The sequence below is a fragment of the Ips typographus genome, linkage group LG5 (genome assembly GCF_016097725.1).
Source record: "Ips typographus isolate SLU linkage group LG5, UJ_Ityp_2.0, whole genome shotgun sequence".
In the NCBI taxonomy this organism is placed as follows: domain Eukaryota; kingdom Metazoa; phylum Arthropoda; class Insecta; order Coleoptera; family Curculionidae; genus Ips; species Ips typographus.
This window is the reverse complement of record NC_138426.1, coordinates 5,184,911-5,329,089: the sequence shown is the minus strand read 5'-3', so window position 1 is coordinate 5,329,089 and position 144,179 is coordinate 5,184,911. Positions and strand designations below refer to the sequence as shown.

Genomic DNA, 144,179 nt, shown 5'->3' with positions numbered 1-144,179 from the left:
CTTGATGACGTAACCGCCACGGGAAAAAAAATGAACCATACCATACCTTGACATTGATAATGACAAGATAGTTATGGTTGTTATAAAATTCATGCTTGTAGTTGTCGTATTATGATATTTTATCCAAAGCGCACTGGAAAATGTCAATGTGTTATAACCGATTTTAGTTGCAACTTGAGCTCATATTGTAGCATAAAATCAGCATATAAAATCATTCCATAGTGGACAGTAATCTAACATACCAGACTCTTAAAAAAATTTCTTTCGTGCGTCCTCACGGAAAAGATAAATTTTCTCGATTTCTGTCAGGCAAACCGCACTCAAAAATTATAATCTAAATATACAGAGATTTTTTTGTAAAACTATACCCGAAGTCGAAAATGATTTGATTTCTGGATTTACTGGATCAGAAAACTAAATACGTTTTGCTATAGAACAATTTTGCTTTCCAGTAACAATATACTCGTACTTATCCACTTTCTTGGTGTTTTCATAAGAACGCTAAATACAATAGGTATTTTAAAAAACACCAAAAAACTGATAGTCTATTGAATCGCAGGTTGTATGTGCAAGTGGTAAATGCCTAAGCAAATTTCTATTTGCCTAAAATAGCTTCATACCTACGACACAAGCATCACGAACAGTAACAGCTTTGCGGACAACTTTTCCGCGACAAATAACAAATGTATAAAATTACATTTTTTGATTTCGATGTTTTTATCAGATGTAAATAAAATATGAACAAATTCTATAAGCCACCGATAATCCAGTTTTACTGTAGCCGATTTTTACTAAATTCTAGTACTAGAACAAATGTATAGAGTGCTATTCTTAACCAAGGTTTAATTCATAATTTTACTGCAGAGCAAATATACGCGAAATAAGCATTTTTGCATAGTTTCATTTTATAGGGTACCAAAGTGGCGCCTTTTCAAAATTACAAGTGAAATACAGTAAGCAGCAGTAATTAAATAATAATTATGAAAAACTTGACAATAAGTCAAATTGAACTTTTGGTACATAAGTTGTATCTCCGTAGTAATAATTTAATTTTCTACTGACGTAGGTTAGTGTAGCATTGGTCATAAGATACAATAATTATTTAATCCACAAAAACATTTTTTTTTCAACACAGCGAGCTTAATCTTGATTTAAATAAGCACTTTGAGATACGACCTAAGGTACTTACTTATCGGTAGTGTATTTGTCTCATTACCAAAGTATGCTTGATTATTTAGTGGAATCTGGTAACTTTCAAAATTTTGTACAAGCGCCGCCACTTTTTCATATAAAACTTCTTCGTAACTGGCATCACTTTCCATAAATATAGAATATAACACGGCAAGCACTACCAGAAATACGATTTTCATATACATGATTACATAAATACAGATTGTACACTGACTGACCAGCAAAAAAAATTATCTTATTAAAAATTCAAATTGAAGACTAAGGTCAAATTCTGATAGTACTCGTATTGTCCAATACTATCGAAATACAACAAACAATAACATTATTTTCCGTCTAAATTGCGTCGTTTTAAGATACGAGATTAATAAGAAACTTAAAGCTATTTATGCACCAAAGGCGTTAGAGAGAACATAATGTCCTAATGGACATTGTACTCTCCCTAACACCTGTGGTGCATAAAATATTTTGTTTCACCTAATTCAGCAATTATTTACTGTTTCTGGCCTTGAAAAGTAATGTATACCTTTACCCGAGATTGTAACTTTTAGTTGAACTCTTATAGATTTCACTAAATACTACAAAATGAACCAAAACTGGCCTCTCTAGCTCTTCATGTTACCGAGATATTCATATTCAAAAAGTAGTAAAAAAGACTCCTAATACCCGCCCATTCTTTAAATTTTTTTGAAAAATGAAAATTTTTAACGTGTTTTTTTTGTACTTATTTTACCTAATTTAAGGTAGTATAAATATGTCCTTTGCTGTGCATTGGAACCCTCCTAAAGTAAAATAAAAAATTGCCAAATGTTCGGACTTAATGGCGGATTAAACCGACGTAATTAAGGGCACCCTAAGGTTCACCTAGGCTAAGTTGTGATTTGACTGACAGATCAAGTGCAAATTGTCATAGTCAAATTAAAGCCTAGTCTAGGGTGCCCTTAAATATGTCGGTGTAATCGGCCCTAAGCCCTCCAATTGTGTAGTGTAGGTAGTTGGAAGTGTTCGCCTAAAAAGGCCTTTTATTTTTGTTCAAGAAGAGCATTATTCTAACCTCACTTTGGATTGTCAATTGTCAGTTGTCATTGTCTATGCGCAGCGCGCAGCATGACATTCAAGAATGTTCGTTGTTGTAACCAAAAAATATGGGTTATGTATCAATCTTTTAATCACGTTTTTAGAAATACAGTCCACAAAAAACAATCAAACTAGTTTTATTTAATTCAAACATAATCAAATCTATTTTTTAGTTATTGGTGTTCAGTTATACATATCTTTTTTGGTCCAATCAAACCGAATAACCAGTGTTTTAGTGTGGGCGAAGCCTTGTCCAGCAGCTTGAAGATTCGCGATTTCTTCACAAGCCAAAGCAGGCTCATCAACGGTCCAGCATTCAACGGTCCAGCTATCATAACATTTTACCAGTGGCAGTTACAGAACCTGCCCTGCACATAAAGAAAAGTTATCCTGCAAGATTATCCAATGTCAGCCAAGGTAGTGCGTTCCTTTTAGCCACCTTTATAATCCTTTTTACTCTATTGAAGCAAGTTTCAATTTGTCTACCACTGCCAGGCATTCAGATGGTCGATTTGTTGTTGAACTGCCTTTCAAACATTCACCATATTTGCTTGGAGATTCTTATTTTAATGCAAAGAATCGTTTTTTAAAGTTGGAAAAACGATTATCTAAAAATCCAGAGTTAAAACTCCAATACAGTGACTTTCTTAATGAGTATGAATCCCTTGGACATATGTCAAAAGTGACTATAATTGATCATTCCACATCCCATTTTTATTTTCCTCATCAGTGTAATAAAGGAGGATATTTTGACCACAAAATTGCGTGTAGTTTTTGATGGTTCGGCTAAAACTTCTAATGGAAATTCCCTGAATGACATTCTTCATGTAGGTTCGGCTTTACAAGAGGATCTTTTTTCGATTGTTTTAAGAGCACGTAAACATAGCATGAGGTGAAACATAGCAGGAGTTCTACCTAGATCTATATAAGCAGGCTGTACAACCACCAACAGCCGACACAAGAGGACACACACACCCTGTCATAAATGTGGGATCCGAAGAGATGCCGGAAATAAGTATAAGTGAGTTACGAACCGCAATAGGGCAGCTAAAGAAAGGAAAAGCCCCTGGAGACGATGGAATTACCAACGAGATGCTTAAGATTGGAGGTAAGACATTGGAAGAAGCCATCCTTATACTATTAAATAAATGTCTCGAAGAAGGAAAAACCCCGGAAGCCTGGCAAAACGCTGAAGTTATTATTCTATTCAAAAAGGGAGATGCCACTAACCTGGAGAATTACCGCCCTATTAGCTTGCTGTCTGTCTTATATAAAGTGCTGACGAAAGTACTTACAAACAGATTAAATGCCAAGTTTGATTTTTACCAACCAGTTGAGCAAGCAGGTTTTCGAAAAGGCTTCAGCACGATTGACCACATACAGAGAGTACGGACATTGATCGATAAGTGCACAGAATACAACATTCCTTTACATCTGGCATTTGTCGATTACCACAAGGCGTTTGACTCTATTGAGACATGGGCTGTTTTGGGACACTATGCATGATGCGAGGATCGACTCTAGATACACTGAAATAATAGGTCATGTGTATGGAAATGCTGCAATGCGGGTAAAGATTGACGATGAATTGACCACTGATAAAATTCCAATAAACAGGGGAGTCAGACAGGGGGACACGATCTCTCCTAATCTGTTTACATTGGCCCTAGAGAACTTATTCAGAAAATTATTTAACATCTTAATCGATGGAAAACACTTGCACCATCTGAGATTTGCCGACGACATCGTGCTCATCAGTAAAGATTCTGAAGAATTATCCACAATGATAAAAGAACTACAACACACATCCAAAACAGTAGGACTGACAATGAATATCCGAAAGACCAAAATAATGAGCACAGACAATATCGACGTAATTATTGAAAATCAGCCTATCGAAGTGGTGAACGAATATAACTATCTAGGCCATATCATTAAGCTCGGCAAGGAAAATCAAACTGCTGAAATAAATCGTCGAACAGGTCTTGCCTGGGCAGCTTTCTCTAGGATGGCCTATATTCTTAAAAATCACGATGTCCCGATTAGTCTAAAACGTAAGATCTACAACACATGTATTCTGCCAGTAGCGACCTACGGGTTAGAGACAGTCACTATGACACACGCAAATGCTAACAAGTTAAGGGTCTGTCAACGCGCCATGGAAAGAACAATGCTTGGTATTAGCCTCAGAGATCGGGTGCGAAATAAAGACATTCGGCAGAGAACAAAAGTCGATGATGTTGTAGTACGGGCGACAAGGTTAAAATGGCGCTGGGCAGGTCATGTGGCTAGAGACAACAATAAATGGACCAAAATACTCATGGAATGGAGGCCGCGAAAGTCAAAGAGAAACATCGGAAGACCGCAAGCAAGGTGGCGTGACGACATCCAGAAGATTGCTGGAAGAAACTGGATCCTGGCGGCCCAAGACAGGAACCGATGGAAAATTATGGAAGAGGCCTATATCCAGCAGTGGACAGAGACAGGCTAGAAAGAAGAAGAAGAAAGAAACATAGCATAACGTTGACAGGTGATTTAGCAAAAATATATTGGCAAGTTTGGATCAATGATCAGCAAAGAAAATTCCAACCTATTCTTTGGAGACATGATCATACATCAGAAATCCATACATATTGTCACCTTTAGGGGTGCGTAGTGAGGGATGATAGAGAAACAACTTAGGTCACAGGCAAGCCTCGTCTATTATAAAAATAGTTAAAACCAAACACTTAAGAGGGGTTATTCTTACCCACAGAATAGAAGGGCCACTAATGCCGTAATCACGGACGTCTTTATGAAAGTACGGGGAGGGTGAGTCTAGTTCAGCCCGTCAGCTACACCGTAAAGGGGGGCACGCAAGGTGTTCTTGTACGGTGTGACCAAAGGACCAAGTAGTCAACTGATAGGGTTAAAGGTTCTAACGGTCACTTCAAGTTGCGAGAGAACTCTTCTCTTTTCAGCCTTGGATCCTAAGAGGGTAGCGAGCCGTCCCACCACTTCAAGTTAGAGACTGTTGCTCGCCGTCTCTCCCGAGATCAGTGATTTTAGATAGCCAGCGAAGCTGATTAAATAGTCGTCGATTGACTCAGATTTCCATCAGACTTGCTTACATAGACGATTATTCGGTGTAAAGTACAACCAGTATGGTAAATGCGAATGTTGGAATCTGTGACATCTCCCTCCCCCGAAAAGTGTTCGCCCCGAACACTAACTACCCTAGTTTCTATTTAATTACTTTAATCGGTCGGGAGGTGTGGCCACCGCCTTTATTTGTAAATTAACCATATATCTGATAACCTAAATTATAAGTCTATTGCTTCTTATTTTCCCTGTGACATAGTTCCTGGTCCTGGTCCTGGTGGTGCTTCGGTTGGACTTCGTCTGATGCTGACCGGTACTGGCGCACCTGTTACTCAATTCGCAGGTGGTAGTGCCCTTTCATCTTATGGTTTGCTTGCATGAAGTCACCAATTTTGCTCGGGTAGCTTGCTGTGTCGTGTCTCCCGGAGAGTCCTCGTTTTGCCGCTAGAGGCGCTGTGGTTGGTATGGTTTTTTGCTTGCCTGCTGGATGAATGTTTGTCAAAGCATATTTCGTTAAGTTTAAACAATAATATATACAACCAAAATATAATTTCCCTTTATACTTTAACCATATTTGTAATACGCCCTGGCTGACCTGCGAGCTATTTTCTGTCGCGTCCCCCAGCGTCCATTCGTCGTAAAAAGGCAAGATTCTCCCTATATGTGCCACGTCTGTTTTCTTCCCCTTTTCTTGCTTCACCTCGTAATTCACCTCACTGAGTTTTTTCGTGATCTTATAGGGCCCAAACCAACGTAGTAGCAATTTTTCGCTTTTTCCCACTTTCCTAATTGGGATAAAAATGTTGACCCTGTCGCCTACTTCAAATTCTCCTTCTCTGTGTTTACTGTCATAAATGCCCTTGTCTTTTTCCTGTTTTTTGTGTATATTTTCTACTGCTGTTGCCCTTAGAAGTAGTGCCTTTTCCCTTAATTCATGAGAGTCTAAATCATCATTGCTGGCCAGCAAAGATGCATCCAGCGGCAGTGTGGGATCTCTAGCAAACACCAGTTGAGGACTAAAGGGACTAAACTGCGTTGTTTCTTGTTTTGCTGTGTTGTATGCAAAGGTGACGAAAGGTAACTATGAGCACCAGTCTGTTTGATCAGAGCTGCAATAGAGTGACAACTTGTCTGCCAGTGTTTTGTTTAGTCGTTCTGTAAGGCCGTTGCAGGATGGATGGTAGGCATTTGTAAAGATACTCCTCATCCCCATGATTTGCTGCAATTTTTGTACTATTTCCGACTGAAAAACTTTAAACAGAAATTTTGCCACGGGACCTGCTTTTCCAATGGGTAGGGCTGCTGTAATGGCATATCTGCTTGCATAATCCGTTACTACTATAATGGTGGTTTTTCCCTGGCTGCTTTTCCTGAATGGCCCAAGTAAGTCTATTCCTACTTGATCAAAAACCCGACCAACTTTTATGGGTTGAAGTAACCCTAGTGGCTTTCTGTTTGTGGAGCCCTTTCTTGCTTGACAGTCCCTGCATCCTCTAATGTACCCGCGGACACCTTTAATCATAGAGTCCCAGTAATGTTTAGGGATTAATCTGCTTAGTGTTTTCGTGACGTCCATGTGTCCACTGGTGGGTGCATTATGAGCTTCCCATAGGATTTCTTAATTAATGCCCTTGGGATTACGAGTGCGTATTCTAATCCATCTTTTTGTAGGGGTAGTTTTTAATAAAATGTCGTTCTCTGGTCTATAATTTTTTGCTTTTCTGCGTGTTAGTGCGTTAATACTGCTTTCCTCAGGATTGAGTATTGCTTGTTTCAAGTCCTGTAAATCCTTGTCTTGATCTTGCAAGTACCCCATATTAACTGTTGAGATGGTGAACGTTGGTACCTCGTCTAGGTCTTCTATCATGTAATCATCTGCACTACCCACTGGGTTTCGTGATAGGCAGTCTGCGTCCTGATGTTGACTCCCCTTCATATAAACTACAGTGTAGTCGAATTCTGCTAGTTTGAGAGCCCAACGCGCTAACCTCCTTGAGTGATCCTTAATGTTGGGAATCCAGCATAAAGCGTGGTGATCGGTCACTATTTTTACCGGGTGTCCATAAATTAAATGCCTTAAGTAGGTCATTCCCCAAACTGCTGCTAGTAACTCTAATTCGCTGATTGAATAGTTTTTTTCCGCTTTCGACAGCGACCTGCTTATATAGGCTATAGGGTGTTCTTGTCCGTCGTCTCTCTCCTGTAGTAGAATTGCCCCTATTCCTTCTGTGCAGGCGTCTGTATGCATTGTGCAGCCAGTGTTGGGGTTGTAATGTTTCAGGACTGGTGCTGAGGTGAGTTTCTCTTTTAGTACTTGAAATGCTTCTTCTTGTTCCTTACCCCAGCAGAATTTGTTCTTCCTTGTTACCTCACGCAAGGGCCGAGCTAATACTGCGTAATTTTTAATAAACTTTCTATAAAAATTACATAATCCCAAAAAGCTTTGCAATTCTTTTGTTTTCTTAGGGGTGGGAAATTGCTTAATTCCAGCTAGTTTATCTTCTTCGGGGCTTATTCCTTCACTGCTTACAGAGAATCCTATAATTCTTATCTTTTGCTGTAAATATTCGCACTTGCTTGGCTCAATTTTGATTTAAGCAAAAAACGTTAAATACAAAATTCGTAGATGTTTTGGGTCTACTTTACTCTTAGATAAACAGTTGTTTTACATGGTGTCCCAAATTTGAGTAACAAACTAAACTTATGTTTTTTTAAATACAATGACCAACTTTTTCTCCAATATTTGAATTCTACGTCAAATTCTAGGCCTAATTGATGTAAAATGTTTGTATCGATATTCAACTTTTTCCGCAGCAGCATCTGTTGTGCAGTGCATACTTTTACAATGTCGCCTCGACTATGTGATTAATGGTTAATCATTTAGTTACTCAAATTTGGGGCACACTATAATATAGGGTATATTATAATAACTTTTTATCTAAGAGTAAAGTAGACCTAAATATCTACATATACCAGAGTTGCTACAATTAGATTTTACAATTTTTTTTACTAAAATCAAAAATAAGGAAGTTAAGGGGGTGGTCAAAATTCAATCAATCAAGGACGCTGCTACGGAAGCAGTTGAATATCGATACAAACATTTTCCATCAAATAGGCCTAGAATTTTACGTAAAATTCAAATATTGGATAAAAAGTTGGTCATTGTATTTAAAAAAAAACATAAGGTTGGTTTGTTACGTAAATTTGGGACACCCTGTATAATAACTGTTTATCTAAAAGTAAAGCAGACCTAATTATCTATGGTCGGCGGCACTAATGGGAGCGATGCACGTCATCAGTGAGTTTGACGTTTTGAAAATGCATTCTTATTGCTTAGCGAATAGTTGCGACCTGTAGCGCTCTCTTTCTCACACGCGTTTATTAACTGAACGCAATTCTGATACAAACGTGACATTCTCGATCTCGATGTTTAACGAGTTGTGTGCGTTGTTGTCAGAATGCTAGTTGACCGTTTGCTGTTTTTGTTGTTGATGAATTGACTAAAAACTGCTTACAGAGAGACAAAAAAAACCTCAATATTGACTAATATTTTTATTCAAAATTCTCTGTTAAAAAACTGCGTCAACTTCTATATAAGAAGTAAATAAAAAGAAAATTTATGTAAAGTTCGGGTGTTAATGAAAAAACTAAACATCTGGCAACGTGGCGTGTTAAACGTCAATGACGTGCATCAGCCGATTTATTGCCGTCTACTGTAGTAGTTGAGTTCGGTTTTCAACGGGACGGGACGACGTCGTTGGGCACACTCGTCAGCTGGTATAATCGACATCGGGCACACTCGTCGATGCGCCGGTAGACTAGTTTATGACTGCCCGCACCAAAGTAATTTCATATCGTATTTAAGATAGGTGTTATTTTTTAAATGTAATAACTAAAAAAATGCTCATGTGAACCTATGCTAACCCAGTGGCCGATTACATAAAGTATCAGTAAGGTGGTTACATCGCAATGGTTATTTTTTAACTAAAATTAAAAAAATGCTAGGTGAACCTATGCTAACCCAGTGACTGATCACATATAGTAATCAAATAAATACTGTCTCAACATCTCAATTTCTAATGTTTTTCTTGCATAATAATGTATTCTATATTATTAGTTTGTTTACTTCCAAATTTTCTAAATTGGTGCAATCCAACCAAAGACGTCATCCGACTACGTTCGGTTGCGTTCGGTTTCGATTATACCTCTTGACGATTAGACCGTTTGCGCGTTTCGCTTTTCAACTTGAAACGTATCGCACGTCAGTTTCGTGAGTGCCATTTTTTGTCACTAAGAAACCACGTTTCTTGAAACGGTGTTCAGAGAAATTTGAAGTGGACGACCGAATTCCGCAGCCGGTCGAGTGGAGATGGTGGGACCTCTAAGTGGAAACGTCGATTCCTAAAAGTATACGGGGAATTGTCTTGTGCGGTGCACTTCCAAGAGGCGGAAAGGGTGAAAACCTAGGAAAAGACCACGTGGATGTGTCAGTGACGGTTATAGTTTCCACGAGGAATGACTTTTACTCGGATCGTGCCCTTAAGCGATTTTTAGACTTTTTTGTGTGTGTAAAGTAACTTTTGTGAAAAATTCTGGGGGTTGGGGAGTACAAACTCGATTATCTCAGCCCCCTCACAACTCGTGCTGGCGAATTGCCCTGTAGCAGAGCCAAAGAACAAGACAAGACAAGACAAGATACTGTAGTAGTTTTGTATTAACGTTTTCAAAACTTTTCTTAACAACAAAATTTTCGTAAAATCAAAATTAAGGAAGTTAAGGTGGTGGTCAAAATTCAATCAATCACCCTGTACAGGTAATGACAAGTGTGACACATCATTAGTTTAGGAAGGTCTATAGCTACTAAAAAACGAAATAAAAAGTTTAGGTCCGAAATTGATAATTTGAAGTTGATGTTGGTATCTAAAAAACAAAACGTCGGAGCTGAAAACTAAAACTATTTTCTTGAAGAGCATAAAAAGTGCCTCCAGAATAGGTGTCATTGATTTCCCAAAAAATGTGTTTTGTACCAAATTATTTAGCAATAAAATGCGCAACTTTGCCTCTATTTAACTAAAGCTCTATCAACTATAGTTTCTGAGATAGCAATGCTAATGCATCGAATTTGCAACACCCTGTATAGTGACTCCTAGTTTTTCTCTAAATTTCAGGAAATCTTAATCTTGTTACGCAGATTTTGTAACTTGTGACTTTGTATTATTTCTTAGTGTTAAGCTTGGCTCATTTTTAAGTTTTGAAATACCAGGTGTCCAAGAGCACCCTGGGCATAGGAGATAAACATGGGAAAACGGTTTTGATTTTTTGCTCCTGTACGGTTCATTTAATGGAAAAACGCTTTAGATAAAAGTTGTAGAGCACGTTTTCGGCTATCAACTTCTAATTTTTTCAATACTGTAAGTTGGACCATTAAGACGCAAAACGGCTCTAAAATTCGGAATTTTTAAATCTCGCGCCAAGCGGTCGTTAAGTAAAATTCATATCCAGCCGTGCTACCAACCTTTCAAATTCATAACAAATGTTCGTCCGTCATTCTCTAATCAAAACATTTAAAACAAGTTTATTTTGTAATAATTTTGGGTTACTACCCACATAATGCAAAGAAAATAAAAATAAATCGTTATAAAGATACTTCAGTGGCCACAGCTAAGTTGCATTTATAACCACATTTAATGTCTCTACTCAACTTATTTAGTTTGTAGCAAAGTTCTTTAAGAAATCACTAGTTTTGCTTGCAAATATTGAATAAGTACGATCGAATCACTTATCTCAAGCCTCTTCATAACACTACCAAACGATTTAAAGTGATGAAAACATTGGACAATGAAGCCAGATATTTGAAGATAAGTTTCCTACTGTACAGGGACAACAACAAAGGGGCCAAATACTTCCTTCAAAAGTGATGTGATTTAGCTTCAATGTGCTTAACTTCATGAACTATCATCACTGAGGGTATTCATCAGTGTTGTAACTAAAACTGAAAATGATTCAGTGTTGATATCTGACTTTTAAATCTGAAAATTTGATCTGACAGTGAAATATGTAAATAATCTTAAACTGGCTATAAAACCTCTGAGAAACCCCTTCTAGTAACAGATACAGATATGGACTTACACAGTCAACTTTTTATACAACTATTTTATGGGTAGGTATAATCGAAAAACCAACTTTTCAATTGAGCTATCTATATGAGCTGTTCTGCTGTTCTATTCTAGGTTTATTAAAAACATTATAATTGTGTTCTTTTTTCCAAACACTCAATTGATCCAAATAAAACTTTGTACACTGAAGGTTTGTATTATTTATTCACAATTCAAGGTACAGTATACATTTTCTTCCAGTACAGGGGTGGCAAAGAAAACTGGTCTTACCACATAAACAGTGATTGTTCCACAGATTGAATGTGGGTGGGTGAACCTTTCACCATACAAGCTATGATAAAAACCACTTTGTCTTACTAACCTAATGTTTGTTTGGACAGTAGTGGAGTTCCAAATTAGCAAAGGTAGGTGAAATGTAGTGATTGAAAGTCTCTAATACAATTTGCTTCTAATTCAATACACCATTTCACAGGACATACCTTTACCAATCAAATGTGAACTCCAGTTACATATTACTTGCAAATAAACTATTTTTGGTTAGTAGACATTTTACAAGTATCCTTGTAGGTGAATGATGTTCAAGTTTACTAATAGAGCTAATTAAATATCAGTACTTACCTTACCCTGTAGAACTAGGGAAAAAACATTGAATCAGTTATAAAAATAGCTATTTATGTAACTAGTTACGAAAAGATCGATTTTGTGTAACGAATGAATGTTTGTAGGGCGAGCGCAGCGAGGTCCTACAATTTGAATGAGTTACACAATAAGACATTTTCGAAACGTGTTGCATACATAATTTTTTCTAATTTTGACTAAAAAGCGGTAAAAACCATCTTTTAAAGTGATTTAACACAAATATTGACTTTCATAGCACCTTGTATAAACAGTGACAACGACATGTTATGATGGATGTCGCCCATATGTTTCTACGGAAACGCATAAAAACAGGGAGTGATGAAATGAACTTTTCATAACTAGTTACATAAAGTAAAACGTTTTGTCACTCTAATCAGTTTTGAAAAGTGTCACTTTATATGCCAAAATTAGAAAAATGCCTTTTTATTAATATCATACACTAAAAACACTTAAACCCTAATGGTGTGTTGAGAACACTACAAAACAGAAGGAGACAATAAAACTAGCAGTCACATAGGTCACTAAATCGCACCATTTTTGAGGGAAGTATTTGCCCACTTTTGTGGTCCCTGTATAGTAAAGCAACTTATCTCAAAGATCTGGCAGGTTTCATTGCCCACTGTTTTCATCACTTTAAATCGTTTGAACTGTTAAGAAGAGGCTTGAGATAGGTGATTCGGTCGTCTTCATTAAATATTTGGATGCAAAACCAGTATTTTCTTAATAAACTTTACTCCAAAGTAAATAAGTTGGGTAGAGACATTGAATGAGGTTATAAATGCAACTTACCAGATTTTTTGGACTGTGGCTACTGATAAAGTATCTTTATCAAGATTTATTTTTATTTTCTTTGCATTATGTGGGTACTAACTCTAACTAACTCTAAACTCTAACTAAAATTATTACTAAATAAACTTGTTTTGAATGTTTTGATTAGAGAATGACGGACGGCGATTTGTTATGATTTCGAAAGGTTGGTAGCACGGCCGGATATGAATTTTTCTTAACGACCGCTTGGTGCGAGATTTAAAATTTCCCAATTTTAGAGCCGTTTTTCGTCTTAATGGTCAAATCTACGGTATTGTAAAAATTACAAGTTGATAGCCGAAAATGTGCTCTACAACTTTTATCTAAAGCGTTTTTCCATTAAATGAACCGTACAGGCGCAAAAAAACAAAACCGTTTTTCCATGTTAATCTCCTATGTGGATTGAGGGTGCTCTTGGACACCTGCTATATCTGGTGGTTTTCTATTTAGTGGTCGTAATGCAGAGTATCATCATTTTGTTGAAATTTTTGCATGTTGTTGAATAATGAATAAATTATTTGTTTTTAGTTATTGGTATATGTTTTTTTTTCACTAATTACCCAGTAAATGTAAAAATTTTATAACATTTTATATTCATCTAACCGTAAATATTTTAAAATAATCCAAGTCTCACAAAAAATTTGCTTTCACTTTGGAACATCGGAAACCTTACTATTTAGGTACAGGAACATGATATACCATTTCATTTTCATTTTAGCGGTGAATTTAGAAGCCTGAAAATTTAGCAATTTCTTGTGGCCACATTTTTCCGAAGCGTTACTATGTTGTATAGTTTTCGCGAAACAGTCGCGTGCTCTGCTTGTTGGAACACCCTATACTGTATTATACATTATTTAGGAGAATTTTTTCAAAAAACATTGGTTCGTTACAATGTAATTTGGCAAACAAAATTGCGGATAAATGTAATGTCACTAGCATTTTAGACAAACAAGAAAGTTAATAATAAGCTAATGTTCTGGAATATTGCCCATTGACGCAAAATGATAATTTCAACGACTTTTTTTATTAGGCTATTCCGAAAATTTCCGAAGGTTTGTTTATAAAAAGCTTGCAACTTGCAACTTAATGTTTAACTAAATAAATCCGGCTAGTCAATAGGTCGCTAGTTAAAAAATACATTTCCAGACGTTATCCATTGCATCCCAGTAAAGCGAAACTACCAAATCAACTGAATGGATAAACCGACAAAACGGCATTAACGATCTTTAGATTAACAATTCTGATACTACTGCGAGTACTGTTTTGACGACGGTGAGTATTTTTATGTTTTCTTTTTAATCTAATACTCTTTTTGAATTTGCTTAAAATATACCTTGATTTTATATAGCTTAAAGTTGATGGTATTATTAAAACAAAAACAAACATACTTAACCAAACCTATAAAGAAATTTTAAAATTATTAATCTGTGCTTTTCTAATTCCAATTTTTGTTCAATCTGAAAAATCCTTTTTTCTAATTTCAAATATATACAGTGTGTTACAAATCCAATGCATTAGCATTGCTATTTCAGAAGCTATTAATTGATAGATCTTTAGTTCAAGGGAATCAAAGTTATTCAATTATTGGTAAATAATTTGTTTGAATTTGTTGAAAAAATTAAAAAAAAAAAAATTACATAGGGAGATACGCAACAAAAGCCGAAAAAGTCTAATTTCGTTTTTCATTTTTTTACCGCTTTATATAATTAATAATTTTGAAAAAAATGGTACTTTCTGGAGGCATTTTTTTACGCTATTCAAGGAAGTAATTTTAGTTTTCAGTTCGACCTTTCGTTTTTTAGATACCATCATCAACTTTCATTTTTCAAATGCGGACATGGACTTTTTATTTTGTATTTTGACGTCCCAAAACTAATGATGTGCCACATTTGTCAACAAATTATACCTAGTGCATTAGGTAGGTAAAGTGCTTTATTGTGCAAGATGTCACAAATGTTTAGTCGTATTGACAAAGCGTTAAAAAACAATGAAATACTATAAAAGACACTAATAAAGGATACTTGTACAAATTAGAACTAACGAATTGTAAGAAATTAAATAGCTTGATTCAATTAAGTGCACTAAAAATAAACAAAGTACAAAATCGAGTCAAATATAAGCATGTATTTAAAATGTACTAACCTACTACTTAATCAAGTACCATTACTAAATACCAAATTAAAAAAACATGTTCATATACAGGGTGTCTCTAAAAGGTCTGTACAAAATCCTATGACATATTCCTGACATCCAAATGAGCTGATTTAAAGCAACTTACCTTAGTCCGAAATTGCTCCGTTTTCGAGATACAGGGTGGTAAAGTTAAAAAATAAAAATATATATTTTTTAAATTTATTGTACATTTTTTAGCATATTACTTTCAAATCTGGTAGACAGAGGTCTTTTTGAGATGCCAAACCCGAATTTGGACACTTACAATTTGAACAAATTTCAGGTGACAGTGTTTCGGTACAGTATCGAACACTAAAAACCGAAATAACTCGATAATAGATTTACATTAGTTCTTAACAGGAGTACCTTTTTTGCTTTAAAATGTTTAAAACCTCATTTTCTTAAAAAATAAATAAGAAAATTACACCAAGAAAAAATGTACGGTCAGTTAAAACCATTAAAAGTATACTGTAAAGCGCCATCTAACGGCAGCAGTAAAAATGTGTCCAAATTCGGGTTTGGTATCTCAAAAAACCCTTGAGTACCAGATTTGAAAGTAATACATTACAAAGTGTACATTATATTAACAAATCTGTATCTCGAAGACGGAGCAGTTCCGGACAAAGGTAAATTGCTTTAAATCGGCTTATTTTGATGTCAGAAATATGTCATAGGATTTTGTACAGACACCCTGTCTAATATTTAAAAACATAGTAGGCAAGTTTAAAAAATGTCATCAACTTTGTAAAGAGCTCTTCCTGCCAAGACCTTCGTAACCGAAGTTCGGAATATATGATTTAATAACAAGGTTCATTGCTCTTTTAACACCAAAAATAAATTTAAGATTATAAAATATTTATCAAAATTCTACCGCAAATACAAAAAACATGGGAGTATCTGAAAAATAGATAATTAACCAAAAACGTATTTTGTTTAAATGAATGAAATGTACCATAGCAAACTCTCTCATGTTTGAAAAAGCAATGAACCTAATTATTAAGGTATATCAAACTAAATTACCTTCTTATATGACAACATGTCAATTCCAAATGAACATACTGGGTGTAATTTTTTGACAAGTATGGTACATTAGTAGTTTCGGCAGGGCTGTAGCTACTAAAAAAGTAATAGAAAGTCCAGATCCGTATTTGTCAAATTGAAGCTGATGATGGTATATAAAAAACGAATCGTCGGAACCGAAAACTAAAATTATTTTCTTGAATAGCATAACAAAGAGCCTCCAGAATGTGCCATTGATTTTCCAAAATAATCGGTTTTTGTCGATGTCTCTCTTAACATCTATTTACGGATGTTAAAAATGGTGAGGTTTTGTTTTTTTGTTTATCAATCCCAATCCTCTAACCGGTTTCGCGGTATTACGGTGAACATCAGAAAGGCTAAAGGCTAAAGGGCGTGATAACCAAGGAACAAAATTTTCATACCAGTATAGTCAACAAGATGCTAGACTCGATAGCTGTTGTGCCACATCGGGTGCCCTCAACACTCAACTCTAAAAAAAAAAATATATAAAAAAATTGATTAAAAAAAAATATAGAAAAGTAGGGAAAATATAGGGTTTTCAAAGAAGTAAAATGAAAAATAAGTTTTTTAAACAAAATTATTTAGCAATAAAATGCGCAACTTTGCATACATTTTACTAAAGCTCATTGAACTATAGTTTCTGAGATAGCAATGCAAATGCATCGAATTTGTAACACAAACAATGTTTCTTATGGTTATGTTAGTTATTTTTGGAAAATTATGATATTTTTCCGTAAACAATTAAAATCTTACTAGTAATAGAATCTAATAGCTAGATTAAAACTCCAAAAGTCAATGATCATCAGTTACGATTGCAATTATAAAACGTGGAATGTAATAATTCCATGGATACTAAAACAAATCAATTATTTGATTGATATTGGAATTCATTTCTATCCTAGGTTAGTGTTTAACACTTAAAATGCTATATTCTGAGGCAGAAAAAATAATTTGATCAGTTTTTATTAAAAAAAAAAAACGTTAATTGGTGAACTCATACGCTTCTGAGAGAGCATTTAAAATAAAACAAGAAGATACCTACCTACTCTGATGTAAAGGAGGAGGAAGGGGTGCCACAGAGATGAATATTGAAACGAGTTGTGTACCTGCTGTAGAGAATTTTTCAAATTCGAAGGTTTTACAGGGTATCTGCAAAACGAGCAAAAATTTAGCGATGCCGCAAACCTGTGCTCGATTTTTGTGAATCGAACAATGATGCAGTCGTACCTACACAGTGTACACAGTGATTTTAAAAATATGTCAATTTGCAATTCCCCTCGTATTTTCTTTATTATTAGAGACGCAGAAAAGCCACAAATGGCTTTCCATAGATAATTTAATCTTAAACAACTAGTTTTAATGATGTGAACCAAACATACATTTTCCTAATAGAACACCCTATATATTTTTGCAGATTTGGAATAAGCAAAAATATGTAACACTATACAGGGTAATTCAAATTCGACCCTCACCATTGGGATCTCGAAAACTATAAGAGATACGAGAAAGTTTAAATTGGGGCAAAGTTGCGCAATGTAAAGCTCAACCAAATGCAGTTTTAAAAATTTCGATTTTCCGAGTACTTCCGAAGATATCCGAAAAAAACTGAAAATTTGATTTTTTGTTTTTATTTATTTCTAATCTTATTTAAAGAGATATTCCAAAACTAAAAGCACCTTTTCATTGCCACTTTTTCTCAGCTATTCGATGATGGATTCAAATTTGCCACACGACGTTTCGTTTTTTGGCAGCCATCATCAACTTTCTTTTTTCTTATGGGCGCCATATTGGATTTTTAGCCCACCAAATAGTACTTTTTATTCTGATTTTAGCGATGTATAATAATTTATGATTTGCTTCATAAATAACAAAATAATTCAATAAAAACTATTTTTACTTTAGTTATTGGCTTTGAGTTAATGGGCCGTTTTATAAAATGTCATTATTTGACAGTACTTGTCAAACACGATAATTCGGACGATCATTAGAGCTTTTAGAGATTTTACCTTAGTTAGCTTTGAGTTAATGAGACGTTTTATGAAGATTACTGGGTAGTACTTGTCACACGCAATTGGCCTGAACATACTTAGTCACAAAGGTGTACACGTGATTTTACTTAAACCGGTTTATTCACTCGAAGAGCTTAGGCCACTCGCTACGCTTGTGGACCTAGTTGTTCTTTTCGTGAATAAAAAATGGTTTAAGTCAGTTGCTGTATAAATAACTATTAAATCACTCTGAATGACATTCGCCTATTTACAGATGTAAACAAACATACATCAATGTTACATCTACGGGGCGCGGTGCAAATTTAATAGAACTGTAATTTTAGTTTTTTTTTTTTTAATATAAGAAGTCGAAATTTAATAAAATACTGTATAAGACACGTGACTTAAACCGGTTTATTCACTCGAATAAATATGAATGAATCAAAAATGGTTTGTCACTTACTGTATAAATATCTATAAACTTGCACTTAACATTATACAAAATTGAAATTTGGCAAAAAATGAAGTTCTTAAATGATGATCTTTCTCTTGGAAACATAAATAAGCCTTTTAAGTTAGAGATAATGCTAACAAATCTCTTTTTCTGATTAACCTAAATAGTTCAGCAATGCTTGTATAATAATAACATTCTCTGCGGGGGTTTCTTTTCTAGATACATTTTTAACTATGATTGACGCTCTAATGATCATCCGAATTATCGTGTTTGACAAGTACTGTCAAATAATGACATTTTTTAAAACGGCCCATTAACTCAAAGCCAATAACTAAAGTAAAAATAGTTTTTATTGAATTATTTTGTTATTTATGAAGCAAATCATAAGTTATTATACATCACTAAAATCAGAATAAAACGTACTATTTGGTGGGCTAAAAATCCAATATGGCGCCCATAAGAAAAAAGAAAGTTGATGATGACTGACAGAAAACGAAACGTCGTGTGGCAAATTTGTATCCATCATCGAATAGCTAGGAAAAAGTGGCAATGAAAAGATGCTTTTAGTTTTGGGATATCTCTTCAAATAAGGTTAGAAATAAATAAAAACAAAAAATCAAATTTTCAGTTTTTTTCGGATATCTTCGGAAGTACTCGGAAAATCGAAATTTTTAAAACAGCATTTGGTTGAGCTTTAAATTGCGCAACTTTGCCCCAATTTAAACTTTCTCGTATCTCTTATGGTTTCTGAGATCCCAATGGTGAGGGTCGAATTTGAATTACCCTGTAGAGCTAAATTGAAAAACAACGTAGAAATCGGTAATTTTAATTTGTTGGTGTAATTGGCCGTTCTTAAGATGGGAAGTGTTATACAGGGCGTTTTACGATAAATAAGTCATATTTTAGGGTTTGATTATAAATAATAATAAAAATAACTCTAGTGTGGTACTCCAGAATCAACTAAAACACCCAACGAACACTAGTAAACCAATCCCGTATACTCATATAACATATTCCTGTATGTTCTCCGCTAGCCGCGTATTTACTAATGGCACCTAATGGTTTTATGATTTTCTACTAATGGCTATTGATTATTCTTATAGCAAACTCATGCAGCTCCCACATCTAGTTTGCTATACCTATAAACCATTGTCCAAATACCTATGTGTCGTTATTGATAAATAAATCAAAATATATTTATTTCTTCAAAACGGCTGCAGATGTTTTCATAATAATAATACTAATAATAATAATAATAAGCATTTATTTCCAACAGGTAACAGGACCCACTTACAGGAAATGAACAATACATTAAAAAAATAAACAAAGTACAGGGCGGACAAATTTCAATGTTTCTATAGGAGATCTCGAAAACTATAAGAGATAGAAGAAAACTGATATCCAAGTCTCGATATATTTTTTTGAGATATGTTTAGAGCTGTATTCAAAATTTTTAAAGGAAAATTAGTTTTTGAGTTAAGTGCAAAAAAACGATTTTTGTTCATTTAAAAATACTATTTTAATTTCGTTATTTTGGATTGTAGCTAAATATAACTGTTACATTATTAGGACACTTTTTCGCAAATAGATTCCAGTGACGTAGATGAATTTTTTATAAACTCATTGTTTTTTGAGCTATCACATAAAGTTGTATTTTTTTAAATAGAAGCTTTTTCTTACATGATTAAATAGCTATTTATGTAACCAGTTACGAAAAGATCGATTTTGTGTAACGAATGAATGTTTGTAGGGCGAGCGCAGCGAGGTCCTACAATTTGAATGAGTTACACAATAAGACATTTTCGAAACGTGTTGCATACATAATTTTTTCTAATTTTGACCAAAAAGCGGTAAAAACCATCTTTTAAAGTGATTTAACACAAATATTCACTTTCATAGCACCTTGTATAAACAGTGACAACGACATGTTATGATGGATGTCGCCCATATGTTTCTACGGAAATGCATAAAAACAGGGAGTGATGAAATGAACTTTTCATAACTAGTTACATAAAGTATCACTTTCTGAGAAAACCACTGGCAGAACTCTAATCTTCTTTGAGAATCTGTTGCCGAATTTCGAGCACATTCCGAAAATAGTTAACTATACCGGGTGATCCATTAGAAAAATCACCATTATTGGCTGTAGCTCTTCTATTTGAAGGTTAAGAATATTTTAGTACTAATTGTTTGCTTCAACGTTTTAAACTACATCAAATGGCTATCTCAGTTTCTTTAATTACATACAGAGAAGCCCAAAAAGTGGGGTTGGTCAGTCCCCAGTGAAAGACCCTGTACCACCCATTTGTTGGTTCTTTAAATATGGATTTGTTGGTAACTGGACTCTGGACTCAATAAAAGTTGCGAAATTGTCTGGCTTTAATAAGCTAGCAGATTGGCTTTATTCCCCAGTTTCTTTCAAATAGTATGGTATGGTCGGAGTTTTCTACATTAAATTGAGAGGGCTACTAACTAGAGTGACTCTTATTATTGAGTAAATAGTGTCATTTGTTAATGTTTTACCAAAGTCTTACAATATAGGAGTACATTATTGTATTAATATGCCTGTCGCTGTAATTGATTTCGGTTACTTTCAATTTGAGGTTAGATTTTAATCGCAGATAATAGATGAAATATTAGGGAGGTGTGATAGCGCTACAGCAAATTCGACTGCTAAAGTCATTATAATCATTCAATTCTTAAAGTAATAATATCATTCAAATTGTTAAACAAATAGTCACAACAACAAAATTAATTTTGTCGACGGTTTTGGTATTTGGCGTTTTGGCAACAGCGCGCTGAAATTTTTACCTACTTGATATTTTTTTCATTTTTTGTCTTTGTCCCACCTTTGGAATTCTCTATGTTTCTGTGTTCGTTATACGGTTTTACTATGGTCGGATTTGGATTTACCACACCTGTATAGGTTTTAAAATAAGTAGCATGCTTCCTGCTTACAGGCAGGTTGTTGCACGTCGCATGCTACTTTTGTGTGAAACCCCACTCATTGCCGGCTTTGGGCTACAAATTGACATTATTACTACTTATTACATTATATGTTTTAAATCTGAAATACAAATTACTGTTATTATTTCTGATAGTATTATTATTATTATTATACACTTCTCGACCTCTTCAATTCCTTATTAGGCTAGTCCTCACATTAAAGTTTTGGACAACATGACTCTACTAACGTAATTTTTACCCACAGACTGCGGGATACACACATCTTTACCGGGTCATTCCATTTCACAAAGAAGCAGCTTCATTGAACCACCAATACCAGACTGCCACAGGTTCCAACTTACACACATGAGTCGTTGAATCCAATCTATTAGACCTAAAACAAGCTGAGTTTGGATATAGATTTATAAAAAATATATGTTTTTGAGGAATAAACAACTTGAGATCCAAAAATGCAACCTGGACAGTTGAATAAGGCGGGCGCTCATTCGTTCTCATTAGAATCATTCTAGACCCTGACTCTAGAACTTACCAAACAGAAAAAGTAAAAGTTAAAATCAATGGCAAAGTAGTTGAGAAAACACTTAAGGAGGTGTATGAATACATTGAAAACGAATATAGTAATACGATTAACCCCAACAAACAGAAGTTTTTAACTGATCATCAAAAGCTTATAAATAATGAATATGTTTTATTAGGATACCATGGTACAAATGAGATAGCGGCATTATCTATTATGTTAAATAGCCTCCAGCCCTCTACGAATTTTAAACCATCACAATCCCATTGGCATGGTGTTTATGCAGCAGATAACCTTAAACTGGCTCTAGGGTATGCCGTGTCTCCAAATTATAAGGAGTACGACCATACGCGGATACTAGCCGTATATGCTAAAAAGAAAGACATTAAGGATATTGGTATAACTGCTGCCTTTATGTCAGACATATTTGATGCTGATAAAAAAGGTTTTAAATTAAATCAAAAAGCATCCAGTACAATTATTAGTGGCAAAGATTCAGGCTTTGACGTAAATGAGCTCATAATTAAAAAAGATATAGAACTTAAAACTGCTATCCTTCCCATTATAACTAAAGATGACTTTGAAGCTGTAGCTAATTTCTTCAAGTTACAAGAATTTGCTCAGAAGATTATAACGAACGCAAACAGTATACCTTTTATAAACGATATTGCTAATATAGAAAATCCTGAGCTTGCAGGTCTTTCACAAGGGAACAAACAAACCGTACAAGACATTCTTAAACTTAATAAACTTGTCAGTAAACTTGATGGTTTACTTCGGCCCAAAACAAAAAATACTATAGAAATTCAAAATACTATCAAAGAGATTAAAAATATTTTTATGCCAGAAAATCGGCAAAGTGTGCTTTCTGATCTTGATTTAAACGAAATTAGAGATTACTTTTCTCGACAAAATAATCTCTTTATTGCTGTAAACGATTTCAGACTTATTAAAGACACCCTCAAACTCAAAAATCTTCCTGACAATGCTTTAAGAAATGCAAGAGCACTTCTTAAACTACCAAACCTTTCTAATAATGCATTTAAACGTATACAAATAAATTTAGTGCATCAAGAAGATTTGATGGAAGCTATAGAATATTTAAAACTTATTAGAAAATTTGCAGATAAAAACAATTTGAAAACTCCTCTTTTGTCTGACGATGAAGCAGCAAATTTACGGAATATAAATAAAGAAGAGATTTTTAAATTCCCAAAAGATGTTTTAATAGATGAATTAACTGAAATAAACAATTTTGCAGGCAAACAAGATTTTGCTAATAAGAGTGCTGTTGATGATCTCGCAAAAGTCCTTGCCTTAAAGGATGTTAGTAAGGATGATGTTAAATCTGTAATTGGTTATTTTTTGGTGAACGAAAATAATGTTTTGAGTGCTGTTGAAGACTTTAAAGTTATACAAGATATCATTACATTAAAACATCTTCCTGATAATGCTTTAGTAAAAGCAAGAGAACTGCTGAAAATTCCGCGTCTATCGGAAATTGGATTTAAAAAAGGTATAAAAGATTATTTTTAGCACAACACAATTTATTTGACTCTGTAAAAATTCTTAAGGTTCTTAGGGACAATAAAGAAAATTCCCCTCTTGTCGATAAACTGAAAAACCTTCTGTCATTGAGCTCCCAGGCTAATTTCGATAACATTTTAAATTCTGTCTTTCCTGAAATAAAAAACACTATTTCCAATAACTTTAAAATACCTTTAGAACATCCACTTTTAAACTCTAAGCTTGATAAGGCAGGTGAAAGTGGAAGCGCTACGATATCATACTACACTCCTGCCAGACAAACACGTTCTTCGGAGCCTAAACCAAAACATAAGGTAACAAATTTGCAAGATGGTCAAATTAAAAAAGATGCACGAGGTAGAGATCAATTCGATTCACGTAATCAGTTATCTTATGTAAAATCCTCAGCAAGTACAAGCTACTTACGTTTCTGGCCTGTCACTATTGCAAAGAAAGCTACCACAGCATTCTCATCGTTTTTATCTATTGGATGGCTATATAAATGTATTCCTATGAACCTGTATACCCAGATCGCTTACCACAAAGTGAGGAATGGGTTGAAGGTAGGTTTTCCATATTGGAAGTGGGCGATCAAGGACTTAAGACTGCTAATATAAATGGTCTTTTGAACTTAGCCTTATTATTGGTACGAAAATTTACAGGATATACTCCAAAAGCTTCTCGAGTACTATCAAATCAACATGAAATGAATATAAAATTTGACATACAGTCAACTGCGCTAGTAAATGAATTTCTAGATGCTGTGTTGAAGCATGCTAAAAGTTGTGGAATTGCATCATGCATATCTGATATTTTTGAAGATAGTGATTATTATTTTAATTCTATACAACTGGTGCGGCAAAAACTAGCTGCAGGCAAATTAAAGAAAATTCCACAATTACTGTATTTGAATCTTGTCCAGAATAAAAATATGAAAGAAAAATTACAAAAATCAGCTCAGGCACATGCTAATAAATTATTAACTATTTTAGCAAATGATGTACCTAATTTACAACAGAAATTCCTTAAATATCAGCCAAATTGGTTAGTTGACGCAGAATGTCCAGGCAGAACCATGTCTACTTATGCTTGGAATAAAGCTAATATTTTAAATCAAGAAGTTTCAGTTAGGCAACAACAAGAATTAGTTGGTCAACAATGTCAAGTTTTAATGACTGATGTGACTAATACAGAAATGAATACTACTATATCTCAAAAAAGTAATGCATATTTGATGTGAAACTATTTAAACATTATTCGGATATTAGTTTACTTGTGTGCTAATTCCTAATTGCTCACAGTGCAGATACTAGTATAGCTACAGTTTTAAGTCAGTTGTTGCTACAAGTAAAACTCATATTTTTTAATATTTTCAGAACGTGAAAATATTGAACCGTCAAAATATTTGCATGTGTAACCTGTCTAGCCAGATATTTGGCTTAATAATTGTACTAGTAGATGATTTGCTCTTTTAAAATTTCGTCTAATGATCTTTTTGTGTTTGACGTTACAGTGACTTGTATAAGTTGCTATTTTAGTGTTAATTGTAATATGTTATACCTTTATTCAATTTTAGCTTTAATTTGTGGTTTGTCGTTGAAATAAATATATGATTTGAGTGTAATTTGTATTCATTATACCCCTCGATCAGGTATCCAGACCCAATTACTTCCAAGTAAGCGCGTAATGTTGGTCAATCAGGATAAAAAAAAGGCGAAAACACCCCATGACGTAAATATTCATACTGATCGTAATATGCTCTATTACGTAGTCGATTTCAGTCCGGGAAATGATTCATTATGTTACATCGAGGTCTTTTAACTAAATGAAAAGGCCAGAGAATAACCACTTTAACAACTTATATTTAACATCAAATACAAAACGTGCTTGGCAGCTTTAAAAACAGAACAAAAACCCGAAAAACAGGAATCAAGTATTCCCAACCTTTTACACCTAATTCAACCTTGACAGTTAACACACCGTTTTGACATGGACATGACAACTGACCGATCTTATACGTAAACTCCTTGTGTATAATCTATCGATATTTTGCCCCTTTCTATTTGTGACGTGACAGAACTGATAGACACTTGCAAACGTCAGTTGTCAAAAAAATAATAATATACACCGTGTGTGCGGGAACACATGTAAAAAGTTACGAAAGCATAAAATTTTAATTAAATTTGTTTAAAACGCATACAAACTACTATTATTAATACGAATACAGTCTACTCTAATTAGATCTTCGATAAGATCCCACATTTTTGGTCCTTACGAGCGAATATTCGAAAATACGTAAAGGTCATTGGCCCCAGAGTGCCCCAGAAGGAAATTGCCTGCTGGATACATCCATTCCTCATCTACAATCCTACATTTGGACTTTCTTCAAGTATAAGGACGTAGTACTCGTAGTACTAGGAGCAGAAGCGGAATCCAAAGCAAAATACAAGTAAGGTCGTATCCTTAAACTTAAACTTGCCATAAATTAATCACCAAACACCGTTAATCAATCCATGCATGCCCATCATATTGTCCAAAGCCTCTACTTGAATGAAGTGTACCCGAAAACTAGTTCTTTCAATTATTAAAACTTGTCAATATAAATTAAAAAAGAAAAACAAACAAACATAATGGATTCTCAAACACAAGACTTAGCAGGTTAGTACTTAGGCGAGGGTCAGTTAAAGGCTACTTTAACAAGGTTTTGTTCATATGTCAATGGTCACAATCCAGACATTATGAGTTTAAAAATACGAATCAGTAAGCTTGAAACAACTTGGGCAGAGTTTGAGGAGCTTCAATCGAGGAAATATTAGATGAAAGCCAAGAAAAGCCAATTCTTTGAAGAGGATTACTTCAGTGCAGTAGCACAAGCATCAAAATTAATAGAATCACATGATCAAAACAGCACAGTCAATATAAATAATTCTACTCCTTCTAGTTTGTGTCAGCAGCATGCTATGTTCCAGCTAATCAAGCAAGTAATAACACAACTAAGCTCCAGGCTATTTCACTACCTAAATTTAGTGGCTCTATAGATAATGGTTACAATTTTTGAAATATCCAAGCATTGGTGCATAACAATGCAGAATTAGCAACTATTCAGAAATTTTATTATTTGCAGTCTTGTCTGTCAGGTGAAGCCATGCAAATCTTACAGTCTTTAGAAATTTGTGAAGCCAACTATGAAAAGGCAATTTTGTTATTAAAAGAGCGTTATGAAAAATAAGAGATTATTATAATAATCACGTTCGAAATTTATTTGATATTACACCAATCGTAAAACGAATCACATCAAGCTTTCGAAAAGACTAATTGATCACTTAATGTGTAATCTAAGAGCCTTAGCAAGTTTAAATCAACCTGTTGATCAGTGGGACACCTTATTAATATTTCTGGTACTTCAAAATTAGTAATAATACGAAAAGAGAATGGGAACAGTCTAACAAAGTAGAATCTCCTAAATTTGATGATTTTTAACATTTTTAAAAAATAAATGTCAAGTGGTTGGAAACTATAAGTAATAGCTACAACTTAGATAGGCAAAAACAAAGTTCCCAATAAAGTTTTGGCTCATTTGGAGTTAAATGACTCTAAAGAGTTATCTTTAAAAAGTGAGACCAGGCGTAACCCTCAATCAACACACAAAGGTGTTCTTTTTGTCGTGAAATAAATCACTTTACCTATAAGTGTTCAAAGCTATTAGCCCTTTCATTTCGAGAAAGATATCAACAATTAAGGAAAATTTGGTATTTGCACGAACTGCCTTAAATATGACCACAACTCAGAAGTATGTACTGGAAGAGGTTGTAGTTATGCAATAAAAAACACAATTCAGTTTTACATGATCCAAATTTTAGATCAAATAATTCTAGTTCATTTGTACAAACCACATCACAGTCAAGGTCAAGGTGGTTATGACTTGTCTGTAACTGAGTTGTCAAATGTTGCTGCTTGTAGTCATCAATTAGTACCAAAGGTAATTTAACACAAGTCCTAAATCACAAGTACTGTTAGCCACAGTAGTTGTAGATGTTCTAAGTTCAAATCATGTTTGGGTTCAATGTAGAGCATTATTGGATGCAGCAAGCCAATCCAACTTTTGTTCTAAAGAACTAGTGGAGCGTTTAGGCTTAAAGAGTGACAAGGTAAACATTCCAGTCTTAGGAATAAAATAAATCTGCTTCGAACATAGTAGCAAGAACCTACAGTACAATTAAATCACAAAATGGTCATTTTCATTCAAAAATAATTTTTTTAGTAGTTGATCAAATAACTGCAGACTTGCCTCAAATAACATTTGATCAGTCCTGTTTAAATATTCCAGCAAATATTGAATTGGCAGATCCATGGTATAATGAGTCAGGACCTGTTGATATTTAATAGGAGCTGAAATATTTTATCGCACTCTTAGTTCAGGGAAATTGCTGCTAGGTCCAAATTTACCGATATTACAAAATACTAATTTGGCTGGATGTTAGCTGGTCCAATTAGCGTTCAAACCCAATAATCATATGAAAAATTTACAATGTTCCACTTCTTGTTTTTTGACGGTTAATGAGTTCTCCGATAAAGAAATAAATGACGTAATAAATCAGTTTTGGAAAATTGAAAATGTAGACAACTCTTTAGATAAATTAACTAATGAAGAATAGATTGCGAACTCCATTTCAGAAAAAACGTGGAAACTGATCCTGCCGGTAGATTTATTGTAAAGTTACCACTAAAAGAAAATTATCCGACCTAGGAGAGTCCATACGCAATTGGCGAAAAATTGTCTTATGCCACTAGAGCGTAGGTTAAAACGAAATCCCGACTTAAAATTAAATATACCGAGATCCTAAACGAGTATGAGTCTCTAGGACATATGTCGCGTATAGATCCCCACTCTACAAATTCTGACGGTCCAATCGTTTATTTAAGTCCATCACTCCGTATTGCGCGAATCGAGTACGACGACAAAACTCAGAGTAGTTTTTAAAACGCTAGTTGTAAAAAACATCGACCGTTTAAAGCTTAAACGACGTCTTAAAAGTAGGTCCGAAAGTTCAGCCCGACATCATCGACATAGTTTTACGTAGGAGAACTTACCTCAATTTTAGTTATAGCGGATATATAGAAAATGTACCGGATGATTTTAGTACATAATACAACGGGATTTCAAAGAATTCTTTGGCGTGATAATCAAACGAACGAAATTATACATTTTCAACTTAACACCATTACATAGGGTACAGCAAGTGCTATCGTTTTGGCCACTCGTATTATACATGAAATTGGCCAAAGAGTGAAGGAATGTAATCCCGAGTAAGCCAAATTATTAATAATTGTTTTTATATCGATGATATTAATTTTCGGCCATAGCGACACAAATCATTTAACCGCGCTTAAAAAGACGAAATAAGACTCGGTTCTACCAACGGTCTGGAGTTTAAACGCAGAAAATGGCTGTCAAATGATCATAAATGTCAATGAAAACGCGTCCAATGTTACTCAAGAATCTTTTTGTTTTCGAGGATGAAAATGAAACTAAAGCTCTGGGAACTGTCGGGAACCCAGTAAGTGATACGATTGGCTATGCATGTTACTGTAAATTTAAATACAAATAAAATAACTAAGCGAACCTTATTATCGAGATCGGCAACTCTATGATATATTGGGATTATACAGCCCAGGTAATAGTGCAAGCAAAGTTAAATTCTGCAAGAAGTTTGGAAACTTCAATTAGATTGGGATACTGACGTTCCAGAGACCATTGCTTCAAAGTGGAGGACTTGCGGAAAAATTGGAAGCCGTAAATAATATACTGTTACGGTCTAGGGCTACTAATGCTCATACTTCTTACGAGCGCTCGCTTCGGGATGAAACCGATGCGCCGCAATATCTGGGCCGGGCGCGTAGTAAAGTAGGCCACAGTTCAGGAAGCGCTACCTGGAATATTCTTGAATGGTCAAGGCAACCCGCGAAGCGTTCGCGGTCATTCTAGGACGTGGTTTAGCGAATATAAAAGACGCGGTCTCGAACCGGCAGTAGTAGTGAATTTGGGAACGCGGTAAAGTTTAAATAGTCGAAGTAAGTTGTGGAATTGTAGTAGTGTTTTTAAGTAGCTGAGTTAATTATTGTACGGAGTGTTTTGAAGTGTTATAAATTTAATTAATTGTTGAGTTAAACTGACTTTGTGTGAACCCACGGGAAAATCGTAACAATTGGTGTCAGAAGTGCGATCAGACTTTAGTGCGACGTGAATTGGAACTAAAACTTCGGGTTAGAGACTTGTGTTCAGAACCGGACTAGAGATTTTCGGAACAGTGGTGTGTTAAATTTATTTTATGCCAATAACAAGACGTCAAAGTGCAAACATGGAGGCCCAATTTGCAGCTATTATGGCAATGCTTAAACAAGACAAGGAAGAACGACAACAAGAACAAGAAAGGATTCGACAACAACAAGGAAGAACAAGAAAGGATTCGACAAGAACAAGAAAGGATTCGACAACAAGACAAGGAAGAACAAGAAAGGATTCGACAAGAACAAGAAAGGACTCGACAACAAGAGAAGGAAGAACAAGAAAGGATTCGACAACAACAAGAAAGAATGCTACAACAAGATATAGAAATGCGTCAAGAAGATAGAGAGCGGCAAGAAAAACGTAACGAAGAAATATTGAACGTTCTAGCGGGGACCAAGACAGAAATCCAAGAGTATGTAACCCATAGTCTCAATAAAATTCAGAATGATGTTCGGGACATTAATAAAATACAGAACGATGTTCGGGAGGACATTAATAAAATTCAGAACGGTGTTCGGGAGGACATTAGCAGTATATTCAGTTGATGTTCGAGACATTAAAAATTCAGAATGATGTTGAGATAAAGCTACGCGACTTAGAGCAGGAAATTGACAGCAGAGGAGCCAGCTCTACAGTGATCTACCGGAAACGGGCTCAACAAGATCAAGCCTCCCACATACGACTGGTCAAACTTCATGGGCAACGTACCAACTCCAATTTGAGGCCGCTGCAAATGCAAATCGATGGAGTAACGAGGAAATAGGCTGTAGCACTGGTGGTGGCATTACGAGGACCTGCATTGGAGCTGTTACAGACTCTGCCTATCGCCCAACAAAGCAACTATGACGCATTAGTAGCTGCATTAGAACGACGTTATGGGGATCAGCATAGGAAAGGAGTGTACCAAACACAATTAAAGGCAGACTGCAGAAAACTGGTGAAAATTTACAAGAGTTTGAGGCCGAAATTCGTCGCCTTGTGCATCTGGCTTACCCAGCCGTCCCGGATGAAATCCAAGAAGAACTTGTGGCACAGTATTTTGTAGATGGGATTCGAGATCCGGAGGTAAAGAAATGCTGAAGATGTTCAAAGGGAAGCAACAGCAGCGAATTACTGATTCGAGCGCTGGAAGTTGAAGCTGCGTGCAACGACTTAAAGCCAAAAATCAGGGCCGTGACTATTCAAGAGGAGAGAGAACCGCCAGCCGATCATGTTGCTACATCAATAGATAAATTGAATCAATGGTCGGCCAAATTAGTGCAACAAATGGCAGCATCAGCAAATGGCCAGTCCACACAGTTAGAACGGTCACGCCCGATCACTAGAGTGGAGTGTTATCGATGCGGACGTACGGGACACATCAAACGAGATTGTCGAGTAAGGATACCGTCCCGCTCTCCAACGAGGGACGTACAACCATCCAGAAGGGACCAGGAAAAACTCCCACTAGTCAACATTACGGGGCGAATGTTGACTAGCGAAGACAAAGCCCCCAGAATTATCTCCATCAGAAGCCTGGGTAGATCAATGGGAAGCCTGAACGTAGATGGAAAGGTGGATGCGATGAACGTTACTTTTACTTTGGATACCGGTGCGGCAGTATCTTTGATCCGGTCAAACCTTGTGGATAAAAGTCAAATTAAGCCTTTACGAAGAAGTATTCTCCTGCGCACTGTGACTGGAGAATCGGCTAAAGTTTTAGGAGAAATAACAGTCAAGATTTGCCTTGGAAGGATTACGTTTTACCACACCGTGTTAGTAGCAGATATTGAAGATGAATTTATTCTGGGAATGGACCTGATTCGTCAACATGGATTTCTTTTGATCCCGAGCAAAATATCCTAAGGTTTGGAAGTGAAGAGTTCATCCTGTCAACCAGTCACCGCTGTGAGTCCCCATTAATGTTTTGGCATCTCAGACAGTAAAAATAAGCGGCAATTCCGAGCAAATAATCATTGGACATTTGGAGCAGAATTCTGGGAGCTGTGTTGGACTTGTACGAAACCCGGACCGACCAGGAAGATGCCTCATTGGGAAATCACTTGTAAATGGAGGAAGTGAAGTCCCAATAGAGTTGCAAACATTTTTCCAGACGACGTCAAAATCAACAAAGGCGAAATTATTGCGGTATTCGAGCCTGTAGTCAAAGTAACCAATTGCGATGGGTTACCAGAACAGGAGGAGCAGTTGGGGGAAAACAAGCTCTTAAATGAACTTGAAAAGACCTGGAAACATCTGTCAACACCACAACTGAAGAAGGCTCGGAAACTGATTTTGGACCATGCTAGCATATTTGGAACACCGAACAATATGGGAAAAACTACCATTGTAAAACACCGAATTAACACCGGCAATGCACAACCGATTCGACAACCACCTAGGAGACTACCAATAGCCAAACAACAGGAAGTGCAGGAATTAGTGGACAGGATGCTTGACGACGGAGTTATAGAAGAATCCTGCAGCCCTTGGTCATCACCTGTTGTTCTGGTCACTAAGAAAGATGGATCAAGCAGATTTTGTGTAGATTACCGAAAACTGAATGACGTGACCAAAAAGGACAGCTATCCACTTCCCCGTATCGACGACACACTGACGACTTTGGCAGGATCCTGTTGGTTTTCCACTTTAGATTTGAAGAGTGGGTACTGGCAAGTTGGCATTGAGGAGCAAGATAAGGAGAAGACTGCTTTTTCTGCTGGAAATGGGCTGTACCAATTCAATGTGATGCCCTTCGGACTTTGTAATGCTCCTGCTACGTTTGAAAGACTAATGGAAATTGTGCTTCGTGGCCTTAACTGGAAGACTTGCTTGGTTTATCTGGACGATATCATGGTGATGGGAAAAACTTTTGAAGAACATCTGGACAACTTGCAAGAAGTATTTGCTAGAATAGGTGGTGCCCATCTTCGATTGAACGCCAAAAAGTGTTGGTTCTTCCAAAAGCAAGTCGAATTCCTTGGGCATGTGGTGACGGTCGACGGAATCCAGACGGACGACAAGAAGATCCAAGCAATTAGAGAATGGCCAGTACCAAAGGATAAACACGAACTCAGAAGCTTTCTAGGACTTGCCACCTACTACAGACGGTTTGTGGAAGGATTTGCCAACATCGCAGCTCCGCTACATCAACTTACTGAGGACAAAACACCCTACTGTTGGAATACCCAATGTGATCAGGCGTTCAGAAGGTTAAAGGCATCACTTTGCTCCAGTCCCATCCTCAGTTATCCACAACCAAAAGGAAAGTTCATTTTAGACACAGATGCCAGTAATTCTGGTATTGGAGCTGTATTGTCTCAAATCCAAAACGGAGAAGAACATGTCATAGAATACTTCAGTAGGAAACTTACCAAAGCAGAACGGAACTACTGTGTAACGAGAAAAGAGCTACTGGCAATAGTAAAATCAGTCGATCACTTTCACAAGTACTTGTACGGACAGGAATTTTTGATAAGGACTGACCATGCGGCACTCAAGTGGCTCCTCGGAATGAAACAACCGGAAGGACAAGTAGCAAGATGGCTTGAAAAACTCCAGCAGTATAATTTCAACATCAAGCATCGACCCGGAAAGCTGCATAATAACGCAGATGCTCTATCAAGAAGACCTTGCGCCGAAGAATGCAAACATTGCCAGAAAAGCGGAACAACGTGAAGGAGTTGTGTCCATCAGAATGGTTCAGCTGAAGACCGATGATGAATGGAGTCCCGATGAGATTAGGAAGGATCAACTAGAAGACAGCGACATAGGCCCATTGTTGTTGAGAAAGGAACAAAGCGAGCCAAGACCAACATGGCAAGAAATCTCTAGCAAAGGCCTGACGTTCAAAGCACTTTGGGCTCAGTGGGACTCGCTTGTGGTTGAAGGCGGCTTGCTAAAAAGAGCTTGGGAGAGTGCCGATGGAAAAGAGATAAGGAAGCAGCTGGTAGTTCCCAGAGGAAGGGTCGACCACGTACTGGAGGAAATGCACAATGGAAAGACTGGTGGCTCATTTGGGAGTAAATAAGACTTTGGACAAAATCCGGCAACGCTTTTACTGGGTGAACTACTGCCAAGACGTGAAATCATGGTGTCGACAATGTTCCATTTGTGCAGCTAGCCAGGACCACAGACGAGATCCCGGGGACCTATGAAGCAGTACAACGTAGGATTGCCGTTCGAACGTTTTAGCCATAGACGTTGCTGGCCTTTTCCGGAGACCAACAGAGGCAACAAGTACATTCTTGTTGCCATGGATTACTTTAGCAAATGGCCTGAGGTGTTTGCGATTCCAAATCAGAAGCCAGCACAGTCGCTGATATTCTCGTCGAAAATGTCTTCAGTAGATTTGGTGTGCCGTTGGAGTTACACTCTGATCAGGGACGAAACTTTGAGTCCAAGCTCTTTCAGAGGCTCTGTGACCTGCTAGGCATTAGGAAGACCCGAACAACGCCGCTCATCCTCAGTCGGATGGAATGGTCGAGAGATTTAATAAGACCATAGAGCAACATCTCTCAAAGGTTGTTGATCAGCATCAGAAAGATTGGGACCAGCATATTCCGCTCTTCTTGATGGCTTATAGAGCAGCAGTCCACAACTCAACGGGACAGTCACCATCTAAAGTTTCTGTTTGGTCGAGAACTGCGACTTCCATGTGATGTGGTGTTCGGATCTCCAACAGGCCAAAGCACGAACATTGAGAACTACGTTGACGAGTTGCAAGACAGATTACTGAACATCCATGATCTGGTCAGGGAAAGTTTGAATCTAGCTAGCGACAAGATGAAAGCTCGTTATGATCTGAGGGCCAATTCGGGAGGGTTCCAGAAGGATGATAAAGTTTGGTTGTTTAACCCTCAGAGGAAGAAAGGCAAATCACCGAAATTAACACCTGTTTGGGAGGGACCTTACAATGTGGTAAAAAGGTTAAACGACGTCGTGTACAGAGTCCAACGCAGGCCCCAAAGGCCAAGATGAAAATTGTCCATCTGGACAGACTCAAGAAATACCAGGGATTAGATGAAGCGGATCGGGACGATCAGCTTTAAGAGGAGGGGCACTAGTGTTTACGGTTCTGGGCCTACTAATGCTCAATACTTCCTTAACGAAGCGCTCGCTTCGGGATGAAACCGAATGCGCCGTAATATCTGGCCGGGCGCGTAATTAAGTAGGCCACAGGTCAGGAAGCGCTACCTGGATATCTTCGTGAATGGCTCTAAGGCAACCCGCGATAGCGTATCGCGGTCCTGTCTGGAAACGTGGTTTACGATATATAAAGGACGCGCTGGCTCCGACCGCTAGTAGTAAGTGAATTGGGAACGCGCTGGTAAGTTTTAAATAGGGAATAATTTGTGATTGTAGTAGTGTTTTTAAGTAGCGTGAGTTAATTACTTGTACGGATGTGTTTGAACGGTTAATAAATTTATTAAATCGTTCGAGTTAAATTGACTTTGTGTGACCCCACGGGAAAATCGTAACAATACGAATTCCCCGCTGCATAGGGCGTTATAAAATATCTTTTTTGTATGGTTTTTGCGATGCGTCGGAATTTGCGTACGGAGCGTGTATTTACTACGTATCAAAAAATGTTGAAGATGAAGAAAGCTTCGTGTCAAATTTGTGGTGTGCTAAATCCCGTTTGGCCCCATTAAGTTCAGTCTCATTACCGCGCTTGGAATTATGCGGAGCGCTTTTATTATCGCAATTGATACAACGAGTAATTTTATCTAAAGATCTTTCATCCGCTGAGATAGTGTTGTTCTGTGATTCCACCATTGTGTTGGACTGGTTAAGTTCCGACCCAAGTAAGTGGAAAACGTTTGTCTCTAATCGCGTAGGTGAAATTCAACGGTTGACCAATGGATTTACCTGGACGCATGTCAACTCACATGACAATCCCGCGGATATTGTCTCTAGAGGCACCAGTCCTGAACAATTGAGTCAAGAAGATATTTGGTGGCATGGTCCGGCATTCTTGAAAAAACCGCGTAGCTGCTGGCCTAATAATCATGCAGTTACCATAAATATACACAAAGCGCGAACGGAAAATGTTACAGTATCTTTCCCGCTCTTAGAAAAGAAAATTGATCCTAGTGAAATTCTTTTTAAATGGTCTTCATTCACTAAGTTAGTGCGAATTTATAGTTATGTATTTAGATTTATTAACAATGTCAAACGAAAAGTTAGAGTCACTGGTCCTCTTACATCAAACGATCTCAACGAGACAGTGCTAAAATTATGCAAAATTATCCAAGCTGAACGTTTTGACTCAGAAATTCATGACTTAAAAGTTGATCGTATGATTCACAAAACAGTAAAATTATAAGTTTGAACCCATTTCTTGACGATCAAGGACTATTACGAGTAGGCGGTAGACTTGAAAACTCACATCTAATCTATGCTCGCAAACATCAACTGATTCTGCCAAATAAACATTGGTTTATTAGTTTGTTAATTCAATCGTATCATCATAAATTCTTACATTCAGGTCCTCAATTCATTTTAACACAGATTAGAGAAAGGTTTTGGATTTTAAATGGATGCCATGAAGTACGCAGAGTATTGCGTAATTGTGTTTCTTGCTTTCGAGCTAAACCTGTTGAAGCTCAACAATTAATGGGCGATTTGCCTACAAATCGTGTCGCACCATCAACCCCTTTTGCCTGTTGTGGGGTTGATTACGCTGGACCTTACATGCTGAAGGACGGTAAAACTCGAAATAGAGTGTTAATTAAATCTTACTTGTGTATTTTTATTGTTTGTCGACTCGTGCAGTTCATGTGGAACTAGTATGTGATCTGAGTTCAGTTTCATTCTTGAACGCCTTTAAAAGATTTTCCTCTCGCCGTGGTTTGCCAAGTCACATTTTCAGCGACAACGGAACGAATTTCGTAGGAGCTAATCACGAGCTTCAAAAATTTTCCCAACTTGTTCGAGACTCTGTATCAAACCAGTACAATTCATATTTTTCTGAACATCAGATTACATGGCATTTTATACCGGCCAGATCTCCGCATCACGGAGGTATCTGGGAGTCAGCTGTTAGATCTTTCAAATATCACTTAAAAAGAGTAATGGGCGAAAATCATTTTAATTTCGAAAATTTTTACACTCTTCTCACTCAAGTAGAGGCTATATTAAATTCCCGTCCAATAACTCCTTTATCCAACGATCCTTCGGACTTGGAAGCGCTTACACCTGGTAATTTTTTGATTGGAAGCAATTTGGTATCCGTTCCCCAATCAGACGAAACTACAACTCTAAGTAATAGACTACGACACTTCAAACAACTCCAGCAGTTAGTTCAACGGTTCTGGGTAGTTTGGAGCAAAGATTATCTAAATACCCTACAACAAAGGTCAAAGTGGAGAACCCGTCAGGAGAACGTACGAATTGGAACGCTAGTTTTAATGAAGGAGGATAATGAACCACCCATGAGATGGCCATTAGGACGCATCCTTGCCGTTCATCCTGGAATTGACGATTTAGTGCGTGTTGTGTCTGTGAAAACTAAAAGTGGCATAGTGCGACGGTCAATAACGAAAATTTGTCCTTTACCAATCGAGAATTGATATTGGCATTTATTTCTACGTTCAAAGTTGTTAGTAGTTTTAAGTATATTTGAGCTTTATGCTTCAATGTTTGTAATGTTTGTTTTACATTTAGACGTTGAAATAAGGTTATTTCAAGGCGGCCGATATGTATAATCTATCGATATTTTGCCCCTTTCTATTAGTGAAGTGACAGAACTGATAGACACTTGCAAACGTCAGTTGTCAAAAAAAATAATATACACCGTGTGTGCGGGAACACATGTAAAAAGTTACGAAAGCATAAAATTGTAATTAAATTTGTTTAAAACGCATACAAACTACTATTATTAATACGAACAGTCCACTCTAATTAGATCTTCGATAAGATCCCACACCTTATATACTCATGGTACAGCCATGATTAACAATCCCTCCCTTCACAAGTTTAACGCTGCGTGGCTTAATTTTCCTTTTGGCCTAACCCTTATGTCTATACAGGAAGAAGGAACTTCGCTAACATTATCACTACCCTAACTAACACTTCAGGCGGTTTAATAGGCAACCTGACTGCAGACTCTAGTCTAAGTCAGAAGCGTTTTCAGCACTGCTTTCACTAACAAATGATCTTGCGTTTTCTCGGTTAAACTTGGGGCACTTATCGCGGTACCGATCACTTCACTGCCAGACTCAGCGCTTACAATATTTGGTCTGTGAGCCTCAGATACAATACAAGGCAACTTATTTTCTACCTTAGACTCAACTAAAGGATCTAATCAAGCAGATTTTCTTCATCTCTAACCACTTGATTTAGATGCCTTTTCCAAACTAAATCTTCATCAATTAATCTGCACAAATACATACGCTCACTCAAAACCTCATCGATAATAGCTTTACACCAAGCTTTACGATTAGGATTTCGATAGTCACGGCATAAAACCTTATCATTAACTTTAAATTGCTCTTGACTAACACCCTTATAATCTTTAACATTCTCATCTCCCCTACTCTTTTCACTGGACAGTAAATCAAACCTATTTCTAATTTTATGTCTAAAAACCAAACTAGAAAGTGAAACTCCAGTGTCGAATGCACAGAATTTCGGTAATGGAATAAATATCTACTCATCAATGTTTCAAAAGACACATTCCTGTTCGAATTGTCCTTGATTGCCTTGTAAAGACCATTCTTAAAGCTTTTAACTGCATTTTCCGCAAATCCGTTAGTTGCAGGGTGAAAAGGCGGTGATGTTACTACTACCCTAGGTGTGTGGTAACTACTACCCTAGGTACACCAAATCGAGCCATACATTCTCTAAATTTTTCTACAGTGGTCGCCGCATCAGTTGAGTTCATGATGAATGCCTCAACCCACCTTGAAAATGTATCTGCAATGATAAGTATCATTTTGCCTTGTATAGGACCCAAAAAATCAGCATGTATCCTCTCAAAGAAATAAGAAGATTTATCCCATGGAAACAATAGACTTTTTTGGTTCCGGTTTGGACAAACCACATACACTACTACTTCATTCACTAAGTTAGTGCGAATTTATAGTTATGTATTTAGATTTATTAACAATGTCAAACGAAAAGTTAGAGTCACTGGTCCTCTTACATCAAACGATCTCAACGAGACAGTGCTAAAATTATGCAAAATTATCCAAGCTGAACGTTTTGACTCAGAAATTCATGACTTAAAAGTTGATCGTATGATTCACAAAAACAGTAAAATTATAAGTTTGAACCCATTTCTTGACGATCAAGGACTATTACGAGTAGGCGGTAGACTTGAAAACTCACATCTAATCTATGCTCGCAAACATCAACTGATTCTGCCAAATAAACATTGGTTTATTAGTTTGTTAATTCAATCGTATCATCATAAATTCTTACATTCAGGTCCTCAATTCATTTTAACACAGATTAGAGAAAGGTTTTGGATTTTAAATGGATGCCATGAAGTACGCAGAGTATTGCGTAATTGTGTTTCTTGCTTTCGAGCTAAACCTGTTGAAGCTCAACAATTAATGGGCGATTTGCCTACAAATCGTGTCGCACCATCAACCCCTTTTGCCTGTTGTGGGGTTGATTACGCTGGACCTTACATGCTGAAGGACGGTAAAACTCGAAATAGAGTGTTAATTAAATCTTACTTGTGTATTTTTATTTGTTTGTCGACTCGTGCAGTTCATGTGGAACTAGTATGTGATCTGAGTTCAGTTTCATTCTTGAACGCCTTTAAAAGATTTTCCTCTCGCCGTGGTTTGCCAAGTCACATTTTCAGCGACAACGGAACGAATTTCGTAGGAGCTAATCACGAGCTTCAAAAATTTTCCCAACTTGTTCGAGACTCTGTATCAAACCAGTACAATTCATATTTTTCTGAACATCAGATTACATGGCATTTTATACCGGCCAGATCTCCGCATCACGGAGGTATCTGGGAGTCAGCTGTTAGATCTTTCAAATATCACTTAAAAAGAGTAATGGGCGAAAATCATTTTAATTTCGAAAATTTTTACACTCTTCTCACTCAAGTAGAGGCTATATTAAATTCCCGTCCAATAACTCCTTTATCCAACGATCCTTCGGACTTGGAAGCGCTTACACCTGGTAATTTTTTGATTGGAAGCAATTTGGTATCCGTTCCCCAATCAGACGAAACTACAACTCTAAGTAATAGACTACGACACTTCAAACAACTCCAGCAGTTAGTTCAACGGTTCTGGGTAGTTTGGAGCAAAGATTATCTAAATACCCTACAACAAAGGTCAAAGTGGAGAACCCGTCAGGAGAACGTACGAATTGGAACGCTAGTTTTAATGAAGGAGGATAATGAACCACCCATGAGATGGCCATTAGGACGCATCCTTGCCGTTCATCCTGGAATTGACGATTTAGTGCGTGTTGTGTCTGTGAAAACTAAAAGTGGCATAGTGCGACGGTCAATAACGAAAATTTGTCCTTTACCAATCGAGAATTGATATTGGCATTTATTTCTACGTTCAAAGTTGTTAGTAGTTTTAAGTATATTTGAGCTTTATGCTTCAATGTTTGTAATGTTTGTTTTACATTTAGACGTTGAAATAAGGTTATTTCAAGGCGGCCGATATGTATAATCTATCGATATTTTGCCCCTTTCTATTAGTGAAGTGACAGAACTGATAGACACTTGCAAACGTCAGTTGTCAAAAAATAATAATATACACCGTGTGTGCGGGAACACATGTAAAAAGTTACGAAAGCATAAAATTGTAATTAAATTTGTTTAAAACGCATACAAACTACTATTATTAATACGAATACAGTCCACTCTAATTAGATCTTCGATAAGATCCCACACCTTATATACTCATGGTACAGCCATGATATAACAATCCCTCCCTTCACAAGTTTAAACGCTGCGGTGGCTTAATTTTCCTTTTTGGCCTAACCCTTATGTCTATACAGGAAGAAGGAACTTCGCTAACATTATTATCCACTAACCCTAACTAACACTTCAGGCGGTTTAATAGGCAACCTGACTGCAGACTCTAGGTCTAAGTCAGAAAGCGTTTTTCAGCACCTGCTTTCCACTAACAGAATGATCTTGCGTTTTCTCGGTTAAACTTGGGGCACTTATGCGGTACCGATCACTTCACTGCCAGACTAGCGCTTACAATATTGGTCTGTGAGCCTCAGATACAATACAATGGCAACTTATTTTCTACCTTAGACTCAACTAAGGATCTAAATCAAGCAGATTTTCTTCATCTCTAACCACTGATTTAGATGCCTTTTCCAAACTAAATCTTCATCAATTAATCTGCACAATACATACGCTCACTCAAAACCTCATCGATAATAGCTTACACCACAGCTTTACGATTAGGATTTCGATAGTCACGGCATAAAACCTTAATCATTAACTTTAAATTGCTCTTGACTAACACCCTTATAATCTTAACATTCTCCTCTCCCTACTCTTTTCACTGGACAGTAAATCAAAACCTCTTTCTAATTTTATGTCTACAAAACCAAACTAGAACGTGAAACTCCAGTTGTCGAATGCACAGAATTTCGGTAATGGATAAATATCTACTCATCAATGTTTCAAAAGACACATTCCTGTTCGAATTGTCCTTGATTTGCCTTGTAAAGACCATTCTTAAAGCTTTTATAACTGCATTTTCCGCAAATCGTAGTTGCGGGTGAAAAGGCGGTGATGTTACTACTACCCTAGGTTGTAGATGGTAACTACTACCCGAGGTACACCAATCGAGCCTACATTCTCTAAATTTTCTACAGTGGTCGCCGCATCAGTTGAGTTCATGATGAATGCATAACCCACCTGAAAATGTATCTGCAAATGATTAGTATCATTTTGCCTTGTATAGGACCCAAAAAATCAGCATGTATCCTCTCAAAGAATAGAAGAGTTTATCCCATGGAAACAACATAGACTTTTTTTGGTTCCGGTTTGGACAAACCACATACACTACAACCGGTTTACTAAATTTTCAATCTCACCTGTCTAGTGAAGGTCACCAAAATCCGCTCGGCATTAGCTCTCATCTTACTACCACTCCCTCATGTGTACCATGCAACTCTTTTAATAACTGAGGGCCGGAGCTTTGTAGGAATTACAGCTCTAAATCCCCACATTATTACTCCTGTATCAATTGAAAGTTCACCCTTGCGCATACAAACGGCCGTAATAATTCATTATCTACCTTTTCTGGAAAACATATCGAATCAAATTAAACACCTTTTCCTAAAACAGGATCTCGACGGGTTTCAGATCTAAGTTTATACAAGTCAATAGGTATTAAATTTTCATAAAATGTAGATAATCAGATTCATCATGCTCCACCACCTCATTTTCTACAGGAAGGGGTAATCTACTTAACATGTCAGCATTTACATTCTCCTTACCCCTAATATATTTAAAGGTATAGTCAAATCCTTGCAGGAACAATGACCAACGCTGCAAACGACCAGCAGCCATAAGAGGTAAGCTTTTATTTTCACCAAACAAAGCTTGTAAAGGCCTATGGTCTGACATAATTTTAAACTTTCTACCTGCCAAATACTGATACAACTTTGCACGGCCCAATAAATGCTAAGTGCCTCTTTATGAATAACACTATAGTTTTCTCAGCTTTAGAATAAACTCTGGACACAAAACAAATAGGCCTGTTCAGATCCGTCAGGCAAATATGTAACAAAACTGCTCCTAACCCATACTGACTACTATCACACACCAACCATCAAAGGTTTAACTGGGTCATAGTGCATTAAAACACTGTCAGATGATATTTCTTTCTTGACCAAATTAAAATACTTCTCACATCTATCATTCCATTAATAGAAGCACCCTTTTTCTAACATTCGTAGAAAGGTTTTAGCTTTCAGCCAAATTTTTAATAAATTTTGAATAGTAATTTACCATTCCTACAAATGCTCTAATTTCTGTACATTTTTTGGTCTAGGCAGGTCTAGAATTGCTTTAACTTTTTGATTATCTCGTTCTAAACCTTTTGCTGAGATTTTATGACCTAAATAAATATGGAGCTTTTCAAAAATTCACATTTTTTTTAATTCAATCTAAAACCTGATTTCTTCTTCAATCTTTCAAACACCTGCTTTAAATTCTCAAGATGTTCCCTATCATTACTACCAGTAACAACAATGTCATCTAAATAATTAACAGTACCCTTACAACCTTGAAGAACTTTTTCCACAATGTTTTGAAAAATGGCACATGCAGGCTTAGTACCATATGGAAGTCGCTTGACTTTAAAAATACCGTATGGTGTACTCCAAGCTAACAACTCACTTGTCTCTTCATCTACACATAACTGGTTGTAAGCATTTGAAAATCCAATTTTGTAAATTTCTGACCACCTTGCAAAGCCGCGAAAATATCCTCTATTCTGGGCAAGGGATAGTTAAAGTCTTTTAAATACTTATTTATAGTAATTTTATAATTTGCACACACACGTATATCTAACCCATTTGGCTTTAATACAGAAAGAATAGGAGTTCCAAATTTAGCATTATCAACTTTTCAATCACCTCCTCACTCTCAAGGCGCTCTAACTCTTTTATTACCTTATTCCTAAAGGCAAAAGGAATTTGATGAGGTTTTCTAAAATAGGTTGAATATTTTCTGTAGTTTCCAGCCTAATTAGACCTCCATTGTAGATTCCTAACTCATTACTAAAAATATTTGAATACTCTGACAGCATTGACTCTAATAAAGGGTTATTAATGAGAATATTTTCTAAACCTACTTTAAAAAGACTTATACCAGCTTATTCACTCACCTCCTTACCTTTAAAAACACTGTCACACCATTAATTAACATTACCAATGCAGACAGAAGCACTCATCATGCCCCTAGGATGCGCTACAGGACCATCATAATATTTTAAAAACTATGTTGGTTGGCTCCAACTTGACATTAGAAAAATGTAATTTATACAAATCATATGGCAAACATGACATACCAGCACCTGTATCAACCTCCATACATACTGGCTTACTATTTATTAAAACATTAACACATAAAGGTTTCACAAAGCCATTAGGATTTGACCCAATTTGTAATACATCTTTTATATGAAAAAGATCAAGTTCCCTAGTGCTATCTGTGTCATTAAAATGGGTGGTTTTAATGTCAGCTTTACAATCTGCAACAATATGACCCTTCTTTTTGCATTTACTACTCAAATTTCTTAAATTTACATTTTTTAAAATCATGGTCACTTTTATTACAGTGAAAACATAACACTGCTTACCAGTCCCTCGTTGCTGGCCCTCTGTTACAAATGACTTCTTAGAGCTTATAGTGGAAGTCTGTGGGGTCTTCTTGGCAATCTGGTTGACATCCACTACCCTAGACTCCTTTAAAGCAGCTTCCTTTGCTACTGCAATCTCCAGCATCTGCATCAAAGGCCTGGTTGGTTTTTCTTCACAAAGCCGGTCGAGTATGGGTCCAGACTTCAATCCACCCACAAACTTGTCTTTAACTCGCTCCTCCAACATGTTTCCAAATTCGCAATCGGTTGCAGTCTTCTTAATTTTACAAACCACTGGTTTACTGTCTCCTCCCCTTGGCGAAGCAAATCAAACTGAAACCTTTTCCTGTACACTGACACCGCTGGTCTAAATTGACTATCCAACAGCCTAACCAACTCAGCATAGGACTTTTCAAATGGCTTTTCAGGGTGACAAAGATTTTTAATAATCTTATAAGTATCTTCACTAATTGATGTGATTAAAATCGATACCTTTCTATCTTTTTCAACCCTGTTTGCCCTTAAACATTGATCCAGCCTTTCTACAAACACTTCCCAGTCATCGCCAATATTGAACACGCGAATATTTGACAAATTTCCAGTGTTAATAACTGTTACATTCGGAACAATCACTTCTTCTGCAGCCATCTTTGTAAGATAAATAAATGCTTTTTCCGGACTCCTTGTAAGACACTGCTTACCAAAACTGCTAATAATTGTGGTTTTTAAAAGGAAATTAAGCTCTGGTTATAAGACACTCCGAAATAGTTAGGTTAGCCGGTGTGGATCACTAATTTCCACAATCAATACAAACTTAAGGCTTCCAATTTTATCCTCGTCGCCACTTTTGTTACATCGAGGTCTTTTAACTAAATGAAAAGGCCAGAGAATAACCACTTTAACAACTTGTACGAAAATAATCCCCACATTTCTATTATCTTGGTTGCCGGTAGAAGAGGCCGACCGCCAAGAAAACAAAGAGAAGAGAGAAGACTTAGGTTAGGTTGAAGAATTTTAGATTAGTTAGAGACTAGATGACTTGTGTTAATTTATGCCTACAATAGATGTTATTTTATGTTCAGCCCCTTAGTTTTTGAGCTTTTCTAAGTGAGTAACCCTCTACGAACGATTCCGCACCCTAAGCGACCCCCAGCTCTCCACTGCCTCGCTACAAACTGATATTTAACATCAAATACAAAACGTGCTTGGCAGCTTTAAAAACAGAACAAAAACCCGAAAAACAGGAATCAAGTATTCCCAACCTTTTACACCTAATTCAACCTTGACAGTTGACACACCGTTTTGACATAGACATGACAACTGACCGATCTTATACGTAAACTCCTTATATACTCATGGTACAGCCATGATATAACACATTACGTTACTAGTCCGACAAAGTAATATAATTTTTTCTACTCGCGTGCTGAATCTGATACTTTTTCGCACGCATATGAGTCACAGAAAGTTAATCTTTTCCGCACTAGTGCGGAAATAGTATATTCTATATTAAGTCGTCGAAAAATACTTTTTTTTGCACTAATTTTTTAATTCAAGTTCAATGCAACATACTACCAAATAGACGTCATGTGACTTGCTTACGCCGTCAGTGATGTTATGAATTTATCATAGTTAATTAACTTGCCCAAAAAACTCATTCATTCTGACAAATTTTAAAAGAATTCTATTAAACATTGTTACGTACGAAATAGAGTTTTCGTCCGTAACTCGTTTGGTTTGTGTTTTTAATGTCCGTGGGCCTACTTAGACTAGTAGACCGATTCCGATCGTTTAATAGCTCCATTTGCACTTTGTGCACATTTTGTGGTTAATGTGGGTGCGTGACCTGATGAGTTATCAGGTGGCGTAGTCACGTGATTCGTTTCGATTTTTGTCGGGAAAGCGTCGATTTGTGGTCGTGTTTCGTTGTGTCAGGTGCCATGTGGCCTATTTAATCACCCCACTTTGTGACATCGGTCTCTTTACCACTACAGCACCCGAACTGCCGACATCTGACCTAGGTTCTGAGCGTTGTGGCACGTGTGTGACTTAAAATTTTTAATCCGTGATCATCTGGCCGAATTACAGTATTGTGTTCGGCCCGACCGGAGATTCAAGGGCTTTCCAACCGGAGATTTAAAGACTTTCCGAGGGCTTTCTGACCGGAAGTCTAAGGGTTTCCCGACCAAAGAACTTTCCTCTCGGGGATTGAATAAACCTAACCGGGACTGCTCCGTCCAGAGTTTTCCGGACCAACCCACGTGTTGGAAAAGCCGACCAGCAGCCACAGAGTTTCAGAAGGTCAGAGTTGAACCACCAGGTCAATTCCTCACTTGATTTAGTTTTATTTAATTTTTTTTAGTTTATATTAGTTTGCTTTAAACAATTTCAACACTTGTCATTACCTCTGGTCACCTTTTTGGTTGCCGGAACAAGTGTTGAAGCTGTTTGTTCCTTTTCCCTGGTGTTCTGCTGTTTTCTGCCTTAGGTACCTGTCACCAGTCTCTGGACCCCATTTCCTACCTGGAAATCAGCGGTGGCCACTACTGACCACTGGGGAGAGGATACTGGAGGTTCCAGGACCCAAACATCGTCTTTAAGAACTGGTAAGGGCAAAAAGCATGTCAACACGGTATTTTTTTTGAAATTTTTTTGGTTAATTTTATGTAACATGTCCTTTTTTGTCAATATTTTCGATGTTTCCATACCTTAACTTTGCATGAAGGAAATTATATCTGTTTTTTTTTTTGTACCGGTGTTTGGAATCTTGCAATGTAGTCGAGAGTGATATGAAGCATTGTCCATAACAACTATTGAGTTGGGCTTAATGTTAGGCAAAAGCTGTTGTGTTGCCCAGCTTTCAAACAAATCAGCTGTCATATCCTCATGTTAGTCAGCACACGAATTTTTAATTTTCTTTTTGCCGATACCAGTAAGACAAAACGGTCTTCTGATCCTGCATGAAGACTTATAATTCGCTTTCCCCTAGAACATGGGGCACTTAAATTACAATTTTTGCTGCCGTCGTTCCAGCCATATTGAATAACGGCATGTGTCTCAAACCAAGTTTTATCCAAATATATTATATTTCTGCCTTCGTCTCGGTACTTCTTTATGTGGCGCAAGTAATCTTGTCGTAGTTGAACAATACGAGACACCATGATCATTTCTAAGGTAGGAACCTTGTTCTCCTTATAAAATTCGTAAACAGTACGCCGTATGTCTTCTTTGGTGCCTAACCTAAATCAACGTTTTTCAATTTTTGGCCTATTCGTTTGCGCTTAATTGTATGGTAAACCACCTCTCCAGATTTAATCACTCTCTCAACTGTGGAACAGCTAAGTTTTGTTAGTTTATAAATTCTTTTTACAATCTGCCAGTCAGTAGAATCACATTCACTTTTTAGACACAAATTTACAGGGTGTCCCACGACGAAATACATCGATTGATATTGGAAAAAGTATAAATAGGAGAGTTTTGAAAATTTGGCAGGATACTGATGTGGGCATGCCCAATCTAACTAAAATATTTTCAAGATGGTTGCACTTCCGTTTATACCGGAAGTCGATCACAACTTTCTTATTTTAAATAGAACACCTTATATATTGTCACGTTTAAGGGGTAGCGCAGGAAGAGAAACAAGACTGTAGCTTAAGTATGTGGTCTTTATTTATTACTTGGATTACAATGAATAGATCTTACCCCCAGACTAGGAGGGCCGCTAGTACCGCCGCTGGCGGGACGCGCATGGAACACTTTCTGAGAGGGGGTGTGTCGATGCGTGGGTGTGGGGGAATGGGTGTAAGGCCTTCTGAAGTGCCGCCAAGCGGTACCCTCTCGATACGAGCTGGGTGCCCCTATGTCCGGCACGCCCAAAGGATTTACTTAAGGCCCTGCAAGCCCTCTTGAAGTGTCGCCAAGCGAAACCCTCTCGATACGAGCTGGGAGCCCCTTTTGACCGACACGCCCAAAGGACTTACTTCAGGTACTGATAGGTTTTAAGAGTTCGGACGGTCACCTCAGGGTTGCGTAAGAACTCTCGTCTTTTCAGCCTGGATTTCCAAGAAGGTATCGAGCCGTCCGGGCACTAGAAAGTTCGGACTGATGCTCGAAGACCGACCTAGAGACCAGTAATCTTCGATGGCTTGAGACGCTGATTAAATACCCACATCGTGACCCCAATTTGCCGGTCTTGCTGATTCAGACAGTGCACTAGGGGAGACCGGGGCCCGACTAGGTAACGGAACATAGTGCAATTTATGCTATTCGTGACAATATTATTACATATTTGGATTCCTCACAAAATTCTGACCAACTTTTGTATAGAATGCCCTATGCCTATCTCTAGCCGTTTTCGAAATATTTGATGTTTTCCAAAAAGTGACAGTTGCAACGCTCAACATATTTTTGTACTATGTTAAAACCGTATTTCATTTTGCAATGAAACTTTGGGTTATTGTAAATAAAGGATCGTTTTATTAAACTGGGGGTGCGTAATCACTCATTTGTATACAGGGTCGTCAAAAAAAAAATCATAAACTTGCCACTAAAAAAAATGAAAAATCTCAAGTTTTTTAAATAGAAACCCACATTTTTTATGACGGAATCATTTTGAGCATTAAAAATTACTATAAGTTTCAATTTACTTGCCTATACCTAAATCCAACCCATTTCATTTTATTTGAGAATAAACATTTTTTATTATTAAAACTCCAGATTTCTTGAAAATTTCTCTCTCTAATTACGTGTGGATTTATGTTACACCAGTAGTGTGAATTATGTCTATTGAACATTCCATTTTTAGTGAATTTGGCCTCGTCGCTCTAAATAATATTATTCAAAAACAATTCTTCTCCATAGTGACTAGTCAGCAAAAACTCAATAAAGACCACTCTCTTTGGAAAGTCAACCTCTTTGAAGTGTTGCACTAATTTAAATGAAAAAGGGTGGAATTTATGTTTCTTCAGGTTCCTCTGAATTGAGCTTTTAGATATGCCTGATTCTACGGAAACTTGTCTTATTGACGAAGTTGGATTTGCAACAAAATAGTGCAAAATTGCAATTTCTACATTTGTATTATTAAGGATTGGTTTTGTTTTAATAGCTTTTCTCTTCACAGATCCCGTATTCTTAAAATTTTCAATTATTTGCTTGACAGCTTTTGGTGATGGCTTTGGTTTTTCTGGATAACGAGCGGCAAGTACCTCACATGTTCTACTCACAACTTTATCACATTATCCGTAAATAATAAACAGATTTAAGTAACCTTGGTTGGAATAACGTAACCGCTACGGCATATTTGCAGTTGTCAAAACACTCAAAACTAGTGTTATTAACATGCTCTGCAGGTCTCCAATATCACCGTGTGTCAAAAGCATGGCCAGCTAGAGTACCAGCTAATCCCAACCATGGAGCCTAATAAAAAAATGTTTATTCTCAAATAAAACGAAATGGGTTGGATTTAGGTATAGGCAAGTAAATTGAAACTTATAGTAATTTTTAATGCTCAAAATGATTCAGTCATAAAAAATGTGGGTTTCTATTTAAAAAACTTGAGATTTTTCATTTTTTTTAGTGGCAAGTTTATGATTTTTTTTTGACGACCCTGTATAAAAATGCCTCATTACGCACCCTCAGTTTAATAAAACGATCCTTTATTTACAATAACCCAAAGTTTCATTGCAAATGAAATACGGTTTTACCAGAGTACAAAAATATGTTGAGCGTTGCAACTGTCACTTTTTTGGAAAAACCTCAAATATTTCGAAAACGGCTAGAGATAGGCATACGGCATTGTACACAAAAGTTGGTCAGAATTTTGTGAGGAATCCAAATATGTAATAATATATAGGGTGTTCTATTTAAAATAAGAAAGTTGTAATCGACTTCCGGTATAAACGGAAGTGCAACCATCTTGAACAACAAAAGCAGTGTAAAATTAAGTTTTTTATATTGTGTTATATATCTTCTCAACCAAGTATTAAGTTAGTAGCTAGCTAGAACCTTCACCAGACTTTTTTCTTACAGTATTGAGCGAATCATCTTGCCAGCTTCTTCTAAAAGCACCTTTACTAAATATCCAAGTTTCGTCGAGGACAAGTGGCTTGGGTGAAATTGGGGAAGTTTTGTTTTTGCTGTATTCACGCAGAAACTCTAGTCTTCCATGAGCAATAACGGGCTGTTCTATAAAGTATTTTCTATTCGAAATACTGCATTTCAACTCTGTAAACAAACTTTAGTTTTTTTAGAATGTTGTAAACTGTGCTGGGTGATACTGTAATCCCATCTATGCTTTGGAGTTGGTGCTGCAGTGAGGATACCGTGACACATTCACCTACAACAATACTTTTATGTGTAACCACTGAGCAAAGATGAAATGTTATGTGTTATGTCTATAATACGCTTTTTGTTTATACCTGCTGAATACATAGCATAAATTCGGTTTCTGACCACATTCTGATGAATTTGAATCATTGTGTTTTTCCTCTTTTTAGTTGTAGACTCCGCAGCTTCCATTTTAGACTCAGAAGTTTCGTGGCTCTGAAAGTCGACATTGTTTGCGACTCCTTTAGAACTTAAACGTTCGACGGTGCGTAAAGGAACTTTTAAAGCGTCCGAAACTCTCTGATGCATAATAAGCAATATAAGCATTAAAGAATAAATTATAAACGGCCTATTTAATACACATTTTTAGTTGTTTTACTTACGTTTAAAACAGAATTTAAAGGCACGAGTGGTTTTCCCGCCAACTTTTCTTGCTGAAAATAATGAATTAAATTAAAAATGAGCGTTTGCTCGCGCTCAGTATATGGAAACGGCATTTTCGAAAGACGAATCTACCAAAAAACACAACACAGTATCACAAACGTAGCAAGTATCGCAAGTAAATCGAAATGATCATCGGAAAATTCACATTAAATAAAAATAAGGTTAGCTGTTAGCTTTGTCCATTGTCCAATTTTTCAAATCAATGGCGGTCGATAATTAATTACAGCGCCGCCGCCACTCGCGGCGTTTGGAGTAAACACCGGGTCCGATTCAATCCCGACGTGACTTGACGTCAAAATTCCATCGCGCCCGGAATACATGAAACAGACAAGAAAAGCAAATGATTTGACGTAACCGCCACGGGAAAAAAAATGGACCATACTTCCTGCTAAACCGTGACAGAAGGATGAACATGTTTCCAAAATTTCTATGAACGTTTGATCGTAATAAAACTCTAATTAACGATTTGGGTGGCTTAAGCTGAATTCATAGTTTGAAATCCGCAAGAAGTAAGAAGTAAGCAGTAAACCGAATTAAAAATAAACAATATACTTGTAGCACTTTCATTCATAGTTTGACAAATAAGCGCAAGCCGTATGATCCGCAAGCAGTAAGCACCAAGAAATAAATCATTTTCATTTCTTACCTTGCTTCGTGCATCGTCGGCTGCCTGTTTCACCCATTCGTGGGTTTTCGAATTGTCATTTGTCAAGTATTCGATCTTTTCTGGTTTATTTTTCTTGTTTTCACTTGGATTACTTGCAGCTACTATGAAAGAATAATCATCGACAAAATTAATTTTCCGTAAAATTCAGCAAACATTCAATGAATAGAATAGAAATAAAAAAATTCTAACCAAATTTATATTGTAAACAGAGAAATAAACTGTCAAATAATCTGTGGTCTGTCAGTTTACTGACGTCAAAGCGTCGAACTATGAATTGAAACATTTGCGGAAGGATACTTCTTACTAGAGCTCGAATCAGCTAAGAAAAGGCCACAGGCGTCATCAAACGATGATGTCACGATCTCTGTACGTCTCGCTTTAAATATTGCTGCTCTCGTTACTTTCCAAGTTGTTGCAGCCAGTCAGTGGCGTGCTATTATTTTATCAGTAAAATGAAACATTTTCGTCGTTTTTAATAAAGAAAATAAAAGACAACAAGTTTTTTAAAGGAATGGAAACTCCTTCTGCTTCTTTCTTCATAAATTGTAAGACGTTACTGACGATTTCACGGCCTTGGCTGTATATGATAACACCTTTCTTTCCAACCTTTTGAAAGACATTTTGACAAAATAACGTTTTTTATTCATAACACTATGTGAACTTCAACTGCGACCATCAACAATACAACCAAAACACCAGACTAAAACGGAACCTAACCTAACCCCCTAAGTCTCCCTGTCCGCCACTACATTTTTTTAAACTTGGCAACACCGTTTAGAGTGCCTGCTAGTAAAAGCATATAAAAAGGTCCAAATGTCCCTGGCCGCTGCCGCATCTGTTTTAATTGTGTCCAAGTAAAAACCGTACTACGTTGCCAAGTGGCTTTTTGACCGCTTAACAATATATTTTCGGGAATATTTTAATAGGACGCCTCTGATTATATCTAATGCGACGGCAACTGTAGAAGGAGAAAGAAATAGTTTTAAAAACTGCGTCATTGATGATGCGGTGGCCTTTTCTCATCTGATTCGAGCTCTACTACTGCTTGCTGCATGCCGCTTACTTCTTACGGAATTAGAACTATGAATCTAGCTTAACCCTGTATCTTTCATAGTGTTTTCTAACAGACAATATGGTCACTCTGTACAATAAAGTTAACAATAACTGCAACAGTCGTTTAGTCCGAGTTCAGTGTCTATAACTGTACCATACTTTTTTTAAGTGCAGAAGATCCCTAATAAGACATTCACTCTTAGGTGAGGACAAAATGAACCCATCACAAATCAAGCAGAAAAGAGGTTTTAGTGCGACATTTCAAAACTAGTTCTGTTACATCGATCGAAACCAACTGTCCACTACTGCCACCCAATAAATTTTTCTTCCGTTTACTTTTCCGTAATTTATAAAACCTAACAAAGTTTCTTGCTCGTGCTTTATTGGCTTCGATGAGCTTGTAACCAATCTCTGCCCTTTTGTCGTAAATTATAGAATGTGCAAGAGGCTGGTAACAGTCAAAATGGAATATCAACTCCCTGAGGATGACTACGTCCTGCTTTAAGGTTCTGATTTGCCTCAAAAGTTGCAGTTGTATACCTCGATTATCCACGTAAATCTGAGTTTGGACAAACTTGGAAGTGGATAAGCTTGAATTGGACTGAATAGCTTTATCTAATGACCACTCTTTGGTTTTTTTTTGTGTTCAATGAGACTGTTGTTTGAATAGTTGAATTTTTCCAGTGGTGAGGTCAAGTTTTGATTGCAAGTCATGGAAAGTTGTTCTAAAATATCGATAAAACAGATCAAAGCATTTCTCAGTCGATCGTTATACTCTCGTTCTTCCACTACGCTTTCAGGTAAAATCTTGTTTATTGCCATGTTGTCTTCATCTAAGGGTAGGTCCTACAAATGTAAGCATAGCAAACCAAAACTGTTGAATAGACTAAAACTTACTTTCACTGATTTGGTACAACTAAAGCAGCTAAAGATGGTAGAGTGGCTTATCCAACACTTAATTTTGCTTATCAGTCTAGTCATAACTTCATGATCTTCTTTAGGAAGGACGCAGAAATTTTGATATTTTAGCACATAATGCAGAGCTGTCAATCTGTAAAATCACTTTGAACGTTCAGTTTGACAAAAAATAATGCCGAAAAAAGGTGGGAAAAGCTCAGGAAAATCTTCGAAGAAAGAAGATGTACCAAAAGCTGACTACATGGAACTGGCAAGGCAAGATCCAAGTTTTCATATCGGTTCATCCAGCTTTGAGTTTCCAAATGGTGACAAATACGAAGGGGAGTTTTGTGCGCATATTAGTGGATTGGTTTGGCGACAAGGAAATGGTAAGTTGGAATAAAGTTTTTACAAAAATGTGGCAAATGGTAAGTCCACGTATGCAGTATTTACGTAAATCATTACTGTTCGTAGTTTATGCACTAATCATAAACTATCCATTGTGCTGTGATATAGGCAAATGCTGCACACGTGTGTTTTATCCCATATTTCGAGTTTGGTCCATTATATTCTTGCATTTCAAGATTTGAAATTATGTCAATCATTAGCTTTCATTGGTTGAATATCGAGAATGCTCAGGTGACTATCACTTTTCCTGACTTTAAGGCCAATAAGGCTGTACATTATTCAGGAATTCTCTCCCCAAATTAAACAAACCTAATAAGAGCTTTCTCAACTTAAAGAATTGATTATAGGTAAATACACTACTAAAGATGGCCAAATTTACGATGGAGAATGGGACGGAGACAAACTGGTGGACAATCAAGATGTTTTCATTTCCTACGCGGACGGGGCAACTTACACGGGAACGTTATTGCACAACAAATACTCTGGTCGGTGTATAGTCTGGGAGGTTATCGACACAAAGTTGTAATAGTTTTGTTCTGTTTCCGTTAGTTTTATTCAGGTCCGGGAGTTTACAAAATAAACGAGTCGGTCTCCTTAATAAGCAACTTCGCTGACAACAAACCCACCGGCGAAATCATCCTTATCGATCCTAACGGGAAAGTTTGGCATGATAATTAACTTACACTAATATATCAAAATGAGGAAAATATGTTCAGAAATTAATATTTAAGGGTTGTCATCAATTTAGTGATTTTCAATATAAATGTTTAGGTTTTCTAGAATTACAGTCCCACTCGTTCGTAAAAATACTTCTTACCACACCTGTTATATCAAAATGACAATTACATTTTCCGCACTCTACATGTTACACTTCACGCATTCATCACAAACATGTTGCAGGGTTTGCACAGAAAAACGACAGTTTGTTGATCCAAGAACACCCTTTCTACCGCAATATAGGTAAAGACCAAGGAAAAAAACGATCGAAACGCAAATCCACTTTGGCGAAAAATGACAGTAAAGTGAGCGTGAGCAGCTCGAAAAAATCGAACAAATCCCAGTCCGGACTTAAGTACAGTGACTTACGCGAACAAGAACGAGAAACATTTGCGAAAAGCAAGAAAACGCCTTTAAGAGATATGGTCAGCTCCGAGTGGTACCAAGATTACGTTGATTACTGCAACGCTTACGGAGATGTTATTAACAAAGTGAAGGCTAATGGCGAAGGATCTTTAACCAACGAAGAATATCTATGGTATAAAAAGTATACGGACTTTGAAAAGCGATATTTGACTGCTCTGGAGAAGCATAAGCATAAAAAACAGGTTGAGCAGACCATCGACATGTTTCAAATCATACATTCTGAAGAATACAAGTCAGCGAATAAAGCTGTACCGGTGTTCTATCTTAGAGAACCAGAGGCAAATGAAGGTTTAGACTGTGATTCTAATTGCGAATGCGTAACTCCAATTCATTATTAGTATTACAAAATATAAACGCAAATTTGTTATAGTGATTTGAGCAGAAACTCAAATTAATTTTGATTAGAATGTGAAGGAACTGGCGATAAGATGCACATTCTAATTAATAAACTAAACTGCATCGACATTTTAGTTCAGACTGTGATTTTGTTTCTAGTGCATGGCCTATTTTAATCAAATTTTTAAAGGACTCCTGAAGAATATAACAAAAATTTAATACGCCGCTCTCAAAATTTTTTTTCCATAAGATTATATTAGACCAAACGCTCGTTTCCCACCTTTACTACACTTAGTGCACTGAAACTTGTAGTAAAGTCGTCTATATGGTGTTCACGGTGTCTTAAAAGTGTTCCAGATGCTTAGAAAGTGTCTTAAGGGTAGTAGGGGCTTCCTGAGTGAACATCCGATATCGTAGATGTCTATGAAGTGTTCTAGATGTCTTAAACGTCTTTTTAGGCCACTAAATTAATATTAAAAGTGCCTAAGTGTTCAAAATATCCTGAAAGTGTTTTAGATTTAAAAGCTTTACTAAGTACGTACTTCATCGCACTCTTGCGTAGAATGGACTCATCCCACATTTTTTGTTTATTTCATATTTCGAACGCAAAAAATATGAAATACGTATTTTTTATTTCTAAAAATATTAAGTTTGCATTACAAAAATCAAAAATTAAATAAAAAGATTCAAATTTTGACGTCAATGGCCACATTCGTTTTCAGGCTCCATGGAGCGAGCAGAGCTTTTTTGACGTCACGATGACGTAATTTAGCAAAACCATAGTTTGACCAACTGTCAAATTACGTCAGTGTGACGTCAAAAAAGCTCTGCTCGCTCCATGGAGCGTGAATGCGGCCATTAACCATTCGGGTAAATTCAGCGTTCGCGCTGAACGCTGCTCCATTTCAATAATTTTGGTTTTTTGGCGTTTGTTGGCAGTTTCTCCGATTTTTTTCCATTCCAATTTAAATTTATCGATTTAGTTATTATTTTGTGTGAGTTGTATTTGTGTTTTTGATATTTTCTCTTAACTCTTAACAATACAGTGAGGGCAGGACGAACAGCCGCTGTTTCTGTGTGACATACAGAACGTTGCTGCTTACCTTACTTTGCAGTTTTACCATCAAGAAAATAACACGCACAGTCCAGAATCACAATACCAGCCTGCACAATTTAAGTAAAAAATAACGACACTGATTTAATTTTTCCGAAAGTTGTTCATCTTTTGCTTTTTAACAGCGTAACCTCACTCTTGTGAGTCTTGTCATATGTCAAATCGTTAAACAACTGAAGCACTATCAATTGTCAATTAATATGTGTCTATCCTTTGCTAACCTTAAAAACACACTGATGCCATGTTGCCAAAAACAATTTTTTTTTGTAAATAAACTATTAATTTCGACATTTCAGACTAACGACGTTTTCGATTGGCAAGTTTAGTGCAAAACTAATGTATCTGTATCCTGCTCTATCAAATGTTATTGAAACAGTATGGCAATACACTGGTTTTGCACTAAACATGCCAATCGAAAACGCCATAAGCTTTCCGATTTATATGTATTGAAACACAGTTTCATGTTCAGTGGGATAAGCCACCGCCTACTATACTAGAAAGCCTAGAAGGTGATTGTCAAAAATTCCAATATGGAGGTAATAGTATGGTAATAGTGGTGACAGTTTGCGTTTGTTTGTATTGTGGAAATTAAGTTTTTTATGGATTACATGAATTTTTACGGTTTAAAATCAAGATTTGCAAAAGTTATTTTTGTTTGCTGCCTGTTCATAAGGTTTTCAAGCCACATTGTAACAGCAATTCAGGAAAAAGCCCAACCGTGTCAGTTTTTCACTTTACAAAAACCGGATCGAACTCAACAGTGGTTGAACACTTTGAAGTGCAATGATTTTACTCCATCACTATACTCACTGGTAGGTACAAGTGCTTTCTAGTACAATTTAAGTTATTAGGTACTTGTTACATGCACAGGTATGGTCCAGGGCACTAATGGGAGCGATGCACGTCATCAGTGAGTTTGACGTTTTAAAAATGCATTCGTATTGCTTAGCGATTAGTTGCGACCTGTAGCGCTCTCTTTCTAACACGCGCTTATTAACTGAACGCAATTCTGACACAAACGTGACCTTCTCGATCTCGACGTTTAACGAGTTGTGTGCGTTGTTGCCAGATTGCTAGTTGACCGTTTCCTGTTTTTGTTGTTGATGACTTGACTAAAAACTGCTTACAGAGAGAGACAAAAAAAAACTCAAAATTGACTAATATTGTTATTCAAAATTCTCGGTTAAAAAACTGCGTCAACTTCTATATAAGAAGTAAATAAAAACAATATTTATGTAAAGTTCGTGTTTCAATGAAAAAACTAAACATCTGGCAACGAGGCGCGTTAAACGTCAATGACGTGCATCGGCCGATATATTGCCTTCTACTATACGTGAGTTACATTTTAAAGCACCCTTCATTGTGAGAGCAGATGCTATTGGCGTTTCAAGGTAAGAGATAGATACTTCCTCTGGTGATCAGTTTTGAAAAGAGTTCTGAAAGTTTTAGTTTAACTGGCGCTGCGATCTTAACTTGAAACGCCAGTAGTTTTGAATCAATGTTCTTGGTACATAAGGACCATTTACCAGTTTTGCTTACCTAGTTTCAAGGATTTAATATTGTTTATACTAGTTTGCTGCGTGTTTTACTTTACAGGAGAAATGTTCTAACCAACTTGTTTAGACTGGACTTGATTATGTATAAAAAGCTCTATATATACTGTTACGATTTTTCCATGGGTTTACACAAAGTCAGTTTAACTCAACAATTAATAAATGTATTAAAACTTCATAACACTCCGTACAATAATTAACTCAGCTACTAAAAACAGTACTACAATTCCACAATTATTCCACTATTTGAACTTTACCGCGTTCCCAAATTCACTACTCTTGCCGTCTGAGACCGCTTCTTTTATATTCGCAAACCACGTTCTAGAATGACCGCAAAACGCTTCGCGATTTGCCTCGAATATCAAAGATTCTTCCAGGTGTGGCGCTTCCTAACTGTGGCTTACTTTAACACGCGCCCGGCCAGATATTGCGGCGCATCGGTTTCATCCCGAATCGAGTGCTCGTTCAGAAATATCGAGTATAGTAGGCCCAAACCGTAACACTGCCCCCCTCTTAAAGCTGATCGTCCCGATCCGCTTCATCTAATCCCTGGTATTTCTTGAGTCTGTCCAGATGGACAATTTTCATCTTGCCTTTGGGGCTGCGTTGGACTCTGTACACGACGTCGTTTAACCTTTTTACCACATTGTAAGGTCCCTCCCAGTGTCGTTGCCATCTTTGACTTAATCCTTTGCTCCTCCTGGGTTGAAACATCCACACAGCATCACCTTCCTTATAATTGCCACCAGTTGGTCTGTGGTCCAGTGTCATCTCCATTTGTTGTTTGGTTTCATCTTCTCTCTCTCAAGTTCCCGAATTATGCTGGATCCCTTCTGTAACGAGCACTGGTCACACCGTTTACACCATTCCTCAACGTCCTTTCTGAAGTTAATCCAATAAAATCGATCTCTTATTCTAGCCAAAGTCTGGTTTACTCCAAAGTGTCCTCCTCCGCGACTGTCATGTAGTTCTCGCAGCTCATTCTCTTTGCAGGAATTGGGCACTATTTATTGGTAAGCAAACCGTTTTCCGTCTGGACTTTCCCATTTGCGAGTAATTAAGTCATCTCGCAGTCGAAGCGAATTCCACTGCAACCAGTACCCCCTTACTGTTGGTCCATATCTGGAAATCTGTTGCCAATCCGGTTTCAAATCCTTCTCCAACCATCTTCTGATTACTTTCAAATCAGAGTCTGAGCGCTGCCCTTTTATTATGTCTTCCTTAGAAACGCTGCTCTTCATTCTTTTTGTAGCATCTTTATCTGTCACCTTCGTGATTTGACCAATCCTCCAACCATTGTGAATTTGTCCTTTCCGGTACCTTAACTTATCAAAAGCTTGACGATCTTCTACATATCGCGGTAAATGTCCTTCCGGGTTCTTCATTTCCTGCTCCTGGTTACGCCAGTTCTGCGGGGTCGGTAAACGAGACTGCTGCCTGCAATTCCAGCGGTAATGTCCTTTACGTCCACAATTATAACACGTAATGTTTCTTTTAACAGAGGAGTTCCGGTGATTTGTTCTAATGTCCTGATTTCGTCGGCTCCAATGCAGGTCCTCGTAATGCCACCACCATTGCTACAGCCATTTCCTCGTTACTCCATCTATTTGCATTTGCAGCGGCCTCAAATTGGAGTTGGTAAGTTGCCCATGAAGTTTGACCGTCGTATGTGGGAGGCTTGATCTTGTTGAGCCCGTTTCCGGTGATCACTGTAGAGTTGACTTCTCTGCTGTCAATTTTCCGCTCTAAGTCGCGTGGCTTTATCTCGACATTATTCTGAATTTTATTAATGTCCTCCCGAACATCATTAATGTCCCCCCGAGCATCATTTAATTTTACCTGAACGTCATACTCCATCTTTTTGAGACTATGGGTTCAATATTTCTAGGTTACGCTTTTCTTGCCGCTCTCTGTCTTCTTCTTTGTCTTGTTGTCGAATCCTTTCTTGTTCTTCTTTATTTTGTTTAAGCATGTCCATAATAGCTACAAGTTGGGCCTCCATGTTTGCACTTTGACGTCTTGTTATTGGCATAAAATAAATTTAACACACCACTGTTCCGAAAATCTCTAGTCCGGTTCTGAACAAACAAGTCTTTAACCCGAAGTTTAGTTCCAATTCACGTCGCACTAAAGTCTGATCCCACTTCTGACACCAATTGTTACGATTTTCAAAAAAAACAAACAATTAATAAATTTATTAACACTTCAAAACACTCCGTACAATAATTAACTCAGCTACTAAAAATTACTACTCTCGCCGTCTGAAACCGCTTCTTTTATATTCGCAAACCACGTTCTAGAATGACCGCAAAACGCTTCGCGATTTGCCTCGAATATCAAAGATTCTTCCAGGTGTGGCGCTTCCTAACTGTGGCCTACTTTAACACGCGCCCGGTCAGATATTGCGGCGCATCGGTTTCATTCCGAATCGAGTGCTCGTTCAGAAGTATCGAGCATAGTAGGCCCAAACCGTAACAATACATCTCTGGATCAAGAATAACCCTTTCTTTGATTTTTCACTCTCAACTTGCAATCAACTACACAAAATAATAAAAAAAACATATTTCTCACTGATGCTGATCTGAATGCGTAACGCCGCTATTAAAAGTGACATTTTAGGCTTTCTAGTATAGAGGGCGGTGGATAAGCCGATTTACTAGCTCTTTATTGGCCGCATTTGTTTTCACGCTCCATGGAGCGAGCAAAGCATTTTTGACTTCACAATGACGTAATTTGACAGTTGGTCAAATTATGGTTTTCCCAAATTACGTCATCGTGACGTCAAAAACGTGAAAACGAATGCAGCTCTTATCTCGTTAAGTAGTATAATCTAGTAGCATTTTCCAATACTTACACCTTGAAAGTGTTCATTCAAAAATAATTTGCCTTTTGACTTCAAACAAAAACCAGAGAAAAAGGTAGAGAGAGTAATGAAACACAAAAAACACATTCAAATTAATTATTATTTCAACAAGCATAAGTATGTACAAAAAGTAATTTAAAAAAAGAATATTACATGTATGTACTACGCCACTAGAGAATTAATTGTTTTTTCTGTAGTGATCAAATAATAACTATATTAAGTAGTTGTTTGTACTCCAATGGCTTATTGATCATCATGGTCATAAACGTTACTTTCCGTTTCACTTGAAAGTTCATTAACGGATCTAAAAGAAAACGTATATGATTACAACATAAGAAAACGTTCCAAGTCAAATAATAAACGAAAAAAAAATGGCAAAAAGAAACAGACGCCTCAATTGATTATTTGTCTAATTTAATTAAAGTTCGTCCCAGAGCTAGTGGCTGTGACGTAATAATTGTCATTCATTTTCTATTACAACTGAGGGAGATTCAAATTTGACGTCATTGACGTATGCTATTTACGACTTTTTAAATTATCTTCTTTTCTTTCGTAAATAACTATTTTACCTTACATACCTGTGTAAAAATAGTCCTTGATTGCTCGTGTCACAGTCACTATCAGTATATCTAACTGAATTTTCTGTGTTTTGTGATGTTTCTGCCAGTTCATTATCGCTGATAACGATAAGGTTATCGCCATCACCCTGCTGTTCGAAAGCTCTTCTTAGTTGTTCCCAAGTTCTCTTATTTAATTCCTCCAGTTCCTTCTTGTTGTACAATTCCTCTATCTTTTATTCGTTTATTTTTCAACTGCACCATATCCTCGTATTGCTAAAAACATATTTTTGTTGTCCTACTGGTTTATGTGCAGTAAAAAACTCTCACCCTACGGATGTTTAGAATCTCTTCTTGAAAATCTGCGGTCAGTTCGGATACTTCTAACGTCAGCAACGCAACTTGGTCTCTCAGTTTGCTGTTTTCTTTTATAAGTTCGTCGTTGTCCGACGACGCTTTCCTGAAAATACTTGTTTCCGTATTCGAATATCGTACAGTTTATTTTATACCGTTCTTCATCGGTTATCGGTTTGCAAATGTCATAAGGTTGGTCCGCTGGAATGCTGGATGGAATAGGTTCGGTACTTACGACAACTTCCCTTGCAAGCGTTGAGAATTGCAAAGCAAATTGTGTGTCGTCGAACATTGTCGGCGAAGGGTTTATATTAACCTGAAATATATCATTTAATGTAAGTTTGAAGCGCGTTTTACAGTTGACAAGTTTAATGCAAAAGTTGCTAAAGTCGGGATATTTTTCATGAATATCTCGAAAACCGTTTGAGATGAGGGTGTGATATTTTTGCGTATACACCCCGATGGGAGGCAACTTTTACTAAATATGACATTTTTCTGTAAAGCACACCGTTTGACCTTGAAAAATAAAAAACTGAATTTCTGACATTTTTCTCAGGGGGTACCCCATAGATTTTCGGAAAATTTTTGAATTTTGAAAATTGTCTTTGATTGCCTAGATAGCTTTAGGCATAGACTAAATGATAAGTATATGTGTCAATGGAACTGAAAATTAATTTAAGTAAGCAGGGTGAGATGGTAAGACTAAACGCATATTCGCGTAATTTGTAAGCCAGACGCAGCAATTCCGATCTTTTGACTGTTGGAAAACATCATCATCAAACATCAGTTTATACTCCCATTTTTTGTTTACTTTCTAGGCAAAAAATAACAGATTTTGTGTGTGTTTTGTTTAATTATTGTGTTTCACTTTGTCGTATTTTTAGTTTAGTTATTTTTTATTAGTTTATTTTTAATATTCATCAAGGGTTATTTTATGCTTAATACATTATGAATTCCATGTTTAATCTTAAAATAATCACGTGACCATTTGTACCTTAAAATGAGTCACGTGATTTAGAGTTCAAAACTAAAAAACGATCACGTAATCTTTAAAATTAAATTTAACTAAAAAAAAAACTTTAAATTAAATGTGACCCGTCAAATAATGTTTTGTCATTTACAGTCACATGATCATCAGGGTTCCATTTTGGCATTAAAAAAAGAGACCCGTGACCTTTAAAAATAAGTTTGATTATTGAAAATCGTCATGCGACTTTATGAACTGTAAAAAGAGTCACGTGACTCTACAAATAATATGTTTAACATCTAAAACAGTCACGTTACCTTTAGGATTCCGGTTAGACGTGAACACGTTTTGAATTGAAAATGCATTATAAACAAAGTAACGTGTGTCTTTTACGTGACCTTAGGACGGCCCTAGGAGCCGTTTTGAAGTTAAAAAAGAGTCACGTGGACTAAAAATTAAATTTGAGTATTGAAAATCGTCACGTGACCATTTGCACATTAAAAGGAGTCAATGTAATTTAAAAATCTCAGTTCAAACTGAAAAACGCTCACGTGACACTTTAAACATTATTTAGCTATTTACAGTCACGTGACCTTTAAGGATTTCGCGATTTTATAAACTGCAAAAAGAATCACGTCACATTTCAAATAATACTTTTAATAAAAAAAGAGTCACGTGATCATTTGCATATTATAAGGAGTCACGTGACTCCTCAAATAATATTCTGACATCTAAGTCAGTCACGTGACCTTTAGGATTTCGTTTTGACGTTAAAATAATTGAAAATTGTCACGTTGCATTTGCACTGTGAAAAGGGTCACGTGTCTTAAAAATATCAGTTTAAACTGACAAAACAATTACGTGATCCTTCAAGTGACATTTAAAACTGTCATGTGACATTATAAATTCCATTTTTAATCTTAAAAGAGTAACGTAACCTTCAGGATCTGTTTTGACGTTAAAAAAAGAGTCACGCGATTTAAAAAAAAATTGTTTAACCATAAAAACTGTCACGTGACGTTAAAAATGACATTTTAATTTTACAAATAAATACGTGATTTACTGTGTCAGTTCAAAACTAAAAAAACGGTCACGTGACCTTCAGGATTCTGTTTTTGACGTCAAAAACGAGCCCTGTGAGTTTTAAAATAAATAGAACCTATTATTGATACCTCAACCCAGAAATTCTTATCTTGTTTAGTTTTCAAAATACGAGTAATTTAACTCAAATTTATTTGAAAAAATCAATCTTTCTTAAACAGTTCAGATGGGATAGCAAAAGAAAGCGGATTATAGGAAATACTGCAAAAGTTGGCAATTATGTCTGCAATGACGAGCTGTATTAGCGCCATCTCTTAGAGTTTACCTACAACTGAAACGGCCGAAATACATTAGGAAGCCCTTGAAGCGTAAACGGCTTTCTTTTTGGGTGCCACTTTAATTACATTGCGCTGGTTGTCTGTACTTATCATTTAGTCTATGCTTTAGATTAATGGTAGAAATGTAACGTCGACTGTCATTTATCAAAGGGACATTTTTTAAAACTGCCACGCCCTAAAAACTGTCAAATATTGCCAGTTCGATTTGTAATCAAAATTCGAAGTATAGCCCTGACAGCTAAAGGTCAATAAACCAAAGTGATAATTTTTGGGGAGTACAACAGTACTTGTTTAAGAATATTTTGCGAAAATACATTTCATCTGTTCTGTTGCTAATCTAAAGACCTTAATAGTCTAACGCATGAGAGTGTGCCGGTTTGTTTTGTTTTGTCTGGAAATTTGGCTTCTTGCAGATTTACGCTTCGGTCTAAATGAAAAATAAGTTGACTCTATCGAATCTGTTATTCTATTATTTTACTTTGTACTAAAACTCTATGTTATTTAAGTAATACTCCGTAATTTAAGCTCAATTGTACCTTTGATATCGGACAATAAAGTGCAATTAAATACCACAAAATAATTCAAATTGCTGCATTAATCTGTTACACCCTTTGGAAAAAAATCAGTATTCAAGGAAAGGTAAAAGCAAGTTACCTTTTCAGCACTGGGACTCGGTATGATATAAGTAGAGTAGAATTTTATTTATCGACTATATTCTAGGTGTCGGACATTCTATGCACAAACAACTAGAAAGTAAAAACATGGCGAAAATCGAGACCTTTAAGAGGTGCCAAAATTCACGCGTTGTTGTGGCTTTCTAGCTCTTTGTGCATAGAATGTGCGACACCTAGAATATAGTCGATAAATAGAATTCTACTCTACTAATATCACATGGAGTCCCAGTCTTGTACTATTTAGCACAAAAAACTTAAAAAAAAAACTCAATCATTGAAATATCTTAAATATCTTCTTTGCCTTGCAAAGCTTTTTGCAAAAGTCAACTTTGACTCTCGAAATGGTGCTTTGGTGCAATCTTTATTCTGCTGCCTGTTTCTGACACACTTTATACACCTACACAAAAAAAAAAACGTTGAGATATATTTACAATTCAGAGTGCGATTTACTAGAGTTGCCTACCTTCCCAATACCATAAGGGACGAATTAATCTTGTTTGACTCGACCAGTCTGCTTCCAACGTTATTAGTTTTCTTTTGACTTTCTGATCCGGCCAGATCGGCAAAATTAAGCACAGACACTTTGCATTTTTTCGAGTCGAATCCGCTGACGAGTTTCACAGAAAAAATCGAATGAGATCGACTGGAATGCTCGTTTATTGACGTTCCAGCGTAACTGAGATTCTGCAGGCCGTACTGCATCACTCGGTAGGCTTCTGCCCCTAAAAATTTCGCTAACCGGTTTAAAATTGTTACATAACGCTCTTTTAGGTTGTTCAAAGCATACAATGGGCAAGGGTCCCATACGTGCAGATCTAAAATCTAGTAATATCAGTATAAACAGTACCAAAGGTATTTTATAGCTTTATGAGTAGAATTTTGAGAGTTATGACATTTGGGTGTCAGTTCAGCATCAAATTTAATCCCATAGAGGTACAAAACAACGAAACTACGTCATACATCGCTACTTTTGTTTGATTTTTATTAATATTTACCCGATCTCACATATATCCAGGTCAATCCCTTAATATAAGTGTCACTTTGCAAACCGGCCAGTTTCAAAATATTTCTATGCGTTCCTCTTGATGGCATTGGCACGAGCAGATCGTAGTCGTGCCAATGCCATCGAGAGGAGCGTATAGAAATCGTCGTCATCTCGTTGTAGATTTCGGAAAATGCGACCTAAACACCAACCACATCCACTGAGCTCATAAGTTGAGCGACTGGATTAACGCTCAATCTTCGTTCCATTTCACTGAAAAATAATGTGATTCAGGAATTAACTTAGGGTCACTTTTGTCATGTTAAGTTAACCCTAAACTTGGAGTTACCCATTAAAACTGTACCTATTCTTGGACAGGTTCCAACTTAACTTTATAAAATACTAAAAAGAACTTACTCAAAATTTTGATATGACTTTCCTTCTACGTCATGTGGCATGTGTGCCTCCTGTAATATTTGTTGAAGTCTTCTCATTTCATGCAGTTTAGCAGATTTGGTAAGCGTATCTAACTTGCCATCCGGCAGTGGCTTGCCAATCGGTTCTTGATTGACAAGGGGTGCTAAGCTTCTGAATAAATAGTCCAGAGACCGCGGTATAACTCCGGGATCATCCGCGGTCCCCATCATCGTATACCTATGTTTTTCCTTAATATTATAAATTTTAATATAAATCACTTATTAAAATTAAAAATGTAATATTACCGGACCCGGAAACGCCATACGCCATCAGTGTACAGTTATGCCCTTTCAAAACTGAAAATTTTAGATTTGATAGTGTTATCAAAAATTTCAGATTGTGTAGTTTCAGGACCGAATATTTTCGTGAAAGAATATTTCTTGTGAACCCTACTATTGCCCCGCATATTGCGGCCTGCCTGGGGATACTGGGGAAGGGCACAAGTGAGAACGTTTTCCTCATATTTGTACAGGGCATTGGGTGGACAGCCCCCTTTTATTCTTAAATAAACTCCAACTGCCTCATCCTGAAAAGAGGTTAATTATTATGTTTAGAGGTAATAAATAGTAAATTATTTAGATGATACATTAATACTAGGGTGTTGGATAGTTTATTTGTTATTCCTTTATAATTGTGCTACCTATAAGATTCAAGCAGAACAAGTATAACAAACAGTTTAACTACCAAAAACCTCTAGGGTCATTTTAAAAGTGCTAGACACCTCTAAATGCTATGACAACCTTCTAAAAAGTGCCTGAAGCTTCTACAAGTGTCTTGAACCTTTGCAGAATGGTTTTAAATTATCAGAGGCCTCTAAGACAGTTTTCAATGTGCCAAAGACGTCTAAGTGATAGACAGAACTTTATGAAAAGTTCCAGAGCGTCATAATCCTCTAAATGCTATTGAGAACTTTCTAAAAAGTGCCACAGGCTTTTACAAGTGTCTTAAACCTTCCCAAACCAGTTTTAAATTGTCAGAGGCCTCTAAGATTATTAGTTAAATAAAATCCTGCCAAAAATACAAATCTGATACTGACTTACTTTATGAAGCACTCTGAATAATTTCAATAAATTTTAAATTGTAGATGTAAAAATTCTCTACAACTTTTATACAGGGACCTTTGTTATTGAAAGCATGGTTTCTGAAAATATTAGGGCGGTCCAAGGCTTTTTGAACACCCTGTATATTATAAGTTATTGTATAATTTAAATAATACATTTTAAAACAGCCAAAATGTAGAATTTCATATAAATAAAAGTAAATTAGAGTTAAGAGAAGTCAAAAAACTAAAAACTAAACACTTAGAAATCAAAGTCAAGGGGTACCTTCATTGGACATCAGCAAAAGTTATGTAAGCAGTCCTATTTAGTTTGTTATGACTGCTTACTTAGCTTCTAAGGGGCTGACGTCCCCTGAACATACACAATGATTTTTAAAAGCTATAAAATTATATTAACATTTGACCTAAACAATTACATTTTCTGCTTCTTACCAGAATAGAGGATGATTCAAAAACCTCATCAGTAAGATCTCTTGTTAGATCCATACTTGATAAAATAATATTTAATAAGAAGAATGTTACCAGTTTCAAACTAAACTGCAATGGCAAGGTCGAGGGCAAGGTGAACTGAATTGGAAACACACCATTTTTTTTATTAAAAGAATGTCACAGAAATCCAGTTTAGTTTTAGTAAAAAATGTGTGTTTACTGAAACTTGTTTTGGCTTTCGCAAATGTCAGGTAAATATAAATGAGAAGAATGGAATTTTGGTTGAAGTTTATGAAAAATCTGCCTCCAGAAAAAAATATTCTTAACTCCAAACAGTCCAGAGTTTGGACTAGACTTTGGCCCAGTACTTTCAGTTCAGAATAACTTTATTCTAAGGATAATATCTATGGAAACCGTAAAATCAGATGCTGCTATTGGTCAATTCCGTCATTTCTATAGAACTTATCCTAAGAATACATTTATTCAGAGGTGAAAGTACGGATCCTTATAGTAATAATAATAATAATACTTTATTCATGTTAAGCACCAGATGGTTTACACACGTCAAAGATACAAAGTAGCAATCACTAACATAATTAAGTAATCGCAAATTTAAAGCTAATAAAATCAAAATAAAAGCTTAATTAGTAATATTTTAGATTTGTTAAAATGGACAATTACATCTATAACAACAATCCCTCCACCTTCGGTGTCGTGCTCTTTCGCCAAAAAAATAAGAAAATAAACTCATGCAGTTATGAGATAACAAGTTTTCATGCAAAATTATCGGTAATTTTTATGCACTCGTGCAATTACCCCCGAATATTTCCCTCATGTGTTAAATGTTCCATATGAGCAGTGCATTTTCACCAGAATGACAGCGACAATTCCACTCATGTACAAAAAATGCCATATATACGTCATCAAAACACGGTTTGCTATCGGCTAATAAGGAAGGAAGAGAGTTTGCTAGCGGATAAAAAAATCGGATAAATTTTGCTGTTGATTTCATCGTTTCCACGGATTTTCACTACACTTCTATTGTTGCAATGTCTCACCTTGAGGTTTTTGCTGGCACTGTCAATTTTGATGTTTGTTCATATTGTTTTGGTTATGGCTCGCTTCGGCTAGAGTTCTACTGCAGAAAATCAAAAGAACCAGAAAAATGTATTTCTGCTAGTACAAGGCAGTCGCAGTCTTATTATATTATTGATTATATTCATGGAATTGTCTTATCAAATACCATTCGAGCTCAGATTTTGAACAGGATAATTTTTCCGCTTGTCTTCTCATACTTTCTTTATGGTACAAAACTCGACCTGTTTAGCAAAATCACTCGAGCTGCGCTCTCGTGATGAACAGGTCTCGTGCTGTTACACCAAAAAGAAAGTATTCTAAGACAAGCACAAAAATTATCCGGCTAAATCTGAGCTCTTGTGGTATTGCCCCCGATAATTGCATTCTAAAGTGATAATTGCATTTCGATAATTGCACTGTACGTATCTATAACGACTGCATTGTTGTAGAGCCTATTGCTAGTATACTAATTGTTGTCTTTGCGCAGTTTTTTGACTTTTTATAACCAAACAATGTCAAACGCGATGTCAACAATAAATTAATGAACGGTTTGGAACTTGTTCATTGAGCTCCATTGAGCAATCTATAGTTGCAGCAAAACCAAAACATTTTCTTTATTCGGGAAATATTCCCCAAAATTACATTCGTGCCTTAAAAATGACCTGATAATTCTGCGTTCAAACTTGTTATCTTTGCAAACTGCATTCGGTCATTTTCATATTTTTTTCTAAAAAAGCCCTCCACCTTCGGTGTCGGGCTCTTTCGCCAAAAAAATATGAAAATAAACTCATGCAGTTAAGAGATAACAAGTTTTCAGGCAAAATTATCGGTAATTTTTATGCACTTGTGCAATTACCCCCGATAAAATATAATATAATAATAGGTAGGTACAATAGATAAAAATGTACAACCTAAGTTTTCATAGACTCAGAATGAGTTCAATAATAATCATTTTCCTTACCTCTTCTATCTCTTCTTCTGGAACAGCAAATGTAAAGGAATCATTAGTAGTACCGATACTGGAAATACTCGAAAAACGTAGGTTTTCGCGAACTTTTTCCAAATCAACTCTATATTTTGAAATGCTAGGATCTCGCACATGTAAATATGAAGGCCTCCCTTTGTGGAAAATGACTCATTTTATATAACGTATGATTACGACTCTTTCACTTTTATTAAAAGGAACCAGAGCTCTTGAAAGGAACCACTAAATGTGCGTTAAACGGTTAAACTGAAAACTCAAAAACGAACGAATCAAAAACGTAAATTGGAAAAGATAAAAGGAAAAGGACACAGTGGCATCTGTCTAAAACGAATTGCCAAATGTCAAAAGTTTGCTAGTCATGTGACAGCAGAATCAAGAAATCCAGTAGTGCTCACGTGATAAACTGGGCTATACTACACACTATACAGAGGGACGTTTTTAATTTCAACATAATTTTATGCTGTGGTGAATCAGATGGAAGTCCGGTGCTACTCTGATGATCTGTCAATTGATTGTCAATAGATGTGATGGCATCAAAATACCGTTGAAATAACAAACGCCCTTGAAAACCACCATCTTCCATCACCTCAAAAATTTGTATTTTTAACCTAAATTAACTAAACCCGTGCCTAAACCTAAACATTGTTTTGTTTTGTTTGAGAAAAAAGCGAAAAGGTTTAACAGAAAAAATGGAACACCTTGCTGCAGTAATGGCAACACTAAGAAACGATTCAGATATTTCAGATTCAGATTATTCTTTAGATGAGCTGTTGTTGATTGCATCTAGAGAGAAGCACCATAAAATAGATGAATACATAGAGAATGTTGTTTTGTTGTTTATAGGTACTCATTAGGTAGATGATTTTAAATCGCAATTTCTTCTGGACTAAGAAAAGTCTGTATTTCGACTCCTTCATGCTCCAATGATACAACAACCTTTGCTTGCATGTTTTTCGAGTTTAATTTTCTTATTAACAAAATAAAAACCAAACATAACATAACCAATAAATTACAAATTCAATCCACCAACAAATGTCATTTCGTTCCATCGACTTCAAAGTCCGGTTGCGCCCGGTTTACATCACTGGTTGAACGTTAGTTCAACGGATGAAAATACGAACGCAAAAAAGAATCCATCATATCTATCGGAAATTATTTACGAACGCTTTTGGTGCCATCAGGTTAACCGGTGTAACAACAGATGGAAATAAAAACGTGCCTCAGCTCACAGCTGATCGACCATCCTTGGAAGGACATACCAGAAAAATACACTATTTATTTTATAGTTATTTAACATTTACAAGAACTCAAATATATTTTGATAATTGAAAAACGCGGAGAAACTGGTACTTGTTCTTAGAATATGCGTTTGACGTTAAACAGCTGATTTGCATAATAGTGTACACATACACAACAAAACAATACAAAATACAAGGCACAGAAAGGAAAACACTTTTTAAAATTACGTTTATAGAATGAAAAATACCAGTTTTATGCGGTGTCTTCAACGCAGAACCTTTACTTCCACTCATACCGTGCGTAAAAAAGTTCAACCATCAGTCAAAACCAAAAACTCTAGTTCGCACAGCTGGTTGACCAGACAACTTTCGGATCCCTACGTTGAACTAGCCAAAAAGCCGAGGGGTGTGACACTTCAATAATATTTGGGTCACTCACCAAATAATATTAATAATATGCAATAATCTTACTAATCTTGATAATACGACATAATCCAATAATATAGTAAATAATCTGAATAATACGAATAATACGGCATAATATGAAAAATCATAAAGCGGTGGGAATTGTTGGTTATTAAGAATAAATATAAACATTTTAAACCAACTAAACCAACTGAAGATTGAAAAGTGTAGAAATAATTATGCAGGTATGTTTTTTTTTGCTTGGTTATTATAAGGAGCTTTTTGCTCGGCTTGTGACAATAATAAACTGACAAATTTTTGTTATTTTAATATAATAATAATTGCCCTTAAACAGACAGGCAAAGTTTTGGAGCACTTTTTTAGAAAAATAGTATTTCTACTCCTCAAAGTAGATATTGTGGAATGCATAGTCCAAATTCCATTGTCTGAATTGTTGATTTTGATGTGCATTTATTAGCCATTTCTTCATATCATTCTTTTAAAATTCCTTAAATTTGCTTATTGACATTTTCTCCAAAAAAAAATTTCTGATAATTTTCCATCTCTCCTGGAATTCTGGGATTTGACTCGGTTTTTTAAACTTACCAGTTTTTTTGCTAAAAACCTTCTTACCCAGAAGTTTTTTTTTTTATTTCAGAGAGCGACAATTTTTGGTACTACAGACTTCTCCGATCCGAAATCGCACGAGAAGGTTTTAGAGTTTTTCAATGGGGAAAAAGCGGACGTGGTGTTATCTGACATGGCTCCAAATTCCACGGGGATCAGAGACTTGAATCGGGAAAAAATAATAAATCTCTGTTATGCCGTGCCGAAGTTTGGGGCACCATTTCAAATTCCGGAGCTGCAGTGTTGGTAAAGTTGTGGCAAGGAAATGAAACAAAAAAGCTCGAAATTGACATGGGCAAGTTTTACGAGAGCTTTCGCATTGTTAAATCGCAATCTAGTCGCAGCGATTCAGCTGAAGTATTTATGTTAGGTCAATGTTTTAAAGGTCTTAAAACCAGTTGATAAATAATAGTAATTGGGTAAATAAAACTGTTTTAATTAACATACTATAATGCAAGTTCCCATAAATGCAGTAACAGTATTATATACTTTGGTAATAAGCTTAACAAATAACTCTATTTTTACCATTGCAAGTATTGTCTGACATACGAATTCCACAAGTTGTAAATTAATATTACCAGGACAAAAGCAAGAACATTACTGACGCATCGGCTAATCCCTATGTGAAATGGTCTTTTAGCCACCATAAACTCTAAATATTGTATTTTTCTTTTTGATAGTGGGGGGTATTTGGCTGCGGACAATGATTCTCCCAAAGCGCCCAAATCTTTGTGTAAAACACCTTTTTTATGCGAGAAAGTATCGAATGAAAACTTTCCATGGTAACTGCCCATTCCACTATTCCCTACACCTCCAAACGGAATAGTGTCAACAGTTAAATGCATTATAGTGTCGTTTACACAAACTCCCCCTAAAATTTACCTTCTTTAAGACCTGCAAAGTAAACTGGAAATACTCACCTGATGTTGTTAATCATTAAATCAACTTCAGATTTGTTGTTGGAAAAAATTTAAAAAGCCAATGGTTTTGGACGCTTGTTGACAAATTTAATACCTTCCAGAGTGGAGTTTAAAGTAATAATGGGTAAGATAGGACCGAAAATCTCATCCTGCATTACTGAATCATTTTCTGACACATCTAACCAGAATAAAAAACAAGTTTAGCTACTAAAATAGTGAATTAAACTTAGTTTGCAGTACCTATCAGAATTGTAGGGGCAACATATCGTTCGGCAGCATCGCATTCTCCACCAAACACAATTTTTCCACTCTTCAACAGTCCTTGCACCCTCTTGAAATGGCTGTCGTTAATTATTCTTCCAAAGTTGTCAGATTCCTTCGGATTTTGCCCGTAAAACTCCCCAATTACGACTTTAAGCGCCTCAATTAGTTTACTTTCCACTTCTTTGGTACATAGAACGTAGTCGGGAGCAACGCAAGTTTGGCCGGCGTTCGACAATTTGCCCCACATTACTCGTTTGGCCACTGTTTTAAAGTTTACCGTATTATCGATAAAGCAAGGGCTCTTACCTATTAGGGAAAAACAACATCACTACTTAATTAACTCACGTGACATAACAGTGACCCCCTATACATCGTAGACTTAATCAAGCCGCTTCACCAAGTCGGCTCAGTTAAGCCTCGTAGTTATCGCAGCTTTTTTGAAGATTGGAAAAATATAAAGTCAATTCTATTTTAAGCCTTTACTATTAGAAAAAGATGGAATCAGATAAAGTTAAAGATTTAAGCCAATACAAATCGACAGAGAAAGAAGCCAAATGTCATTTAAAAACTTCACAATCCGTATACAACGCATTGTCTTCTTGTTCTAAGCCGCTTCAAATAGACTTGGTAAGTTCAAGCCTGTTAAAAAAGAGACTTGACTTGAACCTCATACTCTTATTTCATTATGGTTTACATACCTGATTTGAAACATCACTTTTCGAATCAGAGACTAATTAAAAAATTAGTTTATCTACTCCTAGCATGGTAATCATTCATTACATAGCTCATTTTGAGTTACGTAATGAGCGATTTTACCGCACTAGTGCGATAATAATCGATTTTATCGCACTAGTGCGATAAAACAACTTTAAATGAAAATTTCTGCTGTAATTGTTTATTGAATTTAAACATAACTTTGATAAAACCATGAACAGACCTATCTTAAATAATAACTATATTATTATTCCTTTGACTTGGCAGGCAACAAGCCAGATACCACGTTTGCGGCAGCTTCTTCAATATCTGACGGAAGTTCTTCAGACATGTTCATAACGAAATGCACTTTTAAAAATTTGTGACTGACACTGTTAAATTGTCGCTTAAGTGATATGTGGAAACAAATGGCCACCATAGCAACAACACCAAAACAGTACAGCGTAGATGACAAGATTTAAGGGTAACAAATAACTACCCGTAGCAAGCATATACGAGACGTTCCTAAATAGTTCACATTTTTTAACAAGTTTAGCAAAGAGATAAAATGACATTTTTTTGTTATGATTCTAAAAGGTTGGCAGCGCAGAAATTTATTTTTATTATACTTAACAGAAAATACTACATTTTCAACTGTTTATAAAATACAGTAAATATGGCATTTTCGGAACAGCGCACGGAAATTTTTTCCCGATCCCTCTTTCCGTGCGCTTAATAATAAACATAGATATCCATGATATTAGATATCCTATGGCAACCCGAAGAAAAAAAAGAAACGAGTAATGTGTCTATAGCAACGATTTATTTATTAATGACAAATTTTATTTTCTGTCAGTGAAAATTAAGTATTTATGTATTTATTACATTTTGCAAAAATGAATTCAGATTGTGAAAAAAATCGGGATATTCCCGAGAAATATCCCTAAACCATATATGCACCTAGTACTTCTGCTGATGCACCCAATATTTCTGCTGACGCTAGTATTAAGTTTTATAAAGGCGATTGTAACGCTGCAACCGTAATCATTAAGACCGTGTCAAAGCTTCAGGCTGTTCGGCTTAATTGTTCACCATAATTTTAAGTTTTTAGTTTAGTAAACGTCCTATTTCAACAAATAAAGTCTTTTTTAAAAGTTACTCCGTCTGACTTCTCATTTAATTGGCGCAGCCGGTAGGATAGTGCAGTTTCGCCCTTTATCGGATTCCGTTGTGCGAAAGTGGTTTTTAAATCTTAGTGCACTATCTGTAACCAATTTTTCGGGACATTTTCTTTGTACGTGTAACGTGCTACACCAAACGGTATTCGTCGCGACGTCGTACTATTCCAAGTAAGAAGAGTACCAAGAAGTCACCCCGAAAAGACGAAGATTGACGTTCCAAGACAAACAAAAACCCCAGGACATTAGCCACGCCTTTATAGGACTCCTATGGTTGTGAACCGCTGCAGTACAGGCTTTATGGATTCTTCTTTGACTCTACTGTAAGTTTTTGCTGAATGACCATTGTTTTTCATGTCTCAAGCGTCAAAACGACTAAAAGAAATTTTGTATAGAAATAGGGCTCGTTTAGGTTTAGTAAAAGAACGAAACAGTTCAGATTCAAGTTCAAGTGAGAACGAAAGCTCAGATAGCGAAGAGAAAACAAGATACGATTCAAATCCTCAACAAAAGGAATTAGTAGATTTATTTGACAACTTAATTTTAGAGAACTCTAGTCACACAAGTAAGGAGGTACAAAGTAGTAATAATATTAACTTTAAAATGGAAAATATTAGATTCCATATCTCTCTTTTGCCCACTTTCTCTGGCAAACAGGAACACCTTGAAAGCTTTATTCTAGCTATCGACGAATTTTATGCATTATATTACGGCAATAGTGAAGCCCAAAAACAGCTCGTAACAGCTGCAATTAAATCAAAGTTAGTTGATGATGCTAGAAATTTCTATCTTTCTAGACCAGATTTAAATGATTGGCTTGCTATTAGAGCAGCACTTAGACAAAAGTTTGGCGATCCAGTGACTTATCTTGTTTTAATGCAACAAATGCAATACATTAAAATTAATAGAAATGAATCAATGTTAGAATTTGTTGACCGATTAAAAACCTTTGTGCAACGAATTATTGCTAAAATTCAATGCGAAGTTACCGATGTCACTTCAAAGACAACTTTACTTTCTCAAGTAGAAAATACATCGGTTTTATTACTAACTGCAAATTCACCACAAACTTTAAAAACCATGTTAATGATACAAAGACCTAACACATTAGACACTGCTCTTCAACATGTCATTAACTATAATATGATTGAATCTCAAGTAAATTTTACTAACAACCATTCTCCTATGCGAAATCATATGGAAAAACCACACCAATCATTAAATCACAATAACAGAGGTTTTAATAATAATGTTACGGTCTGGGCCTACTATGCTCGATACTTCTTAACAAGCGCTCGCTTCGGGATGAAACCGATGCGCCGTAATATCTGGCCGGGCGCGTATTAAAGTAGGCCACAGTTAGGAAGCGCCGGACCTGGAACAATCGTTAAAATTCGACGCAAATCGCGAAGCGTTTCGCGGTCATTCTAGAACGTGGTTTGCGAATATAAAAGACGCGGTGTAAACCGCGGGAGTAGTGAATTTGGGAGCGCGGTAAAGTTTAAATAGTGGAATAATTGTGGAATTGTAGTAGTGTTTTTAGTAGTTGAGTTAATTATTGTACGGAGTGTTTTGAAGTGTTAATAAATTTATTAATTGTTAAGTTAAACTGACTTTGTGTGAACCCACGGGAAAATCGTAACAATTGGTGTCAGAAGTGGGATCAGACTTTAGTGCGACGTGAATTGGAACTAAATTTCGGGTTAGAGACTTGTGTTCAGAACCGGACTAGAGATTTTCGGAACAGTGGTGTGTTAAATTTATTTTATGCCAGTAACAAGACGTCAAAGTGCAAACATGGAGGCCCAATTTGCAGCTATTATGGCAATGCTTGAAAAACAAGAGGAAAAACATGAAAGGATTCGACAACAAGACAAGGAAGAACAAGAAAGGATTCGACAAGAACAAGAAAGGATTCGACAACAAGAGAAGGAAGAACAAGAAAGGATTCGACAAGAACAAGAAAGAATGCTACAACAAGATATAGAAATGCGTCAAGAAGATAGAGAGCGGCAAGAAAAACGTAACGTAGAAATATTGAACGTTCTAGCACGGAACAAGACAGAAATCCAAGAGTATGTAACCCATAGTCTCAATGATGTTCGGGAGGACATTAATAAAATTCAGAACGATGTTCGGGAGGACATTAATGATGTTCGGGAGGACATGAATAAAATTCAGAATGATGTCGAGATAAAGCTACGCGACTTAGAGCGGAAAATTGACAGCAGAGGAGCCAGCTCTACAGTGATCACCGGAAACAAGATCAAGCCTCCCACATACGACGGTCAAACTTCATGGGCAACGTACCAACTCCAATTTGAGGCCGCTGCAAATGCAAATAGATGGAGTAACGAGGAAAAGGCTGTAGCACTGGTGGTGGCATTACGAGGACCTGCATTGGAGCTGTTACAGACTCTGCCTATCGCCCAACAAAGCAACTATGACGCATTAGTAGCTGCATTAGAACGACGTTATGGGGATCAGCATAGGAAAGGAGTGTACCAAACACAATTAAAGGCAAGACTGCAGAAAACTGGTGAAAATTTACAAGAGTTTGAGGCCGAAATTCGTCGCCTTGTGCATCTGGCTTACCCAGCCGTCCCGGATGAAATCGAAGAAGAACTTGTGGCACAGTATTTTGTAGATGGGATTCGAGATCTGGAAGTAAAGAAAATGCTGAAGATGTTCAAAGGAAGCAACAGCAGCGAATTACTGGTTCGAGCGCTGGAAGTTGAAGCTGCGTGCAATGACTTAAAGCCAAGGATCAGGGCCGTGACTATTCAAGAGGAGAGAGAACCGCCAGCCGATCATGCTGCTACACCAATGAATGAAATTAAATCAATGTTCGGCCAAATAGTGCAACAAATGGCAGCATTAGCAAATGGCCAGTCCACACAGGTAGAACGGTCACGCCCGATCACTAGAGTGGAGTGTTATCGATGCGGACGTACGGGACACATTAAACGAGATTGTCGAGTAAGGATACCGTCCCGCTCTCCAACGAGGGACGTACAACCATCCAGAAGGGACCAGGAAAACTCCCACTAGTCAACATTACGGGGCGAATGTTGACTAGCGAAGACAAAGCCCCCAGAATTATCTCCATCAGAAGCCTGGGTAGATCAATGGGAAGCCTGAACGTAGATGGAAAGGTGGATGCGATGAACGTTACTTTTACTTTGGATACCGGTGCGGCAGTATCTTTGATCCGGTCAAACCTTGTGGATAAAAGTCAAGTTAAGCCTTTACGAAGAAGTATTCTCCTGCGCACTGTGACTGGAGAATCGGCTAAAGTTTTAGGAGAAATAACAGTCAAGATTTGCCTTGGAAGGATTACGTTTTACCACACCGTGTTAGTAGCAGATATTGAGGATGAATTTATTCTGGGAATGGACCTGATTCGTCAACATGGATTTTCTTTTGATCCCGAACAAAATATCCTAAGGTTTGGAAGTGAAGAGTTCATCCTGTCAACCAGTCACCGCTGTGAGTCACCCATTAATGTTTTGGCATCTCAGACAGTAAAAATAAGCGGCAATTCCGAGCAAATAATTATTGGACAATTGGAGCAGAATTCTGGGAGCTGTGTTGGACTTGTACGAAACCCGGACCGACCAGGAAGATGCCTCATTGGGAAATCACTTGTAAATGGAGGAAGTGAAGTCCCAATAAGAGTTGCAAACATTTTTTCAGACGACGTAAAAATCAACAAAGGCGAAATTATTGCGGTATTCGAGCCTGTAGTCAAAATAACCAATTGCGATGGGTTACCAGAACAGGAGGAGCAGTTGGGGGAAAACAAGCTCTTAAATGAACTTGAAAAGACCTGGAAACATCTGTCAACACCACAACTGAAGAAGGCTCGGAAACTGATTTTGGACCATGGTAGCATATTTGGAACACCGAACAATATGGGAAAAACTACTATTGTAAAACACCGAATTAACACCGGCAATGCACAACCGATTCGACAACCACCTAGGAGACTACCAATAGCCAAACAACAGGAAGTGCAGGAATTAGTGGACAGGATGCTTGACGACGGGGTTATAGAAGAATCCTGCAGCCCTTGGTCATCACCTGTTGTTCTGGTCACTAAGAAAGATGGATCAAGCAGATTTTGTGTAGATTACCGAAAACTGAATGACGTGACCAAAAAGGACAGCTATCCACTTCCCCGTATCGACGACACACTGACGACTTTGGCAGGATCCTGTTGGTTTTCTACTTTAGATTTGAAGAGTGGGTACTGGCAAGTTGGCATTGAGGAGCAAGATAAGGAGAAGACTGCTTTTTCTGCTGGAAATGGGCTGTACCAATTCAATGTGATGCCCTTCGGACTTTGTAATGCTCCTGCTACGTTTGAAAGACTAATGGAAATTGTGCTTCGTGGCCTTAACTGGAAAACTTGCTTGGTTTATCTGGACGATATCATGGTGATGGGAAAAACTTTTGAAGAACATCTGGACAACTTGCAAGAAGTATTTGCTAGAATAGGTGGTGCCCATCTTCGATTGAACGCCAAAAAGTGTTGGTTCTTCCAAAAGCAAGTCGAATTTCTTGGGCATGTGGTGTCGGTCGACGGAATTCAGACGGACGACAAGAAGATCCAAGCAATTAGAGAATGGCCAGTACCGAAGGATAAACACGAACTGAGAAGCTTTCTAGGACTTGCCACCTACTACAGACGGTTTGTGGAGGGATTTGCCAACATCGCAGCTCCGCTACATCAACTTACTGAGGACAAAACACCCTACTGTTGGAATACCCAATGTGATCAGGCGTTCAGAAGGTTAAAAGCATCACTTTGCTCCAGTCCCATCCTCAGTTATCCACAACCAAAAGGAAAGTTCATTTTAGACACAGATGCCAGTAATTCTGGTATTGGAGCTGTATTGTCTCAAATCCAAAACGGAGAAGAACATGTCATAGAATACTTCAGTAGGAAACTTACCAAAGCAGAACGGAACTACTGTGTTACGAGAAAAGAGCTACTGGCAATAGTAAAATCAGTCGATCACGTTCACAAGTACTTGTACGGACAGGAATTTTTGATAAGGACTGCGAGCCAAGACCAACATGGCAAGAAATCTCTAGCAAAGGCCTGACGTTCAAAGCACTTTGGACTCAGTGGGACTCGCTTGTGGTTGAAGGCGGCTTGCTAAAAAGAGCTTGGGAGAGTGCCGATGGAAAAGAGATAAGGAAGCAGCTGGTAGTTCCCAGAGGAAGGGTCGACCACGTACTGGAGGAAATGCACAATGGAAAGACTGGTGCTTATTTGGGAGTAAATAAGACTTTGGACAAAATCCGGCAACGTTTTTACTGGGTGAACTACTGCCAAGACGTGAAATCATGGTGTCGACAATGTTCCATTTGTGCAGCTAGCCACGGACCACAGACGAGATCCCGGGGACCTATGAAGCAGTACAACGTAGGATTGCCGTTCGAACGTTTAGCCATAGACGTTGCTGGGCCTTTTCCTGAGACCAACAGAGGCAACAAGTACATTCTTGTTGCCATGGATTACTTTAGCAAATGGCCTGAGGTGTTTGCGATTCCAAATCAAGAAGCCAGCACAGTCGCTGATATTCTCGTCGAAAATGTCTTCAGTAGATTTGGTGTGCCGTTGGAGTTACACTCTGATCAGGGACGAAACTTTGAGTCCAAGCTCTTTCAGAGGCTCTGTGACCTGCTAGGCATTAGGAAGACCCGAACAACGCCGCTTCATCCTCAGTCGGATGGCATGGTCGAGAGATTTAATAAGACCATAGAGCAACATCTCTCAAAGGTTGTTGATCAGCATCAGAAAGATTGGGACCAGCATATTCCGCTCTTCTTGATGGCTTATAGAGCAGCAGTCCACAACTCAACGGGACAGTCACCATCTAAAGTTCTGTTTGGTCGAGAAATGCGACTTCCATGTGATGTGGTGTTCGGATCTCCAACAGGCCAAAGCACAAACATTGAGAACTACGTTGACGAGTTGCAAGACAGATTACTGAACGTCCATGATCTGGTCAGGGAAAGTTTGAATCTAACTAGCGACAAGATGAAAGCTCGTTATGATCTGAGGGCCAATTCGGGAGGGTTCCAGAAGGATGATAAAGTTTGGTTGTTTAACCCTCAGAGGAAGAAAGGCAAATCACCAAAATTAACACCTGTTTGGGAGGGACCTTACAATGTGGTAAAAAGGTTAAACGATGTCGTGTACAGAGTCCAACGCAGCCCCAAAGCCAAGATGAAAATTGTCCATCTGGACAGACTCAAGAAATACCACGGATTAGATGAAGCGGATCGGGACGATCAGCTTTAAGAGGGGGGCAGTGTTACGGTCTGGGCCTACTATGCTCGATACTTCTTAACAAGCGCTCGCTTCGGGATGAAACCGATGCGCCGTAATATCTGGCCGGGCGCGTATTAAAGTAGGCCACAGTTAGGAAGCGCCGGACCTGGAACAATCGTTAAAATTCGACGCAAATCGCGAAGCGTTTCGCGGTCATTCTAGAACGTGGTTTGCGAATATAAAAGACGCGGTGTAAACCGCGGGAGTAGTGAATTTGGGAGCGCGGTAAAGTTTAAATAGTGGAATAATTGTGGAATTGTAGTAGTGTTTTTAGTGTAACGAAGTTACTAGGTTTTTACCGTTTTCTTAATTGAATCGACCAACCGGAATCATCGATTTAATTGTTAAAGTTCCCACAGTCCGATTTTCTCCGTTCTTGTCAGTTTAGGATCGGGACGTCGGTTACTTTTCGTTCGGGTCATAGCGATGTGTCGCGGAAAACCGCTAATTGATAATTACGTGGCTAATAAGTTTTGCGCGGCCGAATGTTCAGCGGCTATAGTACCGCAGTTAACCTGCAAAGGCGTCCTGCCGGCACCCAGTGTGTGGCAGTGCGCGCGGTTCCGGTCCCCCATACGTGGTACGTAGGTGAGTGGGAGATTGCAGGAAATAAAACTGGCCTGCACGTGGCAAACGGCCTCTTCCACCTGCGGTCAGCGTCCGAACCAGTCAACCTGCTCCGACTCGAGATCCGACTAGCAGTAAGTACCATTCAACCACGTGTACCGGTACGGCATCTGTTCTAGGCCTATACCGCAATACCTGTCCGTTCCTTTTGATTTTCCCCAGTATTTAGTACACCGTAGTTAGCCGTCGTGGACTCGTAATGACCCGGCGGATTTTTCCCCAGTAATTAGTACACCGTAGCTAGCCGTCGTGGACTCGTAATGACCCGGCGGATTTTTCCCCAGTAATTAGTACACCGTAGCTAGCCGTCGTGGACTCGTAATGACCCGGCGGATTTTTCCCCAGTAATTAGTACACCGTAGCTAGCCGTCGTGGACTCGTAATGACCCGGCGGATTTTTCCCCAGTAATTAGTACACCGTAGCTAGCCGTCGTGGACTCGTAATGACCCGGCGGATTTTTCCCCAGTAATTAGTACGCCGTAGTTAGCCGTCGTGGACTCGTAATGACCCGGCGGATTTTTCCCCAGTAATTAGTTTACCGTAGCTAGCACCCGGATTTCTCCTATTCTTAACCGCCAGGACAGCTGCCGTAGACACCGTTAACGTGTACACCTTTTATTTGACCGCTTTTATTGGTACGTTTAACTGCTTTGTCACCCGCGTCCCGACTTACACGCTTTAGGTTGAAATTGACCATTTAAACAAAGTTACACGCTCTCTCTCATAATTATACTTGCTTTCGTTTCTGTTTAGGACTTAAGATACCGTTAGGGTTCCGACTTTTGTTTTTTTTTCGATTGGTACTGTTCGTTAACCACCGTAGGTCCGTAGTCATAATTTTGGGTTAAGTGTTTCAGAGTGTTAATTTCTGTTTATTTTATTTGGAAACACGACCCGGTGAGTTTGTAAATTTACTTTTGTGTTTCATTGGGCCTGTCAGCCTTGCAAAACCTTAGCGCCCGCTTACCTTCTTCGACTGTCTTAAAGGTTACCCCGGTAGACGGAGCGTTTTCCTGGTTTACGCTCCGCGGTTATTTGAAACCAGGTGGCGCCCGAGGCAATTAAAATCAGACTAGTGTCAAAAGGGGTATTTCATTCGCGCCCCAACAAAAGAGCGTCACATTAGTAGTTGAGTTAATTATTGTACGGAGTGTTTTGAAGTGTTAATAAATTTATTAATTGTTAAGTTAAACTGACTTTGTGTGAACCCACGGGAAAATCGTAACAATAATTTTATTAACCCTCATACTAATCAACATAATACTAACCAAATTCGACCTCAACCTTTTCCAAGTCAACCTATAAATGTTCAGCCTAGATTTGTTCCGAGACATTATCCCACAAACTCACAAGTTTTTGGCAAGTCAAGACAAATACCTCAACAAAGTAGACCGAGACAAGATACACCTACACCTATGTCTATTTCAACTGCCGGTCCTTCTCGTTTCTTACATCAACAAAGACAACCCCTAGTGAGACATAATACATTTATTCCTACAGGACCACGTAACCTTATATCTCAAGAACTTACCAACGTTGAAGTTAACTCACAGACTCCCCTATATGATGACTCCTCTATGTATAATCAGTCCGATGAAAATTACCTTCAACAGCAAAACGACGTTTTTCCTCAAAATGATTTTGAACAAAACCTTGCGTTTCAAAATTATTGTGACACAAACTATGAAACTTGTCAAGAGACAGAGGAAATAAATAAGGAAAATTTTCAGAAAGCAGCTTCGGAAATACCCTTGACTTAAATAATATCGCTCAAATGATTGAGTTGCCTTACTTCCAACTACCCCGAAAACAAATGACAATTCTTATAGACTCCGGAGCATCCGATTCTATAATTTCACCAAAATTTGCAGAATTATTTTCAAATAATATGTACATTGAACCTTTCGAAATAATTTCTTGTAAACAAATCCATCAAGAAAATAGGAATTTAAAATTAAATTTGCTAGAAGAATTAGGTATTAACTACACATTTAAGCTTCGTGTTTTAAATTGGCATAATGATTTTGATGCTCTTATAGGCACACGAGATTTGAAGAACTTAAATGCTAATTTATGCTACAAAACTAAAACTCTAACCCTTAATGGCATAAAAATCCCCTTTTCTCTTGCATACAACAAACCTCTAACTAGACCAATAGAAAATTTAAACAACAACTTTTTAGTCATACCAGTAAACTATGAAAAAGGTACAGCAATTTTACCATCTTTTAACATAAATGAACATATTGTTACGATTTTCCCGTGGGTTCACACAAAGTCAGTTTAACTCAACAATTAATAACTTTATTAATACTTCAAAACACTCCGTACAATAATTAACACAGCTACTAAAAACACTACTACAATTCCACAATTATTCCGCTATTTAAACTTTACCGCGTTTCCAAATTCACTACTACTACGGTTGACACCGCGTCTTTTATATTCGTAAACCACGTTCCAGAATGACCGCGAAACGCTTCGCGGGTTGCCTTGACCATTCAAGAATATTCCAGGTAGCGCTTCCTAACTGTGGCCTGCTTTAATACGCGCCCGGCCAGATATTGCGGCGCATCGGTTTCATCCCGAAGCGAGCGGTCGTTAAGAAGTATCGAGCATAGTAGGCCCAGACCGTAACACTGCCCCCCTCTTAAAGCTGATCGTCCCGATTCAGTAATCTGTCTTGCAACTCGTCAACGTAGTTCTCAATGTTCGTGCTTTGGCCTGTTGGAGATCCGAACACCACATCACATGGAAGTCGCAGTTCTCGACCAAACAGAACTTTAGATGGTGACTGTCCCGTTGAGTTGTGGACTGCTGCTCTATAAGCCATCAAGAAGAGCGGAATATGCTGGTCCCAATCTTTCTGATGCTGATCAACCACCTTTGAGAGATGTTGCTCTATGGTCTTATTAAATCTCTCGACCATTCCATCCGACTGAGGATGGAGCGGCGTTGTTCGGGTCTTCCTAATGCCTAGCAGGTCACAGAGCCTCTGAAAGAGCTTGGACTCAAAGTTTCGTCCCTGATCAGAGTGTAACTCCAACGGCACACCAAATCTACTGAAGACATTTTCGACGAGAATATCAGCGACTGTGCTGGCTTCCTGATTTGGAATCGCAAACACCTCAGGCCATTTGGTAAAGTAATCCATGGCAACAAGAATGTACTTTGTACTTTGTTGCCTCTGTTGGTCTCAGGAAAAGGCCCAGCGACGTCTATGGCTAAACGTTCGAACGGCAATCCTACGTTGTACTGCTTCATAAGTCCCCGGGATCTCGTCTGTGGTCCGTGGCTAGCTGCACAAATGGAACATTGTCGACACCATGATTTCACGTCTTGGCAGTAGTTCACCCAGTAAAAGCGTTGCCGGATTTTGTCCAAAGTCTTATTTACTCCCAAATGAGCACCAGTCTTTCCATTATGCATTTCCTCCAGTACGTGGTCGACCCTTCCTCTGGGAACTACCAGCTGCTTCCTTATCTCTTGTCCATCGGCACTCTCCCAAGCTCTTTTTAGCAAGCCGCCTTCAACCACAAGCGAGTCCCACTGAGCCCAAAGTGCTTTGAACGTCAGGCCTTTGCTAGAGATTTCTTGCCATGTTGGTCTTGGCTCGCTTTGTTCCTTTCTCAACAACAATGGGCCTATGTCGCTGTCTTCTAGTTGATCCTTCCTAATCTCATCGGGACTCCATTCGTCATCGGTCTTCAGCTGAACCATTCCGATGGACACAACGCCTTCACGTTGTTCCGCTTTCTGGCAATGTTTGCATTCTTCGGCGCAAGGTCTTCTTGATAGAGCATCTGCGTTATTATGCAGCTTTCCGGGTCGATGCTTGATGTTGAAATTATACTGCTGGAGTTTTTCAAGCCATCTTGCTACTTGTCCTTCCGGTTGTTTCATTCCGAGGAGCCACTTGAGTGCCGCATGGTCAGTCCTTATCAAAAATTCCTGTCCGTACAAGTACTTGTGAAAGTGATCGACTGATTTTACTATTGCCAGTAGCTCTTTTCTCGTTACACAGTAGTTCCGTTCTGCTTTGGTAAGTTTCCTACTGAAGTATTCTATGACATGTTCTTCTCCGTTTTGGACTTGAGACAATACAGCTCCAATACCAGAATTACTGGCATCTGTGTCTAAAATGAACTTTCCTTTTGGTTGTGGATAACTGAGGATGGGACTGGAGCAAAGTGATGCCTTTAACCTTCTGAACGCCTGATCACATTGGGTATTCCAACAGTAGGGTGTTTTGTCCTCAGTAAGTTGATGTAGCGGAGCTGCGATGTTGGCAAATCCTTCCACAAACCGTCTGTAGTAGGTGGCAAGTCCTAGAAAGCTTCTGAGTTCGTGTTTATCCTTTGGAACTGGCCATTCTCTAATTGCTTGGATCTTCTTGTCGTCCGTCTGGATTCCGTCGACCGACACCACATGCCCAAGGAATTCGACTTGCTTTTGGAAGAACCAACACTTTTTGGCGTTCAATCGAAGATGGGCACCACCTATTCTAGCAAATACTTCTTGCAAGTTGTCCAGATGTTCTTCAAAAGTTTTTCCCATCACCATGATATCGTCCAGATAAACCAAGCAAGTCTTCCAGTTAAGGCCACGAAGCACAATTTCCATTAGTCTTTCAAACGTAGCAGGAGCATTACAAAGTCCGAAGGGCATCACATTGAATTGGTACAGCCCATTTCCAGCAGAAAAAGCAGTCTTCTCCTTATCTTGCTCCTCAATGCCAACTTGCCAGTACCCACTGTTCAAATCTAAAGTAGAAAACCAACAGGATCCTGCCAAAGTCGTCAGTGTGTCGTCGATACGGGGAAGTGGATAGCTGTCCTTTTTGGTCACGTCATTCAGTTTTCGGTAATCTACACAAAATCTGCTTGATCCATCTTTCTTAGTGACCAGAACAACAGGTGATGACCAAGGGCTGCAGGATTCTTCTATAACTCCGTCGTCAAGCATCCTGTCCACTAATTCCTGCACTTCCTGTTGTTTGGCTATTGGTAGTCTCCTAGGTGGTTGTCGAATCGGTTGTGCATTGCCGGTGTTAATTCGGTGTTTTACAATGGTAGTTTTTCCCATATTGTTCGGTGTTCCAAATATGCTACCATGGTCCAAAATCAGTTTCCGAGCCTTCTTCAGTTGTGGTGTTGACAGATGTTTCCAGGTCTTTTCAAGTTCATTTAAGAGCTTGTTTTTCCCCAACTGCTCCTCCTGTTCTGGTAACCCATCGCAATTGGTTATTTTGACTACAGGCTCGAATACCGCAATAATTTCGCCTTTGTTGATTTTGACGTCGTCTGAAAAAATGTTTGCAACTCTTATTGGGACTTCACTTCCTCCATTGACAAGTGATTTCCCAATGAGGCATCTTCCTAGTCGGTCCGGGTTTCGTACAAGTCCAACACAGCTCCCAGAATTCTGCTCCAATTGTCCAATAATTATTTGCTCGGAATTGCCGCTTATTTTTACTGTCTGAGATGCCAAAACATTAATGGATGACTCACAGCGGTGACTGGTTGACAGGATGAACTCTTCACTTCCAAACCTTAGGATATTTTGCTCGGGATCAAAAGAAAATCCATGTTGACGAATCAGGTCCATTCCCAGAATAAATTCATCTTCAATATCCGCTACTAACACAGTGTGGTAAAACGTAATCCTTCCAAGGCAAATCTTGACTGTTATTTCTCCTAAAACTTTAGCCGATTCTCCAGTCACAGTGCGCAGGAGAATACTTCTTCGTAAAGGCTTAATTTGACTTTTATCCACAAGGTTTGACCGGATCAAAGATACTGCCGCACCGGTATCCAAAGTAAAAGTAACGTTCATCGCATCCACCTTTCCATCTACGTTCAGGCTTCCCATTGATCTACCCAGGCTTCTGATGGAGATAATTCTGGGGGCTTTGTCTTCGCTAGTCAACATTCGCCCCGTAATGTTGACTAGTGGGAGTTTTCCTGGTCCCTTCTGGATGGTTGTACGTCCCTCGTTGGAGAGCGGGACGGTATCCTTACTCGACAATCTCGTTTGATGTGTCCCGTACGTCCGCATCGATAACACTCCACTCTAGTGATCGGGCGTGACCGTTCTAACTGTGTGGACTGGCCATTTGCTAATGCTGCCATTTGTTGCACTATTTGGCCGAACATTGATTCAATTTTATTCATTGGTGTAGCAGCATGATCGGCTGGCGGTTCTCTCTCCTCTTGAATAGTCACGGCCCTGATCCTTGGCTTTAAGTCATTGCACGCAGCTTCAACTTCCAGCGCTCGAACTAGTAATTCGCTGCTGTTGCTTCCTTTGAACATCTTCAGCATTTTCTTTACTTCCAGATCTCGAATCCCATCTACAAAATACTGTGCCACAAGTTCTTCTTGGGTTTCATCCGGGACGGCTGGGTAAGCCAGATGCACAAGGCGACGAATTTCGGCCTCAAACTCTTGCAAATTTTCACCAGTTTTCTGCAGTCTTGCCTTTAATTGTGTTTGGTACACTCCTTTCCTATGCTGATCCCCATAACGTCGTTCTAATGCAGCTACTAATGCGTCATAGTTGCTTTGTTGGGCGATAGGCAGAGTCTGTAACAGCTCCAATGCAGGTCCTCGTAATGCCACCACCAGTGCTACAGCCATTTCCTCGTTACTCCATCGATTTGCATTTGCAGCGGCCTCAAATTGGAGTTGGTACGTTGCCCATGAAGTTTGACCATCGTATGTGGGAGGCTTGATCTTGTTGAGCCCGTTTCCGGTGAACACTGTAGAGCTGACTCCTCTGCTGTCAATTTTCTGCTCTAAGTCGCGTAGCTTTATCTCGACATTATTCTGAATTTTATTAATGTCCTCCCGAACATCATTAATGTCCTCCCGAACATCGTTCTGAATTTTATTCATGTCCTCCCGAACATCGTTCTGAATTTTATTAATGTCCTCCCGAACATCACTTAATTTTACCTGAACGTCATACTCCATCTTTTTGAGACTTTCGGATACATACTCTTGGATTTCTGTCTTGGTCCCCGCTAGAACGTTCAATATTTCTGCGTTACGCTCTCTATCTTCTTGACGCATTTCCATATCTTGTTGTCGAATCTTTTCTTGTTCTTCCTTCTCTTGTTGTCGAATTCTTTCTTGTTCTTCCTTGTCTTGTTGTCGATTTTGTTTAAGCATTTCCATCATAGCTGCAAGTTGGGCCTCCATGTTTGCACTTTGACGTCTTGTTATTGGCATAAAATAAATTTAACTCACCACTGTTTCGAAAATCTCTAGTCCGGTTCTGAACACTGTCTTTAACCCGAAGTTTAGTTCCAATTCACGTCGCACTAAAGTCTGATCGCACTTCTGACACCAATTGTTACGATTTTCCCGTGGGTTCACACAAAGTCAGTTTAACTCAACAATTAATAACTTTATTAATACTTCAAAACACTCCGTACAATAATTAACACAGCTACTAAAAACACTACTACAATTCCACAATTATTCCGCTATTTAAACTTTACCGCGTTTCCAAATTCACTACTACTACGGTTGACACCGCGTCTTTTATATTCGTAAACCACGTTCCAGAATGACCGCGAAATGCTTCGCGGGTTGCCTTGACCATTCAAGAATATTCCAGGTAGCGCTTCCTAACTGTGGCCTACTTTAATACGCGCCCGGCCAGATATTGCGGCGCATCGGTTTCATCCCGAAGCGAGCGGTCGTTAAGAAGTATCGAGCATAGTAGGCCCAGACCGTAACAATATTATACCAGACTCACTAGTCGAAGTAAATAATGGTTTATGTAAAGTTCCTAATCCAACACCAAATGTACAAGTTAATTTCCATCAAAGAATAAAAGTAATCCCGCAAGACCAATTCGATTTACTTGACCCACCGACAAGTAATATAAAATTTAACCCTGAACATCAATTACGACTTGATCATTTAACCCATCTAGAAAAATCAAAAATTTTACCACTATGTCATGAATTTAAAAATATAATGTACAATGAAGATTGTGATTTGACATTTACAAGTCAAACAAAACACTTCATACGAACTACAGACGATAAACCAGTCTATGTAAAATCCTTTAGACACCCCCCAAGCATGAATCAAGAAATTCAATCTCAGATTCAAAAACTGCTTGACAACAAAATTATTCGACCCTCAATATCACCATATTCTGCCCCTGTTTGGATAGTTCCTAAAAAACAAGACGCATCTGGAAAACGGAAATTTCGAATGGTTATCGATTATCGAAGACTAAACGATGTTACTGTTGAAGAAAAATACCCATTACCCAGAATAGAAGAAATTTTAGATAATCTTGGTAAATGTACTTATTTTACTACACTTGACTTAGCTCAAGGTTTTCATCAAATTGAAATGGATCCTTCATCTATTGAAAAAACAGCTTTTTCAGTAAATAATGGCCATTATGAGTATCTGCGCATGCCATTTGGCTTAAAAAACGCGCCTGTTTTGTGTATATGGATGATGTAGTAATATCTTCAAAATCTCTATCAGAACATATTGATCACATCAGAATTATATTCAAAAAGTTCAAAGAAGTAAATCTCAAAATTCAATTAGATAAATCCGAATTTTTGCGTAAAGAAGTTGCTTTTCTTGAACATCTTATAACGTCCGAAGGTATTAAACCAAACCCTTTAAAAATCGAAGCAATCCAACGATATCCAATTCCTAAAACTCAAAAAGAGATAAAGGCTTTCTTAGGACTAGTTGGTTATTATCGCAGGTTTATTAAAAACTTTTCAAAAATTACTTTTGCAATGACAAAATGCCTTCGTAAAGGAAGTGAAAATTATATCGGAAATCAAGAATTTAAAGAAGCTTTCCAGAAATGTAAGGAACTTATTAGTAATTCACCTGTTCTTCAATATCCAGATTTTAACAAACCTTTCAAATTGACAACTGATGCATCCAAGGTAGCAATAGGTAGTGTTTTATCTCAAAGCGACCATCCTATAGCTTTTTACTCTCGAACTCTCAATTCTGCTGAGAAAAATTACTCTACTATAGAAAAAGAACTTCTTTCAATCGTAGAGTCAACTAAACATTTTCGTTGCTATCTCTATGGTGTTAAATTTGTAATTGAAACTGACCACAATCCTCTTGTTTGGCTTTCAAAAATTAAAGAACCAAACTCAAGATTAATACGTTGGAAATTAAAACTAGAAGAATTCAATTTTGAAATTAAGTATAAAAAAGGAAAAAAAATGTCGTTGCCGACGCATTGTCTCGGATAGACATTAATACGAAAGAAACTCGATCTTGCGTTGATAACGAGTTGTAGTCGATTGTACCTAACACCGACGAGACAGTTGCAAATCTTGCAGACTTTGACTTAGCTGACTATGTGTTAAATCAAGGATACCTTAATGAAAATGATCCGAACACAACACCACAGTCTACCACTGATAAACAAAGGAAAGGAAATGAAACTTTGACTGATACCACTGTTCACTCAAATAATGACCCCGAAGGAAAATACCTTCCTATTTCCGAATTACCAGTAAATCACGCTTCTAATCGATTAATTATCGATTACGGCAAAAATTTCGAACACAAATTCACAAGACCTTTTAATAAAAATCACTTTGTTCGCATTTCTCAAGAAGACAGACAAGAACATATTTTGAAAATCCTAAAAGAAATAATTAAACCAGACGTGACTTTTACAGTTCATATTCCAAATACAGAGTTACGGATTGAATTTCAAAGATTAATCGCTGCAAATTTAAATACCACCGCTAAACTTGTGTTATCAAACATATACTTAACCGATGTAACGAATACAGAACAGCAGATAGAAATAATTTCACGATACCATCAACACAATCATAATGGTATAACTGAGACCTATAACCACCTTAAACAAAAATATTACTGGCCAAAATTAAGAGAATCAATAACCAATTACATAAATAAATGTGAAATATGTTTACAAAATAAATACGAAAGACACCCGTATAGAATTGCATTCGAAGGTCCACTACTATCAGATAAACCTTTTAAAACTCTTCACATAGACATTTTCCAATTTTCGAACTGTCAATTCCTAACCATCATTGATTCCTTTTCAAAATACGCCCAAGCATATTACATTACAGACAAAAACGCTGTAACAATGTTGAATAAACTTAGACATTACTTTGCTCATCATAACACTCCTCAAAAATAGTTTCGGATCAAGGTAAAGAATTTCAAAATAACACCTTCAAAGAATTTTGTCAATTATTTAATATAGAAATTCATTACACTACACCAGGAAATTCATCATCAAACAGTCCAATAGAAAGATTGCATTCAACAATACTTGAGAAATTAAGAGTACTAAAAATGCAAAATCCAGATGAAACACCTCAAAATCTCATGATATCGGCAATCTTAATTTACAATCAAAACATTCATTCAACAACTGGACATTCACCTTTTTCAATCTTGTACGGTCCGTATTTCAATGAACCTAGTTTAAATAATGATTTAAGTATTTATGAGCAGTATAACGACAAAAGAAAGAAAGAACTTTTACCCTTTTACGAGCATGTTTATAAGACAGCACATACAAAACAATCCCAGAACACCCAAAAACAAAACAAAAATCCTGAACAAACACCTAACATTCAAACGGATGATACTGTGTACAGAAAAAACCCGCTTCGTAACAAAATGAACCCTCAATACATTCGCACGCGAGTTACGGAGACTAACAGAAATAAAATTACAGGTATTTCTAAAACAAGACCTGTAAACGTTCATTTAAGAAAAATCAAAAGACTTAGGAAAAATCCTACTTATTTTCAGCCTCCCGATCCTGATCCTTCAGACGCAGGCCCTTCAAGTACACCGACGACCTAATACAGGGTACTACATGGAAAATGTATCCCCATCGCTTATTACTAACCATTATCATACTACGTATATACCATTTAACATATCTAGTATTAAGTTTACTTTATCTCAGTTCTTAACTAACATTGTAGTCTTAAAACCTTTAGTAGATAAACAAAATAACAAAGCAGTAACCACTTTATATTTTCATACATACAAGCTTATTAACCATACATATAGCAATTATGAGAAACTAAAGTTAATGCAAAGCAAAAATCGCAGGAAGCGAGGGCTAATAAACTTTCTTGGAAGTGGTATTAAATTTATCACGGGCAACCTAGACGATAAAGACCTGGATACAATTACTCAGAACTTTGATATACTAAAGCGAAATCAACTAAATTCGATGCATAAGATCAACGAACTTAGTTCCTTTGCAGGTAATATAATGAATAAATTCAAGGATACTTTAGATATCATCAATAAAAATTCAAACCATTAAAATGGGTTTTTCAAAACTATCGAATGAATTAACATTAAACTTGTGTTTACAAGATCAATACATCCAAATAAATGATCTAAATCAACTATTGGAAAAATTATTAAGGATGATATCTTTTGCACACTTAGAAACACTAGATTTGGAAATTTTGTCTCCAAGCGAAATAAATGAAATTTGGAAATATCTAAAAATTCATTATCCTAAAAAAGCTCTATGGCCTATACAACATATCACAGAATAAACCCTAATCTGTAAAACTGGTCTATTAATAATGGACGATATGGTCATTCTTGCAATCAAAATACCAGTGTTTGAAGTGAGTGCTTGTGATTTAAAATTTGTTTACCCCGTACCCAACAACGAGTCGCAAATTGTGATTACACCTAGCAAGTTCTATTGTAATGAACTTTGGTATAAAGTTTGTAACGAAATAAGTGACAAGTGGATATGTTCGAACCCACTTATTGATAGCTGTATTTTATCCAAAAATTGTCAATATGCGTTAGTTTACAATAATTATAAAGTTCACACATTAACACATGCACATGCTTTATTGTTCTGTACAAAAACATCAGAAATAATTTATGAAGATTGTTTTAGATTTGAAAAAGTGTTAATAGATGGCTGTACACTTTTACAAAGTAAATGGGATGTAATTATTGATAAGCAAAAGTATTCACTAGCTATTAATAATGTAACCACACTTTTACCAGATGTACCAAGTTTACAAATTACCAACTTTTCTCTAAATCTTAAAATTAAACATTTAGATAATCCAGGTCAGGTTCAAGACGATCTTTTAGAACCTATTAAATTTGAAGAATTACTTTTGCAGAATAACTCGCACTTAACTTTAGTTATTATTACTAGTATTTGTATTATAGTTTTAATTTGTGCTTTTTGTGTAATATTTTACCAATGGAAAAAACATAAAGATGTTAAAGTTATTCCCTTAAAAACGCTTGAAAATATTATCAACGAGGACGTTGAATTAACTTAGGGTGGAGGAGAAATATCCCTAAACCATATATGCACCTAGTACTTCTGCTGATGCACCCAATATTTCTGCTGACGCTAGTATTAAGTTTTATAAAGGCGATTGTAACGCTGCAACCGTAATCATTAAGACCGGGTCAAAGCTTCAGGCTGTTCGGCTTAATTGTTCACCATAATTTTAAGTTTTTAGTTTAGTAAACGTCCTATTTCAACAAATAAAGTCTTTTTTAAAAGTTACTCCGTCTGACTTCTCATTTAATTCCCGAAAATATCTTACAACGAGCGGCAGAAGTGAGTGCAGATTTATTACCAGTGAAATCCAGGTTGAGATATGAACAAGAATATAACAGTTTTACCGAATGGCGGACTCAGAAACGAATCAAAATTGTGAGTGACGATATTCTTTTAGTATATTTTTCTGAAAAAGCCAACACTATGAAATCCTCCACTTTATGGAGTCGATTCTCTATGTTAAAGAGTTGTTTGGCAATAAAAGAAAATACTCACCATCAATATCCAAAAACGATTGCTTTTTTGAAACGACAAGCTGTAGGATATATACCAAAGAAATCCAAGATTCTTACAGCGGAACAAGTAACCAAATTTTTATGTGAAGCTTCAGATGGAGAATATCTACTAGCAAAAGTAATTTTAGTGTTTGGCATCTTCGGTGCATGCCGCAGAGATGATTTAATACGTTTGAGTTTAGATGATGTAGAAGATAATGGGCGTTTCCTTGTCGTGTTCTTACGAGATGGAAAAACTCACAGGTCAAGAAGTTTTACCATTACCAATGAAAATTGCAAATTCGATCCCTGTACAATTTACCGTAAATACGCAGATCTCCGCCCTAAACATATTGTTACGATTTTCCCGTGGGTTCACACAAAGTCAATTTAACTCAACAATTAATAACTTTATTTACACTTTAAAACACTCCGTACAATAATTAACACAGCTACTAAAATCACTATTACAATTCCACAATTACTCCGCTATTTAAACTTTACCGCGTTCCCAAATTCACTACTACACTACTCTACTCTCTCGTCGACGCCGCTTCTTTTATATTCACAAACCACGTTCTAGAATGACCGCGAAACGCTTCGCAATTTGCTTCGAATCTTCCAGGTAGCGCTTCCTAACTGTGGCCTACTTTAATACGCGCCCGGCCAGATATTGCGGCGCATCGGTTTCATCCCGAAGCGAGCGCTCGTTAAGAAGTATCGAGCATAGTAGGCCCAGACCGTAACAATATGGAGAGTAGAAGATTATTTGTTGCATACCGAAACCAAAGATGTTACGCTCAACATGTTGGGTGCCATACTATCAGTGGTATTTCAAAACTTATTGGCAAAATACCTAAAACTAAAAAATCCCGAAGAATATACCGGACATGGGCTAAGGCGCTCTTCGGCAACCATGTTGGTGGAAAACGGCGGTGATTTGCTCACTTTGAAAAGACACGGAGGATGGCTTTCTTCCAATGTAGCAGAAGGATATATAGAAGAGTCCATACAAAGAAAAATTGAAGTATCACGGAAGTTGTTTAGCCCTTGTAACTTGGAAACTACAACATCTGTAACAGTCAATCAAGAGAACCAGAGCACACACGAACACTCCGCTTCAACATCTTTAGCAGAGTCTTTAGTTCAACAAAAAGAAATGCAAAAGGGATTGAGCTTCAACAATAATACAAATTGTACAATAAATATTACTATTAATAATAACGGTTCTGTCCAAAATTAATTTTCTTAGAATTACCTACTTGTATTTTTTTTGTTAATTTGAGTTGTATGTACTTACATTCTTACTGTTTTAAAAATAAAAATAAATATTCCCGATTTTCTTAATAATTTTTTGCGATATTTTTTGTTTATGTTGATTTCAGGTACCTAAGTATAATAAAAAATATCGTTCATTACTCGTCCAGAAATGGACTTTCCGTTCTTGCATGACTTCCCGTGTTCGGCTGCGCCTCACACGAGAATTTGTCACGCGCGCACGGAAAAATCCTCATTTCTGTACTGGTAATGAAATATACTATTACGGGCCATAGTTACCGTGCGGCGGAACATTCAAATTTTCTGAATTTTAGAGGCGTTTTGAGTCTAAACGACTAAACCCACAGTATTGAAAAAATTACAGGTTGGTAGCCGAAGATGCACTCTATAATTTTTATTAAGAAAGTTTTACGATTAAATGAACCGTACAAGCGCAAAAAAATTAACATAAAAACTGTCACGTGACGTTAAAAATGACATTTTAATTTTACAAATAAATACGTGATTTACTGTGTCAGTTCAAAACTAAAAAAACGGTCACGTGACCTTCAGGATTCTGTTTTTGACGTCAAAAACGAGCCCTGTGAGTTTTAAAATAAATAGAATCTTTATTATTGATACCTCAACCCAGAAATTCTTATCTTGTTTAGTTTTCAAAATACGAGTAATTTAACTCAAATTTATTTGAAAAAATCAATCTTTCTTAAACAGTTCAGATGGGATAGCAAAAGAAAGCGGATTATAGGAAATACTGCAAAAGTTGGCAATTATGTCTGCAATGACGAGCTGTATTAGCGCCATCTCTTAGAGTTTACCTACAACTGAAACGGCCGAAATACATTAGGAAGCCCTTGAAGCGTAAACGGCTTTCTTTTTGGGTGCCACTTTAATTACATTGCGCTGGTTGTCTGTACTTATCATTTAGTCTATGCTTTAGATTAATGGTAGAAATGTAACGTCGACTGTCATTTATCAAAGGGACATTTTTTAAAACTGCCACGCCCTAAAAACTGTCAAATATTGCCAGTTCGATTTGTAATCAAAATTCGAAGTATAGCCCTGACAGCTAAAGGTCAATAAACCAAAGTGATAATTTTTGGGGAGTACAACAGTACTTGTTTAAGAATATTTTGCGAAAATACATTTCATCTGTTCTGTTGCTAATCTAAAGACCTTAATAGTCTAACGCATGAGAGTGTGCCGGTTTGTTTTGTTTTGTCTGGAAATTTGGCTTCTTGCAGATTTACGCTTCGGTCTAAATGAAAAATAAGTTGACTCTATCGAATCTGTTATTCTATTATTTTACTTTGTACTAAAACTCTATGTTATTTAAGTAATACTCCGTAATTTAAGCTCAATTGTACCTTTGATATCGGACAATAAAGTGCAATTAAATACCACAAAATAATTCAAATTGCTGCATTAATCTGTTACACCCTTTGGAAAAAATCAGTATTCAAGGAAAGGTAAAAGCAAGTTACCTTTTCAGCACTGGGACTTGGTATGATATAAGTAGAGTAAAATTTTATTTATCGACTATATTCTAGGTGTCGGACATTCTATGCACAAACAACTAGAAAGTAAAAACATGGCGAAAATCGAGACCTTTAAGAGGTGCCAAAATTCACGCGTTGTTGTGGCTTTCTAGCTCTTTGTGCATAGAATGTGCGACACCTAGAATATAGTCGATAAATAGAATTCTACTCTACTAATATCACACGGAGTCCCAGTCTTGTACTATTTAGCACAAAAAACTTAAAAAAAAAACTTACTATCATTGAAATATCTTAAATATCTTCTTTGCCTTGCAAAGCTTTTTGCAAAAGTCAACTTTGACTCTCGAAATGGTGCTTTGGTGCAATCTTTATTCTGCTGCCTGTTTCTGACACACTTTATACACCTACACAAAAAAAAAAACGTTGAGATATATTTACAATTCAGAGTGCGATTTACTAGAGTTGCCTACGTTCCCAATACCATAAGGGACGAATTAATCTTGTTTGACTCGACCAGTCTGCTTCCAACGTTATTAGTTTTCTTTTGACTTTCTGATCCGGCCAGATCGGCAAAATTAAGCACAGACACTTTGCATTTTTTCGAGTCGAATCCGCTGACGAGTTTCACAGAAAAAATCGAATGAGATCGACTGGAATGCTCGTTTATTGACGTTCCAGCGTAACTGAGATTCTGCAGGCCGTACTGCATCACTCGGTAGGCTTCTGCCCCTAAAAATTTCGCTAACCGGTTTAAAATTGTTACATAACGCTCTTTTAGGTTGTTCAAAGCATACAATGGGCAAGGGTCCCATACGTGCAGATCTAAAATCTAGTAATATCAGTATAAACAGTACCAAAGGTATTTTATAGCTTTATGAGTAGAATTTTGAGAGTTATGACATTTGGGTGTCAGTTCAGCATCAAATTTAATCCCATAGAGGTACAAAACAACGAAACTACGTCATACATCGCTACTTTTGTTTGATTTTTATTAATATTTACCCGATCTCACATATATCCAGGTCAATCCCTTAATATAAGTGTCACTTTGCAAACCGGCCAGTTTCAAAATAAGAAGAACTTGCTCATTGAGCTCCATTGAGCAATCTATAGTTGCAGCAAAACCAAAACATTTTCTTTATTCGGGAAATATTCCCCAAAATTACATTCGTGCCTGAAAAATGACCTGATAATTCTGCGTTCAAACTTGTTATCTTTGCAAACTGCATTCGGTCATTTTCATATTTTTTTCTAAAAAAGCCCTCCACCTTCGGTGTCGGGCTCTTTCGCCAAAAAAATATGAAAATAAACTCATGCAGTTAAGAGATAACAAGTTTTCATGCAAAATTATCGGTAATTTTTATGCACTTGTGCAATTACCCCCGATAATTGCATTCTAAAGTGGTAATTGCATTTCGATAATTGCACTGTACTTATCTATAACGACTGCATTGTTGTAGAGCTTATTGCTAGTACACTAATTGTTGTCCATGCGCATTTTTTTGACTTTTTATAACCAAAAAATGTCAAACGCGATGTCAACAAAAATTAATAAACGGTTTGGAACTTGCTCATTGTGCTCCATTGAGCAATCTATAGTTGCAGCAAAGCCAAAACATTTTCTTTATTCGGGAAATATTCCCCAAAATTACATTCGTGCCTTAAAAATGACCTGATAATTCTGCGTTCAAACTTGTTATCTTTGCAAACTGCATTCGGTCATTTTCATATTTTTTTTGGCGAAAGAGCCCGACACCGAATGTGGAGGGCTCTTTTAGATAAAGAAAAATAACTCATGCAGTTAAGAGATGACAAGTTTTCATGCAAAATTATCGGTAATTTTTATGCACTCGTGCAATTACCCCCGATAAAATATAATATAATAATAGGTAGGTACAATAGATAAAAATGTACAACCTAAGTTTTCATAGACTCAGAATGAGTTCAATAATAATCATTTTCCTTACCTCTTCTATATCTTCTTCTGGAACAGCAAATGTAAAGGAATCATTAGTAGTACCGATACTGGAAATACTCGAAAAACGTAGGTTTTCGCGAACTTTTTCCAAATCAACTCTATATTTTGAAATGCTAGGATCTCGCACATGTAAATATGAAGGCTCCCTTTGTGGAAAATGACTCATTTTATATAACGTATGATTACGACTCTTTCACTTTTATTAAAAGGAACCAGAGCTCTTGAAAGGAACCACCAAATGTGCGTTAAACGGTTAAACTGAAAACTCAAAAACGAACGAATCAAAAACGTAAATTGGAAAAGATAAAAGGAAAAGGACACAGTGGCATCTGTCTAAAACGAATTGCCAAATGTCAAAAGTTTGCTAGTCATGTGACAGCAGAATCAAGAAATCCAGTAGTGCTCACGTGATAAACTGGGCTATACTACACACTATACAGAGGGACGTTTTTAATTTCAACATAATTTTATGCTGTGGTGAATCAGATGGAAGTCCGGTGCTACTCTGATGATCTGTCAATTGATTGTCAATAGATGTGATGGCATCAAAATACCGTTGAAATAACAAACGCCCTTGAAAACCACCATCTTCCATCACCTCAAAAATTTGTATTTTTAACCTAAATTAACTAAACCCGTGCCTAAACCTAAACATTGTTTTGTTTTGTTTGAGAAAAAAGCGAAAAGGTTTAACAGAAAAAATGGAACACCTTGCTGCAGTAATGGCAACACTAAGAAACGATTCAGATATTTCAGATTCAGATTATTCTTTAGATGAGCTGTTGTTGATTGCATCTAGAGAGAAGCACCATAAAATAGATGAATACATAGAGAATGTTGTTTTGTTGTTTATAGGTACTCATTAGGTAGATGATTTTAAATCGCAATTTCTTCTGGACTAAGAAAAGTCTGTATTTCGACTCCTTCATGCTCCAATGATACAACAACCTTTCCTTGCATGTTTTTCGAGTTTAATTTTCTTATTAACAAAATAAAAACCAAACATAACATAACCAATAAATTACAAATTCAATCCACCAACAAATGTCATTTCGTTCCATCGACTTCAAAGTCCGGTTGCGCCCGGTTTACATCACTGGTTGAACGTTAGTTCAACGGATGAAAATACGAACGCAAAAAAGAATCCATCATATCTATCGGAAATTATTTATGAACGCTTTTGGTGCCATCAGGTTAACCGGTGTAACAACAGATGGAAATAAAAACGTGCCTCAGCTCACAGCTGATCGACCATCCTTGGAAGGACATACCAGAAAAATACACTATTTATTTTATAGTTATTTAACATTTACAAGAACTCAAATATATTTTGATAATTGAAAAACGCGGAGAAACTGGTACTTGTTCTTAGAATATGCGTTTGACGTTAAACAGCTGATTTGCATAATAGTGTACACATACACAACAAAACAATACAAAATACAAGGCACAGAAAGGAAAACACTTTTTAAAATTACGTTTATAGAATGAAAAATACCAGTTTTATGCGGTGTCTTCAACGCAGAACCTTTACTTCCACTCATACCGTGCGTAAAAAAGTTCAACCATCAGTCAAAACCAAAAACTCTAGTTCGCACAGCTGGTTGACCAGACAACTTTCGGATCCCTACGTTGAACTAGCCAAAAAGCCGAGGGGTGTGACACTTCAATAATATTTGGGTCACTCACCAAATAATATTAATAATATGCAATAATCTTACTAATCTTGATAATACGACATAATCCAATAATATAGTAAATAATCTGAATAATACGAATAATACGGCATAATATGAAAAATCATAAAGCGGTGGGAATTGTTGGTTATTAAGAATAAATATAAACATTTTAAACCAACTAAACCAACTGAAGATTGAAAAGTGTAGAAATAATTATGCAGGTATGTTTTTTTTGCTTGGTTATTATAAGGAGCTTTTTGCTCGGCTTGTGACAATAATAAACTGACAAATTTTTTTATTTTAATATAATAATAATTGCCCTTAAACAGGCAAAGTTTTGGAGCACTTTTTTAGAAAAATAGTATTTCTACTCCTCGAAGTAGATATTGTGGAATGCATAGTCCAAATTCCATTGTCTGAATTGTTGATTTTGATGTGCATTTATTAGCCATTTCTTCATATCATTCTTTTAAAATTCCTTAAATTTGCTTATTGACATTTTCTCCAAAAAAAAATTTCTGATAATTTTCCATCTCTCCTGGAATTCTGGGATTTGACTCGGTTTTTTAAACTTACCAGTTTTTTTGCTAAAAACCTTCTTACCCAGAAGTTCTTTTTTTTTTTTCAGAGAGCGACAATTTTTGGTACTACAGACTTCTCCGATCCGAAATCGCACGAGAAGGTTTTAGAGTTTTTCAATGGGGAAAAAGCGGACGTGGTGTTATCTGACATGGCTCCAAATTCCACGGGGATCAGAGACTTGAATCGGGAAAAAATAATAAATCTCTGTTATGCCGCGCCGAAGTTTGGCGCCATTTCAAATTCCGGAGCTGCAGTGTTGGTAAAGTTGTGGCAAGGAAATGAAACAAAAAAGCTCGAAATTGACATGGGCAAGTTTTACGAGAGCTTTCGCATTGTTAAATCGCAATCTAGTCGCAGCGATTCAACTGAAGTATTTATGTTAGGTCAATGTTTTAAAGGTCTTAAAACCAGTTGATAAATAATAGTAATTGGGTAAATAAAACTGTTTTAATTAACATACTATAATGCAAGTTCCCATAAATGCAGTAACAGTATTATATACTTTGGTAATAAGCTTAACAAATAACTCTATTTTTACCATTGCAAGTATTGTCTGACATACGAATTCCACAAGTTGTAACTTAATATTACCAGGACAAAAGCAAGAACATTACTGACGCATCGGCTAATCCCTATGTGAAATGGTCTTTTAGCCACCATAAACTCTAAATATTGTATTTTTCTTTTTGATAGTGGGGGGTATTTGGCTGCGGACAATGATTCTCCCAAAGCGCCCAAATCTTTGTGTAAAACACCTTTTTTATGCGAGAAAGTATCGAATGAAAACTTTCCATGGTAACTGCCCATTCCACTATTCCCTACACCTCCAAACGGAATAGTGTCAACAGTTAAATGCATTATAGTGTCGTTTACACAAACTCCCCCTAAAATTTACCTTCTTTAAGACCTGCAAAGTAAACTGGAAATACTCACCTGATGTTGTTAATCATTAAATCAACTTCAGATTTGTTGTTGGAAAAAATTTAAAAAGCCAATGGTTTTGGACGCTTGTTGACAAAAAGGTATTAACCTTCCAGAGTGGAGTTTAAAGTAATAATGGGTAAGATAGGACCGAAAATCTCATCCTGCATTACTGGATCATTTTCTGACACATCTAACCAGAATAAAAAACAAGTTTAGCTACTAAAATAGTGAATTAAACTTAGTTTGCAGTACCTATCAGAATTGTAGGGGCAACATATCGTTCGGCAGCATCGCATTCTCCACCAAACGCAATTTTTCCACTCTTCAACAGTCCTTTCACCCTCTTGAAATGGCTGTCGTTAATTATTCTACCAAAGTTGTCAGATTCCTTCGGATTTTGCCCGTAAAACTCCCCAATTACGACTTTAAGCGCCTCAATTAGTTTACTTTCCACTTCTTTGGTACATAGAACGTAGTCGGGAGCAACGCAAGTTTGGCCGGCGTTCGACAATTTGCCCCACATTACTCGTTTGGCCACTGTTTTAAAGTTTACCGTATTATCGATAAAGCAAGGGCTCTTACCTATTAGGGAAAAACAACATCACTACTTAATTAACTCACGTGACATAACAGTGACCCCCTATACATCGTAGACTTTACTAAGCCGCTTCACCAAGTCGGCTCAGTTAAGCCTCGTAGTTATCGCAGCTTTTTTGAAGATTGGAAAAATATAAAGTCAATTCTATTTTAAGCCTTTACTATTAGAAAAAGATGGAATCAGATAAAGTTAAAGATTTAAGCCTTTTTCATAATACAAATCGACAGAGAAAGAAGCCAAATGTCATTTAAAAACTTCACAATCCGTATACAACGCATTGTCTTCTTGTTCTAAGCCGCTTCAAATAGACTTGGTAAGTTCAAGCCTGTTAAAAAAGAGACTTGACTTGAACCTCATACTCTTAGCTCATTATGGTTTACATACCTGATTTGAAACATCACTTTTCGAATCAGAGACTAATTAAAAAATTAGTTTATCTACTCCTAGCATGGTAATCATTCATTACATAGCTCATTTTGAGTTACGTAATGAGCGATTTTACCGCACTAGTGCGATAATAATCGATTTTATCGCACTAGTGCGATAAAACAACTTTAAATGAAAATTTCTAAAGGATTGTGTCTAAAGGATTTTACATAGACTGGTTTATCGTCTGTAGTTCGTATGAAGTGTTTTGTTTGACTTGTAAATGTCAAATCACAATCTTCATTGTACATTATATTTTTAAATTCATGACATAGTGGTAAAATTTTTGATTTTTCTAGATGGGTTAAATGATCAAGTCGTAATTGATGTTCAGGGTTAAATTTTATATTACTTGTCGGTGGGTCAAGTAAATCGAATTGGTCTTGCGGGATTACTTTTATTCTTTGATGGAAATTAACTTGTACATTTGGTGTTGGATTAGGAACTTTACATAAACCATTATTTACATCGACTAGTGAGTCTGGTATAATATGTTCATTTATGTTAAAAGATGGTAAAATTGCTGTATCTTTTTCATAGTTTACTGGTATGACTAAAAAGTTGTTGTTTAAATTTTCTATTGGTCTAGTTAGAGGTTTGTTGTATGCAAGAGAAAAGGGGATTTTTATGCCATTAAGGGTTAGAGTTTTAGTTTTGTAGCATAAATTAGCATTTAAGTTCTTCAAATCTCGTGTGCCTATAAGAGCATCAAAATCATTATGCCAATTTAAAACACGAAGCTTAAATGTGTAGTTAATACCTAATTCTTCTAGCAAATTTAATTTTAAATTCCTATTTTCTTGATGGATTTGTTTACAAGAAATTATTTCGAAAGGTTCAATGTACATATTATTTGAAAATAATTCTGCAAATTTTGGTGAAATTATAGAATCGGATGCTCCGGAGTCTATAAGAATTGTCATTTGTTTTCGGGGTAGTTGGAAGTAAGGCAACTCAATCATTTGAGCGATATTATTTAAGTCAAGGGTATTTCCGAAGCTGCTTTCTGAAAATTTTCCTTATTTATTTCCTCTGTCTCTTGACAAGTTTCATAGTTTGTGTCACAATAATTTTGAAACGCAAGGTTTTGTTCAAAATCATTTTGAGGAAAAACGTCGTTTTGCTGTTGAAGGTAATTTTCATCAGACTGATTATACATAGAGGAGTCATCATATAGGGGAGTCTGTGAGTTAACTTCAACGTTGGTAAGTTCTTGAGATATAAAGTTACGTGGTCCTGTAGGAATAAACGTATTATGTCTCACTAGGGGTTGTCTTTGTTGATGTAAGAAACGAGAAGGACCGGCAGTTGAAATAGACATAGGTGTAGGTGTATCTTGTCTCGGTCTACTTTGTTGAGGTATTTGTCTTGACTTGCCAAAAACTTGTGAGTTTGTGGGATAATGCCTCGGAACAAATCTAGGCTGAACATTTATAGGTTGACTTGGAAAAGGTTGAGGTCGAATTTGGTTAGTATTATGTTGATTAGTATGAGGGTTAATAAAATTATTATTAAAACCTCTGTTATTGTGATTTAATGATTGGTGTGGTTTTTCCATATGATTTCGCATAGGAGAATGGTTGTTAGTAAAATTTACTTGAGATTCAATCATATTATAGTTAATGACATGTTGAAGAGCAGTGTCTAATGTGTTAGGTCTTTGTATCATTAACATGGTTTTTAAAGTTTGTGGTGAATTTGCAGTTAGTAATAAAACAGATGTATTTTCTACTTGAGAAAGTAAAGTTGTCTTTGAAGTGACATCGGTAACTTCGCATTGAATTTTAGCAATAATTCGTTGCACAAAGGTTTTTAATCGGTCAACAAATTCTAACATTGATTCATTTCTATTAATTTTAATGTATTGCATTTGTTGCATTAAAACAAGATAAGTCACTGGATCGCCAAACTTTTGTCTAAGTGCTGCTCTAATAGCAAGCCAATCATTTAAATCTGGTCTAGAAAGATAGAAATTTCTAGCATCATCAACTAACTTTGATTTAATTGCAGCTGTTACGAGCTGTTTTTGGGCTTCACTATTGCCGTAATATAATGCATAAAATTCGTCGATAGCTAGAATAAAGCTTTCAAGGTGTTCCTGTTTGCCAGAGAAAGTGGGCAAAAGAGAGATATGGAATCTAATATTTTCCATTTTAAAGTTAATATTATTACTACTTTGTACCTCCTTACTTGTATGACTAGAGTTCTCTAAAATTAAGTTGTCAAATAAATCTACTAATTCCTTTTGTTGAGGATTTGAATCGTATCTTGTTTTCTCTTCGCTATCTGAGCTTTCGTTCTCACTTGAACTTGAATCTGAACTGTTTCGTTCTTTTACTAAACCTAAACGAGCCCTATTTCTATACAAAATTTCTTTTAGTCGTTTTGACGCTTGAGACATGAAAAACAATGGTCATTCAGCAAAAACTTACAGTAGAGTCAAAGAAGAATCCATAAAGCCTGTACTGCAGCGGTTCACAACCATAGGAGTCCTATAAAGGCGTGGCTAATGTCCTGGGGTTTTTGTTTGTCTTGGAACGTCAATCTTCGTCTTTTCAGGGTGACTTCTTGGTACTCTTCTTACTTGGAATAGTACGACGTCGCGACGAATACCGTTTGGTGTAGCACGTTACACGTACAAACAAAATGTCCCGAAAAATTGGTTACAGATAGTGCACTAAGATTTAAAAACCACTTTCGCACAACGGAATCCGATAAAGGGCGAAACTGCACTATCCTACCGGCTGCGCCAATTAAATGAGAAGTCAGACGGAGTAACTTTTAAAAAAGACTTTATTTGTTGAAATAGGACGTTTACTAAACTAAAAACTTAAAATTATGGTGAACAATTAAGCCGAACAGCCTGAAGCTTTGACACGGTCTTAATGATTACGGTTGCAGCGTTACAATCGCCTTTATAAAACTTAATACTAGCGTCAGCAGAAATATTGGATGCATCAGCAGAAGTACTAGGTGCATATATGGTTTAGGGATATTTCTCGGGAATATCCCGATTTTTTTCACAATCTGAATTCATTTTTGCAAAATGTAATAAATACATAAATACTTAATTTTCACTGACAGAAAATAAAATTTGTCATTAATAAATAAATCGTTGCTATAGACACATTACTCGTTTCTTTTTTTTCTTCGGGTTGCCATAGGATATCTAGTATCATGGATATCTATGTTTATTATTAAGCGCACGGAAAGAGGGATCGGGAAAAAATTTCCGTGCGCTGTTCCGAAAATGCCATATTTACTGTATTTTATAAACAGTTGAAAATGTAGTATTTTCTGTTAAGTATAATAAAAATAAATTTCTGCGCTGCCAACCTTTTAGAATCATAACAAAAAAATGTCATTTTATCTCTTTGCTAAACTTGTTTGTGTAGTAATAATTTTGAAATAGTACTCACATAAAGTATATAAAATGGAACGGAAAGCCGATAAAGATACTTTATTATTAGAAGCTATGGGGGATAAATCTGCAAAATTCTCGTCGCATCATAACGCTATAACCTCAAATCAGTATCTTTTGTCTACACAAATTTGCTTTCCAGCTAAAAAAAAAGAATTTGCTTTCCAGTTTTTCAAGCAAACGTGGTTTAACATAAGAAAACTATCACCTAAGTAAACCATTGTTTTTTTAGTAGAGTGAGAAGTGTTCATAAATGGTTAGATATAATCCATAAACTAACTATTAAATCCAGCTAATTTCTTCACTTTTCTCTTCTCAGGTATGTTAACAATAGAGTAAACTGTGGTCTGATTAGGAATGGACAAAATGAGCTTATTTTTTAATTGTTCTCACTCTTCTCCACACCCTATGATTCCAAATAAAAACGATGTATACATTGGAAGTATGTATGTATTGATTCCCACTTCACTTTAGAGTTCCTTCAAGAGCTTCAAACAGATGGCAACAAAGCTAATATAAGCACATAAATATCATCTTCATATTACCTGAAAGAAAGGTTTAAAACTTATTTAGAGCAAAGTTATTAATAATAGTTATTTACATTACTAGTGGGGTATGAGCATTTTTATAGTCACGAGTGGGAGTGTTGTGGTGATCACACGAGTACGTTAATTTGCCATACCCCACGGGTGATGTACAACATTTTATCTACGACCATCAGAAGCAGCGTAAAGTAAGAAAAAAATTCATATTTTGTGCAATGTGAACTATTTAGGAACGTCTCGTATATGCTTGCTACGGGTAGTTATTTGTTACCCTTAAATCTTGTCATCTACGCTGTACTGTTTTGGTGTTGTTGCTATGGTGGCCATTTGTTTCCACATATCACTTAAGCGACAATTTAACAGTGTCAGTCACAAATTTTTAAAAGTGCATTTCGTTATGAACATGTCTGAAGAACTTCCGTCAGATATTGAAGAAGCTGCCGCAAACGTGGTATCTGGCTTGTTGCCTGCCAAGTCAAAGGAATAATAATATAGTTATTATTTAAGATAGGTCTGTTCATGGTTTTATCAAAGTTATGTTTAAATTCAATAAACAATTACAGCAGAAATTTTCATTTAAAGTTGTTTTATCGCACTAGTGCTATTGAATTTAAACATAAAAAACTATTGTTTATTGAATTTAAACATAACTTTGATAAAACCATGAACAGACCTATCTTAAATAATAACTATATTATTATTCCTTTGACTTGGCAGGCAACAAGCCAGATACCACGTTTGCGGCAGCTTCTTCAATATCTGACGGAAGTTCTTCAGACATGTTCATAACGAAATGCACTTTTAAAAATTTGTGACTGACACTGTTAAATTGTCGCTTAAGTGATATGTGGAAACAAATGGCCACCATAGCAACAACACCAAAACAGTACAGCGTAGATGACAAGATTTAAGGGTAACAAATAACTACCCGTAGCAAGCATATACGAGACGTTCCTAAATAGTTCACATTGCACAAAATATGAATTTTTTTCTTACTTTACGCTGCTTCTGATGGTCGTAGATAAAATGTTGTACATCACCCGTGGGGTATGGCAAATTAACGTACTCGTGTGATCACCACAACACTCCCACTCGTGACTATAAAAATGCTCATACCCCACTAGTAATGTAAATAACTATTATTAATAACTTTGCTCTAAATAAGTTTTAAACCTTTCTTTCAGGTAATATGAAGATGATATTTATGTGCTTATATTAGCTTTGTTGCCATCTGTTTGAAGCTCTTGAAGGAACTCTAAAGTGAAGTGGGAATCAATACATACATACTTCCAATGTATACATCGTTTTTATTTGGAATCATAGGGTGTGGAGAAGAGTGAGAACAATTAAAAAATAAGCTCATTTTGTCCATTCCTAATCAGACCACAGTTTACTCTATTGTTAACATACCTGAGAAGAGAAAAGTGAAGAAATTAGCTGGATTTAATAGTTAGTTTATGGATTATATCTAACCATTTATGAACACTTCTCACTCTACTAAAAAAACAATGGTTTACTTAGGTGATAGTTTTCTTATGTTAAACCACGTTTGCTTGAAAAACTGGAAAGCAAATTCTTTTTTTTTAGCTGGAAAGCAAATTTGTGTAGACAAAAGATACTGATTTGAGGTTATAGCGTTATGATGCGACGAGAATTTTGCAGATTTATCCCCCATAGCTTCTAATAATAAAGTATCTTTATCAGCTTTCCGTTCCATTTTATATACTTTATGTGAGTACTATTTCAAAATTATTACTACATTAACAAGTTTAGCAAAGAGATAAAATGACATTTTTTTGTTATGATTCTAAAAGGTTGGCAGCGCAGAAATTTATTTTTATTATACTTAACAGAAAATACTACATTTTCAACTGTTTATAAAATACAGTAAATATGGCATTTTCGGAACAGCGCACGGAAATTTTTTCCCGATCCCTCTTTCCGTGCGCTTAATAATAAACATAGATATCCATGATACTAGATATCCTATGGCAACCCGAAGAAAAAAAAGAAACGAGTAATGTGTCTATAGCAACGATTTATTTATTAATGACAAATTTTATTTTCTGTCAGTGAAAATTAAGTATTTATGTATTTATTACATTTTGCAAAAATGAATTCAGATTGTGAAAAAAATCGGGATATTCCCGAGAAATATCCCTAAACCATATATGCACCTAGTACTTCTGCTGATGCACCCAATATTTCTGCTGACGCTAGTATTAAGTTTTATAAAGGCGATTGTAACGCTGCAACCGTAATCATTAAGACCGTGTCAAAGCTTCAGGCTGTTCGGCTTAATTGTTCACCATAATTTTAAGTTTTTAGTTTAGTAAACGTCCTATTTCAACAAATAAAGTCTTTTTTAAAAGTTACTCCGTCTGACTTCTCATTTAATTGGCGCAGCCGGTAGGATAGTGCAGTTTCGCCCTTTATCGGATTCCGTTGTGCGAAAGTGGTTTTTAAATCTTAGTGCACTATCTGTAACCAATTTTTCGGGACATTTTGTTTGTACGTGTAACGTGCTACACCAAACGGTATTCGTCGCGACGTCGTACTATTCCAAGTAAGAAGAGTACCAAGAAGTCACCCCGAAAAGACGAAGATTGACGTTCCAAGACAAACAAAAACCCCAGGACATTAGCCACGCCTTTATAGGACTCCTATGGTTGTGAACCGCTGCAGTACAGGCTTTATGGATTCTTCTTTGACTCTACTGTAAGTTTTTGCTGAATGACCATTGTTTTTCATGTCTCAAGCGTCAAAACGACTAAAAGAAATTTTGTATAGAAATAGGGCTCGTTTAGGTTTAGTAAAAGAACGAAACAGTTCAGATTCAAGTTCAAGTGAGAACGAAAGCTCAGATAGCGAAGAGAAAACAAGATACGATTCAAATCCTCAACAAAAGGAATTAGTAGATTTATTTGACAACTTAATTTTAGAGAACTCTAGTCATACAAGTAAGGAGGTACAAAGTAGTAATAATATTAACTTTAAAATGGAAAATATTAGATTCCATATCTCTCTTTTGCCTACTTTCTCTGGCAAACAGGAACACCTTGAAAGCTTTATTCTAGCTATCGACGAATTTTATGCATTATATTACGGCAATAGTGAAGCCCAAAAACAGCTCGTAACAGCTGCAATTAAATCAAAGTTAGTTGATGATGCTAGAAATTTCTATCTTTCTAGACCAGATTTAAATGATTGGCTTGCTATTAGAGCAGCACTTAGACAAAAGTTTGGCGATCCAGTGACTTATCTTGTTTTAATGCAACAAATGCAATACATTAAAATTAATAGAAATGAATCAATGTTAGAATTTGTTGACCGATTAAAAACCTTTGTGCAACGAATTATTGCTAAAATTCAATGCGAAGTTACCGATGTCACTTCAAAGACAACTTTACTTTCTCAAGTAGAAAATACATCTGTTTTATTACTAACTGCAAATTCACCACAAACTTTAAAAACCATGTTAATGATACAAAGACCTAACACATTAGACACTGCTCTTCAACATGTCATTAACTATAATATGATTGAATCTCAAGTAAATTTTACTAACAACCATTCTCCTATGCGAAATCATATGGAAAAACCACACCAATCATTAAATCACAATAACAGAGGTTTTAATAATAATTTTATTAACCCTCATACTAATCAACATAATACTAACCAAATTCGACCTCAACCTTTTCCAAGTCAACCTATAAATGTTCAGCCTAGATTTGTTCCGAGGCATTATCCCACAAACTCACAAGTTTTTGGCAAGTCAAGACAAATACCTCAACAAAGTAGACCGAGACAAGATACACCTACACCTATGTCTATTTCAACTGCCGGTCCTTCTCGTTTCTTACATCAACAAAGACAACCCCTAGTGAGACATAATACGTTTATTCCTACAGGACCACGTAACTTTATATCTCAAGAACTTACCAACGTTGAAGTTAACTCACAGACTCCCCTATATGATGACTCCTCTATGTATAATCAGTCTGATGAAAATTACCTTCAACAGCAAAACGACGTTTTTCCTCAAAATGATTTTGAACAAAACCTTGCATTTCAAAATTATTGTGACACAAACTATGAAACTTGTCAAGAGACAGAGGAAATAAATAAGGAAAATTTTCAGAAAGCAGCTTCGGAAATACCCTTGACTTAAATAATATCGCTCAAATGATTGAGTTGCCTTACTTCCAACTACCCCGAAAACAAATGACAATTCTTATAGACTCCGGAGCATCCGATTCTATAATTTCACCAAAATTTGCAGAATTATTTTCAAATAATATGTACATTGAACCTTTCGAAATAATTTCTTGTAAGCAAATCCATCAAGAAAATAGGAATTTAAAATTAAATTTGCTAGAAGAATTAGGTATTAACTACACATTTAAGCTTCGTGTTTTAAATTGGCATAATGATTTTGATGCTCTTATAGGCACACGAGATTTGAAGAACTTAAATGCTAATTTATGCTACAAAACTAAAACTCTAACCCTTAATGGCATAAAAATCCCCTTTTCTCTTGCATACAACAAACCTCTAACTAGACCAATAGAAAATTTAAACAACAACTTTTTAGTCATACCAGTAAACTATGAAAAAGGTACAGCAATTTTACCATCTTTTAACATAAATGAACATATTATACCAGACTCACTAGTCGAAGTAAATAATGGTTTATGTAAAGTTCCTAATCCAACACCAAATGTACAAGTTAATTTCCATCAAAGAATAAAAGTAATCCCGCAAGACCAATTCGATTTACTTGACCCACCGACAAGTAATATAAAATTTAACCCTGAACATCAATTACGACTTGATCATTTAACCCATCTAGAAAAATCAAAAATTTTACCACTATGTCATGAATTTAAAAATATAATGTACAATGAAGATTGTGATTTGACATTTACAAGTCAAACAAAACACTTCATACGAACTACAGACGATAAACCAGTCTATGTAAAATCCTTTAGACACCCCCCAAGCATGAATCAAGAAATTCAATCTCAGATTCAAAAACTGCTTGACAACAAAATTATTCGACCCTCAATATCACCATATTCTGCCCCTGTTTGGATAGTTCCTAAAAAACAAGACGCATCTGGAAAACGGAAATTTCGAATGGTTATCGATTATCGAAGACTAAACGATGTTACTGTTGAAGAAAAATACCCATTACCCAGAATAGAAGAAATTTTAGATAATCTTGGTAAATGTACTTATTTTACTACACTTGACTTAGCTCAAGGTTTTCATCAAATTGAAATGGATCCTTCATCTATTGAAAAAACAGCTTTTTCAGTAAATAATGGCCATTATGAGTATCTGCGCATGCCATTTGGCTTAAAAAACGCGCCAGCGACCTTTCAAAGGATGATGGATGAAATTTTACGTGATTATCTCTACCGATTTTGTTTTGTGTATATGGATGATGTAGTAATATTTTCAAAATCTCTATCAGAACATATTGATCACATCAGAATTATATTCAAAAAGTTCAAAGAAGTAAATCTCAAAATTCAATTAGATAAATCCGAATTTTTGCGTAAAGAAGTTGCTTTTCTTGGACATCTTATAACGTCCGAAGGTATTAAACCAAACCCTTTAAAAATCGAAGCAATCCAACGATATCCAATTCCTAAAACTCAAAAAGAGATAAAGGCTTTCTTAGGACTAGTTGGTTATTATCGCAGGTTTATTAAAAACTTTTCAAAAATTACTTTTGCAATGACAAAATGCCTTCGTAAAGGGAGTGAAAATTATATCGGAAATCAAGAATTTAAAGAAGCTTTCCAGAAATGTAAGGAACTTATTAGTAATTCACCTGTTCTTCAATATCCAGATTTTAACAAACCTTTCAAATTGACAACTGATGCATCCAAGGTAGCAATAGGTAGTGTTTTATCTCAAAGCGACCATCCTATAGCTTTTTACTCTCGAACTCTCAATTCTGCTGAGAAAAATTACTCTACTATAGAAAAAGAACTTCTTTCAATCGTAGAGTCAACTAAACATTTTCGTTGCTATCTCTATGGTGTTAAATTTGTAATTGAAACTGACCACAATCCTCTTGTTTGGCTTTCAAAAATTAAAGAACCAAACTCAAGATTAATACGTTGGAAATTAAAACTAGAAGAATTCAATTTTGAAATTAAGTATCAAAAAGGAAAAGAAAATGTCGTTGCCGACGCATTGTCTCGGATAGACATTAATACAAAAGAAACTCGATCTTGCGTTGATAACGAGTTGCAGTCGATTGTACCTAACACCGACGAGACAGTTGCAAATCTTGCAGACTTTGACTTAGCTGACTATGTGTTAAATCAAGGATACCTTAATGAAAATGATCCGAACACAACACCACAGTCTACCACTGATAAACAAAGGAAAGGAAATGAAACTTTGACTGATACCACTGTTCACTCAAATAATGACCCCGAAGGAAAATACCTTCCTATTTCCGAATTACCAGTAAATCACGCTTCTAATCGATTAATTATCGATTACGGCAAAAATTTCGAACGCAAATTCACAAGACCTTTTAATAAAAATCATCACTTTGTTCGCATTTCTCAAGAACATATTTTGAAAATCCTAAAAGAAATAATTAAACCAGACGTGACTTTTACAGTTCATATTCCAAATACAGAGTTACGGATTGAATTTCAAAGATTAATCGCTGCAAATTTAAATACCACCGCTAAACTTGTGTTATCAAACATATACTTAACCGATGTAACGAATACAGAACAGCAGATAGAAATAATTTCACGATACCATCAACACAATCATAATGGTATAACTGAGACCTATAACCACCTTAAACAAAAATATTACTGGCCAAAATTAAGAGAATCAATAACCAATTACATAAATAAATGTGAAATATGTTTACAAAATAAATACGAAAGACACCCGTATAGAATTGCATTCGAAGGTCCACTACTATCAGATAAACCTTTTAAAACTCTTCACATAGACATTTTCCAATTTTCGAACTGTCAATTCCTAACCATCATTGATTCCTTTTCAAAATACGCCCAAGCATATTACATTACAGACAAAAACGCTGTAACAATTTTGAATAAACTTAGACATTACTTTGCTCATCATAACACTCCTCAAAAAATAGTTTCGGATCAAGGTAAAGAATTTCAAAATAACACCTTCAAAGAATTTTGTCAATTATTTAATATAGAAATTCATTACACTACACCAGTTCATCATCAAACAGTCCAATAGAAAGATTGCATTCAACAATACTTGAGAAATTAAGAGTACTAAAAATGCAAAATCCAGATGAAACACCTCAAAATCTCATGATATCGGCAATCTTAATTTACAATCAAAACATTCATTCAACAACTGGACATTCACCTTTTTCAATCTTGTACGGTCCGTATTTCAATGAACCTAGTTTAAATAATGATTTAAGTATTTATGAGCAGTATAACGACAAAAGAAAGAAAGAACTTTTACCCTTTTACGAGCATGTTTATAAGACAGCACATACAAAACAATCCCAGAACACCCAAAAACAAAACAAAAATCCTGAACAAACACCTAACATTCAAACGGATGATACTGTGTACAGAAAAAACCCGCTTCGTAACAAAATGAACCCTCAATACATTCGCACGCGAGTTACGGAGACTAACAGAAATAAAATTACAGGTATTTCTAAAACAAGACCTGTAAACGTTCATTTAAGAAAAATCAAAAGGCTTAGGAAAAATCCTACTTCTTTTCAGCCTCCCGATCCTGATCCTTCAGACGCAGGCCCTTCAAGTACACCGACTACCTAATACAGGGTACTACATGGAAAATGTATCCCCATCGCTTATTACTAACCATTATCATACTACGTATATACCATTTAACATATCTAGTATTAAGTTTACTTTATCTCAGTTCTTAACTAACATTGTAGTCTTAAAACCTTTAGTAGATAAACAAAATAACAAAGCAGTAACCACTTTATATTGTTACGGTTTGGGCCTACTATACTCCAGTCAGGATGAAACCGATGCGCCGCAATATCTGGCCGGGCGCGTGTTAAAGTAGGCCACAGTTAGGAGGCGCCACCTGGAAGAATCTTGGACGTTCGATGCAAATCGCGAAGCGTTTCGCGGTCTTTCTAGAACGTGGTTTGTGAATATAAAAGAAGCGGCGTCGACGAGAGAGAGAGTAGAGTAGTAGTGAATTTGGGAACGCGGTAAAGTTTAAATAGCGAAGTAATTGTGCAATTGTAGTAGTGTTTTTAGTAGCTGTGTTAATTATTGTACGGAGTGTTTTGAAGTGTAAATAAATTTATTAATTGTTGAGTTAAATTGACTTTGTGTGAACCCACGGGAAAATCGTAACAATTGGTGTCAGAAGTGCGATCAGACTTTAGTGCGACGTGAATTGGAACTAAACTTCGGGTTAGAGACTTGTGTTCAGAACCGGACTAGAGATTTTCGGAACAGTGGTGTGTTAAATTTATTTTATGCCAATAACAAGACGTCGAAGTGCAAACATGGAGGCCCAATTTGAAGCTATGCTTAAACAAGCCAAAGAAGAACAAGAAAAGATGCGAAAACAACACAAGGAAGAACAAGAAAGGATTCGACAACAAGAAGAAAGAATTCGACAACAAAAAGAAAGGATTCGACAACAAGAAGAAAGAATTCGACAACAAGACAAAGAAAAACAAGAAAAGATTCGAAAACGAAACAAGGAAGAACAAGAAAGGATTCGACAACAAGAAGAAAGAATTCGACAACAAGACAAAGAAGAAGATAGAGAGCGGCAAGAAAAGCGTAACGAAGAAATATTGAACGTTCTAGCGGGGACCAAAACAGAAATCCAAGAGTATGTAACCCATAGTCTTAAAAAGATGGAGTGTGATGTTGAGGAAAAATTAAAGGATGTTCGGGAAGACATTAATAATGTTCGGGACGACATTAGTAAAATTCAGATTGATGTTCGGGAGGACATTAATAAAATTCAGAATGATGTTGAGATAAAGCTACGCGACTTAGAGCAGAAAATTGACAGCAGAGGACCCAGCTCTACAGTGATCACCGGAAACAAGATCAAGCCTCCCACATACGACGGTCAAACTTCATGGGCAATGTACCAACTCCAATTTGAGGCCGCTGCAAATGCAAATGGATGGAGTAACGAGGAAATGGCTGTAGCACTAATAGTGGCATTACGAGGACCTGCATTGGAGCTGTTACAGACGGTGCCTATCGCCCAACGAAGCAACTATGAAGCATTAGTAGCTGCATTAGAACGTCGTTATGGGGATCAACATAAGAAAGGACTGTATCGAACGCAATTAATGGCAAGACAGCAGAAAACTGGTGAAAATCTAGAAGAGTTTGAAACCGAAATTCGTCGCCTTGTGCATCTGGCTTACCCAGCCGTCCCGGATGAAATCCAAGAAGAACTTGTGGCACAGTATTTTGTAGATGGGATTCGAGATCCGGAGGTAAAGAAATGGCTGAAGATGTTCAAAGGGAGCAACAACAGCGAATTACTGATTCGAGCGCTGGAAATTGAAGCTGCGTGCAATGATTTAAAGCCAGAGACTATTCAAGAGGAAAGAGTACCGCCAGCCGATCATGTTGCTACATCAATAAATAAAATTGAATCAATGGTCGGCCAATTAGTGCAACAAATGGCAGCATTAGGAAATGGTCAGTCCAGACAATTAGAACGATCACGCCCGATCACGAGAGTGGAGTGTTATCGATGCGGACGTACGGGACACATTAGAAGGAATTGCAGACAGCGGTCTTGTTCTCCAAACCCACAGTGCCGACGAAATCAGGACATTAGAACAAATCACCGGAACTCCTCTCCTAAAAGAAACATTACATGTTATATTTGTGGACGTAAAGGACATTACCAATGGAATTGCAGACAGCAGTCTCGTTTACCGACCCCGCAGAACTGGCGTAACCAGGAGCAGGAAATGAAGAACCCGGAAGGACATTTACCGCGATATGTAGAGGATCGTCAAGTTTTTGATAGTGACTTAAGGTACCGGAAAGGACAAATTCATAATGGTTGGAGGATTGGTCAAATCACGAAGGTGACAGGTAAAGAGGCTACAAGAAGAATGGAGAGCAGCGTTTCTAAGGAAGACATAATAAAAGGGCAGCGCTCAGACTCTGATTTAAAAGTAATCAGAAGATGGTTGGATAAGGATTTGAAACCGGATTGGCAACAGATTTCCAGATATGGACCAACAGTAAGGGGTTACTGGTTGCAGTGGAATTCGCTTCGACTGCGAGATGACATAATTACTCGCAAATGGGAAAGTCCAGACGGAAAACGCTTTGTTTACCAAACAATAGTGCCCAATTCCTGCAAAGAGAATGTGCTGCGAGAACTACATGACAGTCGCGGAGGAGGACACTTTGGAGTAAACCAGACTTTGGCTAGAATAAGAGATCGATTTTACTGGATTAACTTCAGAAAGGACGTTGAGGAATGGTGTAAACGGTGCGACCAGTGTTCATTACAGAAGGGATCCATCACAATTCAGGAACTTGAGAGAGAGAAGATGAAACCAAACAACGACCGTATGAAGATGACACTGGACCACAGACCAACTGGTGGCAGTTATAAGGAAGGTGATGCTGTGTGGATGTTTCAACCCAGGAGGAGCAAAGAATTAAGTCAAAGATGGCAACGACACTGGGAGGGACCTTACAATGTGGTAAAAAGGTTAAACGACGTCGCATACAGAGTCCAACGCAGCCCCAAAGGCAAGATGAAAATTGTCCATCTGGACAGACTCAAGAAATACCAGGGATCAGTTGAAGCGGATCGGGACGATCAGCTTTAAGAGGGGGGCAGTGTTACGGTTTGGGCCTACTATACTCGAGTCAGGATGAAACCGATGCGCCGCAATATCTGGCCGGGCGCGTGTTCAAGTAGGCCACAGTTAGGAGGCGCCACCTGGAAGAATCTTGGACGTTCGATGCAAATCGCGAAGCGTTTCGCGGTCTTTCTAGAACGTGGTTTGTGAATATAAAAGAAGCGGCGTCGACGAGAGAGAGAGTAGAGTAGTAGTGAATTTGGGAACGCGGTAAAGTTTAAATAGCGAAGTAATTGTGGAATTGTAGTAGTGTTTTTAGTAGCTGTGTTAATTATTGTACGGAGTGTTTTGAAGTGTAAATAAATTTATTAATTGTTGAGTTAAATTGACTTTGTGTGAACCCACGGGAAAATCGTAACAATATTTTCATACATACAAGCTTATTAACCATACATATAGCAATTATGAGAAACTAAAGTTAATGCAAAGCAAAAATCGCAGGAAGCGAGGACTAATAAACTTTCTTGGAAGTGGTATTAAATTTATCACGGGCAACCTAGACGATAAAGACCTGGATACAATTACTCAGAACTTTGATATACTAAAGCGAAATCAACTAAATTCGATGCATAAGATCAACGAACTTAGTTCCTTTGCAGGTAATATAATGAATAAATTCAAGGATACTTTAGATATCATCAATAAAAATTCAAACCATTAAAATGGGTTTTTCAAAACTATCGAATGAATTAACATTAAACTTGTGTTTACAAGATCAATACATCCAAATAAATGATCTAAATCAACTATTGGAAAAATTATTAAGGATGATATCTTTTGCACACTTAGAAACACTAGATTTGGAAATTTTGTCTCCAAGCGAAATAAATGAAATTTGGAAATATCTAAAAATTCATTATCCTAAAAAAGCTCTATGGCCTATACAACATATCACAGAATTAACCCTAATCTGTAAAACTGGTCTATTAATAATGGACGATATGGTCATTCTTGCAATCAAAATACCAGTGTTTGAAGTGAGTGCTTGTGATTTAAAATTTGTTTACCCCGTACCCAACAACGAGTCGCAAATTGTGATTACACCTAGCAAGTTCTATTGTAATGAACTTTGGTATAAAGTTTGTAACGAAATAAGTGACAAGTGGATATGTTTGAACCCACTTATTGATAGCTGTATTTTATCCAAAAATTGTCAATATGCGTTAGTTTTTTTCGGCTGCGCCTCACACGAGAATTTGTCACGCGCGCACGGAAAAATCCTCATTTCTGTACTGGTAATGAAATATACTATTACGGGCCATAGTTACCGTGCGGCGGAACATTCAAATTTTCTGAATTTTAGAGGCGTTTTGAGTCTAAACGACTAAACCCACAGTATTGAAAAAATTACAGGTTGGTAGCCGAAGATGCACTCTATAATTTTTATTAAGAAAGTTTTACGATTAAATGAACCGTACAAGCGCAAAAAAATTAACACCGTTTTCCCATGTTAATCTGCTATGTCCAGGATGCTCTTGGACACCTGGTATATGCAAACCAGCCAATTTTAATCTTCTCTTAAAAAACAAAAATAAGGAAATCATGGAAACATCCCATCTCAATTTCAAGCTAAATTTTAAAAAACAAGAAACATGTTAATAAGGTCAAGCTAGTAAAATCGGCCCCGTATTTTAAGAGAAAACTAGAATATAAGTCAGATCTTCAGATTATTACCCCGTGACACTAATAATCGACTGCTTCTTCAGCTTTGCCGTTTTTTCTTCAACATTGCTAATAGGTCCATCCCACTCTTGTCTTGTCGCAGAAGCAAACAATGCAAAGAACGTGGCGGATACAAAGTAAATCACTGCTGCTACAAGAAAAACTAACCTCCATTGACTGGCATCTTCCTGTCATACATACAAACATAATTATTATAGTTGTGTTTTATTGTTGTCAACGAGGACAAACCTTATCTCGAACAACGAATTGGACTAACAACGGAGAAAATGAGGCAAACAGCTGACTGGTACCATTGCAAATTCCTTGCAGAATACCAGCAAATCGTGGTGATAAGTCCATGTGATTGATTGAGTATCCCGCTATTGTGCCCGCATGGAATGCATTGCCTAGTGCTATCATAATGACTGAAGTTGTTTGACTTTTAGCAACGTATGCTAGCAGTAGTAGGCAAACAAGCGATCCATATAATGCTATACATTTTTCCGTTTTTATGTGTTACGCAAATATAAGTCGTTATAGTTACCTGTTACGTGGAAAATTCTTCTTGAATTTACTCTTGAGATATAGTCTCTACGAACGAGACAGTCAGACAAAGGTGCTACTAATGCTCCCGTAATTGCTGAACAGATATAAGGAACTGAACTGGCCAAACCGGTCTAAAATTAAATTTCCATATTTGTTGCTTAAGGACGATACTTTAGTTCCCTACCGAAGCAATTTCCAATTTCATAACTTTGGCCAAATACGTAGGAGTCTCGGTCATTCCCATCGTAAATCCCCAAGAAGCTCCCACGTTTGCAACCAATACAGCAGAAACTGGTAAACTGCTTAAAATAGACAACCAGGGAACTGGAACCTCCTTAGAAAAATTAATTTCAAAAAAAAAATAACACTTTTAAACTAACTTCTTCATCTTCTCCACTCTTTTGCTCTAGAGATGCCTCAATATACCGCAGTTCTTCATCTGATATACTCGGATGGGAAGCAGGGCTATTGTGCGCCAAGAAGTAATATAAAACACACCAAGCTAGTCCTATGGCACCAAACAAGTAGAATGAAGCAGGCCATCCAACCCATGAAGATGACAAGTAACCAGTTATGATATAAGAAAGAATCGGGCCGATGTTGAGACCTAAATTTCAGGCAGTTAAAATATCATGAGTTAGCTAAACTTAATTTACCAGAATAGACAATCATTCCCATTGTTGATCTTTCTTCTATGGGAGCCCATTTTCCTAAAACGTTATGAGCTGACGGAAATATAAAACCTTGAGCAAGTCCTGCGAAACTAAACTGTTCAACGAACACTTTTTATTAGTGTTGATGTGTTTACCTTGAACCACTCGGCAGAGCATAACTCCAATAGACCCTAAAATGTTTGCTGCAACTGGAATGAGAATAAAAGCCACAGAGTTGATGGCAAAAGCGGAAAACAAAAAATATTTGGGTCCGTAGATACTTCCTAAATATCCAGCCAAAACTTGAAGACATACGTAGCCCCAAATGAACGATGACAAAATTACGCTGGTGTTGTCCCATTGATATGTCTGAAATGTATGTAATAACATAGGAAACTGTTAGTTAACATAATCGGCATAAAATATTTAGATTTGTCTATCCAACTGAAAATGAGTACATCGATGGTGTTATAGAATCCGTATTAAAAATTGTTAGGGAATGTAAAAAAAATAAAAGTAAAATTATCTGTCGACATATGCCGTTGGAGCTTTAATTTTTGTGATGTGAGCGCAAAAAAACACGGAAACACGGAGAGTCATGGGAGAACGGGAATAGTATATTTTATGACCAGTCCAGAAAAAAGTTTTTTTCTACGAATGTTTGCAAATAAGCTACTTTGCATACGTAAAAGTGTGTGCAAAGTGGCACTTTCCCGCACACTATGCGGGAAAAATTTTTTCCCGCACACTTTTTAAAATGCTGATTATACCTTGCAGCAGTGGTTTTATATAGACTATTATACATAAAATCTGCTTAGAATTTTGCGTAGAATTCAAAAATGTAATAATATTCAGGGGTAATATTCTCCGCTTCGCGTCGTTCGTCTAACTGCTTTCGCGTGTGGGAAAACATAACTTTGCACACTGAATAGGAAAACTACTATTTTCCGTGTGTGCGTGACAGTTTCCCCAGACAGCAAAGCCGACACGGGAAGTCGTGCGAGAACAGGAAAACCATTTCGGACGTGTAATAAACGATACTTTTCATTATCAGACTCTAAAAAAAGTTTACATCATTTAAATATGCTATTAGGGAAATACCTTGACATTGATAGTGAGAAGATAGTTATTGTTTGAAAATGGTGAGGTTTTGTTTTTTGTTTATCAATCCCAATCCTCTGACCGGTTTCGCCGTATTACGGCTCATCAGAGAGGCTTTAGGGCTTGATAACCAAAGTACAAAACCTTCATTCCAGTATAGTCAACTGGATGCAAGAAATGATAGTTGTTGTGCAACATCTGGTGACATCTGTACTCAACTCTATGAGTTAGAAAGTACAGATGGCGTTCCCAAATCTAGGAACAGCCCCATTAATGCCGCATCATGCGGTAAACACCGATCGGTTGAAAATGGTGAGGTTTTGTTTTTTGTTTATCAATCCCAATCCTCTGACCGGTTTCGCCGTATTACGGCTAACTATCATTTCTGGCATCCAGTTGACTATACTGGAATGAAGGTTTTGTTCTTTGGTTATCAAGCCCTATAGCCTCTCTGATGAGCCGTAATACGACGAAACCGGTCAGAGGATTGGGATTGATAAACAAAAAACAAAACCTCACTATATAATTTTTTCTACCATTTAGGTTTTATGAAAAAAACGCAGTACATAAATACTTTTTTTATAATATTGAATAATAATAGTACCGGGATGAAAAAGGTGTTGTTACCAAGAATAAGTTGGTCAAGTGTTTTAGAAAGAAAGTGTTAGAGATCACAGATTTACCGACCCAATTGCTGTTAAAAGCCGGAAAAAGAACGAAAAATTCATGCCTCACGATATTCCAGAAGAAGCAATATCTACAACAGGCAAAATACCAAGTGTCCAAGAGCACCCTGGGCATAGGAGATTAACATGGAAAACGGTTTTGACTTTTTTGCGCCTGTACGGTTCATTTAATGGAAAAAAGTTGTAGAGCCCGCTTTCGGCTATAAACTTGTAATTTATTCAATATCGTAGATTTGACCATTAAGACGCAAAACAGCTTTAAAATTCGAAAATTTTAAATCTTGTGCCAAGCGGTCGTAGCCCTGCTACCAACTTCTCAAAATCATAACAAATCGCCGTCCGTCATTCTCTAATCAAAACATTCAAAACAAGTTTATTTAGTAATAATTTTGAGTTACTACCCACATAATGCAAAGAAAATCAAAATAAATCGTCATAAAGATGCTTTAACAGTAGCCACAGCCCAAAAATCTGGTAAGTTGCATTTATAACCTCATTCAATGTCTCTACATAACTGATTTACTTTGTAGCAAAGTTCTTTAAGAAAACACTTGTTTTGCTTGCAAATATTTAATGAAGACGACCGAATCACCTATCTCAAGCCTCTTCTTAATAGTTCAAACGATTTAAAGTGATGAAAACAGTGGACAATGAAGCCAGATCTTTGAAGATAAGTTACTTTACTATACACGGATCACAAAAGAGGGCAGATTTAGTGACCTATGTGACATAGTGACGGCTAGTTTTATTGTATCCTTCTGTTTTGTAGTATTGTCAACACACCATAGCGTTTAAGTGGTTTTATATTGTATGATGTTAATAAAAAAGCATTTTTTATAACTGATTATCAATGTTTTTTCCCTAGTTCTACTGGGTAAGGTAAGTACTGATATTTAATTAGCTCTATTAGTTAACTTGAACATCATTCACCTACAAGGATACTTGTAAAATGTCTACTAACCAAAAATAGTTTATTTGCAAGTAATGTGTAACTGGAGTTCACATTTAAAAGGTATGTCCTGTAAAATGGTGTATTGAATTAGACGCAAATTGTTTATCTTTAGAGACTTTCAATCACTACATTTCACCTACCTTTGCTAATTTGGAACTTCACTACTGTCCAAACAAACATTAGGCTAGTAAGACAAAGTTGTTTTTATCATAGCTTGTATGGTGAAAGGTTCACCCACTCACACTCAATCTGTGGACCAGGTAGGTAAGACCAGTTTTCTTTGCCACCTATTTTACCTAAGCTTTTCACTTGAAGAAAATGTATAGGTACTGTACCTTGAACTGTGAATAAATAATTAATATAAACCTTCAGTGTACAAAGTTTTATTTGGATCAATTGAGTGTGTGGAAAAAAAACACAATTATAATGTGGTTAATAAACCTAGAATAGAACAGCAGAACAGCTCATGTAGATAACTCAATTGAAAAGTTGGTTTTTCGATTATACCTACCCATATACAAAAAACTTTTGCCACCTGGCTGATAATTTGATTCTTCACATTTCATAGTCAGATCAAATTTTGAGATTTAAAAGTCAGATATCAATACTGAATCATTTTCGTTTTAGTTGCAACACTGATGAAGACCGTCACTGATGATAGTCCATGCAGTTAAGCACATTGAAGCTAAATCACATCACTTTTGAAGGAAGTATTTGGCCCCTTTGTTGTTGTCCTTGTACAGTAGGAAACTTATCTTCAAAGATCTGGCTTCATTGTCCACTGTTTTCATTACTTTAAATCGTTTGGTAGTGTTATGAAGAGGCTTGAGATAGGTGATACGGTCGTCCTCATTAAATATTTGCAAGCAAAACCAGTGTTTTCTTAAAGAACTTTGCTACAAAGTAAATAAGTTGAATAGAGAGAGAGACCCAGGTTTTTGGGCTGTGGCTACTGATTAAGTATTGTCACGAAGGATAATAAATCAAATTTATTACTTGAACGGAAACATTAAAAAATGTTTATATTACTTGAGCGGAAACATTAAAATTGTGGAATGCGGTCGGAGTGCAACTGCAATTAAGATGCATTTGCTGAAATTGCGAAATAATGTGGAATGTTTTCCAAGTACCGATGGTCGAAGGTCGTCACGAGTTGTCGGCTAGACGAGGCCAGGTCTGGGAGTTTTGATTGGTGGAATCAGTGTCTGGAATGCTATAAAAAAGAGGTTGCACCCTAGAGAGGGGTTCAGTTCAGTTCAGTCAGTTCAGTCCAGTTCTGTCCAGTCAGTCCAGTTTTGCTGTGCACCACGTTGGTGATCGAACCGCAAATGTCAATTAGACATGTCCGTAACGCTCAAGTAAAGTTAATCGCGAACCGCGCTCCAAGTGACAAGCCTCTCTCCAAGATTCTGTCTTCTATAGAGATGTAAGTATGTTTATCGTACTTCTATGTTGTGTATTAATTTACGCCTGGTTTATTATGATTTTATTGGGAGTTAGTAACGTTTTCGTTGGGTTAGGAAACCTGTTATTTTATTAGCTAGTAAGTTAGGAGTTGTTAGGTTTAAGTACGTATTCAATAGAACTTGATGGTAAAGTTAACTGTGTTTTATTTTCACGCTGAAACGAGATCCCAGGCAAATAAGTTGAATTAAATTCAACACGTCACGCTAGTCGTGTTAATTTTGATTTATCAGGAAAAATTCCATCTGTCGAAATTGTATAACCAAGAATATTAATTTTTTCTTTTAGATATTCACATTTTTTAGGTTTTAATGTTAGGCCTGCACTTCGAAGTCTATTGAAAACTTTACGTAATTTTTCAAAATGTTCATCTATTGTTTCAGAAAAAATTATAATGTCGTCCATGTAAATTAAAACTTCTTTCCATTTTAAATCTCTAAACACTACGTCCCCTAACTGTTGAAATGTTGCCGGGGCATTGCACAATCCAAAAGGCATTACATTAAATTCCCATAATCCATGACCTGGCGCCGTAAAGGCAGTAAGTGGTTTACTTTCTTCTTTTACCTTGACTTGCCAATAACCTGAATACATGTCTAACGATGAGAAATACTGGGCGTTTCCTAAGTAAGTCAAAATATCCTCAATATTAGATCCTGACCACGAATTTTTTACTGTTACATTGTTTAACTTGCGATAATCGACACAAAATCGCGTCTCTCCAGACTTTTTCTTTACTAATACGACGGGACTTGCCCAGGGCGAGTTACTTTGCCTTATTATATCGTATTGTTCCATTTCCCTTATTTGATTATCTATTATTTCTCTTTCTTTTTGTGCTACCCTGTAAGGTTTTTGTTTTATGGGTTTAGCATTTCCTACGTCAATTTCGTGTTCAATTACATCAGTTCTCCCCATATATTTTGGTGTTTTTGAAAAAACGTCACTATACTCCGCAAGTAGCGTTTGCAATTTATTATGTATTCCTAAGTTTGTTATATTACTTAAATTATGGTCATTCATGGTAATTATTTCTTCATCATTTTCGGTTTCATTAATACAACAAATTGGAATTTTTGTCATGTCCATTTTAATTGTTTTCTCGAGATTACCAATCGTGGAATTTTTTATTACAAAAATTCTACGATGACCGACATTTTTAAGCTTAACATAAAAATGTCCATTCTGCAAAAACGGTAATCCTACGCAAATAAGACTTCTCGGTCGTAAAAAACTGTCTTTCTCAATAAAACAATATTCCGCCAAGTCAGACGGTCGTAGGTTCAAGTTCAATCGGGTAATTATATCATTCCCGGGCTTCAACACGTAATCGTTAGCGACAGTAATTTTTAGGGAATTTACTGTTGGCTCGTTTGCTATGTTTACAAACAAGTCTTGCTGTGGCTCGCATTCTTCAGTTGAATCATAATCTCCAAAATTTAGGATTAATTTGTCCGAACCATGCTGCAATGTCACTTTATTGTTATTATAGTCAATGACTGACTTTGTCGTCGTCAAAAAGTTATGTCCCAAAATTAGAGCTTTAGACAAATTTTTTACCACTAATGCTTCAACGCGTATCTCTTTATTATTAACTTCAATCGTCACTTGTGAATTTCCAATAGGTGTAAGAGGGTAACTGCCTGCCGTAATTAATTCAACTTCATTTTCCAACGGATACATGTTATTAATATAATTTAAATCCACAATATTTTTACACGCTCCGGTGTCCAGAACGACATTTACATTTTCTTGATTATTTACTTTTAAATGCACATACAATAACCCTCCTTTGACGCCCTTTGATGACAGGTGGACAATCTCGTTAGGGCTTTCTATTGACGAAATTGTCCTCTTTCGTTTGGGTTTTGGTATACCCGATCATTTCGACGGTTATCTGAATTATTTCTGGAACTGTTTGCATTCCAGTTGCACGATGCATGCCCAATTCTTTTGCAATTAGTGCATCTAATGCGTCCATCGTGTGTTCTTGTATTCGGTAAATAGTTGTTACCTTGATTTCGGTAAGGTGCTCTGTTTCCATAGTTTGGACCTCTGTACTCATTATTTCTATTCCTTTGCATATTCTGATTTTGGTAATATGGCCGTTGACCGCCATTATTTGAACCATTATTCACGGCATTGTTCCTTGGTGGCGTATTTCTTGTAAAATTTCCACGATAATTGACAAAATTCCTGTTCGGACCGTTATTGGCGACATTCCTGTTATCTATGAAATTTCTTCTTGTGCTATTACTATTATAATAGACTCGATTTCTATTTGGATTGCCATCTCTGCGTGGAAAATTTGTTGTATTTCCCGGTCCGCTCCTGACTATTTGATTCTCCTTATTTATTTAACGCATCGGACACGGAAAACAGTGCCGTATCCCGTGTCATCTGATTTACCAGGGTTCTCTCTTTAATGTCACTCAGCTTTAACACTAGCTGTTTTAAGTCATTAAAATTTTGATTACCTGAACTCAGCAAGTAATACATTTCATAGTAGGATGGGTGCAAACCATTTTCAAAATGGTCCCTAAACGTGTCAAAAGACATTGTCGGGTCAATTTCCGTTGCCAACGCAAGTAAATCAAAATAATATTTTTTAACATCCTCATTGTCTTGATGTTTTCGTGTATTTAATCGAAACTTTAGTTTTCTCAATGGCTGTTCTCCAGAAAATTCTTTTAAAAAGTCCGTTTTTATATTCGTCCATGTTTTTGCCTGGTTTGCCGGTTCGTTAATATAACCATCAAACCAAGTCTGAGCCGGGCCTTCCAAGAAATTTGCTAAGTAGGAAATTTTGTGGTTTTCCGACCAGCTGTTTGCAATCGCTGCTTTTTCATATTTATTCACAAAAATAATGGGAGAGTCTATAGATGGGTTAAATGTAGGTGGGCATGTAAACTTTGGTGTGGCTGGAGTTTTTGGCTCAGCCAAAGCTACCTGTAAAGTCATGTTAGCCATTGCTGCCGGATTGTTAGGACGTATCTCACTGTTTCTCTCTTGAATTACAGGGGGTGGGCAAGGATTATTACAACCTTGTAACAAATCTGTGGGGCGGGATAAGGTAGGCTCTGGCACTACCACTTCTCTCTTCTCTGGCACTACCACTTCTAAGGGACTTTCTTGCCAAGACTCTTCTGATTCTTGCGGTTTAGGCGGAGTCCTACTCAATGAAGCTCTTGGCTTAAAAAACTGTTCTGGGGATCGTGATCCTGCCTTGGAATCTTTAGTTTTCTGAACTTGGGAAGTCGAAGCTTTTGTTGTTCGAATTCGCGGGGTCTCAATTTGAGCACTTACGACAGTTTTTTCGAAAGGGCTCTCGTCCTCACTACTTGTTACACTGACAATAGAAGTTGTTCTGTCGACTTCTGGGGCACCTGCAGAAGCAGAGGAACCGACAGTTGAGCTATGATGTGCGGGTTTAAACTCTCTCAACTCTTTTAAGACTTTTTCGGGGTTTTTCCCTTGGGCTAGTGCTTGTTGCAAAACAAATTTTTCTTTGTCTGATACACTTTGAGCTCTACTGCGAGTTCGTACTCGTGATTTGTCACTTGGTTCACTCATGAAAAATTAATACGAAATGTTTGGCAGTATTTTTAATTATTTCGATTTTTCAAGCTTTTGGACAAAATTTAAACGATTTTCTTAAACAATTTGATTATTTCTAGCAATTTCTTTGCGAATTTGCTTATTCATCAAACTAATAATTTTTTTTGACACTAAAATACACAAGCATTAACACCCCCATGCACAGAAAAATAATAATCAAAATTTCCTTAGCTGACCATGAATTATCTTTTTCCTGAGACGCTGTATTAGAAATACCGCCGCTATTACCCGCTTGAGAAATAATTATTTCTTCTTCTTTTGATGAAGTACCCCCCATTTTAAATAGAACGATTAAAATTTAAAAAATAAAATTTATGTTTTTTCCACCCTGAAACGTAGGCGCCTCCACCATATGTCACGACTAGCGTGACGTGTTGAATTTAATTCAACTTATTTGCCTGGGATCTCGTTTCAGCGTGAAAATAAAACACAGTTAACTTTACCATCAAGTTCTATTGAATACGTACTTAAACCTAACAACTCCTAACTTACTAGCTAATAAAATAACAGGTTTCCTAACCCAACGAAAACGTTACTAACTCCCAATAAAATCATAATAAACCAGGCGTAAATTAATACACAACATAGAAGTACGATAAACATACTTACATCTCTATAGAAGACAGAATCTTGGAGAGAGGCTTGTCACTTGGAGCGCGGTTCGCGATTAACTTTACTTGAGCGTTACGGACATGTCTAATTGACATTTGCGGTTCGATCACCAACGTGGTGCACAGCAAAACTGGACTGACTGGACAGAACTGGACTGAACTGACTGAACTGAACTGAACCCCTCTCTAGGGTGCAACCTCTTTTTTATAGCATTCCAGACACTGATTCCACCAATCAAAACTCCCAGACCTGGCCTCGTCTAGCCGACAACTCGTGACGACCTTCGACCATCGGTACTTGGAAAACATTCCACATTATTTCGCAATTTCAGCAAATGCATCTTAATTGCAGTTGCACTCCGACCGCATTCCACAATTTTAATGTTTCCGCTCAAGTAATATAAACATTTTTTAATGTTTCCGTTCAAGTAATAAATTTGATTTATTATCCTTCGTGACAGTATTTTTATCATGATTTATTTTTATTTTCTTTGCATTATGTGGGTAGTAACTCAATATTATTACTAAATAAACTTGTTTTGAATTTTTTTGACTCCGACTTGTTATGATTTTGAAAGGTTGGTAGCACGGGCGGATATATCCAGACAATTTTTGTGATTGATGATGATGATGATGATTTGTATCAGTTACATGCTTTTTAAATCGCCATTCTGGATGTCAATATTTCAGAAACAGTAAAGCCCCTATATTAATGTTTATTTTCAACCTAACTAGGAAAAGTTTTTTACGAAATGCAAGTATTTTAAAGCTTTCCTTAAAAGAAGCATAAATGCAAGTCGAAATTAGAATTTTTATAAAATCAGTTATGCCGAAGTGTAAGAAATGGGCGTTTAATGGTACGTGACAATAAAATATTAAAGATTTAGATAAATTTGGCAATAACGCTGAACTCCACTTTCATGCTTTCAGTGATAAGTGGTTATAATGTCATTCTATTTTAATTTTGTTTTCGGTATAATATTGCAGTTCTTACCGGCACGTTGGGATTCGATGAAGCGTTTCTATCAGTCATAGCTACAATCGCCACTGACAAGCTGAACCTCATCGCAATGCCGATTGTGAGACACAAAAACATGAGAAAAACTTGAACATGTCTAGCTCCGACTATTGGTCCTTTGTTCTCAGCATCATAGCCTTTAATGTAAATTTCTCTTTTCTTCGAGTCTTGTATGTCACTCAAGCTGACTTTGGCTGTAATGTTTTCTAGAAGGTTATTTCTTAAATTAGGTATATAATTAACGTTATAACTAAATAATACATTTTATTTTCAAGTGTCTATTTAGATATCTTATTGTTTTTTGAGTGGACGAGTAAGATTCATGTAAATTGATAAAGGTAATAATTATTTATTTCTAATTTGTAATTTCTAAGTATGTAATATATACTATTACACATTGAAAAATATCTGATGTGTTTTCCTAACTCTGAATATACCTACCGTGATAATTGTATCGGGACTAACGGTGTATAGCTAATTTACTATTTTAAATCAAAATTAATAAATGTATAATCCCTACCTACCTGTAACGACTTTAACTGCTACTTTTTTATGTCTGGTTGCAGCAGACATTTTCCTATACACTTGTACAAATTATTTGGTTATACCACTCTTTTTCAAATATATTCCTATAAATCGTTTTAGAGAACACTGTTAGGCAATATACGTCTACAATAAAATTATCCGGTTTAAGTGCTTTGAAAATGGTAGCCGATTGTTATATCAAAACAAGTAACTAATTGTTATCTTTTGTTTCCAGGATTTTAAAAATACGTTCGATTGGGTGATATCTTATTTCAAGTCTGTAATTTAAAATACTTGAAATATCGTAAACAGAATAAAATAAATGCAAATTATTTGAAGTACTGGTTTTATCGTAATTTATTTATGCGAAAAAGATTTTTTTTCAAGCGGTCTAAAATAAGCCTATTGTGTACCTGTACTGCCGGCGTAGAAAGGCTATTTCATATCCTAGGAGGTAAAAAATAATGTCCAGAACTCGATCCAGACTAAAAGCGTTGCATTTAGAAAAAAGCAGATGAAATTAATGCAACACTTACTTTGCTTTGATTGGCTTGTCAGGCTTGGCTCTGCAATACAATCCTTTCATGTTCTTATTCTGAAATACAGTTTTCCTGAAGGTGTCAGGGCTAAATTTGTGATCAAATTCAAAATCAACATAAATAAACGGACTGCCACAAAAAGACAAAAACTAATTGACACAACACGGCTAATACGATAAACGATAACAACACGAAGCTATTTCCAAAGTTGTCTAACAGAGGGCGTATCATGGCTGTCTAGCGTCTAGCGTCATCTGTCGATTACGGTTACGCGCTCCGAATTTACACGGAACGCGGTTCTTGAAAATGGGCTTTCAAAAATGTTATCGGCCATTTGCTCTGGTTTTCTGGCTTCAAATCTCCGTTGTTCTATGAGAATGATATTTTTTCGGTAACCGTTATATATGTATATTTACCAGTCCGAATTAATCGGTTAACCTGGCTAGGAAACGATACACATCCTATGTTTACCGTATTACGCTTTCATTGTGTCATCTGTCAAAAATCGTGATGTCCATGGCACACTAATTCAAAATTCAAACACCTTGTACTAATACTACTAATTGCGTTGTTGTATTGTCAAATAAAGTTTCAGTGAAGCCGTAAAGCGACCTAAATCGCCGAAATGAGTGATAGTGATAAAATAAGTTGTACACCACCTGCTTTAGCAGCAATAGCGTCAAATACGCTAAATAATTTGATTCCTGGCAGGTCCCGCAAAATGTATGAACGAGCGTACAATAAATTTATCACTTGGGCCAGAGAACACCACTCGGTCAATTTTACCGAAAATGTTGTATTGGCCTATTTGGCCCATTTAAGTAAATCATTGAAGAGTTCGACAATGTGGGCGCAATATTCCATGCTTAAAGCTGAGCTAAATATTAAAGACAGTATAAATATTCTATCGTATAAAAAGGTGCAAGCATTTTTAAAGGGAAAAAGTGAAAACTATGCAGCTAAAAAGTCTAAAACTTTCACCAAAAACCAAGTAGACACTTTTTTAACAGAAGCACCTGACAAAAAGTATTTAGCCATGAAGGTAAGATCCGAAACAAAAATGAATTTATGATTTTTTTTAATACCTATATTCAACATTTTTAAGTGAAAGCAAAACTCAGAGTCGATCTCCACTAATATATATTAATAAGTTGTTATCTGCCTAACATGTTTCGGGTGTATTCAGACACCCATCTTCAGAGGCTTAACTTAACTTAACCACTTAACTTCAAGCCGGACATGGAGTCCATGTCCGGCTGCACCCAAGCCATGAAGCCCCGCACGGTCACACTACCATAGTGACAAAAAGGGAAAGTCTCCCCTATTTTAACCTGTTCAGTGTCGAACTTGTGAATGTCCACCGCGGTTTTTGTTGTGTGACGTCCCTTTCGTGTCTATTTGGTCTCCTTCAGATAGATAAACATGCAGTTTTTACATCATTCAACTTCCTTGGGTTTTGATTACGTTTTTTCCCTCTTCAAGAATAAAAAACCAAGCAACTGACTTCTTCTCTTTGACATCAACACTGGGTTTTGATTAAGTTTTTTTCCCCTTTGAGAATAAAAAACCAAACAACCTGTCACCTTAAAACCAGAACTGGGTTTTTTGATCAAGGTTTTTTTTCCCCTGTGTAGAATTTAAAAAACTACCTTAGTACATCTGGGTTCAGCTGTCCCCCCCTTGTAGAATGACAGCCAGCAGACTAGTGATCTAGTTAAGCCTCTGAAGATGGGTGTCTGAATACACCCGAAACAGGTTAGGCAGATAACAACTTATTAATATATATTTGTGTGATCGACTCTGAGTTTTGCTTTCACTTACACTCACTACTCCACTGTGTGCATACTACTTTTCGATCAAAATTTTTAGGTTGTTTTAATATACGGCATATCAGGGGCATGTCGATGTAATGAACTGGTAAACTTGAGAATTCAAGATATTGAATACAAGGAAAAATTAATTCTGGTTAAAATTCCAAACACGAAAAATTACAAGCCCATTTTACATAAATATTTGTAAAAAATACTTGTCTCTTCGTCCAGATGTTATTGATACAAATCGTTTTTTCATTAAATATCAAAATGGAGTTTGCCACAGAGTTGTAATGGGTATTCACAAAATCTCAAGTATTCCCAAGGAAATAGCGTTGTTTTTGAAATTGGCTGATGTCAAAGAATATACTGGTCACTGCCTTCGCCGAACCTCTGCAACTCTTCTTGTAGATAATGGTGGAGACATTTGCTCATTGAAAAGACCCGGTGGTTGGAGGTCTACAACTGTAGCAGAAGGCTACATTGACGATTCTTTAAGAAACAAAAATGACACAGCAATGAAAATTCTGGATGTAAATGATTGTAATTTAATACCAATGGACAACAATACCACAGATGATATCAGAGAACCAGTAATTTCAACAAACCCACAACAACAACCTACTTTAAATGTAGACCATGAAGTAAAGGGGCAGGAATTTCATTTATGGCAGAATTGTAAATTTGACGGTTCATAGTTCGAATACCGACAAAGAAAATGTGTAGATTATTATTTACATTTTTCTATTAATTGATATTTTAATTTATGTAAATTGTGTTGTGAATATAAAAAGTTTGTAATGCAAGGAATAAAGCAACCAAACATGAAAAATCAGTGGTTTATTATGCCTAATGAAAAAGTTGAATTTATAAATTTGTATTAAAATGATTGACCAAATTATGTATGCTAGTATTATCCTAACTAGCCAACAAATTGGGTTTTCCGGTAAAAACATCGCAAATCCATAAACCCTGTATACAAGCCGCTTGAAAAAAAAATAGTATACGTTACACGGACGTAGAAAGCGATTATTGTGCTTCGCTCAATTGTCGACCTCAGCTTCGCTTCGGTCGGACAATTCCGAGCTCAGCACATTAATCGCCTCTTTCTACGCCTAATAACATAATATACTATTTTAACTTACGGACCGGTACGGACATAACGGGGACCCTCGCTTAGGACCATCGCTCGGCCCAAAGCATGGTACTGTCGACCCTTGATTTGAGCTTCGCTCAAGAGTGGTCATAACAAAGCTTCGACCTTCGCTAATTTGCGCCTGTTAAACCGTAACGAGGCTGAGATAAACATGGATTATCCTCTTTGTCAGATGAGGAAGACATTTTATGAAACCCAAGTGCTAAAATGTGGTACCTGTATAATCCATCACAATAAAGAACAGTGCATCCTCTCAACAAAAAACGTTTGTTTATGTTATGGAGAATTTCATCATCTATATCAGGACTTTTTTTGGACCGTTTTTTTGAAGACTTGAGACTGAAGATATCTACTTTCGATTACCTTTTAAACAAACTAAATGAGCATGCCCCTTGGTCCAAGGTCTAAAAAATACTAAGCTCGGTTCGATGGTGCCAGGCCTTGGCTTCGACCTATGCGCGGAGCGCTGCTTCGCGCTCTGTTATGACCATATACGTTTAAAACTATGCGTTTATTATTTTTTGTGAACGATGCTAGGGTACGATGCTATGGTCAGAGCGATGGTCGGCGCTCCGTTATGTCCGCTCACTTAGAGTAAGCAGTAGGATAGTTATTTCGTGCTACCCCGTATAGTCTTGATTAATTTTGTGTTACCCCGTATTTTGATTGTTTATGTTCTCGAACGTCGTAGTTCAGCTGTTTTGTGAGAGAGAGGACCTTATGTCATAGTTTGAAGTTTATGAGAGAATGTCAAATTCATAAATAATCCCGAATTCCTTCGAATCAATGGAAGCCTATACAGTGAGGACGCGCAGGTTGGAACAAATTCATTTAAAATTAAGGGTTTACTACACGTCGATATTTATTTTTGTCTGCGTTTTTTTTTATGGTAAATGCATATACCAGGTGTCCAAGAGCACCCTGGACATAGGAGATTAACATGGGAAAATGGTTTTGAATTTTTTGCGCCTGTACGGTTCATTTAATGGAAAAACGCTTTAGATAAAAGTTGTAGAGCACATTTTCGGCTATCTACTTGTAATTTTTTCAATACCGTAGATTTGACCATTAAGACGAAAAACGGATCTAAAATTCGGAAATTTTAAATCTCCCGCCAAGCGGTCGTTAAGGAACGTTTATATCCGGTCGTGCTACCAACCTTTCAAAATCAGAACAAATCGTTGTCAGTTATTCTGTAATCAAAACATTCAAAACAAGTTTATTTAGTAATAATTTTGAGTTACTACCCACATACTGCGAAGAAAATACAAATAAATCATGATAAAAACACTTTATTAGGAGCCACAGTCCAAAAATCTGGTAAGTTGCGTTCATAATCTCATTCAATGTCTCTACTAAACTTATTTACTTTGTATCAAAATTCTTTAAGAAAACACTGGTTTTGCTTGCAAATATTTAATGAGGATGACCGAATCACCTATCTCAAGCCTCTTCATAACACTACCAAACGATTTAAAGTGATAAAAACAATGGACTAGGAAGACCTGCAGATGTTTGAAGATAAGTTGCTTTACTATACAGGGACCACAAAAGAGGGTAAATACTTCCCTCAAAAGTGGTGCAATTTAGTGACCTATGTGACTGATAGTTTTATTGTATCCTTCTGTTTTGTAGTGTTATCAACACACCATAGTGTTTAAGTGGTTTTACATTGTATGATTTTAATAAAAAGGCATTTTTTATAACTGATTGTCAATGTTTTTTCCCATCTCTACAGGGTAAGGTAAGTACTGATATTTAATTAGCTCTATTAGTTAACTTGAACATCATTCACCTACAAGTATACCTGTAAAATGTCTACTAACCAAACATAGTTTATTTGCAAGTAATGTGTAACTCGAGTTCACATTTGATTAGTAAAGGTATGTCCTGTGACATGGTGTATTGAATTAGAAGCAAATTGTTTCTCTTTAGAGACTTTCAATCACTACATTTCACCTACCTTTGCTAATTTGGAACTCCACTATTATCCAGACAAACATTAGGTTAGTAAGACAAAGTTGTTTTTAGCATAGCTTGTATGGTGACAGGTTCACCCACTCACAGTCAATCTGTGGAACAATCACTGTTTATGTGGTAAGACCAGTTTTCTTTGCCACCTATTGTACCTAAGCTTTTCACTTGAAGAAAATGAATACTGTACCTTGAACTGTGAATAAATAATTAATACAAATGTTCAGTGTACAAAGTTTTATTTGGAACAATTGAGTGTGTGGAAAAAAGAACACAATTATAATGTTAATACCTAAACCTAGAATAGAACAGCTCATGTAGATAGCTCAATTGAAAAGTTGGTTTTTCGACAATACCTACCCATATACAAAAAGTTTTGTCACCTGACTGATAATTTGACTGTGTAAGTCCATATTCTCTTCTTAGAAGGTTTCTCAGAGGTTTTATAGCCAGTTTAAGATTATTCACATTTCACAGGCACATCAAATTTTGAGATTTAAGTCAGATATCAACACTGAATCATTTTAAGTTTTAGTTGCAACACTGGTGAAGACCCTCGCTGATGATAGTCCATGAAGTTAAGCACATTGAAACTAAATCACACCACTTTTGAAGGAAGTATTTGGCCCCTTTGTTGTTGTCCCTGTACAGTAGGAAACTTATCTTCAAAGATCTTCATTGTCCACTGTTTTCATCACTTTAAATCGTTTGGTAGTGTTATGAACAGGCTAGAGATAGGTGATTCGGTCATCCTCATTAAATATTTGCAAGCAAAACCAGTGTTTTCTTTAAGAATTTTGCTACAAAGTAAATAAGTTTAGTAGAGACATTGAATGAGGTTATGAATGCAACTTACCAGATTTTTGGGCTGTGGCTACTGATAAAGTGTTTTTATCACGATGTATTTGTATTTTCTTCGCAGTATGTGGGTAGTAACTCAAAATTATTACTAAATAAACTTGTTTTGAATGTTTTGATTACAGAATGACTGACAACGATTTATTATGATTTTGAAAGGTTGGTAGCACGACCGGATATAAACTTTCCTTAACGACCGCTTGGCGAGAGATTTAAAATTTCCGAATTTTAGATCCGTTTTTCGTCTTAATGGTCAAATCTACGGTATTGAAAAAATTACTAATAATATAATAATTTAATTTTTTTCTTAATAAAAAAATAAAAAAATTTAGTTTTATTAAAATTAACTCATTTTTGGGCCGCTAATTGTATACATGCATTTACCATAAAAAACCGCATACAAAAATAAAAATCGACGTATTTACAAAAAACAAAACCCTTAATTCTAAATGAATTTGTTCCAACCTACGCGTCCTCACTGTTGTATGTATACCTATACAGGGTGTCCCACGACGAAAGACATCTTTCGATATTGGAAAAAGTATAAATAGGAGAGTTTTGAAAATTTGGCATGATACTGATGTGGGCATGCCCAATCTAACTAAAATATTTTCAATATGGTTGCACTTCCGTTTATACCGGAAGTCGATCACAACTTTCTTATTTTAAATAAAACACCCTATATATTATTACATATTTGGATTCCTCACAAAATTCTGACCAGCTTTTGTGTACAATGCCCTATGCCTATCTCTAGCCGTTTTCGAAATATTTGATGTTTTTCCAAAAAAGTAACAGTTGCAACGCTCAACATATTTTTGTACTCTGTCAAAACCTTAATTCATTTTGCAATGAAACTTTGGGTTATTGTAAATAAAGGATCGTTTTATTAAACTGAGGGTGCGTAACGACTCATTTGTATACAGGGTCGTCAAAAAAAAATGATAAACTTGTCACTAAAAAAAATGAAAAATCTCAAGTTTTTTAAATAGAAACCCACATTTTTTATGACGGAATCATTTTGAGCATTAAAAATTACTATACGTTTCAATTTACTTGCCTATACCTAAATCCAACCCATTTCGTTTTATTTGAGAATAAACATTTTTTTATTAGGCTGCATGGTTGGGATTAGCTGGTACTCTAGTTGGCCATGCTATTGACACACGGTGATGTTGGAGACCTGCAGAGCATGTTAATAACACTAGTGACTTGAGTGTTTTGACAACTGCCAATATGCCGTTGCGGTTACGTTATTCCAAGATTACTTAAATCTGTTTATTATTTACGGAGAATGTGATAAAGTTGTGAGTAGAACATGTGAGGTATTTACCGCTCGTTATCCAGAAAAACCAAAGCCATCACCAAAAGCTGTCAAGCAAATAATTGAAAATTTTAAGAATACGGGACAAAACCAATCCCTAACAATACAAATGTAGAAATTGCAATTTTGGGCTATTTTGTTGCAAATCCAACTTCGTCAATAAGACAAGTTGCCGTAGAATCAGGCATATCCAAAAGTTCAGTTCAGAGGATCCTAAAGAAACATAAATTTCACCATTTTTCATTTAAATTAGTGCAACACTTAAAAGAGGTTGAGCGGCAAATACCTCACATGTTCTACTCAAAACTTTATCACATTCTCCGTAAATAATAAACAGATTTAAGTAATCTTGGTGGGAATAACGTAACCGCGACGGCATATTGGCAGTTGTCAAAACACTCAAGTCACTAGTGTTATTAACATGCTCTGCAGGTCTCCAATATCACCGTGTGCCAAAAGCATGGCCAACTAGAGTACCAGCTAATCCCAACCATGCAGCATAATAAAAAAATTTTTGTTCTCAAATAAAACGAAATGGGTTGGATTTAGGTATAGGCAAGTAAATTGAAACGTATAGTAATTTTTAAGGCTCAAAATGATTCCGCCATAAAAAATGTGGGTTTCTATTTAAAAAACTTGAGATTTTTCATTTTTTTTAGTGGCAAGTTTATAAATTTTTTTTGACGACCCTGTATACAAATGAGTCATTACGCACCCTCAGTTTAATAAAACGATCCTTTATTTACAATAACCCAAAGTTTCATTGCAAAATGAATTAAGGTTTTGACAGAGTACAAAAATATGTTGAGCGTTGCAACTGTCACTTTTTTGGAAAAACATCAAATATTGCGAAAACGGCTAGAGATAGGCATAGGGCATTGTACACAAAAGCTGGTCAGAATTTTGAGAGGAATCCAAATATGTAATAATATATAGGGTGTTCTATTTAAAATAAGAAAGTTGTGATCGACTTCCGGTATAAACGGAAGTGAAACCATCTTGAAAATATTTTAGTTAGATTGAACATGCCCACATCAGTATCATGCCAAATTTTCAAAACTCTCCTATTTATACTTTTTCCAATATCAATCGATGTCTTTCGTCGTGGGACACCCTGTATAAATAATCTTTATTTTCAATAGAAAAAAGGCTATCGACGACTTGGTCTTTCTGCTTATGTTTACAGTGGGATTTTTTATAGTTTTAGTATACATGTTAACTTATTTCTAATTATTTACAAAAAAAAAATTAGTCTTAGTTAAAGTGCTCTAGTAGGGTGGCAGTGGGAAAGAGGTAACGGGATTGTCTGGTTTGTCTTGTTATGCACAGTGGGTTTATTATTGTCCAGTTGTTTGGATTATTTTTCTATTTGTTTTGTAGTTGTATAAGTCTGTCTGTTATTTTGGTGGCCATGTTTATACGTTCGTAGAGAAGTTGGTTGGATGGGTTGTGTAGTGGGTTTTCTGGGTGTCTTATTTTGGTTATTAGTCTTAGAGCAATCTGTTCCGTAGTCTGAGTATATCTTTTAGTTTTATCAGTAGCGTTTGCTCTAAGTAAGTGTCCGTAGTCTAGAACTGGTCTACAGATGAATTTGTATATTTGTGTGGCGGTTTTCGTGCTAATACCTTTGTTTTTGTATGTCAGTGATCTAAAGTGTTTTGTCCGTTTAATAGTTTCAGTTCTTGCATTTTTTAAGTGTTTTGTAAATTTTAGTTTTTGGTCCAGTATTACGCCTAAGTATTTTACGTCATGTTTGGGTTCAGTTATGTGGCCGTCCGCGGTTATGTTTGGGGAGTCGTCTTTGATCTTATGATTTGGTAGTAAAAGTTGGTTTTTAGTAAAAATATTTAATTTTTGTTTCGTTTTTGAGTTATTTTCGAAAAACCAAAAACGACAATTTTCAAAAAAGTGCTGTATTTTCGCTAATTTTAAAATTTGGCTTAAACATTGTTAGAGCAACTTTTTAAGGACTATCTATTTGTGTATTTCGTTTCCAGTTCCGACGTTTCGGTCTCGAGATACCATCATCAACTTCTTTTTTTTCTTATAGACGCCATTTTGTTTTTTTGTCTAGTTAAAAAGAGCACGTTTTTTGCATTAAAATGATGAATTACATGTCACTAGATGTAGATTACACCCTTCACGAAGCTAATTTCAATGAATCTACCCTGGTAGACTGTATTACATATCTAAACATCCCTACAGCTCTAATATGAACTGTTTACAAAGTCAGATTCTTATTTTATTAAGCTTTTTTGGAATTAATATTAAGGGTAGATTACACCCTTCACGAAGTTAATTTCAATGAATCTACCATGGTATACTATAGTACATATCTGAACATCCCTACAGCTCTAATATGAACTGTTTTCAAAGTCAGATTCCTATTTTATTAACGTTTTTTGGAATTATTAGTGGTAGATTACACCCTTCAAGAAGTTAATTTTAATGAATCTACCATGGTACAGTATAGTACATATCTGAACCTCCCTACAGCTGTAATATGAACTGTTTATAAAGCCAGATTCTTATTTTATTAAGCTTTTTTGGAATTAAAATTTAGGGTAGATTACACCCTTCACGAAGTTAATTTCAATGAATCAACCATGGTACACTATAGTACATATCTAAGCCTCCATACAGCTCTAAGATGAACTCTTTACAAAGTCAGATTCTTATTTTATTAAGCTTTTTTGAATTAATATTAAGGGCGAATTACACCCTTTACGAAGCTAATTTGAATGAATCTACTACGGTATACTATAGTACAGGGTGAGTCAACGATAGAGTAAAGTTGATTATTGCACTTGTGTCGAAATTTAGGACAAAATATCGCTTACAACAGTTTTAGAGAATGTTCAGGTGCATAGTTTAAAATTATTTTTGAGTATACCCGGTGGTCCAATAAAGCGTGGCAAGTATAACTACTTTTTTTTTAATGGAAGTTAATTTCAATGAATCTACCATGGTACACTGTAGTACTTATCTAAACCTCCCCACAGCCCTAATATGAACTGTTTACAGAGTCGGATTCTTATTTTATTAACCTTTTATGGAATTAATATTAAGGGTAGATTAAACCGTTTACAAAGAATATTTCCCTCATGTGTTAAATGTCCCATATGAGCAGTGCATTTTCACCAAAATGACAGAAAAATTCCACTCATGTACAAAAAATGCCATATATACGTCATCAAAACACGGTTTGCTATTGGCTAATAAGGAAGGAAGAGAGTTTGCTAGCGGATAAAAAAATCGGATAAATTTTGCTGTTGATTTCATCGTTTCCACGCATTTTCACTACACTTCTATTGTTGCAACGTCTCACCTTTAGATTTTTGCTGGCACTGTCAATTTTGATTTTTGTTCGTATTGTTTTGGTTATGGCTCGCTTCGGATAGAGTTCTACTGCAGAAAATCAAAAGAACCAGAAAAATGTATTTCTGCCAGTACAAGAAAGTCGCAGTCTAATTATATTATTGATTATTCATGGAATTGTCTTATCAAATACCATTCGAGCTCAGATTTTGAACAGGATAATTTTTCCGCTTGTCTTCTCATACTTTCTTTATGGTACAAAACTCGACCTGTTTGCCAAAATCACTCGAGCTACGCTCTCGTGATTTAGTTACAACAGGTCTCGTGCAGTTACACCAAAAAGAAAGTGTTCTAAGACAAGCACAAAAATTATCCGGCTAAATCTGAGCTCTTATGGTATTGCCCCCGACAATTCCACTCATGTACAAAAAATGCCATATATACGTCATCAAAACACGGTTTGCTATCGGCTAATAAGGAAGGAAGAGAGTTTGCTAGCGGATAAAAAAATCGGATAAATTTTGCTGTTGATTTCATCGTTTCCACAGATTTTCACTACACTTCTATTGTTGCAATGTCTCACCTTGGGATTTTTGCTGGCACTGTCAATTTTGATTTTTGTTCGTATTGTTTTGGTTATGGCTTGCTTCGGATAGAGTTCTACTGCAGAAAATCAAAAGAACCAGAAAAATGTATTTCTGCCAGTACAAGAAAGTCGCAGTCTTATTATATTATTGATTATATTCATAGAATTGTCTTATCAAATACCATTCGAGCTCAGATTTTGAACAGGATAATTTTTCCGCTTGTCTTCTCATACTTTCTTTATGGTACAAAACTCGACCTGTTTGGCAAAATCACTCGAGCTGCGCTCTCGTGATTTAGTTACAACAGGTCTCGTGCTGATACACCAAAAAGAAAGTGTTCTAAGACAAGCACAAAAATTATCCGGCTAAATCTGAGCTCTTATGGTATTGCCCCCGAATATTTCCCTCATGTGTTAAATGTCCCATATGAGCAGTGCATTTTCACCAGAATGACAGCGATAATTGCATTCTAAAGTGATAATTGCATTTCGATAATTGCACTGTACGTATCTATAACGACTGCATTGTTGTAGAGCCTATTGCTAGTACACTAATTGTTGTCCATGCGCATTTTTTTGACTTTTTATAACCAAAAAATGTCAAACGCGATGTCAACAAAAATTAATAAACGGTTTGGAACTTGCTCATTGAGCTCCATTGAGCAATCTACAGTGCGTTTTTTTTAACGCGCAACATAGGATTTTACGTGTTAAATTTTTAAGCCCATGTTAGACCATTTTATTTTGGAACTGCAAGTCTATAACTTGACGGGTGTGTCTTTAGTACCCTGAAGCTTAAGTAAGTCTACCAATTTGGTCTAAAAAGTGATTAAAAACTGGAAAAAAATCTTTTTTTTTCGAAAAGATTTTATCGTTCCATACTCCCTGTATGCATTGTTGTTCCTT

General features: G+C 36.6%; 9 protein-coding genes across 14 annotated transcripts; 2 read left to right on the top strand and 7 right to left on the bottom strand.

Annotated features, from left to right (window-relative positions):
- Window positions 1-50,188: 50,188 nt before the first annotated feature.
- On the bottom strand, window positions 50,189-50,864 carry LOC145729338 (uncharacterized). Its single transcript, XM_081980045.1, has 2 exons — window positions 50,574-50,864; window positions 50,189-50,491 (listed from the first exon to the last, which is right to left on the bottom strand). The coding sequence occupies exons 1-2, from the start codon at window positions 50,806-50,808 to the stop codon at window positions 50,355-50,357; spliced, it is 372 nt and encodes a 123-aa protein (XP_081836171.1). The 5' UTR covers window positions 50,809-50,864; the 3' UTR covers window positions 50,189-50,354.
- Window positions 50,865-52,875: 2,011 nt separating this feature from the next.
- Window positions 52,876-53,676, bottom strand: LOC145729339 (uncharacterized). Of its 2 annotated transcripts, XM_081980047.1 has the most exons (3): window positions 53,543-53,676; window positions 53,421-53,491; window positions 52,876-53,370 (listed from the first exon to the last, which is right to left on the bottom strand). In XM_081980047.1, the coding sequence occupies exons 1-3, from the start codon at window positions 53,624-53,626 to the stop codon at window positions 53,292-53,294; spliced, it is 234 nt and encodes a 77-aa protein (XP_081836173.1). In that variant the 5' UTR covers window positions 53,627-53,676; the 3' UTR covers window positions 52,876-53,291. The 2 variants fall into 2 exon arrangements, with proteins under 2 accessions (XP_081836173.1, XP_081836172.1); XM_081980046.1 differs by having other exon boundaries at window positions 52,876-53,491.
- A 38-nt stretch (window positions 53,677-53,714) lies between these two features.
- LOC145729340 (uncharacterized) lies at window positions 53,715-55,605 on the top strand. The gene is made up of 4 exons (XM_081980049.1): window positions 53,715-53,931; window positions 54,298-54,435; window positions 54,510-54,619; window positions 54,850-55,605. Exons 1-4 carry the CDS (start codon window positions 53,736-53,738, stop codon window positions 55,429-55,431), a joined length of 1,026 nt encoding a protein of 341 aa, XP_081836175.1. The 5' UTR covers window positions 53,715-53,735; the 3' UTR covers window positions 55,432-55,605.
- Window positions 55,606-61,041: 5,436 nt separating this feature from the next.
- Window positions 61,042-98,893, bottom strand: LOC145729727 (uncharacterized). Of its 2 annotated transcripts, XM_081980608.1 has the most exons (7): window positions 98,824-98,893; window positions 98,292-98,550; window positions 98,098-98,225; window positions 62,026-62,186; window positions 61,847-61,976; window positions 61,538-61,792; window positions 61,042-61,263 (listed from the first exon to the last, which is right to left on the bottom strand). In XM_081980608.1, the coding sequence occupies exons 3-6, from the start codon at window positions 98,101-98,103 to the stop codon at window positions 61,706-61,708; spliced, it is 384 nt and encodes a 127-aa protein (XP_081836734.1). In that variant the 5' UTR covers window positions 98,104-98,225; window positions 98,292-98,550; window positions 98,824-98,893; the 3' UTR covers window positions 61,042-61,263; window positions 61,538-61,705. The 2 variants fall into 2 exon arrangements, with proteins under 2 accessions (XP_081836734.1, XP_081836733.1); XM_081980607.1 differs by having other exon boundaries at window positions 98,292-98,887.
- LOC145729238 (kinesin-like protein subito) lies at window positions 65,158-67,978 on the bottom strand. Its single transcript, XM_081979919.1, has 8 exons — window positions 67,842-67,978; window positions 66,704-66,875; window positions 66,595-66,645; window positions 66,290-66,537; window positions 66,085-66,145; window positions 65,886-65,913; window positions 65,354-65,612; window positions 65,158-65,287 (listed from the first exon to the last, which is right to left on the bottom strand). Exons 3-8 carry the CDS (start codon window positions 66,610-66,612, stop codon window positions 65,158-65,160), a joined length of 744 nt encoding a protein of 247 aa, XP_081836045.1. The 5' UTR covers window positions 66,613-66,645; window positions 66,704-66,875; window positions 67,842-67,978.
- Window positions 72,603-74,541, bottom strand: LOC145729218 (aldehyde dehydrogenase family 3 member B1-like). The gene is made up of 3 exons (XM_081979901.1): window positions 73,331-74,541; window positions 73,091-73,268; window positions 72,603-73,041 (listed from the first exon to the last, which is right to left on the bottom strand). Exons 1-2 carry the CDS (start codon window positions 73,599-73,601, stop codon window positions 73,141-73,143), a joined length of 399 nt encoding a protein of 132 aa, XP_081836027.1. The 5' UTR covers window positions 73,602-74,541; the 3' UTR covers window positions 72,603-73,041; window positions 73,091-73,140.
- Window positions 98,894-102,505: 3,612 nt separating the features above from the next.
- LOC145729728 (aldehyde dehydrogenase, dimeric NADP-preferring-like) lies at window positions 102,506-103,537 on the bottom strand. The gene is made up of 3 exons (XM_081980609.1): window positions 103,237-103,537; window positions 102,994-103,174; window positions 102,506-102,944 (listed from the first exon to the last, which is right to left on the bottom strand). Exons 1-2 carry the CDS (start codon window positions 103,505-103,507, stop codon window positions 103,086-103,088), a joined length of 360 nt encoding a protein of 119 aa, XP_081836735.1. The 5' UTR covers window positions 103,508-103,537; the 3' UTR covers window positions 102,506-102,944; window positions 102,994-103,085.
- Window positions 103,538-120,239: 16,702 nt separating this feature from the next.
- Window positions 120,240-132,386, bottom strand: LOC145729722 (putative inorganic phosphate cotransporter). Of its 4 annotated transcripts, XM_081980597.1 has the most exons (11): window positions 132,244-132,386; window positions 132,121-132,192; window positions 131,707-131,851; window positions 131,159-131,388; window positions 121,888-122,101; window positions 121,736-121,834; window positions 121,460-121,686; window positions 121,264-121,413; window positions 121,078-121,210; window positions 120,783-121,024; window positions 120,240-120,721 (listed from the first exon to the last, which is right to left on the bottom strand). In XM_081980597.1, the coding sequence occupies exons 3-11, from the start codon at window positions 131,753-131,755 to the stop codon at window positions 120,542-120,544; spliced, it is 1,524 nt and encodes a 507-aa protein (XP_081836723.1). In that variant the 5' UTR covers window positions 131,756-131,851; window positions 132,121-132,192; window positions 132,244-132,386; the 3' UTR covers window positions 120,240-120,541. The 4 variants fall into 4 exon arrangements, with proteins under 4 accessions (XP_081836723.1, XP_081836726.1, XP_081836725.1 ...); XM_081980600.1 differs by lacking the exon at window positions 131,707-131,851; XM_081980599.1 differs by lacking the exons at window positions 132,121-132,192; window positions 132,244-132,386 and having other exon boundaries at window positions 131,159-131,376; window positions 131,707-132,042.
- A 154-nt stretch (window positions 132,387-132,540) lies between these two features.
- On the top strand, window positions 132,541-135,142 carry LOC145729725 (uncharacterized). The gene is made up of 2 exons (XM_081980603.1): window positions 132,541-133,288; window positions 134,116-135,142. The coding sequence occupies exons 1-2, from the start codon at window positions 132,872-132,874 to the stop codon at window positions 134,263-134,265; spliced, it is 567 nt and encodes a 188-aa protein (XP_081836729.1). The 5' UTR covers window positions 132,541-132,871; the 3' UTR covers window positions 134,266-135,142.
- The last annotated feature ends 9,037 nt before the right edge of the window (window positions 135,143-144,179 follow it).

Bases quoted from the DNA above. Each gene is read 5' to 3' on its own strand.
- LOC145729728 (XM_081980609.1), bottom strand. From the start codon at position 103,507: ATGTGGGGCAAATTGTCGAACGCCGGCCAAACTTGCGTTGCTCCCGAC. The intron at 103,175-103,236 runs GTACTGCAAACT...TATTCTGGTTAG, and splicing joins TGCCCCTACAATTCTGATAG to ATGTGTCAGAAAATGATCCA.
- LOC145729338 (XM_081980045.1), bottom strand. From the start codon at position 50,808: ATGCTTATATTGCTTATTATGCATCAGAGAGTTTCGGACGCTTTAAAA. The intron at 50,492-50,573 runs GTATAAACAAAA...GTATTGTTGTAG, and splicing joins TTATGCTATGTATTCAGCAG to GTGAATGTGTCACGGTATCC.
- LOC145729218 (XM_081979901.1), bottom strand. From the start codon at position 73,601: ATGTGGGGCAAATTGTCGAACGCCGGCCAAACTTGCGTTGCTCCCGAC. The intron at 73,269-73,330 runs GTACTGCAAACT...TATTCTGGTTAG, and splicing joins TGCCCCTACAATTCTGATAG to ATGTGTCAGAAAATGATTCA.
- LOC145729339 (XM_081980046.1), bottom strand. From the start codon at position 53,626: ATGACTAGACTGATAAGCAAAATTAAGTGTTGGATAAGCCACTCTACC. The intron at 53,492-53,542 runs GTAAGTTTTAGT...TTACATTTGTAG, and splicing joins GTTGTACCAAATCAGTGAAA to GACCTACCCTTAGATGAAGA.
- LOC145729340 (XM_081980049.1), top strand. From the start codon at position 53,736: ATGCCGAAAAAAGGTGGGAAAAGCTCAGGAAAATCTTCGAAGAAAGAA. The intron at 54,436-54,509 runs GTCGGTGTATAG...AGTTTTATTCAG, and splicing joins ATTGCACAACAAATACTCTG to GTCCGGGAGTTTACAAAATA. The intron at 54,620-54,849 runs GATAATTAACTT...AAACATGTTGCA, and splicing joins CTAACGGGAAAGTTTGGCAT to GGGTTTGCACAGAAAAACGA.
- LOC145729727 (XM_081980608.1), bottom strand. The intron at 61,977-62,025 runs GTATAAAATAAA...AAGTATTTTCAG, and splicing joins CCGATAACCGATGAAGAACG to GAAAGCGTCGTCGGACAACG. The intron at 61,793-61,846 runs GTGAGAGTTTTT...ATATGTTTTTAG, and splicing joins AGATTCTAAACATCCGTAGG to CAATACGAGGATATGGTGCA.
- LOC145729238 (XM_081979919.1), bottom strand. The intron at 66,146-66,289 runs GTAAGTTCTTTT...ATTATTTTTCAG, and splicing joins AAGTCATATCAAAATTTTGA to TGAAATGGAACGAAGATTGA. The intron at 65,613-65,885 runs GTAAATATTAAT...CGAAATTTTTAG, and splicing joins CTGGATATATGTGAGATCGG to GGGCAGAAGCCTACCGAGTG.
- LOC145729725 (XM_081980603.1), top strand. From the start codon at position 132,872: ATGAGTGATAGTGATAAAATAAGTTGTACACCACCTGCTTTAGCAGCA. The intron at 133,289-134,115 runs GTAAGATCCGAA...CAAAATTTTTAG, and splicing joins AAAAGTATTTAGCCATGAAG to GTTGTTTTAATATACGGCAT.
- LOC145729722 (XM_081980597.1), bottom strand. From the start codon at position 131,755: ATGTCTGCTGCAACCAGACATAAAAAAGTAGCAGTTAAAGTCGTTACA. The intron at 121,414-121,459 runs GTTAGTTTAAAA...AATTTTTCTAAG, and splicing joins AGAGTGGAGAAGATGAAGAA to GAGGTTCCAGTTCCCTGGTT. The intron at 121,211-121,263 runs GTAGGGAACTAA...ATTTAATTTTAG, and splicing joins TGAAATTGGAAATTGCTTCG to ACCGGTTTGGCCAGTTCAGT.